At 36.0% G+C, this 131,710-nt stretch overlaps 8 protein-coding genes across 8 annotated transcripts; 5 read left to right on the top strand and 3 right to left on the bottom strand.

Moving 5' to 3' along the window:
• Nucleotides 1-19,760: 19,760 nt before the first annotated feature.
• Nucleotides 19,761-35,208, bottom strand: LOC146734431 (uncharacterized). Its single transcript, XM_085507455.1, has 8 exons — nucleotides 35,162-35,208; nucleotides 34,238-34,318; nucleotides 31,039-31,148; nucleotides 29,010-29,223; nucleotides 24,853-24,959; nucleotides 21,587-21,791; nucleotides 21,338-21,462; nucleotides 19,761-19,766 (listed from the first exon to the last, which is right to left on the bottom strand). Exons 1-8 carry the CDS (start codon nucleotides 35,166-35,168, stop codon nucleotides 19,761-19,763), a joined length of 855 nt encoding a protein of 284 aa, XP_085363581.1. The 5' UTR covers nucleotides 35,169-35,208.
• A 657-nt stretch (nucleotides 35,209-35,865) lies between these two features.
• On the top strand, nucleotides 35,866-65,867 carry LOC100370292 (WD repeat-containing protein 48). Its single transcript, XM_002730500.3, has 17 exons — nucleotides 35,866-35,928; nucleotides 38,911-39,051; nucleotides 39,642-39,717; nucleotides 47,997-48,079; nucleotides 48,986-49,115; nucleotides 49,444-49,532; nucleotides 50,918-51,019; nucleotides 52,228-52,518; nucleotides 56,867-56,957; nucleotides 57,710-57,807; nucleotides 58,489-58,596; nucleotides 58,961-59,057; nucleotides 60,412-60,501; nucleotides 61,139-61,356; nucleotides 62,115-62,191; nucleotides 62,741-62,927; nucleotides 65,276-65,867. Exons 1-17 carry the CDS (start codon nucleotides 35,881-35,883, stop codon nucleotides 65,369-65,371), a joined length of 2,022 nt encoding a protein of 673 aa, XP_002730546.1. The 5' UTR covers nucleotides 35,866-35,880; the 3' UTR covers nucleotides 65,372-65,867.
• An 11,258-nt stretch (nucleotides 65,868-77,125) lies between these two features.
• On the bottom strand, nucleotides 77,126-89,375 carry LOC100371599 (ras-related protein Rab-20-like). Its single transcript, XM_002730509.4, has 4 exons — nucleotides 89,216-89,375; nucleotides 85,358-85,451; nucleotides 78,141-78,197; nucleotides 77,126-77,788 (listed from the first exon to the last, which is right to left on the bottom strand). The coding sequence occupies exons 1-4, from the start codon at nucleotides 89,242-89,244 to the stop codon at nucleotides 77,255-77,257; spliced, it is 714 nt and encodes a 237-aa protein (XP_002730555.1). The 5' UTR covers nucleotides 89,245-89,375; the 3' UTR covers nucleotides 77,126-77,254.
• Nucleotides 89,376-89,839: 464 nt separating this feature from the next.
• LOC100329103 (vesicular amine transporter-like protein) lies at nucleotides 89,840-102,818 on the bottom strand. Its single transcript, NM_001171246.1, is given in 12 exon segments — nucleotides 89,840-90,597; nucleotides 91,549-91,623; nucleotides 93,194-93,286; nucleotides 94,535-94,626; nucleotides 94,960-95,061; nucleotides 96,407-96,540; nucleotides 96,865-96,958; nucleotides 97,430-97,498; nucleotides 97,861-98,008; nucleotides 98,308-98,381; nucleotides 99,176-99,271; nucleotides 102,623-102,818. Coding segments are annotated over 12 exon segments (1,410 nt in total). The 5' UTR covers nucleotides 102,731-102,818; the 3' UTR covers nucleotides 89,840-90,272.
• A 960-nt stretch (nucleotides 102,819-103,778) lies between these two features.
• LOC100371444 (solute carrier family 68 member 1-like) lies at nucleotides 103,779-109,617 on the top strand. Its single transcript, XM_006811239.3, has 5 exons — nucleotides 103,779-103,872; nucleotides 106,583-107,481; nucleotides 108,384-108,538; nucleotides 108,634-108,717; nucleotides 109,127-109,617. Exons 2-5 carry the CDS (start codon nucleotides 106,615-106,617, stop codon nucleotides 109,407-109,409), a joined length of 1,389 nt encoding a protein of 462 aa, XP_006811302.3. The 5' UTR covers nucleotides 103,779-103,872; nucleotides 106,583-106,614; the 3' UTR covers nucleotides 109,410-109,617.
• Nucleotides 109,618-113,397: 3,780 nt separating this feature from the next.
• LOC146734430 (solute carrier family 68 member 1-like) lies at nucleotides 113,398-118,113 on the top strand. The gene is made up of 3 exons (XM_085507454.1): nucleotides 113,398-114,270; nucleotides 115,138-115,292; nucleotides 117,786-118,113. Exons 1-3 carry the CDS (start codon nucleotides 113,398-113,400, stop codon nucleotides 118,006-118,008), a joined length of 1,251 nt encoding a protein of 416 aa, XP_085363580.1. The 3' UTR covers nucleotides 118,009-118,113.
• A 1,765-nt stretch (nucleotides 118,114-119,878) lies between these two features.
• On the top strand, nucleotides 119,879-124,777 carry LOC146734429 (solute carrier family 68 member 1-like). Its single transcript, XM_085507631.1, has 4 exons — nucleotides 119,879-120,919; nucleotides 121,787-121,941; nucleotides 122,049-122,132; nucleotides 123,108-124,777. The coding sequence occupies exons 1-4, from the start codon at nucleotides 120,047-120,049 to the stop codon at nucleotides 123,370-123,372; spliced, it is 1,377 nt and encodes a 458-aa protein (XP_085363757.1). The 5' UTR covers nucleotides 119,879-120,046; the 3' UTR covers nucleotides 123,373-124,777.
• Nucleotides 124,778-126,055: 1,278 nt separating this feature from the next.
• LOC146734428 (solute carrier family 68 member 1-like) lies at nucleotides 126,056-131,059 on the top strand. Its single transcript, XM_085507453.1, has 4 exons — nucleotides 126,056-126,517; nucleotides 129,231-129,385; nucleotides 129,496-129,579; nucleotides 130,777-131,059. The coding sequence occupies exons 1-4, from the start codon at nucleotides 126,056-126,058 to the stop codon at nucleotides 131,057-131,059; spliced, it is 984 nt and encodes a 327-aa protein (XP_085363579.1).
• Nucleotides 131,060-131,710: the final 651 nt, after the last annotated feature.

The following is a 131,710-nucleotide window of genomic DNA, read 5'->3' as shown; positions in this document are numbered from 1 at the left end:
TTTCTCAAGTACTAATCATCACATTTCAATGAAACTTTGTACATGGATGCTGTAGGACAATAGACAATTGTGGGTTAAAATCTGTACATATTAATTACTAATTTACATAATTAACCACTTTTAAGCTATCACACTGATATCTAAAGTACTAATTATTCCATTTCAATGAAACTCAGTGCAAAGATGCTCTAGGACAATGTACAAACCTGATTAGTTTGGGGTTAAAATCTGTTTATATTAATTCCCTAATTAGCATAATAATTTATAATTTTTTTTTGTTCCAATCACATTTCAATAAAACTTGGTACATAGATGGTCTGTTACATTGCGCAGACCTCATTAGTTTTCCATTAAAATCTGTTCATATTAATTTTCTGATTTGCATTATTAGTTTTCGGCTTTTCCATCAATATCACCCTCTCTGACAAGTAATTTTGAATTATATTTAATGTGTCTCCAATACTCTCAGCACATGGGAGTTCTTTCTAAGCTTTCTTTGATTTTAAATTGACTTTACAGATTTTTTTTACAATTGGCTAACCATTTTAATTTAAGTCAAATTAATGATGGAATGCCCTCGCCCCTCAGTTGGCCAATAATACACTAGTTATGGTGGTGGTTCAGTTTAAAATGTTCGCAGATTGTGTTTAATAATTTTTAATATACTCATTTTTACATTGGCGATATGTAAATGTACTGTTTATTTCAAGACACGCCACTGTACGTACATTTCCCTGTAACTTAAGATATGTACTAATCGTAATACAAATTTACGCGTTCTAGCTACTAATACAAATTTACTTATGTCATTTTATCAACACATAATAACAAAACTTATATTCAAAATAGTATATACATTTTTATATGTATGTAATTGTATATATTTAACATATTATACTAGTAAGTGATATCAACAACTCTATCAACAAATTGGTAAAAACAATTTACAAATTTGATACTTACCTCGGGTATGATTCTTTTATTCGGCAAGCCTGGAATGGTAAGGAATGGATTTGCCTTGAATATAAGTGAGTTTGTGGAGTTCCATTCACACGTGAATGTTATCTTTTCTCTCAATTGTGAAACCACTGTAACATTATCATGCTCTAAAGAAACAAACAAACAAAAAACAATATAGTACACCGTGTAAACAGTAGTTTACATTACTTAAATAATAATGAACGACCCGCCATCTCATAATGGGCGACAGCTCACTTTGTGCGACATATATGGAGTGAGTCCATTATGGGTTGTCGGGGAGTTCATTAGGGACCCAAGCCCAAAGGGCGAGGCCCCTATTCTTATCGTCCGGTTTTTTCTTTCTTCTTTCTTCCGTAACTTTTTTCGTCAAGCCGTTTGTGAAAACCGCTGAAGCGAATAGTGATGTGAACTGATGCAACATGCTTTCAGAATTTTGATTGGTCAATTAGTTTGGCAGCCATATTGGATTGAAATAAAACCGAAAGTAGCTATTTCACCACTTTCTGAGGGTCTAGGCGTCTAGATTTTGTTATGGTATATAGTACAACTCATGTGTAATAGATATCAGCAATAAAAACTTTAGCGGTCACGTGACTTTTCCCGCCATTTTGTTTTTCCTAAAAACGGCAAAAAACACTTAAAAATCTTCTTTCTCCCCAAAACGGGAGAAAACGCTTGAAAATCTTCTTCTTCAGAACCACCAAACAAAATGCTTCTATATATGAAATTTAGCTTCAATATATATACAAAGTACATTCAAGTTTGAAAAAATTGGTATGATTGGTCACATGGTTTGGTCGCCATTTTGGATTTATTCTAGACAGGAAGTAGTTTTTTTAATAAAGCCACAATTATATGGTCATCATCTAATCAGCTAAATTGCAGCTCTATAGCGAACTCTTTCAGATGCCGAAAAAAAATCAGATTAGTCACATGGTTTGTCCGCCATCTTGGATTTTAGGCAAAATTGACCGAAAGTTTGGGCATTTGTTTCTCAGAGGTGATTCAACCGATTACCTGCTGATTTTGATTATAACATGCCTGAACATTGTCACATATGTGAAAAATAATATATTTTCAATGGGTCACGTGGTTTTACCGCCATCTTGGATTTTAATGACCAAAGGTTTAGGCATTTGTTTGTCAAAGGTGCATCCATAGATCAACTAAATAAATATGTGTGTGACATGTCTGGTCATAGCTGCATGTGAGAAAAATAATATATTTTCGATCAGTCACGTGGTTTTGCCGCCATCTTGGATTTTGTGAAAACTGAACTTGTGCTATTACATGTGTTGTATTGTTCTGATTTGGCTAAAATTGTGTATGTCAATTCGCTTCCAGAGTCGCAATCTTTCCCATGAATGTCACATGGCTAGGTCGTGTGGCTACGCGCCCATGGGGTGGGGGGCTTCTAACCTAATTAATATGCATAACTGCTATATCTTAAGCACTGTTGTAGTTAGGAAGATGAAACCTACTGAATATGATGACGTTAAACAAGAGATTTGAATAAAATAACAGATGACCGTATATGGTCAGGTGAACTCATTAGTATGCATAACTGCTATAGCTTAAGCACTGTTGTAGTTAGGAAGATGAAACCTGCTGAATTATGACGACATTAAGCAAGAGATTTGAATAAAATAACAGATGACCATATATGGCCAGGTGACCTCATTAATATGCATAACTGTTATATCTGAAACACTGTTGCAACCAGTGCCATAATGAAGGCATCAAACAAAAGCTGTAACTGACATAAGAGAATGCCATTTATGATTATGTAATCTCATTAATATGCATAAGCACGTGGCTCCTTGTATATTCTAAAAAAAACATATCTCGATAACCAAACCAGCTAAACAGAATGAACCATTGGCACGTCAACCTCATTGTACAAATCATTCAAAGTACCTTAATGGCAATTCAGTGACTGCTTTAATGACGGAACTCGTATGATAGCTTGGGTCCCTGTGACGCTGCTTGCAGCTTTATTTATTGTTATTATTTTGTAGCGTTGTCATTGCCAGTGGATTTGCTGCCTCTAAAAAGCGGAAAAATTTGGAGAAAAATCTACAGTGGACGCGATAGTTTCACAGTCACTGGCCCGTGAATCTGAATAATTTAAAATATCAACGTATCATCTATCTGAGCATACCTGTCTTAAACTCATTCACTCTATTATAACCGCTAAACTGGATTACGACAATGCCTTACTCTATGGCTTACCAAAATCACAGATACACCTGCTTTAGAGGGCTCAAAACTGTGCTGCCCGTCTAATTACACGTACCAAAAAATTTGATCATATCACTCCTGTTCTTCGTAAATTACATTGGCTGCCAGTTCACTATAGGATACACTTCAAAATTTTACTACTCACGTACAAGTCACTACATGGATTGACACCATCCTACATATCGGACCTTATTCACAAAAATCAAAACCAGAGAACCCTTCGCTCAAGTAAGAAACATACACTTGCCATACCTAGAACTCATCTCAAGAATTATGGTGACCGGTCATTCGCCCATTCCTCGCAATCTTTATGGAATCAATTACCAAATGACATCTGTTCTGCACCAAATGTTAACATCTTCAAAACCAAACTCAAATCTTACCTTTTTCAGCAAGCCTATCTGTGAAACTAAGCGTCATTGAGCATCACTGCGATGGATACTAGGCGCTATATAAACTTGTATTTATTATTATTATTATAACGCTGACAAATATGGCTATCAATTTACCGAATTTCCCTGAATTTGATCTCCGACCTCGAGAAACAACGCCCACCTACTTTGAAAAATATATCAAGCGATTAAACAACAAGTTTGCTGCAATGAATGTAACCGCTGCTGCTCAAAAGAAAGCAATGTTACTGCACTATGTTGGTGAGGAAACATGTGATGTGTTTGACACGCTGGCCGTACCAGAGCCAATTCAACTAAGGACCGTGACGCATAACAAACCGCAGTAAAGTCTTTGTCTGATTACTTTGAGTCACAGAATGTGTTGACCACCATGTATACGTATTTAGAAAAGAAGTACAGAAACCTGATGAAAACGTCTCTGAGTTTTCTACACGTCTACAGCTACTAGCACGAAAATGCGAATTTGATGACGTCAATTTGGAAATAAAACGACAAATAATTCAAGGCACCACATCAGTACGACTGAGACGTAAGGCCATCGAGCAAAGCCTTAATTTAACGGATTTATTGAAAACTGCGAGAGCAATGGAAACAGCTGATGAACAAACTAGTGCAATTGAGAGACAACAGTCAAATGTAGTCAGTTACAAGTCTACAAAATCACATGACGACAGACAGATTATGAAGCCTAAGTTCAGAGCAAAGTGGACAGTGTGGTTTATGTGGTGGTAAATTCCCACACAGAGGTGACTGTCCAGCGAAAGGAAAACGCTGCCATAATTGTTATAAGCTCAACCATTTCTCCAAAGTTTGTCACAGTAAACAAAAGAACCGCTCCCGAGATAAAAGTAAGCACTATACTAGGGCAGTCAATGACCAAAATTTACCGGACAATCCTCATCTAACCCATGACAGTGAAGTTAACGGCAATAGTGACCACACTGAGTATACATTCGGAGGTGATGTGAGAGAGTCTCAGTTTGATAAACCTACATTCAATGTCACACTTGGCACACTGATACAAATAATGGCTGATTCAGGTGCTACAGTTAGTATTTTAAATCACAGAGACTATATGAGCATTAAACCTAGACCACGACTTTCAGTCAGTACAACAAAAGTATATTCATATATGACAGATAAACCACTAGATCTGTGTGGCAAGTTCCAGGCAACTGTCAACAGTGATCATAGTTCATTGATTGAAACAATCCACGTAGCTAAGGGTTCATCTACTTCTATACTAAGCTGGAAAACATCACAGAAATTGAAATTCATCAAAACAGTCCACGCAGTCGAAAACTCGCAAGTCGACTCATCGCCTGATATCCTTGATAGTTTTCCAAATCTAACCACAGGTATGGGTGAATGCAAATGTGAACCAGTACACATACATGTTGATGAAAACATAAAACCAGTGGCACAACCCCACTGTCGTATTCCTTTCCATGTAAGAAAACAAGTTGAAGAGAAACTAAATCAGCTTGAGAGAGATGACATCATCGAGCGTGCACAAGGTCCAACGCCCTGGGTGTCCCCAATTGTTGTAGTACCGAAACCCAACAGGCCGAACGAGATTAGAATATGCATTGATATGCACTCAGTAAATAAGGCCATCATCCGTGATCGCCATATAATCCCGACCATTGATGATGTGATATCATATTTAAATGGCTGCACTGTTTTCAGTAAAATTGACCTCAATCAGGGCTATCACCAAGTTCCACTACATCCCGACTCGAAACACCTGACCACATTCTCAACACACATAGGACTCTATCGATATAAACGCCTCAACATTGGGCTATCGTGTGCTGCGGAAATATTTCAAAAGATAGTCGGCGACGCAATTCGTGGTATACCTCGCGCTAGAAATATAAGTGATGAGATCTACATCGGTGGAATCGATCAAGCAGACCATGACAAGCATTTAGAGCAAGTATTTAGACAACTACACAACAATCACTTCACAATCAACCTACCGAAATGTATATTTCGAGCTTCTAGTATGTTATTCTTTGGACATGTGTTCTCCGCAAAGGGTATCTCACCTGACCCAAAGAAAGTCGAAGCACTACAAAAAGTCGCTCCTCCGACCAATGTAACCGAAGTATGTAGTTTACTTAACTCCGCTGCATTCTGTTCTCGATTCATCAAGACTTTGCAATAATCACCAGACCACTCCGATTGCTCACCTGTGACAACACTAAATGGCAGTGGGCTGAGAAAGAACAGTCTTCATTTGAATCTCTTAAATCTGCTCTGTCAACTGAGACAACTCTCGGATATTTTGATCCTATGAAATCTACCACAGTATTTGTTGACGGCAGAACTGGGTGCCGTTCTAACCCAGAGAGATGAAACCACAGGAGAAGTCACACCGCTATCCACTAACTCCTACTGAAAGCAGATATCCGCAAATTGATCGAGAAGCCTTATCGATATATTGGTCCATTAAACGATTCCATTTAGACCTCTATGGGAAAGAGTTTAAAATCGTCACGGATCATAAACCGTTAGTATTACTATTAACAACCCAACTTCCAAACCCACTGCACGAATAGAACGATGGCTAATGGACTTGCAACAGTACAACTTTATAGTTGAATATCAACCAGGCACGTCAAACCCAGCGGACTATGCTTCCAGACGTCCTGTTGATTCTGATTCTACCGATACATCAGAAGAGTATATCTCGTATGTGACAGAAAATGCTGTGCCGAAGGCAATCACACTGCAGGAAGTTGAGATCGCGACTTCCAATGACCCGACACTACAAGCTGTTATGTCTGCAATTAGATCCGGTAAATGGCACAAAGCTCCACCAACAGTATCACTATCTGAATTATCTCGCTATGAACAAGTGAAGGAAGAACTTACCTGAACCGATACCATAGTACTGAAATCAAATCGCATAATAATACCCGCTGCACTGTAAGAGCGAGCAGTAGGCATAGGTCACGAAGCTCATCTCGGCATGGTGAAAACAAAAGGTCTCATGCGTGAGAAAGTATGGTTCCCGTATATGGACAAAATGGTAGAAACCAAGATCAAGTCATGCTTACCCTGCCAGATAGTAACCCCAGTTTACACCAGAGAACCATTACAAATGTCTATCCTACCAGACAATCCATTTGACGAAATTAGCATTGATTTTGCATACGCAGAAGGTGAAACGCTACTTCTACTCATTGACGACTATTCACGATATCCATTTGTAGAGCCAATATCGTCAACTGCTGCACGTTGTGTCATAGCTCAACTACTTATTCGCGATGTTTTGCACTCCTGGAATTCTCAAATCTGATAATGGCCCACCATTCAATGGTGAGGAATTTGAGAAATTTGCTTCGATACTAGGACTGAGACATCGCAAGGTAACCCCACTTTGGCCTAGAGCCAATGGAGAAGTAGAACGATTTGTTAAAACGTTTGAGAAGTCGATCAAAGCATCAAAAACAGAAGAAAAGAATTGGAGAAAAGAAATGCAAATATTTCTACAAAACTACCGCACAACCCCTCATGCTACAACCAGTGTATCACCCGCAACCTTGTTTCTGAAACGCATCATACGCAACAAGCTTCCTCAAATAAATGATATTGATCCAGTATCAGAAATCGTACGTAAATATGATTAACTGCAGAAGCACAAAATCAAGATTCATGCTGACAACAAATCAAATGTGAAACCATGTTATATAGAGACAGGTGATAAGGTATTGGTAAAACGACCATACAACAAAACCAAAGGTTTCACAGTGTATGAGCCTACTCCAATGACAGTAGTGCGGGAAAAAAGGCTCTATGATTACTGCTGAAAAATGATGAACACACGGTCACAAGAAACTCATCATTCTATAAGAAGTTAAATAGATCATTACTTCAAAACAACTCTAACTTTGATGATCATGACCCCTCGCTTACTGATTATGACACCAAGCCCGATCCGGTATATCCTCAACAATCTACAAAGTCTAGCTCCATAAATTCACCTCCATTGCAAATAAATATGCCAAAGACGAGTAATCTTAACAACGGTGAAAACGTAAAAGTGAACAGTCCAAGACAAGAACACAAATTGACTAACAGCGATGATTCTACAAAACCTGCTGCTACACTTCACAGATCGTCAAGAAGGACAGTTCCACGCAAAATACTTGATTTGTAATCTTGTATTTGTAATCGCTTAGTCGATTCATAACATTTAAAGTATATCTCAGGCTTTTGAACTCTTGACATTCATCGTGATTCTTGTTGTTTGTTATTATTCGTAACTCGATAAGATCTATACAATGTTCGATTTATTCGTTTACAAAATGATAGTTCGTATACAACAAATGTTATCAGATCAAAAATTTGTATTGTGAGACTTTTAGTATCCACAAGGAAGGGAATGTAATGTCCTATATCATTATTTATGCATGACCTTTGACATCACACGATATGTTACTATAGTGATGACTCTGTAGCATTATAGGATACCTGAACGGCATGGCCGCCATCAGTTGTCAATAAATATACGTCTATCCAAAACAGAGCTTCTCGAGTTGATTTATCATTACAGACGTTACACTCGTTTCGCAAATTTTCACTACAAAACAGAACATATTCATCTCTCTGTACTCGTAGACATACATTGTACCCCAATTTCGTTTATAACATTTGCTTGGATAAATCACCCTCGGATAACCCACAGGGAGTTGGACAAACTTATGTATTTTAATAAATTATTAAATAATAAAATGTTATATAACTTTGCTTTTACCCCCCCCCCTCCTGGTATCGATTTCAAGTAATCACTGATCTGTGTTTATTCCACTCTTTCCTTCATCACAACTTTGTTACGCGCTAATGTTATATGCAAATTTTAACGCGCGATGTAGACACACCCTATTATAGTAAAATATCCCAAGGGTTGAAACGCGCCAGGACTGTGGCATAAAATCACGCATTCGAACCTGTCAAAGTTCGTTTTCTTTACATATATGGCATCTGTAATGACATGGATGGCATTAGAAAGTGACACAATTGCATTTGCACTTGAATATTCATCAAATTAAAACTCATTGCGATCGAGCGACATGGCAGGAGCACAACCGTAAAACCGGAAACCGGATGTTGCGAACTTTGACCTATATCGCAAAGAATGACTCGTATTGTTGTGTCACGTGATCAGAGGTAAACAATTTTCCCATGAATTGTGCTGCTGCTATTTTGATTATTTTCATTAGAAACATATCGAAGAGCAACGCGAATAAACCATTTTACAGAAGAGTCACTGATTCATTGAAGTTGCATCGCGTCAGAGATTACACTTTTAAATTTCGCGCGCAGCATTTCTTGTTTATTAATGCATCACATGAATTAAATGCCTACGGGCTTTACGGTTGTGCTCATGCCACGGTCCTGGCGCGTTTCAACCCTTGGGATATTTTACTATTTGATTACTTGAAATCGATACCAGGAAGGGGGGAGGGTAAAAGAAAAGTTATATAACATTTTATTATTTAGTAATTTATTAAAATACATAAGTTTGTCCAACTCCCTGTGGTTAACCTCACGATAGGACGAACTAATCTGGAGGCCACCAGGACAGCGGCATCAGTCGCTTCGACCGGACGCGCGCTTGCGTACACAGCAGACTACGATGCCCTCACAATATTGCCTGATTTCAATATTGAAATAAGCTGTTATTGGTTATGGACCATTTTATTTGATGCCGATTTTGGTATTAAATACTTGTTATCTAACAATTTCTCTTTTTTTTCAATAGTTTCTTCTTTATTCGTTTTCGAAAAAAACATTGATTGTATTTATATCCATAAGACAGGGCCTTGATGCTCAATAATGTAGTACATTATCGCGAATAATCTGCTGCAATGACGTCATAAATTCCACTGGTATTGATAATGCTATAATATAATATGAATTATTTCAAAATGACGGTTAGTGGGACTAGGTATTTTATGCATTTACATTCTTTAAATAGCATGCACGTTACTCTAACATCTCTATTTAAAATAAGACTCACTCCCTTCTAATCATTTCCGAATATTTTTTTTTCCCAATTATAGAAACAAATAAATCTTTGGTGAATTGTGGAGAAATCTTGACTGTTAATTAGATTAAGGGTGAATAATGTCTTTGAAAATAGGGGGCAATGCCTGTATAGGCAGTGTATTACTACACCAGAGTTGTTTTATGGTGTCCATATTTAGTGTAACATAAATATATGTTACATATCTGCTTTGAAAAAAATATATGTTTTATTATTATAATAAAATAAAATAAAATGTTTATGCCTCTGCCTAAAACACGTGTTTAATTAGCAAAACAATCCGAAAGTAACTAATATCATCAATGACGTAATATATCATAATGTATCTGTAGCTTGTATTGACTTACAGTTTACAGTGTTATGTTCGAGGTCTGTCACTTGAGGTAATATTGATATGTAAAAATGTTAGATATTAATCATGATTGATAATCATCGAAAAACACTCATGAACTAATATGTAAATAATATATATGGATTTGAACCAAAATCATCTATTAATTATCATACATACGAAATTGACAGAAAATTTACACTGCGAAACTTTAAAGGTGAATAATGAGGTCCTTCATTGGCCGACGAATCCAATCTGGGCCACCTTAAGTTCAGCTGTGTAAAGGGGGAAGGGATCGTCGTATTTATTATTGCAGTCACTCGGTCATCTTATCATGTTAGACTACCAAAGATTATTTTTCCCAAATATTAAACATTACTGATGACAGTAGTTATTTAAGCAATAACCCCCCCCCCCCACAATTCACGACATATAGGCACGAGCCACAGGCTATTCAATGCAGTAATCTTAAAAGATTTACAAATACTTGAAAGTTGAGTAGACGAAAGGTAGATCAAATAAAAAGAGGAGTTCCATTTTGAATCGAAAAATGGTCAAAATGCCGAGTATCATACTTCACATTTTAGTTTGAGTACTCCAAGGTATAACTTACATTTATTATAATTGCTGTGTCACAAATGTTTTTTTACTGTATTGATTGCTTATTAGTTCGTGTAATGCATCTACACGGTGTCATAGATTAGTTCTATATATGTACGATTAACATAATACTTTTGTATTAAAAACTGTAGTTAGGTCACTGAAAATATAAGAAATGTACTGGAGTTATTTTATATACAAATGTACTGAAGTTATTTTTCTTAATTTCTACATATTTATTTGGAGGCTCACATGAGGTTATAATAACATTTGGTAAGCATTAGTAAAAAGTTTTTTATTCAATAATATGTGTGAGGAAGGTCGCGAGAAATTTGCCAGACACGGTCATAAAAACTAAGCCATTTCTAATCAGAATGATGCTAAAAAAACATAGTTGGACATGTTTGAATAGCATACCTTGTTTGGGCAACACTTGCATTACTATATTATCCGTTTCCAATGTACATCCATAACCAGCACCAAACCTTTCTGTATAACCATCTGTTATATAGTCCCTTCCACTGGTTGCCGTGAAATTGAGATATGTATCAACATAAAACATTCCATTGTGATAATATTTCCTAGTGCCTTGTATAGTCATTGGTCCGCTAGAATTCTATATATAAAATAAATGAATATACATTATGTTGAATCTCATGCTATTGTGCATTGAGTGTATAATGTGCTCCTCGTCACACCACGTTACAACATGTCCTGAAATGTCCTCAATCAAAAGTTACCTGCATCCATTGCCAACATAAATCTGTTGACATTTTCTTTGTATTAGAACTACGAGCTAAACAAGAAACTATTTTGCTAAGCAAGACAATTGAACTGGCAGTTCAAATATAAAACTATGTACTCCAATGAACCCGCATGCATGCTTACTGAAAAAGTCGGTCTAAATTATATCATATCACATCATCTGTCAACCCGATTTAGTTGGAGCCAATATTGTTTTGTTTTTTCTAAAAATCCCACAATAAACAACTAAATATCATTAAACAACAAATTTGATATACAGCATACTGTAAACTTTTTTTTCAAAACAAACCAAATATGTAATATGTCAATCCCGCATTGTTAGTGCCCATCAGAATGTTCTGAAAGTTCACTGAACAAAAAAATATATATACCGTTTAAAAAACAAATGTAAATCGTGTTACTGTTTATCGACTAATCGGAATGTTATTATATGAACTAAACGTCCTGTTTTCTGTTTAAACTGTTTGTTAACTTGTATAAGGATGATAACAATTTAAAACTCGGGTTGGCGTACATATTGTAGAACTGTTTAGAACAATATCCTTTAATTTGATCTGGAAATCTGGGAAATAAACATAGAGATTAGAAGATGTTTGAATAACAAATACCGATATTTGTTCAGTTGTGCCATTCCCAGTAACTACAAAAATTCTTGGTTCGTGTTCAAATATAGCAAATCCAGTAGAATTCCAGCTGCAAGTGAAATTAACTGATTCCCACAATGCAACATAACTCTCATCTGTAATAAATGATATTAAAAAAAAATATTTTTAATCCCACATAAAAAAAAAACATTTTTACAAATGAACAGATTAATACCAGATAAAACCCGACCACACATAACTATAATGTTGCAGATCAAGGCATTTTGCCACAGGAATGTTCAGTGAATTCGTTCAAAGATTTAAAGATTATTTTAAAAGTATTATAAATAGTGCACCAGGCTCAAATATTGCCTTACTCAGATTGTCTAAATGATGGACGACCGTTGTGAGGTGTGTAAATGCATATACAGTGTGATCATATTTTTTTTATATTACACATAAAACAAATAAGCAAAATGTGCAATTTCTGCTATTTTACAAAAAAAAAAACGACGATGCTGATATATGAACAGACTTCTACACAGGCTTACCAATTCTGACAGTAGATCTCGATATTATTCGTAATTTATAATCTGCAAATTTTGACCTGTCATTTGAATTCAAGTGAAGGGTATACATTCCCTGGTCTTCTTGCAGGCTAGGAATCTTCAGGTAAACGATTATTGTACTCGTGTTTTCTGTTTCCTTAATAGAAAAATGTATGCTTCCATGTTGGTCTCTGTCAAGCTGAGTTAATTTATGTAATACAAAAACATACCCATTGTTATTATTGAATAAATATCTGCATTATTTAACTAATGCAAAATAATTCGGCATATATAATTGAACTAACACAATTATTACTATGCAACATTTTGTATAGATATTATTTTCAGTCAGTATATATAAACAGAAAAAATGTGTAATAAGTAAAGCTGTAAACAACGTTATAGGGGTCAAAATATAAGCATATTACATTCGGATTCAAATCTCGCACATCGGAATTGTTTTCCAATCCAATATGGAACTGTGTTCGAGCATTATTATTATATTATTATAAAGTCTCACCAAATGCCCGTCTTTTCTAACAACTGGGTCGAGAAACTCTGTGACAGCATTCGGTAATGTGTATTCAATTTGTGTTGGTAGTGTGGTACTACTGTTGGACAACATTTCTCGTAACCCTCCTAAAATATAAAACGTGACACACATTATGGTAATTGAACGATGGTCAATTGGTGTAATGAACTGATGTAATTGAGTGAATGGTTGTGTCGAAAAAAAGCATAAACACACAAGGACATTGTTTTCATTGACATCGGAGATTCACAACAGACGCGGGTGCTGAAATGCTTTCACGTACCTCCCTCTAGTAACGATCCGTTGGCTGCCCTCGCCAAATCTACATTAAATATACGATATATGTATTTATTAGCACATTCTTATATTTTGGGTATGTACGAATTATGCTCATTCACAGCAGAATACAGTTCGCGTGAACAATATACATTGTTCTAAACAAGGTAAGCTTTTTATACGTCAATGAAGATGTATATATTTTGACTATACGCCAAATATGCTTTTTGAACATAGACTTTCCTAGGACGATAAGTAATAAAACAGTTAAATTTATTTAAATCAGGTATGAAATATGCATTGAGTCTATTAGTGGCGCGTGCGCTATCATAAATTACTATGGTGTTTCTGTTGTCTGAATAAGTAGTCAAGTGGCCAAATGATCTTAATGTTCGCTCTGTGGCATCTCAGAAAAGTTACACCGCATTTAATAGTTGGATTTAACATTTGAAGTTCCAATAATGCATTCTGTAGAGCTGGGTTGATGGCAAATCTCGATATATCAGCATTTAAATTCCATAAAATTGATGTAATATGATGTATCAATTGAAATTGTTTTTATTGTAGAATTCAATTCTGAAATAAGATCACTGATCCTAAGAGATATCGTTGCTTTGTTATGAAATTTTATGATTTTTTTATGAATTACTATAGACGATTGGTTCTCGGAATATGTGTATTAATATTAGCACTGGTCATAGTTCATATTATGTGCCGACACATATATTTGGGTAAACTTTTATATTGTACGTAATAGTTATACGAGAATCTGTGTCTCCATACAGCGGTGAACAGAGTGAGATTTTTGCAAAGATTAACAGGCCAAGTGAACGTTCATTGTGAATGGGTCTTGTCATATGTAATTACTTTGCCAGGCTTGAGCTATTGACAGATATGTACTGAATTGGTAGCATTGTATGAGACGGGAAAGTATGTAGAACATGTATATCGGATGTGAAATTAAAGGATTACTATATTTGATGAAAGTATGTGTCATATGAATGAATAAACAAAACAATTACACTAGCAACATTTTTTTCGAGTACAAGTTTTGATATTATGTTTTTCACAACAATAGGCACGGGAACAAAACAGTATTTTCACATTCATGTTCTTTTTAAAAGTGATTTATTAATATTATTTGTCTTAATATTGAAACGGTAAACAAGAACTTCTTGATTACCTGTGTAATTAAACTGTTCCACATACACATTGCAGTCAAAATAGTATTCTTTACAGACTACAAATACATTTAGCAATATTGGTGGTGGAGCCATCTTGGCAATAATAGTGTGAGCACAGTCCGTTGCAGTTGTCCCGATGTTTTGAACCAAATGGTAAATAGCATCCTCCAAATCCACAATATGTAATGTCAGAATAAGACGCAATAATCCATGACTTGCACCAATAACTTCATATTTCATATTCATTGGATGGAACCGCGTTTCCAACTGTTTAAAAATATATAAATTGAACGGCTCAGTGAATTTAACAAATACATCAGTTGTATCTTCGCCGTGAACGCACCGGAATCATGATTGATCGAGTGCAAAATTAAAATGCCACATTCACTGCGAGGGCTAGGGCCAAAGACCGATATATATACTTTCACACATTTGAATATATGCGGGTATGTACTAAAAAAGTGTATGTAGAATCACTGGGTGGAGCGGTCGTTGGGTCCAGAATGTTTATTACAAACATCAGATTCAATACAAAACTAGCAAAAGGTAGATTACTTGGTGTATTAAGGATGGTCTGGAAATGTACAAAGTACAACTTTCCAAGGCACGCTAACAGCCCATAAATATGTAAGCAGTTTGAAAGTGTACAATATCCAAAATCAACAGAAAAATAATTTACAAAATAAATACACAAAACATACAACATATATTTCTTTCGTTTGCCTTGAAACGCTGCCAGTCAAAAATGAAATGTGAAAAATAACGCCATGCTGTGAACCATTGAAAAAGGTAATCACAAAAATAATAACCACTGTGGCAATTTGTATTTAGCATTGTCCTTTAAATTCAGTATGTATATTTGATTTTAAGACTCAACTAGAAATGGGTGAATTTCTACACACACCAATTGGCGACTAATTTTAGGTTTAAACTGGTGAAACAAGTTATAAGTTATCTGATGAATGTGTATGTCCAATTGTCATACCTAATGCAAGAGAGATACGGCATCACTGTGTTATACTTACCTCATATATACTGTTAGTGAATTCAGGTATCTAAAACAAATCAAATATATTTGTATTAGTTACTGTTCAAGAAGATAAAGGACATAAAGTTTACCAAGATTCGATGTTTATTATAACATTGAGATTATTAACGCATACTGCAGAGGAATACAAACTGAGACGTTTAGAAATGTTATTGATTGTAAATAAATTGGTAGTCTATGCTCACATGGTCAAATGTTGGCATCGATGTACTTTTCAGAATCTGGAGTAACTAAAATCAAATCAAATATATATTATTACATGATTAATCATATAAACGTCATTTCTCATGATAACGTGTTGTTGAATGTTAATCTTACAAAACATTCCTTGAGCATAAAACAAATATATTATACAAATATTTATTCAATCAAGGTTGATCCGTGATAACTATGGTTTCCCTTTCCCCCTGCGAGCTTAGTTTATGGGACGTCCCTTATTTCCGGAGCTTTCCGAAGACGTTCTGGCTGGTCTGACTCGGGTCGATATGTTTATGTGTGGCGCCATATTTGTCTGGTGAGTTGCGTTGTATTTCCGTGTTGTTCATGGTATGACGGACTTATTAAATGGTAGCAGAGCATAAGCATGGCAAATAATTACAAAAATCCACCCCTGTTTGCTTCCGATGCGGTTTACGAAACATAGAAAAATTAAGTTAAATTATGGAGACTAATGACCGACATCGAGAAAAACAGGCGTTAGCGGTAACTTGGGGCCGATATATGTTGCAGTGACATCATGAGCTTTGAGGTATAACACCTACGCTCGATGATCGCAAGTAAAACATAATAACATAAGGATTTACTATTTCCAGTGCAACTAAAAACATCCCATCAGACTCGGCACTAAGTATAGCTTGAATAGCTTTGGTCTGAATATCAGTGAGTTGCATGATGTATGGATATCGTCGCAGTATCGCCGCGACATCCAAGCCAACACAGCTCCCACTGTGCGCAGCAACATTTATTCTGGGGTCAGGAATTTTCACCGCCTGGCAACTATCATGGTAAAAAAAAGGCCAATAAATTCTCAGAAAACGGTATTTTGGGATGGTTGTTGACACCGCCCTGAACAGTGTAACAAGATTACCTCTACATATGCAACATATTTACATTCGGTTGTTTAGGATTACTTCAAAGTTAAGTTTGTACTTTTTCTCGATTTTAGGTATTTTCACCAGCTTTTCGATCGATGTTCCACAGCAGCTTGTGCAGAGCCCATAGACATACATGAGAGTGGTGCGCGTCTTAAATAGCAACGTGAAGCGTATTTGTGACTTAGCTCCGCCTTGAAGATTTTGAAAGCTTGGCCAAGCGCGTTGAAGAAAGAAGCAATATGATTGGCTGTTGGTAAACTGATTCTAAACTTTCAAATATTCGGATAACTCAGAAACCCCTAGAGGTACAAATCCATTGGATAGATATGGGAGAAGAACCAGATGCATGGTCTGCCAGTCAGTATTCCACTGGGCTAAGAATTGCCCAGACAAAGATGGCCAAAGGCATGCATGGTTCAAGAGAATGATCCGATTAATGAGACATGTAATATAACTTTACTTGCTAAAGAACAGCCTGATATTGAGATTTTAATGACTAAGTCATTTGTGTGTGCTATAATTAATACTGCATGTACACGCACTGTGTGTGGAAGGAAATGGCTAGAAAATTATGTGGATGATCTTGACACCATACAGAAAAAGGCTGTTATCAGATTGATACAGAAGTTGTAGATGTAGATATACCTCTGTTGCTGAGTAAAACATCATTAAAGAGAGCTGAGACAAAATTAGATATTTGCAACGACAAAGCAGAAATGTTCAAAGAGCCTGTCAAACTAAAATTCACGTCTAGTGGACATTATTGTGTTGACATCGGGAAATTAAGAGAGAACAAGAAAACTGATCAACAAGCTATGGCCTTGATGGCTGATGATACAGAGCCTGAGGTGACTGAAAATGAAATGATACTGATTGGTGAGAATATAAACAGAGTGGATCAAAAGAAAATCCTGGTTAAACTGCTACGCCAATTTAGGCGTGCCTCGGCAGAACGATTAAGATAATTACTGGAGAATGCTGGCACAAATGATAAAAATGTCTTTCAGAGTCTGTTGAAAGTGACAACTGTGAAGTGTGCTTCAAATATAAAAAAACAATCTCCTAAACCTGCAGTTGGTTTTCCATTGGCATCTGATTTTAACGAGACTGTAGCTGTCAATTTGCATGAGTTGGGAAGTAAACTATGGTACTTACACATCATAGATGAGTTTTCTAGATTTAGTGCTGGATCCATAATTACCAGTAAGAAACCATCTGTTTTTGTACAGAACTTTATCCGGCATTTGATTAGCATTCATGGGGCACCTAAGAAATTGTTCAGCGACAATGTGGTGATGAGTTTAACAATAAGGAGGTAGTAGACATGTGTGAGAATTTTAATATTGAGTTCAAAACTACTGCAGCTTACAGTCCATGGAGCAAAGGGCTTCTGGAAAGACTCAACCAATCGTTAACATAGATTCTGAGAAAAGTTAAATCAGAAGAAAGTTTGGACTGGGAGACGGCACTTAGCTGGGCTTTGTAGGCAAAGAATAGTTAGTGTAATGTACACAGATATAACCCAAATCTACCCTCTACACTAGTTGATGAACCTCCTGCTCTAGAAGGGATGACAACAAGTGAAGTTCTGGCTAAACACATTTCTGGTCTGTACAATGTTGGACGTATATTTACAGAATCTGAATGTTCAGAAAGGATTAGACGAGCACTAAGGAAGCAAGTAAGACCTACTACAGAAACAGTTAAGATGGGAAGCAAAGTATATTACAAAAGGCCAGGTGCTGAATGGAAAGAACCTGCAGTAGTAATAGGATGTTATGGTGTTGTGATATTTGTACGTCATGCTGGAATGATGGTTAGGGTTCATCACTGAGAGAAATGCATGTATTCCTGCTGTAGCAAAGACACAAAATATGGAACCTGATGATGATATGGAAACTAGGAATGAAGAACCTGATGAAAATCATAGTCCTACAATTGCTGACACGATCAATACCTATCTGGCAATTAATCATGGCAAAACCATAGCATATAAACACAAAGATACAGGTGAGCAACTTACTGCCAAGGTACTGAATCGTGGTGGCAAAGTCACTGGCAAATATTGTAACTGGTATAATCTAGAATACTTAAAACCTACACAGCTAAAAGGTGTCGAACAATCTGTAGATCTAACACAAGCTACCTTCAAGTGATAAATCCAACAAGTAATGATGAGAGCAAAAATGAGGAAGATGTGTTGGTTTGTGAGAACTTGTCATTTGAGGAGGCCAAATCAAAAGAATTGAACAACTGGAAATTAAATGCTGTCTATGAAAAAATTCTAGATGATGGTCAAAAGTGCATATCGACCAGATGGGTGTGCACTTTGAAAACTACCGAGCAAGGTGTGCAAACTACCAAGGCTAGACTTGTAGCACGCGGATTTGAAGAAATAGAGAGTAATCAGATACTTAAAGATTCGCACACCTGCAGAAAGGAGTCGTTAAGACTGATTCTGACCCTGTTAGCACAGAATAAATGGAAGCCATATTCAATGAATATAAAAACAGCATTCCAGCAAGGACAAGAAATCGGAAGAGAAGTATATATCCGGCCACCTAAAGAGGCAAATTGTACAAAGGTAATATGGCATCTTAAGAAATGTGTGTATGGGTTGGGCGATGGAAGTAAGGTCGGTGATGAGGAGATTAGGTGCAACAGTGTCAAAGGTAGACCCTGCAGTTTTCTACTGGATGGATAAGGATGGATGTCTCGTTGGCATATTAGCAAGCCACGTTGATGATTTTATATGGGGCGATACTAAACAATTTGAAAGTTGATATAGTGGCTCTGTAAGCCAATTACAAGATAAAAAGAACAGTATATTTACGAATTGCGTATTGACAAATTGAAAATAAAGATAATAAACCTTCAGAGTCAAGATTAAAAAGGTACTGTATCAAATTTAACGAATTTATTTATTAATGGCAAAATATAAAAAATGGTAAAACACAGAAAGCTTTCGAAACATGTGTATATTACGTACGTTTGCTCAAGTAAAACCATAGATTGGCATATTTTAAAACTAATAAAAAGAAACAGACGTACAAGCCTGCCAATAATGATTATTCACATTTATTTTTTGGATTTAATTTTGATTAACTACACCTGGAGAGGGACAGAATCAGTAAGTGATTACAGCATTACACTTGTATGGACCTTGTGAAAATTAGATTTAATGGACTCACAACACTCCACAGTCATTAAAGTTGGCCCTGGTGTGCATCTTTCCAATTTATTACTGTAAAATTCAGAAAAAAAACTCCAAGAATTCGTTCAATAATTGCAATATTCCTGCGTTAATATCCGACAGATCAGTGTTCTCCACGAGGGGTTTTAGCAGGGTGCAGCGCCCTGCATAGGAAGTCGTGCGCCCTGCATAGGTAGTCGTGCGCCCTGCATGGTCAACAAGCGCCCTGCATTCACATTTCCCGCCCCGATCAAATACATTGTATTGTTAGTTGAGTATTCAGTGTTCTCCACGAGGGGTTTAAGGGGGCGAAGCACCCCTCTTTAATTTATTTGCGCCCCTCTTCAATTTGTAGCGCCCTTCTTTTTATCTTCAGCACCCTCCTTTGTTTTCGGTGACAGTGGTTTCACATTCCCGGAAGAAGTCCCGACGACGTTATTGAGAGACCTCTTATTAATTGACAGGCGATAAAACAAAGAACTAAGAGACAGATAGTGGCATAGGTGACAACTAGGACAATGGATTTGATGTCTGGGGAAAAACTGGTTGAATAAATAAACTAAAAACAATGAATGGATGCGTGAAGTGATTGTCACAAGCATTGCGTTAATCATGCAATGGGATAGTCAAAACAAGTTTTCTCATGCCTTTTATTGGCGAAAAGTAAAAAGAATCATCAAATAAATCACCAAAACAAAACGTACGGTAAACACTGAAACAACATGGATGTCACGGTATCTGATTTGACCTTTGTCCTCAGTACCCACAATGCAATCAACATAATGATTAATTTATTTACAGTCATCGGATTCGATTTTTTCTTTTTCTTTTAAATGGTAATTTTGTTATGTGAAAATATTTTTCTTATTATTACTTGGGGTTTTCAACTATTACAATATCTCAGTGCATTTATAAAACCTATAAAAATGGAAATATTTGAAAGAAATTTAAAATAAATAAATGAAAGGCTAGAATTTCACAACTTGTTCCATTACAGTTTTACAAAGAATAAAATTGATATTCTTCAGTTGTCAAAGTTGATATCTTTTACACATCAAGTGGTTTAACTTATTCATCAAAATAATTCAAGAACATTAATATAGTACTTGTACACAGTATTTAATTGATGTAAATATAAAAGTGCTAAGAATTTCCTTTGAAATGTTTGATTAGTATGCTAATTATATGCAAATTAAATATGCTAACTATATGACAATTAGCGCCCCTCTTTAAATTTTATTTGTGGAGAACACTGCAGATGATACCCTAACTAACTGCGAAGATTACGTAACTTGTGAAATGTTTAGTTAACATGCATTTCTTGGTTTTATATAGTTTAAAACGTAATCAAAATGCAATAATTCAAACAGGCATAAAAAACAATCACAGAACCGATTAGAAAAAAAAGAAAAAAAAATCAAAATACAACAATAAAAACGTATTAAATTAATTAAAATAATTGACATGGTTAGATGGGATTATTTTTTACCTTTTCGTTGTATTTAAAAAGTTTTGGGTAAATACCAAATGTGTATGGTGTCCAGTATGGCATCTCCACTGTGCAAGAATACTTTAACACGTCATAAAAACGAACAATCTCTGCCTGCACTTTTGCTAAAAAATATATATACAGAAAATAACAACAAGAGAAAAACAGAATCTCGTTATTAAATATAACATTATCACTTGAATTGCTCATTATAATATTATTATATTATTATTATATGATATAATTTACCTTTTCGTTGCTGTAAAATGAAATCGTGTTTGGTTGATTCTGGCTTGTTATAGAAACTTGGGTATTTGTTAATCGTGCAGCTATAATCACCAAGATCATGTTCTTGAACATCAAAAATGAACAGTCGGGATATAGCAGATTTGAATCCATGCTGTTCTGTAATGGCGCCTGTCATGTGATATTTGCCTGCATGTGCATCCCAAATCTGTAATCATGACAGACACAAGTAAAATACGTTATTTGGAACCCGTTATTCTTCCAATTAAATGGGAAATTCACACTATAGTTTAGCCCATAAACATTGCCACGTTCAATGTAATATATTATGTGTGGATATAGGTATCCTGGCGATACGCAAGTGCTCACTATTGATATAGTGCATTATTATACATCTGTCACCATATCGCCATAGTTACAGCGTGCCGTAATTTTGCGGTATTTTACGGGGTATTTCTCATCCTACCATATTAGGAAATGCGAATTCCAAATATGGAATGATTACACGCGTAAACGTCCTATAATAATAAAAACAAACAAGGCTGCCACCAGAGTTTGACCGGACTCCATACAAAGAAGTTCGCTGATTCTGTTCTAAACTTTTTAGATTTTGGTATTCCCATGATGTATCCTTGGTAGGAAAAGATGTATAATAATAAGGTTATTACGAAGATACCTCAAAGTAAGCATTCAGACAGTACGCTGTCGCATCGAACTCTGCTGCGCGTCGGTCAATACTGCCGCTGTACTGTCTTCGTGCATACTTTGAGGTATCTTCGTAATAACCTTATATTTTATTATACTTACCTTATACTTACTGTTACGCATTGTGATTGGTTAGACTCAGTCACATGACAATTAATAAAAATGTATGTTACATGGTACATTGCCCGATAAGTGGTTATTAAATATTATATTATAGCATTGTCAATACTAGCGAATTTTATGACGTCATTGCCATAGATTATTCGCGATAATGTATTGCATTATTGAGCATCCCCGTACCATGCATGGGCATTTGATAATAAGGGAAATTATTGGGTGAAAACTGTAGGGGAAGGGAAGGTTCGGATCTTCTCAGTCACGGTAGTGAAAACTGAAACGGACACGTCATGTAAACTAAAACTCAATCTCGTTTATTCTTCAACAACGTACATACACAACGTTATCTCGTAAACAACTAGAAAGCAACTGCTCAAAAAAGCGCAAAAACATACAATGTAGCCATAGATCGCGCAGAGTAACAATTTATGCGGGTGACGTTCTCATTGCCCGATTACGAATATGGGTGTTTACTCTGACGTTCGAAACAAATATTGGCCAAATTAAAACTCGGTGTGCTAGTTTCTCATAGCATTACATGCAAAAATGAAATATGAAGAAAACATGGTTATGAATAAAGATCAATAAATCAAATGAATCCCCCCACAAAATGATTAAAATCAAAACTGAAAATGAATAACTCTGAGCTATATGAAAAATAATTATTTGTTCTTAGTTTACATGAAAAACGCCATAACGACAAACACAAATCGTCGTCTGGCCAATCCCAACTTCGCGAGAAATACCCGGTACGTCCAACGCGTGAATTCGTAGCTCACCAAAGGCAAACACGGTAGTACGTGTTTTCTTCATAGAATTTTGAAGACCTTCCTGTCGTTGAGCTCGCCGACTTGCTGCAGAAATGTTACGCTTCAGCTCGCAAGCAAGATGGGGTGCAGTACAGCAAACCGTCGTTGTCTGGTTTACGAGCTTCAATCCATCTACACATCACTGGTTCTCCCGATCATCGCAAAATTAACATCATGTAGGATAGGGAGTTCCAAGTTTGTCTATTTTGTGTACACGTGTTATGTTGAAATGACCGCTGCGCATTGTGCTTGTGTGTGTGAATGGGAATCGTTGCGTGAACGCGTTGACGTTATATACAGTATACAGATTACATGGCCCATATAAAGTAGACGCGATTCTGTTGAATGTTTTTGGTCGTTTCTTTCAAATTATCTTAGTTTCAACGTGTGAAAATTCACTGACATTGCCAATGCAACAAATAATCACCATAATGTACACTCCGGTGGCTCATAATGAACTCAAGCACACTTTGCACTCCATAATGTCGTGCAAGGTGTGTTTTGAAATTCATTCATTATGAGCCACCGGGGAGTACATACATCATATAAATAAATTAATATTTATGGCCATGATCACCATCCTTTGGACAGGGAATGGTAATGCTGTTCAAGCGGATAATGATTGAGTTCGACTATAAACAAATGAAATTGGAGTATGTCCGAAACGGTCAAACCACCTTTTTGACCATACAGAAAAAGGATACTATTCTAACTAAATACTGTATGTTAATCAAACTGAATCGATCGAGACCCAAGTCATGCCACCCGAAATCATCCACAAACGGATTCTTAACGTAGAACACTACTCAAAAGTAAAAAAATAATTCAATTTTGTTTTCGTATGTGAATAAATAAAAATACTTGATAAATAAATAAATAAATAAATAAATACATATAATTGATATACAAAGGCACAGACTGGATATAGTGTGTGATTTAAAGCATGTTACCATTTTTCTTACGGCAAGAATATATTTCAATTTCTCATTTATTTGTTATTAACATTTATTTTTAGTGGGATTTAATGATGGATTGTATTTTCAGTGTTGTCTAAATGTCATTTTGCGCAAAGTACTTATAATTTTTGTTCTCAAGTAACATATTAACATACTACGAGGTTATTACGAGAATACCTCAAAGTATGCACAAAGACATTACAGCTGGAGTATCAACCGACGCGCAGCCTGAGTGCATACTTTGAGGTATTCTTGTGATAACCTTGTTATTATACATTTTTACTTCTAAGGATACATCATGGCAATGTCGAAATCCAAAAAGTTTAGAACAGAATCAGCGAACTTCTGTGTGTGGAGTCCGGTCAAACCCTGGTGGCAGCCATGTTTGTTTTTTATTATTAGAGGACGCTTACGCGTATTTGGAATTCGCATTTCCTTATATGGTAGGACGAAAATACCCCGTGAAATACCGCAAAATTACGGCACGCTGTAACTTATGGCGTTACGGTGACAGATGTATAATAGTGTGTATTAATACTAAAATAATAAGTTATAGGCTTATGTTGACATAATGTATTGTCACTGCTATAAGCGCTAAAATGTGCGTACATATGTCAAAAAAGAATAATCGAGCTTATTACACACATATACCGTCCAGGTTGATTCAATTAATAATATATACCTGTTCTGTCCCATCTCCTCTTGACCACCGGATATCATATGCTATTGAATCAATGGGTGTGGAGCAAACCAGTAAAGAAGTATATCCGATGTCAACGTCAACAACCTCTGTAACATGACATAATTCCAGTATCAATTTCGTCTACGTTTTTACCACTTTCAATAGACTATTTTCCCTTCACTGCGAGATCCCGCGATATGTGTGAAATCGAACGTAATGTCAGGAAAAAAGGTATATGTAGTGGCATCAAAACATATCTCGAAACTATTTTTTAATGATATCTCAACACTATATTCCGCTATGAAAGAAAGGGATTTCAAAATTGAACTATAAAATAGAACTCAAGTTCAAAATTAAACCATTTTTCTTTTTTTTGCTCATTACGCGAGATCTCGCAGTGAATAGAAAATCTCATATTCGCTGTTTTACCAACTACAAGACGACGATGAGGGTAGTAGACTTAGACCTGTCGCATATGCTAGTCGCAGTTTGTCTCCCAGTGAGCGCAACTACCCTGCCCATAAACTGTTTTTGAGTTTTTGGCGCTTAAGTGGGCGATGACTGAACAATTTCATGATTACTGTTATGGGAATACGACCATTGTGTTAACTGACAACAACCCATTGACTTATGTAGCAACTATCGGCGCTAAACTCGATGCTACTGGTCACCGGTGGTGGGCAGCACTGTCAAACTACAACATGTCCATTTGTTACCGGCCGAGACCAGCTGCACTAAATGAACAGGATAACCACTTTGACGCTACGGTAGTACTCGGTTCCGCCGAGATCTGTACGATTGGCCAGGGTCATCTTATGTCCGACGAGATACCTTGGGTGGAGGCCATTGCACACACGATTACAGCTATACCTAACGAGTTTCTATCACCGCCAGAGTACCCTGGTGAGTCATCTCTTATCTCAGTGTCTCCTCGAGATTTGGCAGAGAATTGCAGAAACACGATCCTCCTATCGCGACTAATCCATTGGAGGCGAATCGGAACACGTCCTGATCGCCGCCAGAATGGGAAAGAGACGCCGCTGGTATTATCAGCTTTACGCGAGATGGATAAACTATGTTTTAGGGACAACGTTTTATACCGAACTAGATATGATAATTTGTATAAGTAATGTTTTCAATTGGTATTGCCCTCCAGTCATCGCATGATCGCTATGGCTGGAGCGCATGACCAGATGGGGCACTTTGATCGTACTCTCGAAACGTTGCGATCTCGGTTCCACTGGCCGCATATGGAAAGCGATGTGCATAATGTGCGAACTTGTAAACGTTGCACTCGGAGAAAAAGTCCCAGCAGGCTTTAAGGCCCGGGCTGATATGATACCTATTACGACTACACAACCATTAGAACTGAAAGGTGGCATTGCTAACATATTAGTGCTCACCGATCACTTCACTAAATTTGCCATGGCGATTCCGACTCGAAATCAGACCGCTAAAACTACCGCCAAACATTTGTATGAGCAGTGTGTGAAACTCAACTAAAATCTCCACTGGCCAAGTGGGCCAGTAAGTTTAAAATGTCACTGGCCCAAAAAGAAATCTACTGGCCCAGGGGAGTATGTCACCCTGCAACGGTGTATCAATGATAATCATATGTATATCACTGGTACTACTTTTTTGTCATTTTTTTTTGACAATTTCAGCTTACTCTACACTCACTGTGACTCACACTGTCTAAGGCCTGTGAGTATTTACCCACATTAATAATCTTAGTTTTTGCCAAGTGAGGCAAGCAGTTCGTTCACTATTTGTCTGATAAAAAATAGAAGAAAAACTGTCACTGTAAAATAAAACTTATTTTATTTCTGAAGACTGTAAACTTTACATTTCCTTTTTGTCCACACAATGTCATTTAGAAAATAACATCAGTCTATTTCAAAGTCAAGATCTGCATAAGCTTCACCAAGGGGCATGACATCCAGCTCCCCCTCCTCTTCCATATCAGAACCAGAACAATTGTCAATCAAGTCAGAGTCTGAACAAACAGAGAACTTGTCCGCAACAACATCAGCTTCCATTTCATCTCTCTCACCCTCACACACCACATCTTAGGATTGGTCAGTCTGGTGGTTTGCAGTTTCTTGCAGAAGATCTGTCCTCCATGAAATTGTACCTCCTTGGTTTAGGACCACTATTCCAATAGTGGATGACTGGGGTTTGATCATACTCCTTTTCATTTTGAGAATGAAGCTTAACCATCATGAGGTTACTCGCAGTTTTAGTGTGAAGTCTGTTTCTGTAATCTGTTTGGTTTGTTTCATTAAGCTGAAACCACGCTCACATACAGCTGAGCTGGCTGGCACTGACAAAACTAAGTCTATTAAAGCTAATATATTCCTACACTCTGTCCCCAGAATCTTGTTTACAGCTGGCCAAGTAAGATGAGGCACTGTGTGACTGAAAGGAAATAAAAACTACTGTGTCAGTGTGGAGTATTTAACCATGGACCAGTAGATCTATTACTGATAGCTGTTATGTTATCTATATGGGCAAGGCAATGCACGAGTACAAGAGCGATGACCCCTGATGAAGTACCTGTATTCACACTGGCACCATCACAACCAAATCCATGATTTTTCGCTGAACCTCTTGCAATGGTCAATTTTCAAATCCAAGAGAGTCCATTAAAGCTTTGATATTTCTGGGGGCATTTCCTCTTTTCACTGCTTGCATTCCAAGAAAAACTGTATTCACCTCTCCTAGGTTAGCAAACCTGCTATACACTACTTCATTTTCAATAGTTGACACATCCACTGAACCATCTGAAATCAGGCTCATACATTTGGCATTTTTGATATTAGCTTCCTGGGTTTTTAGTTCCACAACAGCAATTGTATCAATAAATTGTTTACATTGTTTATCATTCCGGTAAGTATTCCCCAGTGTGCATATGTGTTATATATTGTCTAGTGTGAATCAATTAGGTGTGCACGTCTTCTGAAACATTTCTAAAGAAAACATTTCTAAGGATATTATATGTAAAGGTTCTATTGATGATCGAATGACGCCCACGTTTTCGATAATGCTGTGTTTTTCGTTTTTGTTGACCTTGTTTCCGCATTACCCTGCTTCGTTTGGGTCTGCCTGGGTATGCCCCAGTGCTTCTGTGCATTGTGGCATCCTTGGACAGACCGGGGGAGTGTGAAATCAGGGTAATTTTACTGTTTATTTAAGTCTATGTAGTTTTCTTTATATACCTTGTTATTACGGGGCCCGTGCGTTTTTTTTTATTAAGGTAATCCGTATTTGTGACGTCATGTAAAAGTTTTGGCCTCATGATTGACGCCCGTTGAGACGCGCTGCAGTGATAAGTGCGTCCCTCGAGGTCACGCCACTCCGGGCGCAAGAAAAAGATGCTGAACACAGGCAAACATGGCAGGAGCTGAAAGCGGTATTGCGTTGGAACTGTGAACACGAACGCGTTTTGGAGAGCATCAAGTCGGTGTACATGCACGTAGCACACCCGTTAGAGGCACCCATTCGATTTCCTGTGGATCAGAAAAAAAACCCCAGAAGAACGCTTTGCGGATCGTGTTGCAGCCAAACCTGCGAGGCAGAGGCGACGAGGTACTGAACAAGTTTGCGACGTTCGGCAATTTGGTGTGACGATTGCCGGTGAATAAAACTTGGACAGATTTGAGTGGACTTGTTGTGGCATTGACATTGCCGCATGTTTTTTGTGAAGCACATATTTTGTAATGTTCGGAAACTGCCGTTGTACTTAGACATGTTGTTGCTATGGCATCCATATATTGAATGAATTGTTTGTTTAATATTTACATTTGTATTTTTTATCTATCTCTATTTGACAAATTTGTCGTTCGTTCCCCAAGGCGGTATAAATGCTTGTACGCTCCTCACCACGCCAAATTGGTTAGCCCGAGATTCTGATACGATTATTTTTATGAAATTTGGAGCTTCGCACCGGAGCCCAAATCCGGTTATCCACGTCCTCCATTGCGCTTAAAACGAAATATCTCGCGGTGGACTTGGTGCGAAAAATACCCAAGTTTCAGATACACTAGTCTAACATAATCAGGCAAACGTGTCATAGCTGTCATTTACCATTCTTGGCGAATAGTTAATCATATACCTCTTACCGAATAATCAGCGTTCCTCGATAAACTTCTACTTACGCGCCAGTTGTAAAAAGAAAGTTGATCCTTCGAAAGATACACCACATCTGCAATCATCTTTATTGGGAAACTCAACAACACACTCGTAGGTACCAACGTCATGCCAGCTTACATTTTTCACATAGAGGGCGCTGCCTAATAAAGGTGTAACATCATTGTTGTTCTTATAAGTATTTTCCTTTATCATGTATTTCTTTTCATCAGCAGGTATAATCTTTAGAAAAATAATTTTGATTTTAAAGGATTAACATATGTATGTTGGGTATTTAACTAATCCATTACTGCATAGTAGAATGGTTTGTTATAGTGTGACATCACCAATTCATCCCCCAATTAATCCATTTAACGACACAGCATGGTTGGAAAGAGAAAAGGGTTAAAGATGCAGGATTACCATTTTCTGACATTATGCATGTTATTCTGTTTGTGCTTAGTGAATCCGCCAGAATCAAATTCAGAATCTGCAACCTGCAGTTACCGTGTAAAACGTTTGAGAAAACCTAAAAAATCACATCTAGCACCACATTACCCATTTGTAATTTCCAAGAAACAACCATTAAAGGGGACGTCAAGCCAAACAACACAATGACCCCCAAAGAAAAAGCTCCACAAATGCAGGAGAATGCAATTTACAGTTTTTTTATATCACTTTTCATTCTCTAGATATTCAACATTTCATCAGTATTATGTAGTCAGCCATCTTGATTCTCAAGAAAAGGATCATGGGTAAAGTATGACATCACAGAGTCTGTTGTCAGAAATTGAGAAAATGATTTCATCTATAACATGGGGAATACTGATGCGAATTAGTTCAAATGTTCGTTATGCATATAACTCTTGTATATGATTATAGTAATGTAAATTAGAATGTTACAAATACACATAAAGTGAAGATATTGCCAAAAACGTTAAAAAAATAAAAATCGTTATTTTCGTTGTGAAATATAGAATGACACTTTTTTGTTCACTTTTTATGGCCAACAAGTAATATATCACCTATATAACCTACTCACAACGGTAAATTGTATACAATATAAGGAAATTTGAGCATTTGGTAGAAAAACATAAAAATAAATATTTTCAGTTCTGTTTCCATGACAACTATTTTATAAGCATGTTTGGCACCAGTACATGTATGGTACCCTGTTCTAAACTTTTAGCCAATTTAAAGTTCAACTTTTGAAGTTATAGATGAAATCATTTTCTCAATTTCTGACAACAGACTCTATGATGTCATACTTTACCCATAATCCTTTGCTGAAGAATCAAGATGGCGGTCTACATAAATTGATGAAAAATTGAATATCTAGAGAATGAGAAGTGATATAAAAAAACTGTAAATTGCATGTCTTTACATTTGCCGAGCTCTTCCATCGAGGAGTATTATGTTATTAGCCTTGACTTTCACTTTAAATGCGAATAGGTGTTCCATGATTTATTTCTGTGAAACAGTGTGAGCAATTGTCCATCCAATCAAATATGTCAGTTAACTCAATTAATAATATTCATGAAGAGCGAAATCATTTAAAGCGCGGTAGTCGTCGCGCTGCGCATGTTCGACATTTGTGTTGATAAACATTAATTTACCTACAATCCAATGCGCTCTTCAAATGGAAAATCACAAGTATGAGGTTTGACCTGGGCGCGACTTGCACTGATTACCGCCGGTGACTCCTTCGATACCTTCCAATCACATGAAAATTACCTAATTAAAGCTTGGAAACGTGTCAGTTCGTACTCGTTGATCTGCGCAACAGTCAAAGTCGCCATCTTTGTTTATATGAGACCCATATATCTCGCACATGCGCAGCGCGACGACTACCGCGCTTTAAACACCTTTGGATGAAAATAAATTCAAGAGATTCTGTTCTGATTGAAAGACAGCAATGGTGTTTATAGAGATGGCCAATAATGTTGTAATTATCTCTTGATTTGTAACCTCAAATTGGAGATCGTCGCAAATCACACTAGTTGGTAGTACATGTCCATGTCTTATTTTTGATATCAACTACACAACTCTGGTACTTACTTGTATTCCATCCTTCTTCCACCATATGTATCTGTGCATAGCAGGATCATCTTCAACCCCACAGGCAAAATATGTCGCATCCCCTTTCTTTACATTGCCCTTTGAGAAGGCTAAAATTTAAACAAAGCATTCAACCAATATTTAATGCATACGGTATCTTAGACAATTATTAAAAACCTGCGCGTGGATATACAAATAATATCTCGACTTTGGAATTTTGTGCATTGGGTAATCATGGCAAATATTTGCACAAAACAATCAATCAACTGTGCTTTATCTTGTTACTATAGTTTTGTTTGGATAAAATATACATCTGATTAACGGTAGAGACTAGTATATGTGCTTCGTTTATTGACTAAATAAAACTTTGCTTATAATCGAGTTAATGGTTTGGAATTAACATATATATAAATAGGTACGATCCGAACTTGGTACCATATCTAATGGTGTATTATGTGATGCTGAAAGCAAAATATTTTCTGGAAAAATAATAGTTTGAATTAACCTCAATAAACGAGTTCCCCTTGTTTTGGACTTTCCATCAAGCTTAGCGTGGGCTAATACACATTGTAATCCTAACATTATTGGTGACTGCTGACTTTTCGGATTTCCTAGATGATGATAGCAATGTGTTTTTCTTTAAAGCGGGAGGGTCATCACCTGCGCACGCTCTTGAATTGAGTCCCAAACGACGATAACAACGCATGCTAATCATGCAAAGGCTCATGGGTAGACGACTGTTTGTAGACAATGACACGCTATGGACACGCATGCGCAGGTGACAACCCCCACGCTTTAATAGTTGCTGTGATGAGTACAAAATTGGAACAAAATGTCTAACTAAAGTACTATATGCGCGATCCCGAATCATACAAAACACCATACAAAAACATTACTCAAAGTGTTGTAGCAGATAAGAAGGGTCGCAAAGGTGCAAAGCTATTGGATGGAGTAATGCAAATGATTTTGATTTCTACCTATATAGATTACCATTCACAATGATTGTGGATGACGATCGACTGAAAAAAGTTTTGCTGAATAGAATGTCAACAAGGAATACATGGTTGAAACTGGCCGCTGCGCAAAAGAGTAAATACAGTGAAATTCACATGTTTTAAGTACAGATAACATGAAAACAAGACAATTCACGATGTATTGGCACACTTACTAAATACTCTGCATTACCGTAATCTGACTTCAATGTTTCGTAAGTATTTGCCTCCATTAGCATATATATATATATCAATATCACACGACTAAAAACCTTATTCATCTGAATAGTCCAATTACTTACCCACATTAAATTATCCCACAAAAATATCCGTTTCACTCATATATTTTGCCATGTTTACTCAGTGACTGTCCTTCGAACATACCCAGCCCGTGTCTTTATTGCCGACGAAGATGACTTAGCAGAACAATAGTCCATTATTACTGCACCACAAATTTCAGAAACTGTGGTATAACTATTGGAACCCGTATTTGTTATGTTCCTAAAATTCGAAATAATCTTTCCAAGTGCATGAAAAGCCGAATTTGTTTCGAATCTTTCTGACACCATTATCGAATTAAAGAAATCCAACATTATTTGCATATGATCCTAGTTTTCTGATACTATCGCTATATCATCGGCATATAACAAGATAGACACACTGTCTACACTGATCAGTATGTCCCTGTTGAATTCTTTCTGACCCACTGCCAAATCGCTAATAAAAAAATTGTTGGTGACAGATTATCCCCCTGTCTCACATCAAATTTGCTATTAAACCAATCTGTGTTATAATCGTTAACATTTACACTCCCTGAAGTTTCTGTATATATTGCTTTGATTTTCGTCGATATTATTAATTACTCCTGTATTGTAGTTTATTTATTTTTATTTATTCATCCTTCCCCCCTCCTCTTTCCTCCGTGTTTTATATTTTCTCTTATTGGTGAAATGTGAATAAAAAAAAAAAAACAGTGAGCTTATTGGTTTTAGGTGAATTGAGAATGACTCATTTTTTACTTCAACATTTGAGGTCACACAGAAAGTGTACTATAACATTTTCACTATTTTAAAGTACCACGAGTATTTTCATTTTAGGTTTATTTTATGTTTGGTTGTCTTATAGAACGTGTCTAAGATTCAATTTTTGTCTTTCATGTCTCTCGTTTTGTCATAGTATATACTAATATATTTTGTAACCACTAAAAGTAATGCCATGGTTTTACCCAGGTTGGTTTGTTGATATATACCTCCCTCCTATCTGCGTTAGTTTCAAATAGAGATAATACGAAAACAGTAACACTGGTTGCGGAAAAATTCATAAATTAAAATAATAGCGACGGTTCTTTTGTTAAGTGCCCCTATGACAGAAAGTGACTATCAAATGTGTCGAGCAGCGGATTTATAATTACGTTGAAAGTCAGTGTCCGTGTTTGTGGTGTTCAATTGAATGAAATGCGTTATAATGGAATTATTCCTAATAATACATATATGATCGTACTAATACAGGTATTCAATTTGAATTGTGAGGTCAATCAATGTTACATATAAATAGTGTGGGATTGTCTGTTACAATGACAATATATATGTCAATTATGTTGGGTATTATCACTTCCGAAGAAACTTTGCGTTTTAAACATGTACACCCATGCATGATAGTATTAGTCTTAATTGGGGGGGGGGTGTCTACATAGAACGCCTACCCTGGACTCAAACTCAATGAATATAAATGTAAGAATAAATGACACAAAGAAATATAGAAATACGATAACAAATAAAGTACATTCCACAATCACCATCCCTCACTTTAGTAACTAGAGTTAATGTTCAACCAAATTGAATTTATCAGCACTATGACCTGTATATATTACTAGAACACATCTTGATTTTTTTCTCAAACAATATAAAATTCATAATAAATTACCGCACCACAAATTTCATAAACTGCGGTATGAGTATTGGAACCCGTATTTTTTATGTCCCTAAATTTCGAAATAATCTTTCCAAGTGCTCAAAAAGAATTTATAAAAGAATTTCAAAATGGAGGCCTAGTTCAAATGATTTGATGGGCTGACTTGTTTTCGACCTACAACACTACGATTGTTTCCTGATTACAGCATTCTACATATTTTTAGATGACTCATTCGACCTCTGCACACTATGTAATGTGTTCATGTAACAGAGTTACGTGGTTAAAATCTAACTCACCTTGACCAGTAACTGCTGCATTGTAAAGGCTGATAGAAACGAGTAACAGGAAGTATACTTTGGGTGCCATAGCCATAATGTCTGCAAAATAAAAATCACAGGAAGTGAAATTGTTATTTTACCTTTTCGGGTGTAGCTACGATATCGAGAAACACTTTTTATCAATATATTACTAGTACCGGGGTATTACACAATTTGTCTGTGTCGGTCCCATGGTCGGTATTCTGTGCCATGGAGAGACAGAATCCACCAGCCGATATGTAATACCTCGTGGATGCGACTGATTTACACGGAGCTATATATTGAAATATCAGATCTAAAAAAATGTTAATTTGAAAAAAAGGAGGCGGAACGCAATTTATTGATTCAAAATGCTAAATCTCGAAATCTAGATAGCATGAAAAATGGCGTATTTATTTTTGATCGACGTCTTATTAGCTGTTGCATTATACAGCGTTGTAATCTCGTATTTAATAGGGGTCCTTTTCCAGATGTGTAGGCGCTTGCAATCTGAGTAAAATCTGGTGTAGGCAATACTATGATTGCTTTTAATCTGCGAGCACATATGGCTCCTAACGCATATACACCCGAACTTGAAGACCGTACTTGAACCAGCGACCCGTACATTGAAAGCCACCTTGTTCCCCACAACAGCAGATTTGGGTGAAATGACTTATTCTGAAACGAGTAGTCTATTTCAACCAGTTAAGTGTCGGTATTTAACACGAAGATGACTCAATGACCTTTGGTATAGGCGCGACATGTTGTAAAAATACAATACGACAAACACTGATCGCTCCTATCGTGTTTAAATGTGTATTTGTGGTACCGGCAATGACCTCGTATAGACCGTACATGTTACGTCAAGCCTCGACAATCACAAAGAACTAAATAAAGTAAAACAATGACAAAATGGAACAATACCTAACATTCTGAAGTTGTCCCGACACAAAACTGTTATCTTCTCCCAGAATTCTGAGAATTCTATTTTTAAACTGACACAATCTGACCTATAGTAAAACACAGGTGTTCGTAGTCGTGTTTCTTGGTACAAAATTTTGAATGTTGAATATAGTAATAGAATAATTATTAGCAAAAAATATCATCATCAACAATAAAACACGTTTATTACGATAATAATCGATAACCTACGTCATACATGTAGCTATACCACACACCTGCTTTGCTAGACAGGTTTCGTCAGAGCAGAATAAAAGCCGGAACTGTAAACTTGAAGTTGGCTACTATTAAAAAATCGCAAGATGTTCACACAGTCTATATAAAAAGTACTTTTCGCAAAAGAATTAAAAAAATGGTAAATGGTTCCTAATGTAGTTATAAGATTGGTTCGAATTATAGATTCTGAAAAAGTATTTTTTCAGACAGTATTACATCTAAAAAGACATTTCTTTTGGATAAAAGAAAACCTAAAAGTCGATGTTTTGTGTTTAAATCAGCAATTTGTGACGTTACTTTTGAATCAAAACAAACGTGATACTAACTTAAACCAGTTCGTCTATCAATGAGAAATCCTCTTCAGTTTCCGAAAGAACTCGCGCAGGTAGCACTATATATACACTAGTGGTGACGTATGCCATACTGTATACCTTTCTCGTGACGTCATCACATTTCGAGGTTTCAATATGGCGGTTCATCACCGACAGCCGAGCGTCGCTCGGAAGAAAGTTCAGGTAAACATCGACACATTACTAATTGTGGACCTTTAGTGCTGAGTTTTTTTAAAACTGTATCAACCCCTTATCATGCACACGACCCTGGGGATATGATCGTAACGTCTTTTTCATAAGAACGAGTTATTTTTGTGTCCGGCGTACCAGGCATGATCAAAACACACCCAGAATTGAGCGTACATTCAGCACGGTGTATTCAATGAAGCAAATCGCTCCGAGTCCGATTTTCAACAACATTGTACAAATATAGTGTCTGACTGTATACCTTTCATAATATCGATGAATTCGTCGTAGGTATACAGTCGTGGTCATATAGCAGGCGCTGTGGCAATGCTAGATACGTTGTTATTTTCGACCACGGAGGACTTTTTTTATTTACACGGGGGTGACAAGTGACATTTCTAGAGATATTTTGCCACCTAAAATGCTAACATCGAGCACTGACCATCAACTCATCACTTACCGTGGTGCATTTCCAATTTGCAACCACAATTGTCGGGTTTGTGTTGAAATTATTTAACGACCACAAAATACGATATGTATTGAAAGTGTTGAGTTTTCGGACCCATGCTAGAGAGGCTTCTACCTACTACTACAAGATACAAACATCTTGTACCCAGTCAAAGAGACAGAAGCCCAGATATGTAAAAAATGTTAGAGAAGTAAAAACAGAGCAGTATAAATTACAATAGGATGAAAGGTGAATAATAATTCAGAGAGGAATTATGAGGAGGATAGGAGATAAGTAGTGATGGCACTGTTATAAAATGCTTCGGAATAATATGAAGATGGGCATTAAGAAAAATAATGTTGCAGGGATGAGGTGAATGAGTTTTGACTTGAACATTAGACTTCTGCTATTCCAATGTCTGATGTGCAGTAAAAATAGTTCTTGATTTAGCGGCATCTACAAACTGTATTTTATAGATGATATTTAGTCACTAAAAAAATATAACATTAAATTAACGGTACTGACGAAGTATAGCTTATAGCACAGTTGTGCATACAAGGAAATGATCTAGTGAATGCCTGCCCTCTGTGACCGCTGTTTGAATAACTGTGAAAATTATTGTAGCCACAGTAAAAACATATTGGTTGTAATTATACATTTTGTGAAATTTACCTTAATTACTGCAGTGTAGTATATTTTCAGGAAGCTTGATTGTAGGAGAATATACTTAAATCTTGTTTTACAAGGAAATTGAGCTACAAAATGTTGTGCCTTTTGTATTTTTATCAATATCTGTGTTTGAATTATACAATATATTGAGTTCACACACTTTTATGGGCTTCAATTTATGATAGAGTGTGTTACTGAAACTTCATGACATCATCAGCTAACTTTGTACCCTCTAAAAGAATTGTGGAAATTTCAATAATGTACATGTTGGATGAATCAATGACTTACAGCTTATCCTTGCAAGCCTGAGTGAGCCGGTCAAAATAACGGAAAATAAAGAACCCACCTGGCTCCTCACATACCCACCTCCTGTCCCGTCAGCAGCTCTGGGTGTATACAAAAATGACAGCAATCATATATATTTGCAAATCACACAATCAGGAATTTATGTAGAACAAGTTTTAAGTGTAATTCTCATCTAAAAGTAGATGAGAAGGCATGATTCAAACACATTTGCAAATCTACAATGTTTTTCTGTACTAAGCATTTTCCTTAAGCGTGCACCTATTATTCCAGGGATGGTTATAATTGGTGGGTGAATCATTACAAAAAGAAATGCACAAATTTGAGTATATGCCCATATACATGTATACAAAAAAAAAAAAATGACTGCCTATAGTCAAATGACAGTTTGCCATAGTTATTAATTTTAAGTACCTTTTCTCAAATTTCTTAAATATACATGTATAGTTATTATGTTTCAGAGGTTATAACAAATATTATTTGAGTATCTTCATTCTAAGTTTATCAGGAATAATATTTCCAATAATGCACATGTATACTAAACAAAAAGGAAATTTATACTATATGTTTACCACCCTATCTGGTTCTGGTCATGAAATATATAAGAACTACACGTATTCATACAGGGACTGATAACACAGATTTATCACAAGAATGTATAATATTATTATATTTTGGATATAGCAATTATAATCTTGTTTCACATTTAGCTGGCCTAAGGCCAACCGAAATTTTGTTGTTGTTTTTCTGTATTTATGTAGCAAATCCCAACGAATGATTTGCATCATCAGATTGGTGTCTTAAACCGTCTTGGAGTTCTTCCAACTAATTTGATTTGTGTTTGGCGAGGAGATTGGGCACAAATAACTGTTCAATTTGATTTGGGATATGGTTGGTGAAACTTTCTCTTTTGGCCACTTTGATTGTCAGCTATCTCTTTAAAATAGGGGCTTGTTCATACTGTAGTTAAGCTGGCCTAACTTGGGAATTAAAATTAGGGTCGTCCCTTGCACCCCCTTCCAAGGTGTGACTTATTCAGGTTGGCCTAAATATTTGTTTTCACACACAAAATATACTAAAACTTAAAATTTGGGTAAGCCCTAAAACGACCTTATTTTCTGATGTGAAACCATCTATAAACAGGCTTACCATGGTAACATTATTGTATTGCATGTATTTTTCATTGCTCATCTTTTCTTTACTCGTACACAAATAATTGACATATTTTGTTATGATGTTTACATCTGGGGGTAAAAAAGAAAAACATTTCTTGGACGGATTTGGTTTTGGCATGTGTAGGTTATATGTGTAGGTCAACAAAGCTAGCACAAACTCTAACCATTGATGGCAGTGTTCACTTACACTTAAAGCGGGTGTGTTGTCACCTGCGCATGCATTTTGTTGCCATAGCATGTAATTGTTAACAAACTAGCGTCCACCCATGAGCCTTTGCATTTTTAGCGTGTGTTGTTATCATCGCTTGGGACTAAATTTCCGTGCGTGCGCAGGTGACGACCCTCCCGCTTTAACTGTGTGTGCCAATCTTGTCTGGTTTACAGGTGTCCTTTGTAATCCGAGATGAAATAGAAAGATGTCATAGGTCAGGAATCAATGGTCTTCAATATGATCCAATCACACAACGATTATACACGGCAGGAAGAGATTCTATTATCAGGATATGGAATCCTAATATTATTAAGGTAATTAATGTGTTATTTATCGTTTATTATTAAAATGAAATGTCTCATCTCAATGATCAGCTTGTTCAGCTCTGTGTATGTTGGCGCACCCATATGCAACCACATGTTGAAATTGAAAACAAAATTTATGCAATGGAAGTTGTATATTGAACTCCTGATAAATTAAATTTTCAATTACCAAACTGTTTGCGATTTTATAATTTGAGGGACAAAATTTCACAAATGTCGCTGTGTCTCAATGTCTAACTACCCCAGTAAAATCTCATTGTTATAAACCTAAAGTATGTAATTTGTCATAGCTCACTAAATTTGTCACTGTCACTACACCTACGTACTAGCACCAGTCTCAAATACATGAGTTTTTAGTGCATTGACAGGGCTTTAACTTGGCAGTTTAGATGTCGCTCATTTTCAAAATCAAAATGGTTTTAGCATTTACAATGTAGAAATGATATAGAAAATATTGAAAGGAACTAAAACAAACCAATTGTGCATCAAGCAATGGTCTTTGTTGCCTTCTTGAATTTCAGGCGTTGCAATAATTAATTTATTTTATCTGTATATATTATTTGCTACTACGCTGGATTCAGGATCCATATGTGCAATCCATGGAACACCATACAGACTGGGTGAATGATGTCATCGTATGCTGTGGGGGTCGAACATGTAAGTATTGTTTACCATTATACAAAGTTACTGCACACGATCAGACCCTGTGGATTTTTTTGATATAATATATATTTTGATACAAACAAATGTTATGTAAACAGACATTAAGGATGAGACCTAGGTTCATGGCATATTTTTGGACATTTTTTTTTTTTTTGCATATTTTCAAATGTTGCAAGGTTGTCTTCACACTAGTAAAACAAAATAGTTAATTTTGAACTTAGAAAAGTGCTAAATATTATAATAAAAATGCGACGATAAACAGCTACGAGTATCATTGTTTTTCTACGGGCTTAACGACAAGGCTAATTAAAATAGATTGACAGACGAATCACTGCCTCCTTTTCGTTGAAAGTTCTGCGCATGCTCTATTCAGTCATAACATCAACAACATGGCTGCCGCCACTGCTAACACGTTTGTATCATGAAACGTTTCTCGTAAAAAGAGAAAACCTGGTCCGCCAAAAAATACCAAAAAAAACGCATGAATGCAGAGGTACAGTTCGACCTAAAATTATCTGATGCTGGTTTATATTACGACCAAAATGCTTTCTTGAGTTCTGACTCAGATTCGGGCTGATCAGTGACACGATGACGCTTTGGACCACAGTTCCTCTTTGTTGAAGGACTGTGTTTTGACGAAGCAGCAATGCCGTCCAAGAAAATTATCATTAGGCCTAAAAAAAAAAAAAGGTGTGTTTCAGGTAACGAGCTAGATAAAAATAGGTAGGGTAGGTCGGATTACTTTTTTTTTTATTAATCTTTTTTTTTGCATTCAAACAATTTCGACAAGTTGAAATACAATTTGCTGAAAAAATATAATTAGCATGAATATATTTGGGTCTTTATTCAATACCCAAATATTATTTGAATTTATATTTTGAGATGATAAATCTTTATATTGGTCAAAATTGCTCACATTGGCAACTGATATTAGTTAGTTTCAAATTACTGACACCACCAAGATATCAAGTATCATACTCAATGGATCTTGTTGATCTCAGAATTCAAAAACAGCCATTGAGGACAATTGTTGATACTTAGTTCAACTGAGGCCAACTAAGTAGAATGTGAAAAAAGACAAGTTTCAAAGATGTTCAAGTTTTATTCAAGTTTCCATGTTCAATGTTCATTTATTTTTCATAGGGTCTCGTGCAGCATGGGAGATACCCTTCACTGGTGCATGTAGCTTATCTTTCCTTGATACAAATTGTATACCTGCTGCATTCTTTACCTCCGAACTGTAAACAAATATTAAATTTACCTACAACTTGCAAGTGTGTTGTTTTTAGGATATAAAAACTATATAATTATGCTATTCTAATTTTTTACAGTTGTATAAAATCAATTAAAAAAGACTATTTATAACATTTATTGCTATAAAACACACCGTTTTTACATTAAAATAAAGTTTGCAAATATATATAGGTACACATAAATACGTCAAATTCCCGGAATAGCGAAGCCTACTTAATCTTATAATTGGACAAAATAATTTGTAGGCACTTTATATTAAAATTTAATGGATTGTCAAATTCAGTTACAAATTAAAAGTAACTCATTTATATTTCCTGAATACAGGTAAAAAATAAATACCGAACGTTATTTATAAGAGCGCCATAGTTTATACACGTACTTTGAGGTTTTGATCAATGGTAGAGACTTTTTCTTAGTCGAAGCAGACATCAGTACTTCGAATTGATTTTACGTCTATTGCGATGTGGGTTCTGTGCATTTATCAAGTTTCGAACACATCGTGCTGTCCGGCTCAGGGACACAAGTGAACTTTATGAATTTAGTTCCAAAGGAATTGACAATGCTCGACACGGGCGATTTGAACATCGAGTCCGTGTTTCCGATTTTTGTTCACGGCCCATGTTCGTTCTCTGCTAACGCAAACTCACAGAACGATTGTCCCGTACATGCGTAGAAATCTTCGAAATCCTCAAAAGTTTCAGTTGTTAGAGAAATAAACGACTTTGATGTCCGAACATTGTGCTTTGAACATACATTTTTTATCGCACAAACGACGACCGCACTTGCACTGGAGGCGGCCATTTTGGAATCTAAAAATAGGTAAAATGGTGGCACGTGATGTGATATGCGATCACTGATTGGCTAAATAAAAGACGCATCATCGACCACACGTTTCCAAACACCATCGGAAGTCGGGACGAGAGACAAAAATTAGGATCAGGACGTATTTTTAGGTAGGGTCGGGTTACCGGAAACACACCCTTTTTTTTTTCCGGCCTTGTACAAATCGTCTTTTTTGAGTACACATCATTTTGTGTAATATATTCGTAGTTTAGACAGCTCCCATTGGTGGTGCTGCAACAACAATTGTTTTTACTTTCAACAGACGCGACCAACGGGACGCAATAGGACTTAAAGGGGAGCAGAGGTGTGGCTTTTGACACTCTGTACATGAAATCTGAGATCTATGAATGGATCCTGTCGATAAAATTAACTTGTATGTGCTGCAAAATGCCCTAAATATCGGGTATAAAACAAGCTGTGAAGCAGACGACAAACTTCCGCTTTTCCTGGTGTCATTTCGCCTCTAGAGGGCCAGTCAAATGACGTCATCAGTGAACACTGATAATTGAAGCCATTCATGCTAGTACGCCAATCCCATAGAAATGCTACTATGAAAGACCTTGTTAACTGACTACTTAAAAGTTGAAACATGGCGAAATGTTGTGCGCATGAATGCCATAACGATTCATGTTAAGTTTCTCGAAATCCCAAATAAAAAATCACGTTGTTGGTTGCGAGAAATCGGCGGAAAAACTAACCTGAAAGTGAAGACAGTACAGCGTTCTGGCTATAGTAAACAGTGAGTGAATAAATATTGTACGAGTTAAAACTAAATGAGAAATATGCTAATATCACTCGAACCACAGTACTCATTTTGCCCAACTTCCCAGATTTTAAACGATCGCTTAATTTCCGACCGCACTGTATTTTCCGACCAGAAAACGACCACATTTTTACCGTTTTTTCTCTCTCGTTCGTATATTGAAAACACCGACCGCTCGCCCAAACACTGGTCACCGGCACAGGAGTAATCAAAATGTTTGGGGTTATACAACAAGTGTTAACTATTATAAGTTCTGAACGACTCTTCAAATCTATACCACTCTGTATCGTTTGCGAACAACTTCATCTGTGTCAAATACTAGAGTCGGTACAATATTGTAAACAAATGCCATGATATCTCAGTCATATCGCTATTGTATACAATACCTTTTTTATTTTTGTTTGCACAAACGTTGAATAGCCGTCAAACATTCAAATATATTTAGTTTTTAACTATCTATAATTATATGCACGCACTTTGACCCTTTGACCTAGATTTGATTGGGATGGAATATTTTATTTTAAACAATATTCTGACGTTACTTACTGCCCCCAAAATGTTTCAACACAATTGCGGTATGACTGTCCGATTTACAAGTGTATTGGGTATTATATTAATAACCATTCTCACCAATTGCTAGCTTAGGAGCGAGTAGGAAACAAACAGCCGCAGGTCGCCCAGAAAGGACTGAGAAATTAAAAAGATTATATTTCCACAAAGTTAAATAAATCTGGCTGCATCAAAAGCTTGGAAACTAGTTATAATATTTTGCAAAAGACTGAATGATCAACGACATCATTTTAGAATTTTAAGTACTTTCATTGCGTAACTTACTGCGCGGCGATGCTGACATCAAGTGTGTGTTGACCGAAGTTTGACCCCCAAGTCACGCACTGAACAGGCGCGTTGTCTTAGCAATCATTTTCTTTCATGCTCCGCGCGTCAATCTTGTAAAATTGTTATTAGTTCTGACGGTGCTGTACGGAAACTTGTATATCTTGAGGTCGTTTACTTAGTGCTCTGCTTTTCTAATTACGCAAATTTGTTTACAATGTTGTACCGGCTCTAAAAATTTCAACATTGTAATATATCGGTTTCATAATAATTACGCAAAGTTAGTTATTTAATATTGGACACAGGTGAAGTTTCCTCCGCGAATGATACAATGTGGTATAGATTTGAAAAGTAGTTCGGAATTTAATAATAGTTAGTACCCGTTGTATCCCCAAACTGTATCACTCAAAACCACTATTTCGATCACTACTCTGCCAATGACCAGTGTTTGGGCGACCGGTCGGTGTTTTCAATGGGTCGGTGAGAGAAAAATTACGATAAAAATGCGGTCGTTTTCCGGTCGGAAAATACAGTGCGGTCGGAAATTAAGTGATAAGCGGTCGATTAAAAGTGGGAAGTTGGGTGAAATGATTACCGTAATGATATTAGCGTATTTCTAATTTATTTTTTAACTCAAACAATATTTATTTACTCACTGTTTACTATAGCTAGAGCGCTGTACGTGTCTTCATTTTCAGGTTAGTTCTTCTGCCGTTTTCTCGCAACCAACAACGTGATTTTTTATTTGGGATTTCGAGATACTTAACATGAATCGTTATGGCATTCATACGCACAACATTTCGCCATGTTTCAACTTTTAAGTAGTCAGTTAACAAGTTCTTTCATAGTAGCATTTCTATGGGATTGGCGTACTAGCATGAATGGCTTCAATTATCAGTGTTCACTGATGACGTCATTTGACTGGCCCTCTAGAGGCGAAATGACACCAGGAAAAGCGGAAGTTTGTCGTCTGCTTCACAGCCCGTTTTATACCCGATATTTAGGGCATTTCGCAGCACATACAAGTTGTTTTTATCGACAGAATTCATTCATAGATCTCAAATTTCATGTACAGAGTGTCAAAAGCCACACCTCTGCTCCCCTTTAAGACTAGATGGAACTTCCGGATCGAGCTAACAAGACTAACATGGCTTATGACCTAATCCCACGTATTCATTACACTTTGTGTTTATTTTTGTGATAAGATTAAATCGTTGTCCTTCCATGTTGGCTCAGTAAACAAGTGACGCCATTTTACCAAGTGGTTTCCGAAACTTCATTGCATTTTCCCCCAAAATATTCTTCGCTGTATGATTATTTCCGCCGATCAGGACATCAAAGATATGAGTGTTATCCAAGCAAATTACCATAAAAAAATTATCGTTTCAAATAGGTTTCCAGTCGAGTAGAAAGACACGAAATTACTTTTATGCAAATCTGCCGTTTTCGAGCCTTTCATTTTGGCACTACGCGCAATACTTTAATAGACGTCTGACAGACACAGGATCAATGGAACAGTTCAATTTTTTCACAGAAGATTTTCATCTACTATACCGATAACTGTACGTATCACATTATTTGATGAACTTATTAAAACGACAGAAATCTTGAGTAGAATAAAAACAAACAGTAATTTATTCATAAATTGAAAAGTTTTCACTTTTGACTCCCATTTCAAGAAAACAAAGGCTCGAAGTGTACTGTCCGGACACGGACCGATTTCCAGTCTGCTGATCAGTTTATAACAATAGACAGGATGTCTGCAACTGCGTTTTCCGTACGTCTGTTTTGAGTGAAAAAACTTTCGAGAGAAACACGCATACATTTCACTAGTTTGAGAAAAAAAAATACTTTCACACAATTCACACACAGAGCTAACTAAAAATATATAACATGTAGGTGTTCAAATGCCATCTTCACTGTGATATATAGGTTTGAATATAAGCGCCCACGAACCTGGGTCTCACACTTATGTTATCAACGTTACCATGTTCACATCTGTTTTTTGTGTCACTTTACGCTAATGTAACTTATTATTGTCAAGGAGAAAAATGGATGTAAACACAATTTGTAAAGGAATTTGAAAATAGTGCAATTTAAACCTCCCTTGAAGGGGGTAATAGTTACGTCATTGTAAAACAGATGAGAGGACATTACACAGACATAAATGAGCTTAAATTATTGCATAGCCAACACCGTCGACCATTTGCAAAGGATGTTGCATAAAGTGTATTCGCGTCCAAAACTGAATTTTAGTGCTCAGTCAATTCTATTTAGATATATCTTATTTTAAAGTAGGCAAGCTGGCTATGTGTGTCAAATTTAAAGCAGTTTAAATTGTTATTTTGTATATGTTGTTAAACTTGAAGTATGCCGACTGATTATAATACAAGCCGGTAGGCTGGTTGGCGATCCGCTCCGCTCAAAAACAAGCAACATGTTTTTTAGCTGTTTCCATGGTGACATAAACGTGAAGCTGACGTCGGTTTATAACTAATACGAAGTTCGCAAACACCATTCAGTCTTTAGAAGTCTCTTAGTTTAGTACTAGGACCACAGTTACTCTCTCCTAGTAGAGTGACTGTGCTAGGACGTATTCTGCTGTTACATTTATTATTTCCAACCGTTTTGCGATAGCATTTTTTAGAATGAAGCGTTTCCCGGAAATGCTGGAAAGCGAAATAATGAAATAACGAAATGGTAAATATTTACCTAAATTGCAGTGTGTTGACCTTCATAACAATATACTTCATAATGCAAAACACTAGTCACAGTGAGTAATTTAAATATACGACTCCTAATCGAAAAATATGACCACAGTCCAGAATTTCAGACGGATATTAAGCAACCTAAGAGCATATCAGAAGCATTTACTCTAAAATATAAAAAAAGAACTGCAGTCAAAAGTCAAGAATGCCAGCAAATAAAGGACTCTGTCCCACAATCCTTTGTGCGCGTTATTACGGACACGCGCAAAAAACTGTACCACGCTTGTCAAATCTGGGTCAAATATACAGTACGCTACTATCTTGCCACAGATTGTTTAGTAGTGGAGTGTTCGGTGACCATTGAATTAGCCCGTGATTCATATTTTATGTGTATTAATTTATTCATCAATTTTCGTGACTGACAGTACTGCCCAAATTTTAGTCAAAAAACGCAACTGGTGAAACAGAAGAGCATCGCCAGGCGATGGACGCAGGGCTCTTTGGCAACGACCGCATAGAGGTCAAAATACGCGTTCTATTTTTACGTGTTAAATTTGGCTCTTCCATTTCGCCCCCTCCGGAATGTTCTACTTTTGCAGCCTAATAGCAGGTTTTTCGAAAAACGTCTAAAAAACACAAGAATTAGTAGAAATGTTTCTGTTTTGGGCGGATTATTGATAGAGAATAATGTCTTTATTACAAAAATGCTGAAAAACCGTGAGTTGTTGCCTTAGTTATTTTTTTATTGGCGAAAAACTGCGAACTCGGCAAATTTGGTTGCACAACTTCCCTTTATCATATACACCCAGCGACACCGATGCCAGCTGACTGTGTACAAAACTGGTAGGAGGTAATACATTTGGGGTGAAAGTATTCAAAAATCAGTTTTTGGATGTTGCAATGGCAGTGGTGGGCCAGGATTTTTTTCCAATTAGTGACGGCACGACCTACCTGTGAAGTATGAACAAAACCAGCCGAGCCGTTGCTGGTGAAAAGTTACCCCAACTTTGGGGTCAAATTTCTCGGTAATGAAAACAGATATCAAAAATTCAAATGGTAACTTTGTGCCCACACTCAAGCTGAGTAGAATGAGCTATGTTTGAAGTGTTTTATCCCAAATTTGTAGGAGGAGATACATTTGGCGCGAAGCTATCCAAAAATCAGTTTTTTGGCTGTTGCTATGGCAACGGTGGGCCAAACAAATTTTCCAGATTTTTCCTTATAACTAGGGTTAAGGTGTGACCTACCTGCCAAGTTTGAACGAAATCGGCCAAGCCAAAAAAATCACAGAAGAAATAATACGTGAACACTGGAACACTGGAAATGTACACACACAGACACACACACACACACACACACAAAACGACAAAAGTGATTATAAGGGCAATCCTAGCGGAGCGGATCGCCAATAGAGCCAAAATGAGAATAGCTCCATGTTTCAACAAGTTTATATATGTATGTATATTAATATTATGACATTTTACATGGCCCAGAAACTATTACTAGTGGCCGTCATATTTACACCTCCTGTGAGAATTGCTGGTGTGAATGCAAAATTATGAGGTCCTTATCTTTTTATTTACCACACGCAACTTGCGTTGACGTAACTTTTTCTTCACAATACCAACTACCAAAATCTTTATAATTAAAAAAGGAAAAACAATCTGAACACCTTTTCATTTGGACTACAGTTTATTAATTAGGCCCCTCCATTTATTGGACCACCTGATTTTATACATATTTTAATTTCATCACTTTTTCTTGTAATGATAGTATAATATGGCTTGGTGGTCCTTTTTACTATATATACGTCTTAAGTAGACAACTTCAGGTTATATCATTACATAATCTCTCTTGTATTTCATCCACAGTAATTTCAGCATCTTCAGACACAACAGTAAAAGTATGGAATGCACACAAAGGATTCTGCATGTCAACGCTACGAACACACAAGGTAGTATGAGTTTTTATCATATACATGTATACATGTAGTAGAGATTGTTTGCCTTGACCAGCACTCAAAACCAGACAATTGTCATATTATCGTTAAGCATCCTCTCAGTCTTGGATTAGAATTTGTAAACTCTGAACCTCTGATTTCAACATTTGTTTTACCTCTTTCAAAAACATGTAGTTTTCAACTGAAATCCATTTCAGCAGCACATTGTGTCATTTCTGCAATGCAATCTTATCACTACCATTCAGAAAATTTTGGGTTTTGTTGACATTATACCTTGGGGCATTCTGATTGGTTAATGATGACATTCTTGACTTATCAGGTCAAAGGACATATGTCGGTCACAAACATTATGACGAATCTGTGTTTTTTGCCAAAGCGATTAAGTGATTGTTTGCAAGTGATATTTGTTCATTAAATGAAAAAATTTTGGAACCTAGTAACTGTAATACAAACAATAAACAATTTGCCTAATAATTATGTGGTTGATTTTTTGTAGGAGATACTGAAAAGAACCAGAACCAATGAAACCACTAGTTTTTATTTTCAGTGATATTATTTAACATAGTTGATATTTTCTAGGATTTTGATTCTTGAGTATGTTTCTACCATACCATTACAAAAGTCACATGTAGATGATATTTACATGTAATTCTGTTAATAGGTCTTTAGCTTTAAGTTAAGAGGGCACCTAGTTTCCACACTAATTTGATAAAATTGTCATAGTACGTGGGTATATATTCAGCAAGATCTGTATTTTCCTACACCAAGACAATCGTCGTAATCTATTTTGATGCCAATTTACCCGTAAAATTCAAACCTTGTTTTAATAAATGAATTTACTGGTATGTTCTGTAAAAATTTACCTATATAGAGTTCAATCTAATTTTGTTGCATTTTTAGGATTATGTGAAAGCATTGGCATATGCAAAGGACCGCGAGCATGTGGCATCAGCGGGGTTAGATAAACAGATATTTCTATGGGATGTGAATACATTGACTGCCCTTACAGCATCTAATAATACAGTTACAAGTAAGTGAATTACAGTTCATGCTGTGTACTAATTTTATATTCATTCCTATGATTCCTACATATGGTTCTGTCCTTTTTTTCTGTCAGTTTTTATTGTTTTTATACCCACATGTCCTAAGTATGTATTATTTATTAGTTATTTGAATATGAAATGATAATACCATCTTGACAAACAATGCCAAAATTAGACCTATTCCTGTCTAAATAAAATGACTGTATTGATGTAGTCTGTGTAACCTTAATTTATCTGCCTGAAGCACATCAGTGAAAGAATTGATATACATTTTTCCTGATTATTTTGTTGTTGATTATTTTTTTTTTTTTATAGCTTCATCACTTAGTGGACAAAAAGATAGTATATACAGTCTAGCAATGAATTCAGTCGGTAATGTTATTGTGTCGGGTTCTACAGAAAAGGTAAACAATATAATTGCAATAAGTAACCTTAATATCAAGTTATTATGACTAGTGCAACTATGTAATTAAAAAGTATTTGTGGATGTATAAATATTTTCACGACCTTTGTGTTTCTAAATTTTCATTTCAGCTTCATTACTTTGATAACAGGATATGTATATTTAATAATCAGAAGTAGCTGACTGTATCTGTTTAAAAAATTATGTACCTTGCATTGAACAAAGTATCCATATCCAAATTTGAAATTTATAATAATGCATTTTATGTTCTTATGTGAATTGGGTCTACTGTAAATGATTGCTTTCTCATTTAAACTTCTAAAAGTACCCAGCCAGCTATCCCAGCTGCCTCCGTCAGTTTTCTCCACTTCGCTACCAAACAATAGACTCAAAAACATTTGCTATATGCATCGTTTGTGCTTTGAAACTTGACTTAGCTTATTGATTGGTCACATTTTTAATGAGTAAATTATTTATTCATGTCATTCATATGCCCTAAAGTAAACAAAATCTCAATCATCAGCAATTGAGTCTCACAAATCTTTTCCACATAAAGTCAAATCTTGTTGGGGTTTATCATATGCACACAAGTCACATAAATATATACGACAGTAGTCATTGGGAGATATTCTGACAATCTTTCTTGGAGTTCCTTCCAACAAGCGAATACATTTGTTAGGAGTCTCCATTTCTGATTGTGCATTTCTATGCAATATTTTATCTGTTTCAACTTTGATGCACACACTAAATTTATTCAAACTATTGATGAGAAAACATCCCATTGCTGATAAAGGTGCCAGTGAATGACATTTTAAAAAATGAAAAGTGTTTTGTCTATTTAACGTATAATCTCAACGCAGCTACATTAATTGTACATTGATTTACTGTGACTTTGAAGATGCAACATCAAGAACGAACAAAAATACAAAACAGCAAATGCCTACATGATTTCAGTATTTGAATAACCTGCCAGTTGACAAATATGGGCATGTAATTTATTAATTATTCAAGCGGTGACCTTCGATATTCATGTCTTACATGATTAGCTAAGGGCTAAAAGCTAAAGGTCGAGATATGCAAATTTATAGTGGATGGAACAGAAATTATATTAGCAAATGTTCTGGGGTCTATTTTTCAGTAGCGAAGCGGAGAAAACAGAAGGTGGCAGCAGGGATACCAACAAGCTAAATAATATATTCCTGCATCAACTGTATTGTAAGCTAGCTGCAGTAGATTAAATAGTAGTGTGCAGCTGACATCACTTGGATTGGAATGATTTATATTATATGGTATCTGAAAAACAATAAAACAACATGGTTGATTTCAACTCAGCATAATGACATCATTCACCTAAGCCTATAACAGTGTTTCTTTTTTTCTGACTAGATACTTCGTGTGTGGGATCCACGTACTTGTGCAAAATTAATGAAACTAAAAGGCCATACTGATAATGTTAAAGCTTTATTATTGAATAGAGAAGGTACACAAGTAAGTATCAAAGACCAGAAATGAAGGGCATATTTCTTCAACTAATTGACTGCCATCTGAGGGCATATTTCTTCTACTATTGCCTGCCATTTGTGGGCATATTTTCTGTACTGATTGTCTGCCATTTGAGGGCATTATTTTTAGTACTATGGACTACCATTTGATGACATATTTATGGTACTATTTACTGCCATTTGAGGGCATAATTAGTGCGTTCGAACGGTGGCCATTTTTGTGCTAACAAATCAAGCAATTATTGATGGATTTTGTTTAAACTTTGCATTTGTTGGACATTATGGGCATTATTTTTAGTACTATTGACTGCCATTTGAGGGCATATTTATGGTACTATTGACTGCCATTTGAGGGCATATTTATGGTACTATTTACTGCCATTTGAGGGCATATTTATGGTACTATTGACTGCCATTTGAGGGCATATTTATGGTACTATTGACTGCCATTCGAAGGCATATTTCTTCTACTATTGACTGCTATTTGAGGGCATATTTCTTATCTTATTGACTGCTATTTGAGGGCATATTTCTTATCTTATTGACTGCTATTTGAGGGCTTATTTCTTATCTTATTGACTGCTATTTGAGGGCTTATTTCTTATACTGATTGTCAATTAGTACACTTAGTTACATTGATTACCATAATTCTTTCATTAATTTGGACCATGCAGTGCCTGAATTGTGAAAAGAAAAACTAAATTTAACTTGTTGAATTATGATAGTGGAGTTTAGTCAGAGGTAAAAACAATTCAAACTTGGAAAGTGTGAACAAAACACAAAAAGACTGAAAAATGTAATAAGAGGATATGTCAAAAGATGGGAGTATGAAAAAGTATTGTTTTAACCAAATTTATGTGGTCCAAGTAATACAGAGGGGTCCAACTGCACGTAATAAAGGGATTATGAAAACATCAAATGTCCCTTGTTATATTAGCACTCCGTGGATAGAACATAGCGAGATGCATATGTTGTGTTCGGGTAAAAGTCATTCACTGATGCTGTTTCCATTGTAATACTGTAAACTGATAAATTAAAGCTACGTGAACTTGCAAATTCACAATGAAAGTCATTGTTTCTATGCCAAATTTATGAACTTTAAAATGCAGTAAATGCTCAAATCACAAAATAGTGAAGATGAATGTCAGTGAAAATAAATGGTTTTACAGTATATTGTATATTATTTGTTGACAGTGTCTATCTGGTAGTTCAGATGGAACAATTCGATTATGGTCAATAGGTCAGCAGCGATGTATGTCAACGTATCGTATCCATGACGAAGGTGTATGGGCTCTACAAGCTAACGACACATTTACAACATTCTGGTCAGGTGGTCGTGACCGAAAAATTTTTCAGACAGATATGAGAATAGCCGATAGCAGTGTTTTAGTATGCGAGGAGAGTGCGCCAATTTTACGCATGTGTTTATGTGATGACCCTTTATCACTGTGGGTCGCTACAACTAAATCGAATATTAATAAATGGGTAAGTAACGCTCAAAATGTATCTAATGTTCATTAAACTGAACTGACAGAAACAGTTATTTAGTCACAAGTAAATAGACCATTTTCCGTACACTGCGAGAATCATGCGTTATGCGTGAAATCGAACGTAAAAACAGGACAAACAAAGGTCATAGCGTCGTAGTCGCGTCAAACATCGCGTGGGATTCGACAAACGCAAAAGTATTTTGGGGACATTTCCATGCTTAATAATGTGCTGTCCACATTTGATGATAGGCAATTTCGATTAAGTGAGGGTATTCGGAAGCAATATTCCTCTGTCGAAGATCGGCTGGTCGGTGTGAGCTACGAAATAAGGAAATTCGAGTTCAAAATCAAATCGTTCGATTTTTGCGGCAGACGTTCAGCGCGCGTCTTTCATGCATCTCGCGAGATCTCGCAATTGTACGGAAAATCACCTATTGTAGTAGTGGACTAAAAGTGTGTTGTACTGACTGCTGTCAAAAAATGGAAATAGTTTGGTCAGTCACAAAAATGCCCAAGAAATGAGACTATGTTGGCCTAGCTATACAAATTATAACCCAATAACTTCTACTTTTACTGTGAAATTAAAGACAAAGCACATCTTCTTCGGCTATTAACAGGTCATAATTTAGATTCTTTTTAGCTATTTCCATGGTTGCTACAATGGTGTTTCAACCCATTCTAAATTGAATAATTTTTTCACTAAACGTGCCAAAACCCTTTTTTTTGTATCTGTCTCTTTATGTATGTATGGGGGTCTAAAAACTAACTCTGCGACGCGATTGTGCGACTCGCCGAATGTCGATTATTGCACTCTACGACAGCATCGCAGTGTCACTCTGCGAAGAGCACGATTCCCATTGGTTGGTTGGTCGAACAGCGCGAATCCCAATGGTCGATTTTCATCGCATGCCTTATAAAAAGTTAAGTTAAATGGTAAAAATGGTACGGTAAAAAAAGTGTGTAAACACTATGTACCGGCCACATGCCGCACTGTTCGATGATCGGCAAGCACATGGAAGACAAATTGTGGGACCAAACAAATGACACATGGTTTACGGTGATTAGACACATCACATCGCTGGCTAGAAAAGTTTAATAGTGTAACGTGCACGTTGGTTTTGACTGCCTATTTACGGTGTAACGTTATCGCCATCTTGGAGTTGTAAGGCTTCGTCCCGACGACTATGCTCATTAGCATAGGCGGCAGCTTCAAAGCGAGTGGAACGCGAAGTACTTTTCACGCGTTCTGCAACGAATGTTGTATGTCTGCTTTGACTTTGTTGAGTGCATCAAGAAAAATAATGTGCATGCAGTGAAAAAAAATCATTCACGATGTGCAACGTTTTGCCATGACAGCAATTGTTTGCAATCGTCTGCCTTCGTTTAGATCATAAACGGACTCCAAACTTGTGGTCTACTATCGATCAGCTTGTATTTTAACCACCAGAGATGAAATACTTTGTAACAGTTGTGAAAAGTAAACAAAAACGTTGGTTTGTGGTATGAATGTAATTATTTTTGTATCATCATTTTCGAAGTCAGTATTACTGAAAATTATGGTTTATTTTTTTAAATGAAAGCCAAATTTCGGTGGTCCATATTGATCTTAAGGTAGCGGGAAGGGAAATTTTCTTTTTTTTTCTTGACTTTTCAATAATTGATAAAACGGTCACTTTGTACCTTGATTCATCATTCAAGCTTTTTGAAATTTCGAAAGGACCAGTGCTCAAACGCTAACACTACTACCGTTTCGTTAATATTTTCATAATGTTTATAACATGTATGTGTATACTACCGGTAATACTCTGTTATTGACGATTCTGATAGAACGGGTGACAAGCTTCCTGTCGCAAACAATGCATATTAATCTAACGTCCATTGTCAGCATTATTATCAGTCAAGACTTCGTCTGAGAAATCGTATTATTTTCTAAGTCTATATTCTGTTTTAATATCACCATCTTACTAACGCAATGGCGATGAAAAGAAAGAAAGCAATGACGCCACTGACAGACGAGGCAAAGAAATATCTGCAACTCAGGGTCATGTTTACTAATTTAGACTTGCCCGCAGCCTGCTGTGACTCTGATGAAAAATTACAGGACTTTAGCATTCACCCCTCGTTTACGCAATTTATATTGATTTTTCATAAATTTTTCATCCGAATCGCAACAGATTGCAAGCACGTCTAGGTCATATTATGACCAACCTCGCGAGTGGTTCGAAAGGGACGATCAGGCTGAAATATTTGCATCAACGCGAAAGAGTTTCAACTTCTTAACCGATGACGCTGCCGATACGTGAGACCTTTGAGGGCCGGTAATCAGACGAGGAAGTGAGTGCAGGAAATCTGTTGCTCGTCGACATCGGCCAAATAAACAAAGCAATCGTTTCCATTTATGCAGAGAGCGTGCACCCATCTAATTTTCCGTTGACACTGCCTTTTTAGATTTCTATCTTCAGCAGTAGTTTTAATCAGTGTTCTCCACAAATAAAATTTAAAGAGGGGCGCTAATTGTCATATAATTAGCATATTTAATTTGCATATAATTAGCATACTAATCAAACATTTCAAAGGAAATTCTTAGCACTTTTATATTTACATCAATTAAATACTGTGTACAAGTACTATATTAATGTTCTTGAATTATTTTGATGAATAAGTTAAACCACTTGATGTGTAAAAGATATCAACTTTGACAACTGAAGAATATCAATTTTATTCTTTGTAAAACTGTAATGGAACAAGTTGTGAAATTCTAGCCTTTCATTTATTTATTTTAAATTTCTTTCAAATATTTCCATTTTTATAGGTTTTATAAATGCACTGAGATATTGTAATAGTTGAAAACCCCAAGTAATAAGAAGAAAAATATTTTCACATAACAAAATTACCATTTAAAAGAAAAAGAATCCGATGACTGTAAATAAATTAATCATTATGTTGATTGCATTGTGGGTACTGAGGACAAAGGTCAAATCAGATACCGTGACATCCATGTTGTTTCAGTGTTTACCGTACGTTTTGTTTTGGTGATTTATTTGATGATTCTTTTTACTTTTCGCCAATAAAAGGCATGAGAAAACTTGTTTTGACTATCCCATTGCATGATTAACACAATGCTTGTGACAATCACTTCACGCATCCATTCATTGTTTTTAGTTTATTTATTCAGCCAGTTTTTCCCCAGACATCAAATCCATTGTCCTAGTTGTCACCTATGCCACTATCTGTCTCTTAGTTCTTTGTTTTATCGCCTGTCAATTAATAAGAGGTCTCTCAATAACGTCGTCGTGACTTCTTCCGGGAATGTGAAACCACTGTCACCGAAAACAAAGGAGGGTGCTGAAGATAAAAAGAAGGGCGCTACAAATTGAAGAGGGGCGCAAATAAATTAAAGAGGGGTGCTTCGCCCCCTTAAACCCCTCGTGGATACTCAACTAACAATACAATGTATTTGATCGGGGCGGGAAATGTGAATGCAGGGCGCTTGTTGACCATGCAGGGCGCACGACTACCTATGCAGGGCGCACGACTTCCTATGCAGGGCGCTGCGCCCTGCTAAAACCCCTCGTGGAGAACACTGAGTTTTAATCCATTCACACAGCTTTACGTTTTTTTCTCTCTTAATATTCTTAATAAAACGATATTGATTGCCTAGAAACAGTTTGACCTGCTACACGCTTTATTTGGGAGTTCAAAGTGATGAATATAGTCACAACAAATTATACTTGCTAATGACAAAAAAGAATGTACTTCGCGCTCTACTCGCTTTAAAGCTGCCGCCTATGCTAATGAGCATTATTGCGGACGAAGCCTTACAACTTCAAGATGGCGTTAATGTTACCAGCTCCCTGATGTTACACTGTAATAAGGCAGCCAACACCAACGTGCATGTGTTTTGTAACCCCTTTCACCCCTCCGGGGGATGTTATATATGTTAATAAATCAATGTTAAATACTTGCTGATTACCGAACTGTGCGGCATGTCGGCCGTAAATACTTGTTTACCGTAGTTCGCGAGCAGTCTGCGAAATAACCATTTAAAACTGAACAGTTCTATAAGGCATGCGGTGTACCCTTATATCGATCATGGAGGTAAATCGATCGACCATTGAGATTCACGCTTTTCGACCAACCAACCAATGGGAATCGTGCTCTTCGCAGAGTAACACTGCGATCCTGTCGCAGAGTGCAATAATCGACATTCGGCGAGTCGCACAATCGCGACCCCCATACATACCTCGTCTCTTTGATATTTATCTAAATAGAAATACTGTATGTATAATTAAGTTTCTGTAATGTTGGGTGAATTTTATCTACTCTATATTTTCTTATTTTAGTATTTAAAAAATAGAAGTTCAAGGTCTTCAGGAGATTATGATAATAACAGAACTGAACCTATGAACACACAACCAGATCTTACAATAAAAGGTAAGTCATGCATCTACAAGGTGAGAAATGTATTCATTCTATCCAAATAAATTGTACTCTGTGTGTAGTGGCTGGGTGGAAGTGAAAACAACAGTGAGCAATTTGAATCATGACACTTTTTGAATGCAAGTCCTGATTCTTGGGAAAGGCAAGTCTGGACTGCTGGGGAAGGCAATTCCTGACTAGGGCAGGGGACTTGACAGTCTTGACAATTATTGATCTATTGGCACAACTGAGGAAGGCAGGTTTTGGATAATTGGATGATTATAAGTTGGAATAAAGTCCTAGAACTGCCATGTTTATGAATTAAGAATCATAAAGTATAACCATATGTGTTGATAAACATTGATTTTCCCATAATCCAGTGTGCTTTTCTAATGGAAATCACAAGCATGTGTTTTGACCTTGGCACGACATGCACTAATTACTGCCAGTGATTCCTTTGATATCTTCTATTTGCCTTAAAAATTACCTAATTAAAGCTTGGTTATGTCTGCGCAACAGTCCAAGTTACATCTTTGTTTATATGAGACTCATATCTCGTGGATGCGCAGTTCAGCGCAACGACCGACACCCTTTAAATTTGGTTTTTTTTGGGGGGGATATGAATTTTTTTTGCAAATAGAGGTCCTGTGATATTGTAATAAATTTACCTGAAACACTTGGAAATCTACATAATTTATGAATATTTGAATAATTCACCAATGTTCACAAAGACCCAGATATTACAAATCTGATTGTTCACTCTGTAGGAGGGGCCAGTATTGTACAGTACCATGTTTTAAATGATAAAAGACATATATTAACTAAAGATACTGATGATGTTGTTGCATTATGGGATGTATTGAAGGTAAGTCATTGTACACGCAAAGGAAATACGTCATCATACATTGTGCTGCTTAAAAAAAGAATGATTTTCAATCAGCGCACAGTCTGAATGAAACCAGGACTCTGTTAGCAAGAAAGATTATAGCACTGGCTGAGGGGCATATCAACATCAGTTGTGACATTTACTGTGAAATATGACTGCATACATATGTGAAGCCATCAACCAATTCTATCAACAAATGATATTGGATAATATATGTAAGGTAATCTTATTGTTTCTGACTGGATTTTGGAAGATATTTTTAGATTATAATTATGTGCAAGGCATTCAGGTAGGGGAAATCCAAGAGAGTATGGCCTTAATGGTCCTGCCTTTGAAAATAGCTGTTGAGCAAGAAATGGCTTGTTCTGAACATAGTAAAACAAGTGATTAGTTGAAATATGATATTCATAATTAGCTATTGTGGAACTTGTGATACACAAGGCCAGGGTTTTATTATCATAACAATGGGTATAATAGAAGTGATTAGCATGTTCTATTGTCTTGCAAATTATCCACAGCCATGTTTTTTTGTGATCATGGCCTCTGGGCCTCTGAATTACAAGCCCTTCATGGTATAATGGGGTTGAACCCCTTTCTTTGTCATTAGTGGTGTATCTATCTTGTATACTAACTATTTGTGTGTATGTTTATCTTATCTAGGCTTGCAGAATTAAAGAATTAGGCAAAGTAGATCTAGAACTAGAAATTAAAAATAGATTCAAGAGAGTATATGTTCCAAATTGGTTCAGTGTTGACCTCAAAATAGGGGTAAGTATAGAAATACTGTATTACCTACCTATTCTTTTAGTATAAATCCCTTCCCAAATTGTGTTCAGAGGTTACATACTTTGGTGTAAGCAATTTATGTTTCATGAGAATTATTAAGAAATAGTCAATCTATTTTGGTGTATTCATATTTATATGATTATTTTTAGACAGACATTATCTTCATTTTATCATTTTGATTTACCACATGAAACTACTAAACATAGTCTCTGTAATGTAATAGTGGAGTTTCAGTTTGTTAAATATGGTCATATTCCTGTATGTTTGTTTGTTTGGAATATGTGCCCTTCAATTTAACCACCAGCACATTTGAGCTTTTTTAAAACTTTTTTTTTGTTTTTATTAGATGCTATGTATTCATCTGGAAGAAAGTGACTGTTTTGCTGCATGGGTCTCTGCTAAAGATGTAGGACTTGAACCAAATGATGGTGCTGATGCAAAAGGTAATATATAAGTTCATAACAACGCATTAGACACTACTAAGAGTCTATCTTCAGTAGGGTTATTTGATATGTAACTATTGAGCACTAAACGACAAATGAATCAAGTCAAAATTAGATATTATGAAAACCAATCAGGATATTTTACTACAAGTGTTATCAAGTCCCAGTATTGAAACAGTGAATGTAATTTACCAAATCAATCTCTGTATCTTTCAACTTTACTGCTGTTTTTCTGAATTGTATTAATTATATTTTTGAATAATTAATAACAAGATGCAATGTTTAGTGACATATTGGTAACTAAGCAATAGTATTTCTCTGAGTAGTGAGTTTAATTTAGTTAGAAATACAAGGTTGAATAGCATCAACGGTAAATCTGAATTAAAAACTCATCTCATAATTTGGCCATAGACACTTGTCATTTACATAAGCACATGTTCTACTAACAGAGCAACTACAGTAACTGAAATAGGTTCATTGTTTTTTGCCTCCTGAGACAGTCGGCTCAACTTCAGCATAAATAATAGACATACGTTGTACGTATTGGTCCAATAACATCATATCTGTGTACAAATTGTATGTATTGGTCCAATAACAACATATCTGTGTACAAATTGTATGTATTGTTCCAATAACATCATATCTGTGTGCAAATTGTATGTATTGTTCCAATAACATCATATCTGTGTACAAATTGTATGTATTGTTCCAATAACATCATATCTGTGTACAAATTGTACATGTATGTATTGTTCCAATAACATCATATCTGTGTACAAATTGTATGTATTGTTCCAATAACATCATATCTGTGTACAAATTTTGTGTATTGTTCCAATAACATCATATCTGTGTACAAATTGTATGTATTGTTCCAATAACATCATATCTGTGTACAAATTGTATGTATTGTTCCAATAACATCATATCTGTGTACAAATTGTATGTATTGTTCCAATAACATCATATCTGTGTACAAATTGTATGTATTGTTCCAATAACATCATATCTGTGTACAAATTGTATGTATTGTTCCAATAACATCATATCTGTGTACAAATTGTATGTATTGTTCCAATAACATCATATCTGTGTACAAATTGTATGTATTGTTCCAATAACATCATATCTGTGTACAAATTGCTTTGTCTTGATGTTGACAACCATTTGTGCTGTACATATTTAGCAGTGGGAATCTACATCGATGAAAAATGACTCCGATAGTGAGTGAAAATAAAACTACAACCCCTACCCTAATAGAAGAAATTCAAGTTTTACAATTTGTAGGTTTTATATATATGAATTCAGCAGTAAAATACATTATGTAATAAAATGCAACTTTTGTATATTTCAGTTAATTTTGGTGGTCTGTTACTTCAAGCACTGTTAGAGCATTGGCCAAGAACACATGCAATGACACATCTTGATGACATCACTAATCATGGTAGGTAATAAATGCAAATGTGTACCAATCTGAACATGTATTAGTTTTACTTTGAATAAATGAAATGGTAGATTGAGAGTGTTTTTAAAATGCTACAGTCTTCGTTCTGCGTCGTGGTTAATATGGAACCCTTATCAATGTACATTTGTACACAATATCTGTAAAATATGTTGCCCAACAAATGTAGCACTTCAAGGTTGACTCAATAAATAGAGGCCAAAATTTATTAACATTAACATAAGTTGTTACATCATTATTGAGTTACAGAAAAGTGATCAACTATCAGATTTCATCCACTTCAAAATATTATTTTGATAAAAAACTATTTTCTGAAAAAAGTTTCTGAACAATTTCCATGGAAATCCATGTTAAAAGATTATTTCATAAAACAAATAGTATTTATCAGAAATTCATAATAATTAAAGACAGCCATCTTATAATTTTGAGGTATGATGAAACCTTCTCACCGTAAAAATTAATGGTCAAAACCCACTGTTTTTCTTTTCACTGAAAATCTGGGTTTTATGAAGAAAAGCATATTAAATAAAATCATATTGTAAAAGTCAAGGAAATCTGATCATCTGAATTAATGGTAGTTGACCATCTTAAACTCATATTTGTCAATTTTCATTTTCAGTGAATAGTGATGCAATGAGCCCAAATGACATCAACGTTAACCTAGAACCCAGGAATGGAAACGGTTACTTCACAGTTCCAATCCATACGCCTGTGATCTTCTCCGAAGTGGGTGGAAGGACGTTATTCAGGTTATTGTGTCGGGATGCTGGCGGTGAAACAGAAGAAATGTTATTAAATGAGACGGTCCCTCTGTGGGTTGTAGATATCACTGTAGATGTAAGTATACATTGAGTTTGGTGTGGTCTCTCAAAACTTGAAAGTAGAGTGTTGTAAATATAGTCATTGTGGTGGGTCTCACCTGAAAAGAAGTATAAAAAGCAACAACAGATTAGATTGCCAATAAAATGATGGTATGCAATGACAGTTAAGGTATTTGCTTTATTAGTAATTCCTATACTGATAAAAATGACATATATGGTCATAATATGTAATAAATGCAATTATTCATCTACATGTGCTTATATAAAGATGTGCTTCTAATACATGTAGATATGTAAATATGATAGACTGAATAAAACATTGGACACAAATCCGGAATACAATATATTAGGGAGAGGGGGGGGGGGGTCATTCATGTGTTGAATGCTTCCTAAGACAGCATACTATGATATGATTGTGGATCATTGTCATTACCTGTTGCTATATTCATTTTGAACTGTGTGTTGAGGTGAGAACAAACTGGAGCTTAAAATAACATGTATATATAATTTGCACTGCTGTGATGACACTGTCTTTTCTTTGATTACTCTGTAATATCAATCATTTTATGGCCTCTGACAAGCAATCAAGGTGTTCTGTGATGCTGTTAGTTCGGTCAAGTTTATACTAGGGCAAAGTACATACGTGTATATGTGATTGTAATGGGATCTTTATTGTATATTACCATGGTTGATTTTTTTATCTTGTCCTCTAAACTTGTAATAAGCTATGGACGTGTTCACTCATGTTTTTCTGTTTGTTCTTTGTGATTTCAGAGAAATACACCGAAGTTCAATAAAATTTCATTTTACTTACAACCACATTCCTCATCTGGAATTAAGTCACTGAAAAAGTAAGTTAAAGCCAAATATATTTTCATGAGGATGTTGAATAATAGAACCTCTGTTGTCACTATATTTTACTATTATTGGCTCTCACTTAATTGTAAACACAGTGCTTGGTGTTTAGGAATAGAAATGGGGAAATTTCTAAAACCAAATTGTGATTACCGGTACCTCCGGTACGCAAAATTGAGAGCAAAAACCTTTCAACTGGCACATGACTGTTAAAGGGGTACCTTTTTGATCGAAACAAATCCGAAATCTTCAGATGTTGAGTTTGGGGAGCTTATTTCGCCATTTTTTTGCTGATCGGTAGCCCATAAATCCAGCCACTGAAGAATTGCAACTATATAGTGAGCACAGAATTCTTTCATCACTAATTGGCTGTCTCCAATAAAACACACTACTGTTTAGCACAATAGATCATTTCTGCACTACCATTGATAAAGCTGTTTTATTTGTGGGTAAATATGACATAATGCTTGCATGTGTAGATCACACCTCTACAATGATGAGTCACCTATGTGTTGTTGACCCAATTGTCATTCATTGCTTAATAGGGACAGGCTCTCTGCTAGTGATATGTTACAAGTCAGAAAAGTCCTGGAACATGTCTATGAAAAAGTAATGGGTGCCGATAATGTTTCCCAGACAACAGCATCATCCACAGAACGAGGAGAACCAGAAAAAGATGAAGATACAGCATCAATGGCAGAAGATAAAGTGGAGCTGTTATGTCAGGATCAGGTATGGGAATTATGTCTTGATGTATACAGTATGTACACATTTATGTCATTGCTGTTGATTACAATCATGAACTAATTATTGATTGTTTTCAACAATTGATGTATTATAGAGTGTGATTATATCACTGTCTATTAAGGCTTAGGTTCATGGTTGCTCTAAATAACATATGCCAAAGATATCCTACCCAAGACCCTTACACCCCTTTCACCCCTTAATTACACGAAGAACTGCAGTCAGATGTTGATAAGTCGTTACAATTGGTCAGGCAGTTTGTTTTGAAATTTTCTTCATCTGTTCAAAATGTTGGCAACAACCCGGTAATTATCAAAGGCGTGATTGACAGGTCAACAACAACAAAATTAAAATGTAGCAAGGCTTGTTCATTTCGATAGACACCATGGCGACGCTACTAAAATTTTAAAGTTCCATCAGTTGAGTTTCATGTCAGTATCCAGGCAACTATTATAGGTCGTTGCAATGGATACACAAGGTGTGGAAAAACCCGCTGTAATAAGAGAGAGGGTAGTTCAGCTTTATTTGGGAGCAATGTCTTATTCAATATTTAAAAAACTGTTTTAATACAAGACAGCAGCACCTACATAAACTAAGCCAGTAACACATTCCTTGTATACAAATTTTTATCTTTTTTTAATGCTTTTTTGTTCCCTTACTTTTTGTGTAGTTATTTTTCTTTTACTAATATCTGATTTGTAACCCTTTTCATTCCCTCCGGGGGATGTTGTGTGTTAATAAATAAATAAAATTCCAAGATCGGTCGACAGAGCGGTGTTTCGAAAAAAACAGATCACACTATTGTGAAGCGATACATCGCAACTGGTAGCATTCTTCCTGGGAAACATGGTGCTTGTCTAGTCGTCCACAATACATGTAGCCTGGACAAGCTTCATATACACACACTGCTTTTTTTGATTTCCTGCTTCCTTGTGTCCTCTATGGTGGCAATGTGCACACATTGCTTCGACAACGTTTAATCCCGGTAAAGCTAACGGGGGTAGCGGCGGGGGGGGGGGGGACATAGGTCAGTCAATTCGCGTTCAACCGAGATCTTTACTTATGAAAGTGTGTCCAACTTGTCAGTTAATTCATTCTCCCGATCCTGTAACGATGGGGCTTTGTACGTCGGAATTTTTGCGGGTGTTACCCTGTTGGAATTATCAGTGACAAAGTCAAGTCTATGCTTTTGCGACATCGAAGTGTCGTTGTCGTTGTCGGTGTCTACGTATTCTTTGGTCTCAGAGGGCTTTATCGCTGGGGATTTCCCGTCCACCGCGTGCATTTGTAATTTCAGTGTCCCACTTTTTGAGCGCACTATGTTGTCAGTGAGTAGAAGTTTAAATCGGTCATTCTGTGGTAAATCCAGCTTTTGGGTTTCATCATCGAGTACTTAAATGCGTGTTGCTACCATCCGACCGACGTATTTGATTTCTCTGGTGATTAGCCCAACAAAATCTTCGAAAGACATCTGCAGTAACCGAGTTTCAGTGATGTAAATTGGGGTGATTCGTACACTTCCATAGTACATATAATGTACTTTGATTAACATCTCCGGCTTGTGAATTTCCATCATCTTTAATTTGTCTGACACAACGAGCAACCTACCTTCCGCATGTGTGGGAACGAACTGGGAATATTTGTTCTGTTATGCAAATTAGCAATAATGCTAAAGATAGTGGCCAATCAGTTTATTTGTACTGAGCCGCCATGGTGTCTATCAAAATGAACAAGCCTTGCTACATTTTAATTTTGTTGTTGTTGACCTGTCAATCACGCCTTTGATAATTCCTGGGTTGTTGCCAACATTTTGAACAGATGAAGTAAATTTCAAAACAAACTGCCTGACCAATTGTAACGACTTATCAACATCTGACTGCAGTTCTTCGTGTAATCAAGGGGTGAAAGGGTGTAACAGTGCCTAACATCCCACCAAGACACCCTAAATATTCAGTACATCACACAAGATACCCTCAATATTTTTTCAGCACAACATCATCGTCATAATATTCTGCTTGCACACCCTCAATATCGACCAGAAGATCCCAAACATCACCCCCTAACATAATACCCCTCACATCCTATCGGAATACCCCTATTGTCCCATCAGAAAACCCTATTGTCCCATCCGAATGCCCCTACCATCCCATAGAATACCCCTATTGTCCCATCAGAATGCCCCTACCATCCCATAGAATAGAAGAGTATGCCTATTGTCCGATCAGAATACCCCTAACATCCCACAAGGCACCCTCCAGAACTACATTATAATCACACCATATATGCATATGAGTGCAGGACAGAGAGATAAATCTCAATTCTTATCTTTCTTTCAGGTATTAGACCCAAACATGGATTTGAGAACAGTCAAACACTTTATCTGGAAGAGTGGTGGTGATCTATCATTGCATTACAAGCAGAAACCAACATAACTTATTTTGTACAGTCTTTAAATTTAGCTTGCCGGAATGCATCCTGACCAACCCACCTAAGAAAATGCTATAAACCAAGTACAATGTGCTAATGTCACATCATTAGCTATACCATTGTTTTATAGGGGGGGCCTGGCCTGAACATGAGGGGCAGTTTCCCAGAGATTGTGTACATTTACCTATACTAGATTTTTGTGTAAATAATTGAAAACAAGTTTGTAACATTTGCTTTCTTATGTAGAACAACAAATCCTAGAAATGTACATGTATACTCTCTATATTTTTTTTATTTTTATTAATTTTAATTTGAAACCTAGTTGTTGGAAAGAAATGAGTGAGATACAGGTTTGATCTACTATTTGAATATCTGTTTTATAATGTTTATTTAAATAATATGTAAATTGAATTGAAAATCTCAACACATATTTTACAATATTATGAAATAATATCATACTGTTGAAGAAAAGAAATAAAACTAATATAATATTACATTGAACTTTCGTGATTAATTTTTCCTTTAATCGAAATGTTTTGCTAAAAAGTTGTATTGTTACAACCGTTTAAGGAAGCGAGACTATTATTTGCATACTTATTTTCATCTTCTAATTGTGACTAAATGACTACAAATAGACCCGGGAAAGTATATATTTTTAGAATCGTCAGACTTCAAGCTTTTCACAAGTGTATTTTGCATGCCCGTATCTGCATTCTACGACGCGTTACTCAATCAAAGGTGAAAAATTACTTTTTCTGTAAAAAAAATAATTACGCATTTACGCTGGCGATAAGAAGTATTTTTTTCACTTTTCTTAGTTGTTCAATAGTCTGGTAAATTGAATGTGTCTGGTCAGTTTTATTCAAGCAACGCGTTTTAAAAAATAGTGTGCTGAATTTCAATTACTGTTTTAGTCACATTGCCCCCAACTCAAACCACAACTCGTTGGTAAATAATCGATGAAATAGTTTGTCTGGACACATTCAAGTTCCTCTCATTGTCACCTTAAAGCTGTGAAAATTTGGTGTTAATCCGACGACAATAAGTATACGTTATTTTTTGTTAAAGACCTTGTATTTTGAAAAACATAAACTCCTAGAAAACGTCCATGAAGTAACAGCAAAGATTTTCAAGCTTGTTTATCGGCACAATCAATTTGTTTTCCCATCAAGGTCTGTTTTACCATGTGTAGGGGCATCCAAATGTGTAAGGCTATTAGAAACCAAAAAAATAAAGGAATGGGATAGCTATAATTGGATAAATTCGGCATATGAAAACACCAAAATCAATGATTTTTTTCAGTGGCTGTGTGACCTTGTGTCTGACACATTCATATGCAAATGACTAATCTGTGAAACAAACAGGGGCGGAGACAAACCACTCAAATGTTTGGAAACACTCATTGTGTGTCAGATAGCTACTGATAACACATCCTAATATTGCTTTGTCTCGAGTTTATCTTTGAAACTTATAGGCACACAGATTAAACCTGTATTGTTGATTTTGGAAAACACTACTGAGGCTGCCTTGCTTCCCTTCAGAAAATAACCATTTTAACCAACTTACATGACATTCTATGTTATGTTGACTTTATCATATGAAAGTTTATAGTGCATTTCATCAATTAATAAATAAATGTGAAAATCGTAATTTTCAACACAAATAAGTCTCGCTACCTTAAAAATGTGGTGGTTGTGTGAAATATGAACATGATGGCTGCTGAGCTATTATGCCCATTAAGAAATAAATCTGTCACGGTTTATTTTCTATCGCCTGACATTGTACAGAAACTAGATGTATATGAACATGCTTTGGACACTCTTCATGAAATAGATTGTGTTTCTGTTCAATATTGCTTTTTAGCTTTGCTGTTGACTTTGTCGAGCGGAGCTTATCATATGAGTGATTGTCCGGTGTCGTCGTCCGTTTCAAAGTTTTACTTTTTCGCCTTCTTCTTGAAAACTACAAACCTGAATGCTTTGATACTTGGTGTATATGTACCTTGGGTAGACCTCTCTTAGATTTGTTCATTTCGTGATGATACCTTGAATTCTCTAATTTTGGTGAATATTTTTGTCATTTTTGGTAAAAAGTGGTATTTTCGACTTCTTGTTAAAAACCACAAGTCCAATTGCTTTGATATTACATATGTAGGTACTACATGTGGACCTCTCTCAGAGTTGTTCATTTTGTGATGATATCTTTAATTTTCATGAATATTTTTGGTAAAAAGTGATATTTTCGACTTCTTGTTAAAAACCGCAAGTCCAACTGCTTTGATATTACATATCTAGGTACTACATGTGGACCTCTCTCGTTTGTTCATTTCGTGATGATATCTTCAATTTGATGATTTTGTTCTTCAATTATCTAATTTTGATGAATATTTTTGATAAAAAGTTGTATTTTGCTTTAATACTATACATATTGTTCATTTTCTGATGATATCTTCAGTTCTTTAATTGAAATGTGCATTGATAACAGCGGATCTATATCAGCCGATAGGCCGATAGTTTTTTTAATGCACAATCCTGGCATCAACCACGCTAGGTCGAACACAAGCACCTGCGGACCTGGACCAAGGTTCCCCCAAAGTCACATTGGTTAGTGAATGAATCTCGGCCAGTGGAATTGACCTTCCCATTGAGTCTGTGGCACACTCACCCAGGGTGGGGGTTGACCCTTTTGATGATCAGCCTAAGGTACGATTTGAATTTGGGTCTACCAATCATGAGTCTGATGCAGCAACCACTATGCTACCAGTGACCAGTTATATTGCTCGGTAACTCAAAATTTGAACTTGAATCTTTTTTTCCATTAACAAGATCAGTTTGTCTTCAAAATAGATTTTGTACTGTAACACTTTATTTTCTTAAAGACAGTGTTATTAATTTTATTCATATTGACATATGATATTAATAGAAAAGATGTTCAGGTAACAAAATTTACTGGGTTGCTTAGTGTTTTCACTGAGTTTGTTTGACAAATATAAAGATTGAACACTGATACTGGTATATGTACTGATACCCATGTTATATATCACATGTATGTCTTGCGATTGTTCATATCAGCACAGTTTATTATCAGTGTTTGAAATTTCTCAGAGCTGTGTACCAGACACCAAGGCAGGTAATGCTGGCATTTCACCAGCTTTGCCAGGGAGTTACCAGTCTGAAGATTAAGATGATTTTAAAAATACTTCTGGGAGCACACCTAATGGCGTGGTAGAAAAACAAGACAGCAACCACAACAGTCTTCATCATGTTAGTATTTATTTGGTTATCACAAACTGAGTATGACAAATACCAAGCTGAGTTTTGTTTCCTATGACGGCACAAGTTTTCATTTTGTTTTTGTTGAGTTTACTAATTTTCTATGTGTGTTTTCTCTGTTTATTTTTCACAATTGAACATAGAAAAAACAACTCAATTTTCTATTTTCCCATTTCAAATTTATGCCTTTATTGTTTCACCCTTTGGAGGTGAAAGGTAATTAACTTAAACCTCATCCAATAATATTATTTAGTAAAATTGTATTATAAAACTTTTAATTGAAGTAGATTACCATATTGAAAAAAATGGTACAAGAATACCAAGTATGTAAGTTTCTAATTTTTACTAGCTCAGTCTCTGCCATATGAATGGGCAGTAATTTCAAAAAAAAATTTATTTTAAAAGTTTATGATGCTTACAAATTGTTTTCAGTTTAGATGTTCATACTCATCACTTGGCAGTAGAGGAGTATATACTTCTATGGTTGCTACAGAGTGTGCAGTATAGGTACAATATAGTAAAAGAATTATGTCCAGTCATGTGAGGTAATTTGTTACATGATTTTATATGAGCTATATTTTGCACATTGTATTATCTTATTAATTTTGGACTAAATAGATTTAATTTCCTATTGGTCCAGGTTTGGAAATTCAATTATGTGAGTTTTGTTTGTCATTGTTAAAGAAACATATTTTCCAAGATAGCTTTGAATTGTGTATGTTATCCAGTTCTAATGTGACTGCGCCCTCTAGTCACCTACATCAGTACTTTTGTTTATAGGTTGATATGCCAATAATATTGTTTTACAATTTATGGATATAAGTATATCGGAACCTAATTCATAAGTATCAGGGATACCATGACAGTTAACTTGAGCTACACTGAAGCTATAATATATACCAGATAATCTATTTGCTGCTCTCTACAGGTGATGTTTTCTACTCAGTACACATGCATTACAAATTATATCATTCCAGCTCATAATAGCAACCATGTTTAAATTCTATAGTTGACTGTGATAGCAGTTTTGGCATCTATCGTCTATTGGTTCATTTTCAAAGTTAAAAAAACCCTTTTTTACTGATTATGGAAGTTTGATACAGTTTCGCCTTTTGCAATGAGTGCACAGATTCAGTCAGTTTTAATCTTGGTTTGTACAAGTGTATATCAATTTGTAAAAATTGCATTTTATATCTCAGATATATTTTATTATTTGAGAATTTGTTTTCTTCTAATTGAGTATAACACCATGTCTGTTGTTATTTGGTTATAGCTAGAAAACAAACGCAAATAAACACAAAATGAGGGGCAGTCTATAAGCTCACATCATTATGAACGTCCTGTGCAATAAACAGGACATTTGCAGGACCAACTACCACTTTCTATATATAGTGTGCTATATGAGAAATAATTTTAAACATCTGTTCTGTCACCTAAATAGGTGCCATGCATGTACAATGTGTCTTTACACGAAAAGTAATTGTTCACATTGTGATGAAGACAACCTTTTGACGCAGATGCAGGAAGACGCTGGATATTGGATTTAGTGATTCAGTGATATTATATACCAGTGCATGTCCTTTTGTTGCATAGGGTGACATCACTTAATGGTTGAGTGCATTGCCTAGTGTTTGTATTTAGTGACATCACTATAGTGAAAGTGAGAATGCCTGTCGTATGCTTCATAATGTTGCAATAAATAGTTACTGGTAAGGATTAAAATATTGTCACAAATTCCAGATTATTATGGAGAATTGGTAAGCATTGGAACAATAGTGTGTCACCTTTTTGAAATGATCATGAAGAAGAAAAAAGTAGAAAAAATCCATGTAAATAATGAATTTGTGTTTTCATAATTGCTACAAAATAAATCCATGATGAAATGAATCAGGGATGAAGTGAATCAGGGATGAAATGAATTGGGGATGAAATGAATCTGGGATGAAGTGAATCAGGGATGAAATGAATTGGGGATGAAATGAATCAGGGATGAAGTGAATTGGGGATGAAATGAATCAGGGATGAAATGAATCGGGGATGAAATGAATTGGGGATGAAGTGAATCAGGGATGAAATGAATTGGGGATGAAATGAATTGGGGATGAAATGAATTGGGGATGAAATGAATTGGGGATGAAATGAATTGGGGATGAAATGAATTGGGGATAAAATGAATTGGGGATGAAATGAATTGGGGATGAAATGAATTGGGGATGAAATGAATTGGGGATGAAATGAATTGGGGATAAAATGAATTGGGGATGAAATGAATTGGGGATGAAATGAATCAGGGATAAAATGAATTGGGGGTGAAATGAATCGGGGATAAAATGAATTGGGGATAAAATGAATCAGGGATGAAATGAATTGGGGATAAAATGAATTGGGGATGAAATGAATTGGGGATAAAATGAATTGGGGATGAAATGAATCGGGGATGAAATGAATCAGGGATGAAATGAATTGGGGATAAAATGAATTGGGGATGAAATGAATTGGGGATGAAATGAATCGGGGATGAAATGAATCGGGGATGAAATGAATCAGGGATGAAAGTAGTATCATGACTGGTTGTATTCACTCATGTAGGTCTCAATAATGCTGTCATTTTTCAGACTTTTGATGGATTGAACTTGTGTATTCTGTACAGTTAGTGATTAAACAATGATTACTCAGCAACAATAAAGTTATTTTTGTAACTGGTATATCATACTGCATTTCTTGTCTGGATTTCATTCATTAATAGGAGTGAAAATATGATCACATTCTCAATTTCAAAAATGTTGATTCAGACAATTCATAAACTTTCAAGCTTTTTTACCCAGTATGTAGCAAATCATGTTAACCTTTTCACCATTAGACTTTCTTGCCCAAATTTGTGTGCATTTTTTTTTATATTCCTCAATATTTTTTTGGAAATAAAATCCCTAATTTTTTGAGCCAACTGACAAAATTTGAATCAATTTTCAGTTTTAACTCAAAAAACTTGGCTATTTGATGTTTTTTTTTGTGTAAAAAAGAGTTTGTTGACCATACCTTTTCATCTGGTTCTTATGTATAATAATGATATATGATAAAAGTGCAGAAAATCTGTGGTTAGATTAAAAGATGTTGTCACGTCATGTTTCCCACAATCCAATGCACTTTTCTGGTACGAGTTTTGATTTGGGCGCGACATACACTTATTATCACTGATGACTCTTTCAATACATGTACCTTCCAATCACCAAAGAAATTACGTAGTTAAAGCTTGGTAACGTCTCAGTTTGTACTTGTGGTTGGTGCAACAGTCAAAGTCATCATCATTAATGATACAAGACCCATAGCTTGTATATTTGTGGCACAATAACCATTAACTGTTAATATAGCCAACCACCTTAAAGCGGAAGGGTCGTCACCTGCGCACGAGTCCCAAGCAACGATAACAACGCATGCTAAAAATACAAAGGCTCATGGGTAGACACTTGTGTGTTAACGACACGCTATGGCTGTTTACCGCATGCGCAGGTGACGCTTCCCCCGCTTTAACATCAAGTACATTAAATGTGCTACATAATAGTGTATTATATAACCCTACTATTACCCATAGTAACAGAAATGTATTTAACTTACCATGACAGCAATGTGCCATTTTAATGGTTTTAATACAGACACAAACACGCCAAGAAAAACAGTATACCATTTGTTTATTCACATCTATTACAGAAAAATATACACAATTCATATAAATGTACATACAAATTTAAAAGTAATGTATTTATGAACAATTTAAATGACAATTACCATTTCACATTAATTCTACATTGATTTCATTTTTTTAACACTAACATTGATCACGTATAACTGATTTGTATTAGTGCGGATTAATTTATTTTTTGATGAAAATTTCTTTTCAAATGATTTACTTTTCCAGTTAAATTCATCCACAATAATTAATCTAAATTAAACTAATTACTGGAAAGTTTGTGTATAGAGGTAAAATAAAAGCTGCTTTTAATTCTACTTGAGCTTTCCTATTAAATACACATCCATGTGATGCATGCTGACAATTACTAACCATGGTCAGTATTATTGATTTTTACTTCATTTAGTAATTTAAGCAGTCTAATTCGCACACACAATTTTTAGTTCTTAAACTGTTACACACATGATTGGCAGCAAAACTTACAATAATATTTGCGGAGTTAAGCAATTTACCAATATTGGTTATTACTAGTACAGATTCAACAGACAAAAAAGAACTCAATTGCTTGTTGATATAAGTATTGGTTCTTAAAATATGAGGCTTATGAATTAGGCTAGTCGATATACAAACAGCATTGCTTTTGACTCGCAGTTTTAGTAATTTATTCGTGATTGTTTGCAAATTGCAAAACATATTTTCATCAAAAAACAGAAACAAAACTCAAATTTTAAAAGATTTACAAACTGAAAGTAGATAGATAATTGCAATGTACATGTATGGCAACATAATGTGAAAGTCTTAAGTAACCATTTTTGTGCTCTGCAGTGTAATTATCAGAAATTAAGCCCTGAAATAAAATAAATTCAAATCAGCCTCCATGTACAAAACAAACATTTCAAATAGTACACATCAACAGAAATAAATTTTTTCTTAATTTTTACTTATCACATTTTCTTAAATACTGTGGAATACTTTATTTTTGCTGGAATTAATTTTCGCTGACAAGGCTTTTTGGGCGTTTTGTATGAAATTTAGTTTCACTGATTTTTAATGAGTTTAATGTGAAATATAGGAAAAAAAAGTATATCCGCTGGATTTTATTTTCACGGAATCATCTCATCAGTGAAAATAAATTCCAAGCGAAAATAAAGTATTCTACAGTACGATTCTATGGTCAAAATAAGCATACCGAATGGTATTTTTGCTTTAAGTGAGCTTCTATTGGAGATATTACTTCTAACAAAACTAATAGTGTTGGTCATTTGCATCCTTCCATTAGCACTAATTAAAGACTAATATATTCGATATGGTGCATATTATTACTATTTCATTGTTTATGGTGATTCCATTAATTGGTGGGAATTAGTGTCTATATATATTATTGTTTTTATAGTGTAATAATTGTCAAAGAACAAAGAACTCGATTCCTTGCAGCTCTATACATCTATGCCCCAAAGTTGGAAGATTTTAGCATGGATGAATTATTTCTTATTATTGTTTCAAGTAATGATTCTTTCATTCTTAGCATTTTTGCAAAATTTATTTTTTATATTCTTGGTATGTTTTTAGTAGTGTAAGTTTTGTTGTCCTGAATGTTTTATTTGTTTTGTTGTTGTTATTATTGGACATTACTCAAGATTTCATTGGTACGTTCCAAATAAAATTCTACCACTACTATAAATCAAGTAAGAATGCAACATTAATCACTCATTAACAAAAATGATAGCATTGCATACTGCAAATTTTTTATCATTGAATAAATCTATAAACATACACTGTCTGTAAAAATTCTTTCAAAATTGCAATTCCTCTTACTTGCAACAATCAAATGTAAATATTATGTACATTTGTAGATCATTAAAACAAATTTGCTTTATAAATTGTACTAAAATAGCTTCACAAAAAATTGTAATCATTAAAAATATAATTCACAATACATTGCATCGAGGACTCTATTTCTTTTATCAGTTTATTTTTGCATTTTTTAATCCATGTAAATGTACCAGTAATCTGAGCAAAACTGTGGGATTGAAATGCCTATCTAGTACCTAGAAAGCTGGCACATTAATTTCTCTACGAGTTTCTGTAATAATAAACATGCAGTGTACAAGTATTGTACATTTTTGACAAACGCATTCAGTATATGCTCCACCTCGTTACCAAGGATGTATAATACAAGGGTGGGCAACTAGTGTGAATGTCCCATAGATGATCTCATTTGAAGTCACATGAAATGCTCCATTACAAGTGCACATAAATCAATAATTGCTTGTATGCTAAATTATTGAATTATTTCTCACTTTGACCATGAATACACTTCTGTCATTTACGTATTAAAGCGGGGGAGTCGTCACCTATGCGTACGTCAGATAGCCATAGCGTGTCATTGTTTACAAACAAGCGTCTACCCATGAGCCTTTATGTTTTTAGCGCGTGTTGTTATTGTCGCTTGGGACTCAATTCCCACACGTGCGCAGGTGACGACCCTCCCGCTTTAAATACTACTAATAGATCAACTATCAGTATGGTAATGCAATGAGAGTCTCTGAAAGTTATCGTTCACTGTTTTCCAGTACTGCAAAATTTTCGCTTGAAATTAATTTTCGATGAGAAACGATTCAGTGAAAATAAAATCCAGTGAATATACCTTTTTTCCTATATTTTACATTCAACTCGTCAAAAATCAGTGAAAATAAAATAAGGCAAATACACCCAAAAAATCTTTCCAGCGAAGATTAATTCTAGCTAAAATAAGTATTTTACAGTATTTTATATTAATTCACAGAATTAGCATATGTTTTGAATACACCAATAACCTTGCTCATTGCAGTTTAAAGCGAGGGGAGTCGTCACCTACGCATGCGTCAGGTGACCATAGCGTGTCATTGTTTACAAACATCTACCCATGAGCCTTTGTGTTCTTAGCATGTGTTATTATCGTCGATTAGGACTCAATTCTCGCGCGTGCGCAGGTGACGACCCTCTTGCTTTAAACAACTAAATCCTGAATCCTAAAAACTAGTCAAAAATAATTTAATTTGATATGTGCATGGAATGGAATCTTCATCACATATCTCTGCATGTGGATATCAAAGTTATATGCCCTTAGATTATACATCCTTGGTGGTACTTATGTCATATATGTAATATGATGCTGGTAGAATTAGACATGACCTTGTCAATTGAATTAATGACTTGTATAGATATTATTATTGAACAAATAAGTGAAGGTCAATAATTAGTTATTTAGTATATTTTGAACATAGACACATCTCATATTTACGTAAGCACATGTGCTACAAATGTTGCAATACAGTATTAGCACATAACATGTTTTAACATTTGTTAATTATTTCATCAGCGTAATAATACAATATTCTCACAATGTACTCTGATGCCACTATAATCTGAGATCATTACAGTTCCTGTACAATATTCTTATATTGTACTCTGATGCCAATATAATCTGAGGTCATTACAATTCCTGTACAATATTCTTATATTGTACTCTGATGTCACTATAATCTGAGATCATTACAGTTCCTGTACAATATTCTTATATTGTACTCTGATGTCACTATAATCTGAGATCATTACAGTTCCTGTACAATATTCTTATATTGTACTCTGATGTCACTATAATCTGAGATCATTACAGTTCCTGTACAATATTCTTATATTGTACTCTGATGCCACTATAATCTAAGGTCATTACAATTCCTGTACAATATTCTTATATTGTACTCTGATGTCACTATAATCTGAGATCATTACAGTTCCTGCACAATATTCTTATATTGTACTCTGATGCCAATATAATCTGAGGTCATTACAATTCCTGTACAATATTCTAATATTGTACTCTGATGTCACTATAATCTGAGATCATTACAGTTCCTGCACAATATTCTTATATTGTACTCTGATGCCAATATAATCTGAGGTCATTACAATTCCTGTACAATATTCTAATATTGTACTCTGATGCCACTATAATCTGAGGTCATTACAATTCCTGTACAATATTCTTATATTGTACTCTGATGTCACTATAATCTAAGGTCATTACAATTCCTGTACAATATTCTTATATTGTACTCTGATGTCACTATAATCTAAGGTCATTACAATTCCTGTACAATATTCTTATATTGTACTCTGATGTCACTACAATCAGAAGTTATTCCAATTCCTTCTTATATTGAAACAGGACAAACAAAGGTCAAAGCATCGCAGTTGCATCAAAATATATTATGGGATTCGACAAATGTGAAAGTAATTTTGGCCATTTCCCCGCTTAATAATATGTGATCCACATGTGATGATGGTCGATTTTGATGAAATAAGGTTATCCCAATGCCGTATTCCTTTCTGAAAGATCAGCATTTTGACAGTGAGCTATAAAAAAAAAGATATTCAAGTTCAAAATTAAATCATTTGACTTTTGTGACAGACATTCGATCTGTGCCAAGCAATTCATGAGATCCCATGATGAACGTCAAATCACCTATTGGTGGTGGCCTACTGCAATTACTAACTACCTACAGCAGATTGATCACTTCAGAAACAACTAAGTTTTCAGAATGTGTATGGTATTACTTTACAAACGATTAAGTGGAATAACTGCATTCTATTCATAGCACATGTGCTTAGGTAAAAGAGATATTTTAATTATTCAGTATATAATACATGCAACTGTTGGTCTACATGCATTTCTATTGTTAGAGCAAATACAGTAAAAGGAAATGTATTGTCACAATAAAACGACACCTATGAATTCTAAAAGTGTGCCATCAGTGACATGCTCTAAGTTTGGAGAACTTTACAGGGGGTTGATTTTTCTGACCATTCATGCGATTCATACACAAAATTTGAATGTATTCATTCAAATGCATGTAGTGAAGATGACAACCCTTTAAAACTAAATGCACTTAACAACAACGATGTTGCCTTGTACCCATTGGTGGCGGTGGTGATCCTGAGGGAGAGCTCTGTTGCTGCTGTGGCTGAGGATGACTGGTATCCAGATCCACCACCCCGGATGGTCGTTTCCTGCCTGCATTGGGATCAATTGCGTTTCCTTCACGATCTAGCGGCAAGAGTGTGCTGAATATATAGAGGAATACATTGTCTATATTTTCCCCAGTTAGAGAACTTGTTTCAAAGAAAGGTATACGTTGTTTGCTATCACAGCCCTCTTTGAACTTGTCAGGATTCGACAAAACAGCAAACTGTTCTCCTGCATCATTTGAAACCTGACGGGATGTTGGAGAAACTAGATCAAGTTTGGTTCCCACAGCAACAGCAAGACAGTTTTTCTCAGCAGCTTCCAGGAGAGGAAGATGGCGTGTCTGTAAACTGTCAAATGTTTCTCTGTCACAAATATCGTAAGCCAAGATGGCCGCTGATGCGTTCCTACAATAGAAGGAACTCAATGTGGAGAATTTTTCTTCTCCCGCAGTATCCTTCAAAAAGAAAAAAATCGTTTTATTATATGAAGACTGCTTTAAATTGTATCATCTCCATTTCAGTTGGTAAAGGAGTTTCAAACGTAATTTAGCTCCTAGTATTTTTTGGTGCATTTGATTTGAAATTTTTGGTGCTTTAATTTTTTTCCCCAGATATTGATTCCAGAAGTATTAAATACTTGAGTAGGTTTAATTATTTGGCAAGCATCGTGTTCGACACATTGTTAAAAAGGAAATAAAACACAGATTCAATTATGTTTCTGAACAACTCACAAAACTAAAATAGTGGAAAAAGATTTACAGGAATTAAACCCAAATTTTAGGAATGATTTAAGTTTAAAAAACTTACCCAAATTGCCACGTTATATGGCCCCCATTGTTTAAGAAAGAAAGAAGCTCCAATTGTCTGTTAATGAGAATAAAATAAAAGTTATTAAAAAATATCATACCATGTTTCTCTTCACAAAATGGTCATATGATACATTACAGTACATATAAGGCAGGACCTTTTAATATCTTTAAAGGTCTGTGAGGTACCCACAAATACCTACATAACACCTGTTGTTTTTGCTCTATTGGAAGCACCCTTCCAATAGATATGCATATAAACCATAACTTGTATTTGTTGTATGCTCAATCATTTAACAAGCAGTCTGTTGGCTGATATAAATCTGATGGACAGTTAGACAGTTGGAAATAGTTTTTTTTACCAAAAATATTCACTAAAATTATAACTTATGATTACGAAATGAGAAAATCTGTAAGAGGTTCACCCAAGGTTTGTACTTATAAAATCTGAAGTAATTGGGCTAGTTATTTTTAAGAAGAAGTCAAAAATAACATTTGGAAATGTTAATGTGTTTATAAATACATTTGTAGAGCGATTCAAACAGTATCTTTCTTTGGTATGACGGGCTGACTTGTGTACTTTAGACAAGTTACACACTGTAGATACTTGCTGCCAATTTAAAACTAACATAGAACCAGAAAGATATTTGTTTTCTGTTCACATTCGAACCCATATGCAATCACTATCTCGGCTACGATGTTCATCACATTGTTTACGAATTGAAAAAGACAGAGGTCATCTTGAAAGAGATCAACATATGTGCGAGCTTTGCAATATGAATTCTATTGAAAAACGAGTTCCATTTTTTTAGTAGTTTGTAATTTTTATAACCACATTAGATGTCTCTATATCCCACACTACTACTGCACCCCACCAACTGTAAATAAATTTATCGAATTACTGAAAACTCAAAATGATGTACTTCTACAGCGTTTAGCTGAGTTTGTATTTAATGCTATGAAACTTAGGAGGGAAGCCGATGAAATATTGTAAATAATTTAAATATTTTGTATTTACTGTTTTGGGCCGATGGCTATGTATCAGTTAATTTAAGATCCTACAACAAAAATAACATTTGTTAATAAAAATGACAAAAATATTCTTCACAAAATGTAAAAACCTGGGAGAACCAGCCTAGGTACATTTGTAGTGAGTATAAAACCCATACATGTACTGTAAAATCTGTATTAGAAGCCACATCCCTAATAGAAGTCACACCTATTCGTTTTGAACAATTGAGAACCAAAAATTCATTATTTCTCATACGTGTAGATGCTCCAATAGAAGTTGCATCCCCTCTGTTGCATTGTACCATTTTAATAGTAGTTGCGGCTTCTAATACAGATTTTACAGTACTGAAGGTTTTAAGAAGTCAAAATGTAACAACAAACAATTATGACTTATTTTCTCAATAGAAAGACACCTGTAATGCACATAAGCACAGACCCTTCTAATAGAAGAAATACAACGGTCCTACTATTTAACGCCCGGACACGCGAGGGAGTGTCCGGGCACGCGCGGAGGCGAACAGGGGGGAATACCTAACGCGCGGGGCAGCGGCAGCAATCCTTGTACTGTATAATATTTGTTTATGCTCAAAATTTGAACCGGAGTGGCGAATTCGAGCAGCTATCCACACTTTTTATGATCGACGCCCGGGCATTCCGGCGAGTCGAGTCCGCCATGTTGTTTACTACTAATTTTGGTTTGCGTTTAACAATAGGACAATACCATTCGATACATGGGGGTGACAGTCCTACGAATGTGCCGACATTGTCGAAGGACAAGGACAGGACAAGTTTGTGCAAGTGTGGCGAGACTCCCGTAGTATTGTTTAGTAAGATTCTAACTGTGGTTCAACCCAAGCAAGGCACGTTTTTTTTCTTCAAATAAACATGACATACCAAATATGATGAACTTGTGTAATTCAGAAAAAAAAGGTTGTCATTTGTTCCGGCTTGGAGCCTGATGGTAAGGGAAAACATTTACATAACCAGGGCGAGTTGCGTCGAGAGACAAAGCATTTGTTGTTTCTGTTTGGAACTATAACAGGTAACAAAAGGTCTTGAATAAATTAATGGCGTGATAAACGCCACCTTGTATTTCTATTTTATGGAATCTCTTGTAGTTTGTTTGTGCAGTGTATAGTTACAGTAGATTATTTACAAGCTGATCCCAGACCAATTTGTAACGGCCGGGCTCGTAACACAGACCACATGATCCCCGAGCAGGGTGTGAGTCCGGTATGTGAGCTACTATAAAATCGCGATGCGACGGCTATGACCTCTATTCGCACACATGCTTCTGGTGCGCTAGTGTAACCTGCCGTTAACAATGAAACTGAATGACGTTCCCACTTTTATTAAATATAGCATGGATATAGGTAGTAGTAATAAAGAGAGTATCACAACGCCTTGGAAGCGACACATCGAAAGGTCAAGTTTAGTTCATCGCCCGCTGTACGAATTCACGTTTGCGAATGAATGACTACTTGACGCGATCGAGAGATCCCAAGCCCAGTTGGCGAGCTACGTACCAGTAGTTTTCTGTATACACGCCCCGTGATCGATCTTTTCCAAACCTGTCTGTCTATTTACTATAAACTCATAGTTGCTGTCGACATAGGAAGTAAAGTAAGCAAATAACACCGAATAAACGGCAAGGTAAAGACTAAGCATCCTTTAAGCATCCTTTAAGCATCCTTTTTTGGGGATGCCCGGTGGCCGAGGGGAAGACGTGTAGTGGCGTGAAGCTAGGCGATTAGGTGCCGTACGCGAGCGCCGGTTCGAGTCACGCACGCAGTACGTATTTACTATAATTAGACATAGTCTTTACCTTGCCGTTTATTCGGTGTTATTTGTCTATTTACTATACATGTTTTAATTTTCGTTTTAGTTGACTTGTACTTTGAATAATTTTGAATAAAAATATTTTCCACAAGGGCGGGGTGTCTGTCTATTTACTATACATGTTTTAATTTTCGTTTTAGTTGACTTGTACTTATTTTAAATAAAAATATTTTCTAAAAGGGCGGTTTGTTTACTATACATGTTTTACAGTGGGCGCAAACAAAGCGAGACTTTCTTAGCGGCACTGTTTTGAAAACGATTTGCTACATTTTGCGACAATCTCACTTTTTCTTGCAACACTCGATTATCGACAAATTATGTTTGGTCTCGATACATATGCTCGAAAATGCTTTTTTTTCACATGAGGTAAATAATTTCCACGTAACTACGGGAGTCTCGCCACACTAGCACAAACTTTTCCTGTCCTTGTCCTTCGACAATGTCGGCACATTCGTAGGACTGTCACCCCCATGGATCGAATGGTATTGTCCTATTGTTAAACGCTAACCAAAATTAGTAAACAACGTGGCGGACTCGACTCGCCGGAATGCCCGGGCGTCGATCATAAAAAGTGTGGATAGCTGCTCGAATTCGCCACCCCAGTTCAAATTATGAGCATAAACGAATATTATACAGTACAAGGATTGCTGCCGCTGCCCCGCGCGTTAGGTATTCCCCCCTGTTCGCCTCCGCGCGTCCCCGGACACTCCCTCGCGTGTCCGGGCGTTAAATAGTAGGACCCGAAATACAATGTTTCACAACGCTGTATTTGTATGCCAATGAAAATAGGTATATTTGGTACCTTACAGCCTCATGGAGAAATGTACACTAATGCCTGAATAAGTCATGCATTTTGTGTTTTATAACACATTACGTTTTCCACTAGCAGTGTCATGATTTCTTTGCAAAGCGTTCTAAAATATTTGTTGCAGACTTTGTGTGAGTTGAAGTATTTTATGTTTTTTTTTCTAAAGTGAAATAGAAACATCCTGTTTTCTATAGATGACAACCCATATTTCTGTCCAAACAAGCAGTAGATGACATATTAAAATAACACTGTCACTTGAATGTCAGTTTCAAATCTAGTAAGAAAATGACTGCCACCTGAGTTGTGTATAGTCAAGTGACCTAAATCCTGGGGAAACCAACATCAACCCAATCGTTTCAGTTTGGTGGGTTACTGGGTATTTATTAAACATATTATTGGTTACTGAGTTTCAATGATGAGATAACAACTTTAACGTCAGATTTCTAGTCTATAGTATAATTAAAAATACTATGAGACTAAAGACACAATTAGCTATGGGTCCACAGCTAGTGCTATGGTAGCTATGGGTCCACAGCTAGTGCTATGGTAGCTATGGGTCCACAGCTAGTGCTATGGTAGCTATGGGTCCACAGCTAGTGCTATGGTAGCTATGGGTCCACAGCTAGTGCTATGGTAGCTATGGGTCCACAGCTAGTGCTATGGTAGCTATGGGTCCACAGCTAGTGCTATGGTAGCTATGGGTCCACAGCTAGTGCTATGGTAGCTATGGGTCCACAGCTAGTGCTATGGTAGCTATGGGTCCACAGCTAGTGCTATGGTAGCTATGGGTCCACAGCTAGTGCTATGGTAGCTATGGGTCCACAGCTAGTGCTATGGTAGCTATGGGTCCACAGCTAGTGCTATGGTAGCTATGGGTCCACAGCTAGTGCTATGGTAGCTATGGGTCCACAGCTAGTGCTATGGTAGCTATGGGTCCACAGCTAGTGCTATGGTAGCTATGGGTCCACAGCTAGTGCTATGGTAGCTATGGGTCCACAGCTAGTGCTATGGTAGCTATGGGTCCACAGCTAGTGCTATGGTAGCTATGGGTCCACAGCTAGTGCTATGGTAGCTATGGGTCCACAGCTAGTGCTATGGTAGCCAGGGCTCGAAATTAGCAGTAGTCTTGTGCCCACAGACTACCAGTTTTTATGATGGGGCTACCACATTTCAAAGTTGGTAGCCCACATTGGCTACTAGAAATTGCAATAATCTGCTACCTACATGTAGTTTTACTGATGTCTATCATCTGTTTTATTTCTGTGTAAAATTAGAAGTTCAGAAACAATGGTAAATTTAAAAATGTTGTGTCCAAAAACAAAATTATACGACATGGCATGTACAGGTCAGATAGGTAGTCAAGATCTTTTAAAGAATATTTTTATAATCTTAAATTACAAAATCAAAAACTGGGCTACCAGACTTTATTTTGGGACTACCAGCTTCACAAATTGGTAGCCCACTTGGGCTACCAAACATACAAGTTAATTTCGAGCCCTGGTAGCTATGGGTCCACAGCTAGTGCTATGGTAGCTATGGGTCCACAGCTAGTGCTATGGTAGCTATGGCTCCACAGCTAGTGCTATGGTAGCTATGGGTCCACAGCTAGTGCTATGGTAGCTATGGATCCACAGCTAGTGCTATGGTAGCTATGGGTCCACAGCTAGTGCTATGGTAGCTATGGGTCCACAGCTAGTGCTATGGTAGCTATGGGTCCACAGCTAGTGCTATGGTAGCTATGGGTCCACAGCTAGTGCTATGGTAGCTATGGGTCCACAGCTAGTGCTATGGTAGCTATGGGTCCACAGCTAGTGCTATGGTAGCTATGGGTCCACAGCTAGTGCTATGGTAGCTATGGGTCCACAGCTAGTGCTATGGTAGCTATGGGTCCACAGCTAGTGCTATGGTAGCTATGGGTCCACAGCTAGTGCTATGGTAGCTATGGGTCCACAGCTAGTGCTATGGTAGCTATGGGTCCACAGCTAGTGCTATGGTAGCTATGGGTCCACAGCTAGTGCTATGGTAGCTATGGGTCCACAGCTAGTGCTATGGTAGCTATGGGTCCACAGCTAGTGCTATGGTAGCTATGGGTCCACAGCTAGTGCTATGGTAGCTATGGGTCCACAGCTAGTGCTATGGTAGCTATGGGTCCACAGCTAGTGCTATGGTAGCTATGGGTCCACAGCTAGTGCTATGGTAGCTATGGGTCCACAGCTAGTGCTATGGTAGCTATGGGTCCACAGCTAGTGCTATGGTAGCTATGGGTCCACAGCTAGTGCTATGGTAGCTATGGGTCCACAGCTAGTGCTATGGTAGCTATGGGTCCGCAGCTAGTGCTATGGTAGCTATGGGTCCGCAGCTAGTGCTATGGTAGCTATGGGTCCACAGCTAGTGCTATGGTAGCTATGGGTCCACAGCTAGTGCTATGGTAGCTATGGGTCCACAGCTAGTGCTATGGTAGCTATGGGTCCACAGCTAGTGCTATGGTAGCTATGGGTCCACAGCTAGTGCTATGGTAGCTATGGGTCCACAGCTAGTGCTATGGTAGCTATTGAACCACAGCTAGTGCTATGGTAGCTATGGGTCCACAGCTAGTGCTATGGTAGCTATGGGTCCACAGCTTTTCTTGTGTCGGTCTTTAGCCTTTTTGATGGTAGTTTAGTAATTTATGGTGTATTTTGTGTCATTAAATTAAATTTTGTTATTTTCAGATATTAGGATTTTTTTATCAACCCAGAAGAGCTATGGTTCTTCCCATAGACTTGCGTAACACAAACGTTAAATATATTTGAACTTCACCATTAAAACACCATTCAGATCACAAAAACATTCAGTGTACAATGACGCTGCAAGTGATGCTGTAGTGACACTTGAAAATGACAAGCCAAGCCAGTCTTTTGTTTATGTGAATCCAAAGTAAAGCTAAAATCAAATAAGCCAAAGCCTATGCGACAGCTGTACTGTACGTTGTACTTGGCACTTTTTTTATTTATATTTCACAATGAAAACAACATATCAGTTTGCTACACTTTCTATTTGATCAGCATATAAATTTTATACACTTATTTCTAAGTCTAACATATTTCAGCCAGACTTTTCTAGTAACACCAAAATTGGACTTGGTTGACACATTAAAGTGATTGATAAAATTTCAAAATTCGAAGGTCATCAGATAAAAAAAATTTTAATTTTTTTAACCACAAAGAGACAATTTTAAATAAAATGTCACCAATGTATTGTGAAATATACAGAACACATACCAAAAGAGAACTTGGCTTGGATTCCCAAACTGGTTAATATAATATCCAAGCTTGGAAGTAAAAACAACAACAACAACAACAACAACAACAAGGACAGACATTTTCCCCACATATATATTTTTTCTTTTATCAATAGGCAAGGTAAATTAAAATACATTTTACACATTTGTAAATATTAAAATTCAAAATACCCATATTTTGTTATATACATGTACATGTAGGTTGCAAGGGACTCGTAATGAACAAAACATAGCGCAAGGCTTGGGGCACTTCTATCATAGTTTATTATATAAGACTTACAGTGGATACATCTGTGAATTTTCCATCAAGATATCGATGAATCAATGTTGTTTTACCGATACTGGAATCTCCCATAATAACCACTTTTAGGTCCCTAAATATATAGAGAAACAAAAATATGTAATTTATTTTTAATACCGCATTTAATACCAGATTTGTCATCGCTACATGACACAAAAATTACAAATTACAAAACACAGACATGGTGGAATAAACGCACCCCCAAATCACTGATCCATTTTACTTCATTCAAAATCTATAAATTCAGAAGGTCAAATTCAGTGCAAAATGAGCAAAAATGAGGGGTCCCTGCATTGGAAACTATTGGCAATACGGCCAAATACGTCTGGTGATAGAGACCCAATTATTATCCAATCATCAGTCAATCACTGATGCTGCTTAATAGATGCATATACGCAGAAAATACTCATTATTACTTTTTCGCCATTGATTAAGTGGAGTATGTGTTGATTTCATGAGGACATTATTTCACAGATACACAGGGTGGTATTTTTTTTGTGAGATGTACCATTAAAAAGTCAGAAAAAATGACAATAAATAGCACTGCAAACATCTATATTTCTACTGTACATAAATTGTGTGGCATTTTGGGGTGTTTTTATAATTTCTAAGCAATAATTCAACAAAATGCACCAATCAGTTTTGCTCTCCCAATGGCCAAGATTTTGTAATGACAAGGCAGGTTGTAATACTGCTTTTACTGGTATGTATGCATAAATATAGCAGGGATAGTACCATGTGTAGAAGTCCTCTGCATACTATACAGGGGAATTACGCATGGCTTATTATTGTGATGTAGAAGGTAATTTTATCTAATTGTGTATTTTCTTGGAAGCATTTTAGCCTTTCCACTGCTAATTAGTTTTCTACCAAAATTTTACTTCAAATATTATCATATTTGTTTTTTTCAAAGCGTTTGGTCTTAATTTTGAATCACAGTGACCTAACTGGTAGTAGACATGCATTAATGCATTAATAATTAGGCCTACAGTAAAATTATTATATGTAACATTCAGTTTCCTATTTATAATACCCATCCATGCTCGACTATGCAACCACCCTACACTTTTGGGGCATTTCAATTTTTGAGAATTGTTCTGATTGGTTAATAACAGACTTGACCCATTAGGTCAAAAGACGTTGTTGCAGGTCAAATCATGTAAGAAAACATCATAGCAGAAATTGTTTGTTTATGCTTGAACACATGTGACAACAAAGATACATGTATAGTTGACTGTGTTTCCACACGCCCTTATAATTTTAACATAGTAAGTTCTGATGGTGCCTAAATGATAGTAATAAAATATGTGTATTGATTGTGATCATTTCATTTTTTTTCAATGTAAAAGTGGAAATCAATTTTAATGCAATTTTATTTTCTCTGAAGAGACGTAATGTTCCCCTCAATCTGGCACATAGCGAACAATAATTGTCATTTGCATAATTTTTCGAGGGGATGCTCGGCTACGTGGGTGGTCGTTTCATTCCAAATCTCACAAGTTTATTTGTCAAGTCATTTGATTTAAGGTTGACCTGCATCAATACCAACTTGGACTCAACGTTGGGGAAGGGGGGTATTTTTATTTTGAAAGTAAATAATGTTACAGCAAGTGTCAGAAGTATTGGGGCAGCCAATTTGCAAACTCGCTAGTGAATTGGCTAAATGTTTGGGTTTTGACTTAACAGTTGGCTTTTGTATGTTGCTCGCGCCAACTTGTGGTCACCCCACTCTGGGTGAATCTGTATTATAGTAGGAGACATACAATGATTTTATGTAGCAGAATATAAATAAACGATTTTGTAAACTATACAGAGGATGGAGGGTTCAACATGGTTATAGTACATTGAAGGACAAATAAATTATAACGACTTGCTGAAATTTATATGATCAAAGGTTTCTTTGCGGAGTGAAATCACCTTTTTTCAGGGCCATTATGAAAACGACAAAAAGACAGTTGTCACCCTAACAGGAGCTAATCAGTGAGGGTCTTACAGTCAGATGGCGATTTCGGTCTTATAAAATTGCCCAGGGAAAATGTTCAATTTTCTTTGTTTCATGAGGTGTTCGTGTGCAAGGGATTTTCCACGCCACAACAGCGAACGCAGCCAAATTTTATTAGTGGATGGCTTAATGTTACCCCAATGGTTCATTTGGCTATGAAAGTTTGTTATTTTCCCCTGATTTGAAGGAAACAGAAAAACTTGTTTTTCAATTTGTCTCGTTATTTAGTTTCAAGCAGTATTCAAGATTGCTGCCTTCATATAGTAAATATCAGTGAAATAATTGCATTTACTTTATTATTACTTGTACGCCAGTTGACTATGGCTCTGACCAGGGAAATTTGAAGGCATGGAAACGGCGAGATGACAGAGCGCCCCATTATTCGATAGAATTGCGATGGCTACCAATATGGTAAAGGTAAACTACTTTTGAATTAAAATTGAAATGGGAAATCCCAGAAATGTGCAAGGCTACGAAGCCGAGGCTACATAAAAGTTTTCTAAGTCCCCTACTGCAATATAGACTCGCCCAGAGTAGATGTGGCAACAAGTTGCTGTTAGTGAGATTTGAAAGCCAACGGTTCAGTCAAAACCCAAGCAGTTAGCCAATTTGCTGGTGAGTTTGCAAATTGACTGCCCCAATACTTCTGAGACTTGCTGTAATAAGGATGTGTTGTGCTTTTCAATAGCAATTTTGAATTTTACGTGCACCAAACATGGCGCCATTTTAACCAATATAATATCAACAAACCAATTACAGCAGATTTCTTAATACTAATTAATGCAATAAAAGCATGGAAAAATTATATCAATTTGTACTAATATACGTGATATAGTTCAAGATCCTCACAACCTTTAGACAAAACAAACTTTCGATGTAATATTGTGCACTGAACTTACGTTCTACAACATTTATTAGTAATTTGATACTTAAAGCGGGAGGTTCGTCACCTGCGACGATAACAACACACGCTAAAATGCAAAGGCTCATGGGTAGACGCTTGTTTGTAAACAATGACATGCTATGGCCAACTGACGCATGCACAGGTGATGACTCCCCTGCTTTAAATAACAATATATTCAACTTTCGATGAAATGTTTTTTTCAACGAAAGTGTTCGCAGAACTTGGGAAGATTTGAACTCGTCATGGAAGTTAATTAATCATCAACATATCAGTGAAGCGGCAGCGTCACTGGGCGTGTTGTGCAGCAGATATATCATTAAAGAAGGTGATAACAATTGACCATTGACTACTTCGCACTTCGGCGATTACATCTGGCTGAGTTCGCCTATTTTTATCTGGCCGAGTTAGAATCTGGCTGAGTTTGACTGTATTCTTGAAGAAATTTCATGTATTGACCAAAGGTATGGGACAAATGTGAATTGGACCGAATGTGAATTGGGCTGAAAATTAATTGGGCGAATGTGAATTAGGACGAGTTCACTGTAAATCATAATATCAATTCGCTCGTACCACAGTCAAACAGTATTTGGGCTGAAACATTCTTGGGACTAAACAGCATTGAAACGAATAAGCGTTGGTACGGAACAACACTGGGTAGAAACATTATTGGTCCGAAGTTGTGTTGGGACGACAAAACAACTTGACAACGAAACAGCTGGGATTATAAATCGACACTCCTCCGTTGTGGGACCCCTAAAAACTGCACGGGAGTAACTGTAATTACCAACCACTGTATTCAAAACAATGAGATTGCGTTCTAAATAGGATCACGATCAATTATATTATCCAAAAACAACCATCAGCAATCTGACTTGCAATGGCAATGTACTTGACCCCACCCTCCTTACGGAACAAGTTTGATCGTACTTACGCTTTTCGTTTCGGTACTGCAGTAGCCATGACGACTGAATGTAATTACTTCATCTCAATAGCAACATGATGGAAATACCTTGATTGTTTTTGGTAATAATAAATCGAAGAATTGGTCGCGGTACGATGATTCACTCCCACATCGCTATATCCGTGACCTCATCTTGCCCTCGTTGTGAAACATCTCTTCTCTTCCGGGTTTCTCAATGAGATGCCGTGAGGGCGCAATTTACTTCCCAAACTATACTACTACATTTGTGCAGTACTATACGACCAGAATGATAAAATAGATACTAGTAATTATTAAAAGTTTATTTTTTTGAGCTATTTTGCATGACTCGCTGATGTAATTTACTTACACATTTGGGATGCTGTCCTATTGTATCTGGATGACTATTATTATATTTCTCCGTGAAAGCCATCGCGAGGACTTAATATAAATCGATGGTTGTATGACAGCCACGTCACCTTGTGTGTGCCAGAATTTGGCAGTTTAAACAAATTGACAATCATGCTTCATCAAACTACCTTGTGAACAAACAAAAAAAACGCCCACAATTAGACACCTAGTAGCAATTCGTAGCATGTTCTGAGGGCGGGATGGGGAGCAATGATTAGTCAGTCAAAGCTTTAATATTTTATTTATTTACAATATTTAATTACACCACAGAATTGACAAATTAAAATGATCGGACTGGCAGTGTTTACTGTTGAAATTAATATATTTATAGAGAATCATTTAGTTATGTGTGTGATTGTATTTTTGTTTTACAAGAATAATTGTTTTACATGTGTTACCATATTCGCTTACAGAACAACCTATTTACTGTCTTATGTCGTATATCATGGCCACTCCCTACTATGATTCTCGTTCGCGAAAACTAACTTCGTGATGAATTGCACTCATCCAAGAAGAATACAAAGCCAATGTTGTTATGTGCGCCACCCTCGTCCAGAGCACGTACACAAAATAACATGACGTGGCATATTCTTATCCAAAAAACACCTTTAGGTTACAAGTACGATACTATGGCAACTATGGCCATCGTCTTGAAACTTTAGCGTGAGTCTCCATTCATCATAGACGAATAGTTTAATGGTGCTGTATAAAAAGGATTTTTCTCCTCGTCATAGTCGCTGTGATCGTCTCTTACATAGTCCCACGTAACGTCCCCGTTAGCTTCCGTCGGCATTCCATTCATCTCCAACTCTTTTTCTTGAAGTGTCCTTTCGGCATGCCGCCACTCCTTACATCTATTATAACCGACATAGATGGCGTATATCAGAAACGTCGCGGCCACCATAATGGACACATAGGTACAACTCCAAGCGAATCCGAAATTAGCAGCTAAACCAGACCCCATTATCGGACCAATACACATTCTGAATAAAGAAACACGAACATTGTTTACATTATTTACACCACTCTAGGTCATGTGACAGGTTGTTTGTGTGCTATTGGTTTATTCCTATAAATATTTGTCTTTCTGTTTATATATACACGTAATCATCATATTGTTTGTGGTGTATAATGTTACACGTAATTGTCACTGTGACGGTGGTTTATATAGTTACACATGATCGCCCTAGTGACAGTGTTATATACAGTTATACGTGATCGTTACAGTGATGTAAACATTACATATAATCTTAAAATTGGAAGTAGTACTAGTATATAAATTACACGTTATCATTACAGTAACAGTGATGTACAAATTACATGTAATCCTAAAATTGAAGGTAGTATATAGATTACACGTGATCGTTACAGTGACGATGATGCACAGATTGCATGTAATCCTAAAATTGGAGGTAGTATATTTACACGTAATCGGTCGAATATAAAGTTACACGTAATTGTGATTTTGACGGTGGTATATATAGTTACATGTGATAGCCATAGTGGCAGTGTTATATACAGTTATACGTGATCGTTACAGTGATGTAAACATTACATATAATCTTAAAATTGGAAGTAGTTAATAAATTACACATGATTGTTACAGTAACAGTGGTGCACAGGTAGTATATAAAGTTACACGTAATCGTCATAGTGACGGTGGTATATAAAGTTACACGTAATCGTCATAGTGACGGCGAAATATTAAGTTAAACGTAATCGTCATAGTGACGGCGAAATATTAAGTTAAACGTAATCGTCATAGTGACGGCGAAATATTAAGTTAAACGTAATCGTCATAGTGACGGCGAAATATCAAGTTGAACGTAATCGTCATAGTGACGGCGAAATATTAAGTTGAACGTAAATGAAGTTGATCAAGTTGGGACAGTAAACTTTCGTAATAGTTTTTACACGTAGTCCACACAACTTACCCCAAGTTATAAGCAAAATAATAAAGTCCAGATACCAGTGAAAACAACGTAATGTCGTTTTTTATTCCATTTTGACTGCAATGAAATTTAGGAAGAAATCTATTTACGGTTTCCAAATATTCCATTATCACATGATCAGAAAGGTCTTAGTACAGTACGATTACTTGTCATTCATGTACGTGATGGACAGAAGAAAGGTCTTAGTACAGTACGATTACTTGTCATTCATGTACGTGATGGACAGAAGAAAGGTCTTAGTACAGTACGATTACATGTCATTCATGTACGTGATGGACAGAAGAAAGATCTTAGTACAGTACGATTACTTGTCATTCATGTACGTGGTGGACAGAAGAAAGGTCTTAGTACAGTACGATTACTTGTCATTCATGTACGTGATGGACAGAAGAAAGGTCTTAGCACAGTACGATTACATGTCATTCATGTACGTGATGGACAGAAGAAAGGTCTTAGTACAGTACGATTACTTGTCATTCATGTTCGTGATGGACAGAAGAAAGGTCTTAGTACAGTACGATTACTTGTCATTCATGTACGTGATGGACAGAAGAAAGGTCTTAGTACAGTACGATTACTTGTCATTCATGTACGTGATGGACAGAAGAATGGTCTTAGTACAGTACGATTACTTGTCATTCATGTACGTGATGGACAGAAGAAAGGTCTTAGTACAGTACGATTACATGTCATTCATGTACGTGATGGACAGAAGAAAGGTCTTAGTACAGTACGATTACTTGTCATTCATGTACGTGATGGACAGAAGAAAGGTCTTAGTACAGTACGATTACTTGTCATTCATGTACGTGATGGACAGAAGAAAGGTCTTAGTACAGTACGATTACTTGTTATTCATGTACGTGATGGACAGAAGAAAGGTCTTAGTACAGTACGATTACTTGTCATTCATGTACGTGATGGACAGAAGAAAGGTCTTAGTACAGTACGATTACTTGTCATTCATGTACGTGATGGACAGAAGAAAGGTCTTAGTACAGTACGATTACTTGTTATTCATGTACGTGATGGACAGAAGAAAGGTCTTAGTACAGTACGATTACTTGTTATTCATGTACGTGATGGACAGAAGAAAGGTCTTAGTACAGTACGATTGCTTGTCATTCATGTACGTGATAGACAGATTGAAGTGCATATTACTGTAAGCCAACTTATTTTAAATTCCAACAAAATATGTATTTCTCGTAATTGTGATTGTCGGGAAACTCGCACGGCATTTCACTATTTTCTGGCGTTATATAACTCAACGCCCTCTACGACGATAAATCCGCTAATTTTAGTTAGTGATGAAAACTAAATTTGTTTTCAATTCAATGTGGTCAATGCTAGATTGTATCATGCCACAGCAAAAAGCAATTAATAATTCACTATATTTTTGTTGGGCGTACCATATGACGACTTCAGACATGGTACAGAGAATATCCAAACATCATAACAGATAGTTTGTTTTGGTAATTCTGTGTTAGACCGTGTAATTACAGCAGCAATTACATCCAATGAAAAACATGTTGAAGATAATTTAATTGTGAATATTTACAATTTTAGCACATCGCATTTATATGTCGCTTCATTTTTTTGTTTGAATAAATAAAGAAAATGTTTGAACCTTGCGATTGTCACCATGTCGGACACCAATGTAATGACAGCTCCGACACCAATTCCCATAAGTGTCAGACCAGTAGCCATAATAGCAACGCTCCTGGAAAAGAAATGTATTTTTTTTTTGGTTATTATATGTGACGGACAGTTTTCAATGAAGATTCCGGGTGTCACGGGTATTGCAAATGTATCATGTTCATATGGAAATCGTCACCGTGACAGAACTATACTATTGCACTTTCTTCAACCATTTTGAGGGCTTAAATTTTTTCACGCTTAAATTTTGGGCAAATTGTTCACATTTCTATATTTTTCAGTGAATTCAATCTCAATTTTAAAGCAAACAAACAAAGTGTGACATTACTTCTAGATTTGGATGAAAAATTATATTTTAATATTCCATGTAGAAAAGAACCTAGCTATATCTGAAACTATAACTGTGGTGTGTAGGTTTTAAATTTTATCTTGTGTTGAGATGAGAACCAGTGAGATTGTACTATTTGCAAGGTTCCATGGCCTAAAGGGGTGCCGTCAATCCCAGGGATTGCACCAGTGATTCACGGAACACCATTTGTTGTACTGCTTTCATTACGTTTTTTTAATTGTATTTTTAATCTAGTAAATAAATTTGCTGTGAGAATACATGCTGAACTGGGAGTGTTTCCTTAACGTTTCCTTGTTTATATTTTACTTTATTTGTCCTTGTTCGATTGCAAGTTAAAAATCACTTCTACTATATGATAGGGATGTGCCACCAGTAGTTACCGTCACGTGGCAGATCCTTACTCCTCGCGAAGCATTCACAAAACGAAAATGGATACCTCATTCGCAACATAATATCAAAAGAAAAAGATACTAGTTGAAGCTCGTAGTAAGTTTGTTGTTAATTACCGACCCCCCCCCCCCAAATCGATCTGTCAAGCTTGTAGAATGCTTTATATTAATCTTCAAGCAACATTTTAGTCTTCAAGGAACATTTGCCGCTGAAAGCAGACGTCTTCCCAGACTCCAGGCGTAGCTCAAGGTTGGCACATTATTATTATTATGCCATCTCACCCACGGGACACTCGTACACAACTATGCTATTTATTTCTACCAATATACTCTCGGCACAACAAACCCGTTTCTTCATCTTTATAAATGTCAATAGTAGTTGAATCCAACCAGTCAATCAACAAGCGTAGTGCGCAATGACGTTAGTTGAAAAAAAGTTCCAATATTATCATTCAATCGGTCAATGTTAATAACACTTTTCGGTGTGAATTTTGAAATTTATAAATATTTATATAGATGAAGGAAGCAGGTTTGTTGTGCTAAGAGTACACCAGTACATGTACATAATACGTACGCGTCCACTTGAAGTATGGGACTGGGTCCAATTAGTAAATATCCCACAGATCCGAACACTAAACCAAGTAAATTTAATTCTTTGATGATATCCTGAAACATAGAACAATAGTGATTGGTCACTTTAATACACATTAGCATATCACGCGAGATTGATCAGCTTATGGACGCGTTGGCAAGTATTGTTAGGAACAAACACTTGATGTAAGATGAAATATTATAATAAAGATTTATTACATAACTCTAATCTGTTTACCTTAATAAAACAAACATGAATAATTATGAATGAATTGTAATAAAGATATAAAGGTTCCCATGAAACGTATACAGCAACTATTTGAAGGCTTTGACTACATAAAAATTGAACGCACACTAAACGACGACCACCGCCATTTAATCTGTGCAAGGTGAGGGAACGTAACTTACCCACTTATCCCCAGCCAAGCCCCAGAGTGGCGCCGACAGTCCATATCCCAGGCCTGTTAGCAGGAATAATATTCCTAACAAACCAGTAGAGGTAACATTCAACTGTAAACAAGAAAAAAAGCAAACTGACCAGCTTTGAAATAAAAAGCAACACAGCAGTGCTGTATTCATAATGCACGACATCATGAATAAACTCATCCATGATTACAACTTTAAAGGGCGGCAGTCGTCGTGTCGCGTCCTGTTCGATATGGGACTCATAGCGACGTATACAACGCGTGTAAAATACATTGTTTATTTACATGAAATTCGAACACGCGCTGCGCGACGACCACCGCGCTTTAAACCAGATCTCAGTAGTACTTGGACTATTTATAAATCTTTTATGTTTGGTGTAGAAATGAGAAGACACTGAGGGTGAATGATCCTCGGTGTTTTGTTGTCAAATGAAAGATCATTTACAATTATATTATACCAGTGTATCAGTGCATTATTCGATGTTTTAATTTTATGCAAGTCATGGTTAGAAAAGAATGTACTAGAACCCATGGGTTATGGTAAGTTATGGTAAGTTATGCCCAGATCATGAATAGCAAACATTGATACTAAATTAGTATCTTTCGAAAACTGACTTTAATTGTGTTTTATGAGGGGGGGGGGGTTATGGACACTGTGATATATTGACAGTTTGATAAAAGGGTTACCTTACCGAAAGATAATAGGTAAAATCAGTATAAATGACTGTCGCCTGCACTGGCTCGCTCGAGCGAGTATCACCGCTGTCAACAAGTTCGTCGTGACTGTGCGATATCCTGGGTGCGATATACTGTACAGTGTAATTCGGCAACTGATATATTTTTCAAAAAAATATGTTTATTATGATGATATCAAAACTATCAAAGTCTCTGCAATGAAATGCATACTGGAACAAACATAGTTTCGACTACGGCGTGTTTGAAGAGCTCTTTGTATTGTTTACCCCGGGCCCGCCCAGAACGCGTTACAGTTTAAAGCGCGAGGGTCGTCACCTGCGCACGCGCGGGAATTGAGTCCCAAGCGACGATAACACACGCTACCATGGATAGACGCTTGTTTGTAAACCATGACACGCTATGGCCATTTTACGCATGCGCAGGTGACGACTTCCCCGCTTTAATTTTGTTCCCGATTTAAGGTGTTTTTTTGTGTTTTTTCACTCGCTGTATACATGATATATATTTAAGATCACATTTATGCACACGTCTTTCAATAAAAATTGTTTTGTCCAGTAGTCTAATGAACACATTGAAAGGTCTATATCCTAACACGCCAAATCTTACTAGAAAAACAACCTGAGACAGACTCTATGTTACCTCACGATCATCTCGCTATTCACGTGACTTCAAACGGAATCTTCGTCACCTTGTACAACCTGCATAGCCTTATATGGTAATACCCAAATACTTACATTTATAAGTGCGAGCGCCAGTGTTGAATCTAAGAAGGTAATCTCAATAGCAGACACTACACGTATTAACATTGCTAAAATAATACCCGGCATCACTAATAATGGACACCAATTTCCTTTACTTATATTGTCTTCTGTAATGAACAATATAAACACGTGACTTGTAATTATTGCAAGTATAGATCAAATAGCCAGCGAAGTCATTTTGGCAAATGTATTTTATTTTGTTTGCCATAAAATAAAATATTATGTCACAGTGAATGTGTAAAGCCGGGTTGCCGAGAAACAAAATTCACCACTACTACCATGTACACTGTGTTAGGCCAGACTTGTTTTATTCCTTGTTTCTCGAGTTTTTATAAGGCAATCTTTTTGAGGAGGGCGGAAAAAATAAAATTAATTTATTTTCCATTAGATTTGTGTGATTCTCAAAGAATTGTAAGTGAGATCTAACTTGCCTATTTCTGAGGGCGGAAGGATACACATACATATCGGAGCGATCACAAGTAGAACGACGCCGAGTACCAAAAACGGCAAAAAGTAACCACCAGCCTGAAATATAAATACACACGTGATATTAGTACATGTCACGTGATGATTAGGATACCACATGAGATTTCACTATATGACACGTGATGTTAGTATATGTCACGTGATGATAGTATGCCACACGTAGACGTCGGATGCATATGTTCTATTTAATTATTTCTAATAAACAGATAATCACTGAGATTTAGAATCGAATAATCACTGTCATTAAATATTTGATTACCTCATTCACTCAAATGTCGAGCCATTGCTGCACTTAGTGAAGTGGGTTTTCACTAAGAATCCATTATTTAGCCCATGTAATATTGCTAAACTTACTAGTATTAACAATTCGAAAGAGATTCAATGTATCTTTAAACTTAAATCCAATTTCCCTCATCGTTTGTTTTTTTCTCAAATAAAACATTTGATTTTAGTTTGAATATTAATGCACATGTTGTTGTTGCGTTATTGTAATTACGAGGAGTTTGTTACCGTATAAAGAGCTGCTCCAATAGTTGGTCCGGTAATCAGCCCTAGACCAGAAAACACTTGCGTTATGCCCTGCAAAAAAGTGAATAATGACATGATAACGAGCTGCCAATCAATCAGGCCAATTAATCGATCGATTGTTTTGAACACCTAAATCCTGGATAAATCCTCAGACAACTAAAGTAACCGTTTTATTAATTTTTGAAAAATCAAGAAAAAAGTGAAAATTTCTCTTCTCGCTACCTTAATTGTCTGAGCTAAATCTAAACATCGTATCAGTTCTACGCTATACAGATATTCACTGCATCTGTGCAGAAGGCGGCAAAACTGCTCGGCGTATGTAAATTGGAACATAACTTTCGTTTAGCCGTTGCCATTACCAACCATGAAGAAATACCTAGTATATGAAATATTTACTTTCCGACTATACTTACATAAGCAAAGGCTACATTGTCAGGATATAGTTTGAACACAATCACGACAACGGACGTGTTCCCTGCCTGTACGCCGAATGCTTGGATAATTCTGACAATAAAACTCATTATTGTGAAGTATATCGTGTTATCAATGATATACAACAGCCTGGGTGAACAAAAACAAAAAAACAAAGTCAACATAAAATATAATTAACGTTGCAAGAATTGCAGCAATTTTTATTAATACAAAAGCAAGACCACAAAAACAACGCATTCGTCACGGTACTGTTTCGGTTTGTTTTACTCATATTCGACATAAGTGGAGCGGCTTAAGTGCGAAGTACCTACCTTACAGTCGTGAAGCGCGCATTCGAACTGTTTTATTGAATATAGACTGATATTGAATACAATGTCACGCGGTTCGTTGAAATCATATATATTTGGGTGTATCTGAATCAATCTTACCCGAAAATCAGGGCTGCCAGACCGGAAACTCCGACTCCCAGGATAAATATGAATTTGTAACCAAAAATAGGAATCTACATGGAAGACAAATAACACATCGAGATAAAAAGTTGACATTTCGTGATGTAAAGTAGACACACCGTTATATAAAGTAGGAACATCATGATGTAAAGTGGAAATCTTGTCAAATTGAAAATCATCAATAATTATGTACAGAGTTTTTTTTAAAGAGCCCCCAAATTTCTGAGTTTAATCGCATTCCCGCAACACATGATCTAAATTATCAATGGCATCAATATTGTTACACTTGTCATGCTCACTTGTTTTGTTTTGTTTTGTTTTGTTTTGTTTTGTTTTGTTTTGTTTTGTTTTGTTTTGTTATAGAAATATATATATATACAGATATAGAAATGTTTCAGTACATAACACGACGCATATGTTAGCGGGGGCGGCAGTACCGACCGTACATGACCTACATTCTTTGAGATACAGAGGCGCTCGGAGAAGACTATAAACAATATCGATTTTTGCTGGTTGTTTAACAGGTAAATTATTGATGAAGGGATGAAGGTTATTAATACGCGGACCATTCCATTCTGTAATTAGATGGCGAAGGTCATTGTTCATTGTATAATCGATTCTGCAGGAGGGGGTAGATACAAAACACATTTTGGATTTTTTAATATAATTATTCTCACTCACTGTGATAAAAGGTTTACATGATTACACATTATGAGTGATGAGGTAAATAAAAAAACGGAACATTATATTCTGTAAATAGGCGGCAAAGGCGTAAAAGAAGCTGGGTGTAAAAAAGACAAACCATATAAATTTTATAATTGAAAATACTCTCCCTGTCTATACTCACCGATTTAGCGAGGGGAGGCGCTATAAGGAAGGAAACGAAAGCAAAGCTGGCCATTATAAATCCCACTGTCAGCGGGTCAACGCCCTTGTCAAGTGCCTGTAAAAAAATCAAAAAAATCTTAGAATGATACAAATACTAGTATATCATTGTTTTAACGTTTTCTCCCCCCCCACTCCCTATATTTAGGGGGGGGGGGCTATGCTTGTTCCCTCATTTTTTTGACCCCCCCCCTATCTAGGGAAAAGAAGAAAATTTACCCCCCCCCCCCATTTCACGGGCTTTTCCGATGAATTTCACCCCCTATCTAGAGAACTTTTCAGTCTAGAACTCCTTTTAAACCCCCCTTTTTTGTATATCTCGGGAAGTGTTTTGAAATACACCCCCTATTTTGAGAATCTCGGGAAAACAAGCAAAAAATACCACCTTTTCTACGATTTTCTCGGGAAAATGTTCCCGAGACAGATCGTCAAAAAGTACCCCCTTTCCCGAGAAAATGGGAACGCGCATGCGGCCCCCTATGGATCCTGAGTGGGGGGGGGGCGTTTTCTGTAAAGCTGAGCATCATCAGTATCCAAAAAGAGCACTTTGATATCTCGTTCTGAGAGGGAGTGGGTCGGGAGCAATGACACGAGAGAATATAGCACTATCTGAAGTACATAAACACTCCCTCGCTCTCAACGAGATCTCGATAGCCTTTTGCATCTAAAATCTACAGTGAACTACAAATGGTTTTCAGTCTCTGCCCCCCGCGTATCCTCGGGGGCGGAGCTACGTCACAGACGTTCCACGTTGCTAAGACGCGCACCACTGTACCATGCATTTCTATGGGCTCTGTGCGCGCTGCTGTGGAACGCCGGTCGAGCCGGTGAAAATTCGAGAAAACGAAACAAACTCAACTTTGAAGTAATCCCGAACAACCAAATTTATATATGTTACACACGTAGGGCTAATCTTGTTACACTGCTCAGGGGAGTCTCAACAATCATCCCAAAGTATTGTTTTCTGCGAGTTTTGGGCCTTAGATACACTTGGCAACGTGACGGTTGGTTGTATTAGCCCGTATCAATCACACCCGTTTTAGTTGTCTCTCATCAAAAAATTGACAAGTCATTGTTATATAAAGATTTTCATGACAATACACGCTAAACGGAAGCTAATGACCACTACATAACGTTTAGTGGTTCGTCTTTTCTGAGCTCACTCGCGTGTCTGGCAGATGCATGATAAAATTTTCGACCACCAACATTACCGCCCTGGAAGTTTCGGCCACACGCATGTGTTATATCTTATCGATTGTGTTCTCGCCGTTATAATATATATTTATATATGTTACCTGTTAATCATTTACTCGTGCGTTGCGAGCTTGGCGTATTTTACATACTGTATGATAATACTTAATTTTCGGTTGGAATTGATTTTCGCTATTTTCGCTGAAAGAAGGATTCAGTTAAAATAAAATCCAGCGAATATACCTTTTTCCCTATATTTTACATTCAACTCATCAATACCCAGTGAAAATTTCAAACAAATTCCAAATTCCAAACAAAACGACCAAAAAGTATATTCAGCAAAGATTAATTCCAGCTAAAATAAAGTATTTGGCAGTATTTTATATTTATTTTTTTCTCACCCGGGAATTACTGAGAGACATAGCACTATGATCAAGTAACGCTGAGCTCGCTATTATTTTGTGATACCACGTGACAAAACACAATCTATCGTGTTAATTGTAGCATACGAGTAGATGATAACAATTTTGGGTGGACAAGCAATTCATTTTCCATCTTTCAGGCATTTGTAATGAACATCCCAACACTTAAATAGTTTTTTGACACATGATAAACAAAATGAACTTTTCATATTTTATAGAATCTGTAAATATGTCTAAATATTCTATGAAATTTTCATAGCTGTATCATAAATCGAACATGCTTAAAACAACGCGCTTAAAACACGGAGTTCTTTTCACCTCGAGGCTTAAAACAACCCGCATTGTTGTCATGACTAAATTTGTACATTCCCATATATTTTAAATAATAAATAAGTCACACAGTCATGTATAAATAGTTTTATAACTTATAACTTCTTTAGATGCTTACCTGTTATCTACGATTTACTGGGTGTCAAAACATTAGTTAAAGAAGATTTTTTGACCATTTAAAAAAAAGAAATGTAGCAACTCCAATTGTCATCTATTGATATGCAAATTAGTGTATATCTTTGTTTTAATTCTGTCAGCAAAACGATCAACCGAATTAGTCACTGTGACTCATCAGATCTTGAATATATAATATATATTACACTATTTGAATATAAAAACGAACAGCATTTTATGGTGAAAATGTAAAAGTATAAATTTAAAAAAAGGGAATCAAAATCACTTGACTTTTATTCTATATTTTTTAATTAAAAAATGTAGTATAACTTTCAATTTTTCGAACATAACTCATTTGAATCTTCATTAAAGGTTTTATTCGCTTAGCAGTCACATGACCACATTAAGGTTGTATCTAAAGAAACATTGATTTTAAATTAGTTTCAGTTATGAGTTTTCATGAAATATATATTTTAAATAATTCTTCTATAAAAAGATTTAGTGTTGAATTTGAAAACCACTGGGGGTGACACGTGTTTTCATTATTTTTGGCTCTACACAGACTACAAAATGTGGAAAAAAATGGTAAAATACGCAGCGTATTTAAAGATGATATATTGACGTCGAAAAAGTGTATATTTTAATATTGCCGCTCCCAGAAATAGCCTTTCACTAACTGAATAGGTAATCGTGTCTTCTTTTCGGTGTTATGATTTTATCCCAATTATTAACAGGTATAGAAGTATTTGCAGTTCACAGAGAAACTTTATCATTTAGCGATATATTAACAAGGGTTACTAGAAAACATAGCTTAAGACAGTCCGTCACGGTGTTGAAAAAGACAAAATTATAAACTCGTACTCATTATACAACGAATATTATTGACAACTTGCTGTCCTCTATGAATTACCAATACAAGTACAACCGTCATTGTATGTGTTTATATCGATATACGGGTGGACGAAACGGATATTCACGACTGTTCTAATAGTACAATGCGTCCTGCATGATTATGTATGACTAAGCTGAGTGAGCCTGAGGTTCACTTCATCGCTGGCTCAAATTTTCATCGAATGTGTACAGAAAAACATGATGACAATTACTGTAACATCGTCACGGTGACGGTGAGTTATTCAAAATAATAATAATATTAAAGTCACAGACTGTCATGCCATATGCTGTCCCCAACTGACAGTCGACGTAGTGAGAAAAGAATACTCAAAATAATCATCGTAGTATCCGCATAGAATATATTAATATGTTCATTACAAATACGATTTTCTTATTACAATATTTTGTTATGACCATCAGATTATTTTTCACGGCATAAACGTAAATTAAATTGAACTTACCACTACTGGGTAAAATGGTACAATAATGGAATAACTCGCTTTCAGAAAGTATTTCGCAATACACACGCATACCATTATGGCGCCCCGTCGACATCGTGACAATCCCATGATGTGCTGGGATCATGGCTCGCTCATCGACGGAGTGATACGACGCACAGTAATCGTGATTTCATAAACTATCGCGTAATAATCAGTAAACAGCTTAGCCTCCCCCTCTGTGCGTCACATAAGAAGCTCCCTCTATACTATTGTTAACAAATTATGCATAATGATCTATTTTTTGAAACCATACATCAATTGTGAGGAAGACCAAAATAGACACACACTACCTGCATAATGTGCGTGTCAAAACCAGCAAATAAAATATCAGATACACGCATGACTACTATTTAGAGGACGTTCAGCTCCTAAGAATGTGGGACATTATAAAACATTGTTATACCATGACAAAGCAGTGTCCCACTCGATAATTCTATAATACGGAAATTTACCAGTAATATGTCGGTATTCCCAATATTGAATTAATAAAATACGCCATGGTAATTAAACCATTCATGTTACTAAATTATTGGTTGCAATCGACGTATTTATAACTGACTGAAATAATTTAAAATTTCCCACGCTATACTAGAATGGTTGAATAGTATGGGGCAAATGTCGGACACCTGAACGATACATTACTTCTCCAGTGCACAGCGACCAGCAAGCGTGTGTTACTGCGCCCTCACCGACAGATACGGGTAAACACTACGTCAGTCTTGAACCTTGAAAATACATCCATGGTTTATTTAACTTAGTAGTCACTCTACCGCAATATTGTTAAATTTAATTAACGTGTACATTTTTACCTCAATCTAGTACGTAAAATATCTTTTTAAATCTCATTTAACAAAGCGTTCTTAAGATTAAATTTGAAAATCATTTTTCAAGGTTTGGTACCCACTATTAAAATTCTTATCCAATTTTGTTGAAAGTGCGTGAAAAATGCAGACATTTTTTTAATTATTTTTTTTTCACAGAACTTTACATAATTTATTTCGATGTTGCGGTATTATTTATACATGACATTATATGGGTGTTCTGAAAACACGGCTTGTTTGACCTCAGGGTCATTCATCCGGGTACTTTAATAAGCTGTGTAAACCAGGAAGTAAAGATTCGTTATTTCCTCTTCGTCGTCCTGGTGAATCAACCACGCTATGATTTGCGAGATTGCACGTTGTGTTTCTTGGGGTTTTAGATGTATAAAGGTCAGTATATTATCATACTCTCCCACAGTGTCAATATATTCTACACGTTTTTTTTGTTAAAATGAAGGAGAGTCGACACAACACTTAAAGATCCTGCAAAATGGCGCAAATGCTCCCATGTAGCCTACATGTATACCGTGATGAAATTAAAGTACCCCTCCACCTTCCGAATAATCGAATTTAAAGTCGTATTGTCTCTAAATCTTAGTTGAAAGCAATTTTTTTCACGAGTAACTTGACCGCCGGAAACTTAAATCTGAAAGTTACGGCGTTTGCAAGGTAACCGATCGAAACATGACATATCGTGTCGTTTAATATCGACTGTGATATTATATGGCTTCACTACAATACATCTCGTCACGCATTGCTGTTTAATTCTGTTCGGGTGCGCACAACTCAGAGCCATGTTCTCACTTTGTAAAATGAGACGATATCCCACCGGCGATTGTCAGACAGTTGCGTTGAAGAACGTCTGTGAAAAAAACACAACAACAACCGCATGTGTAGCGCCGTCGTTAAATTGATGTACCGGATCCTAAACATCGTTGTAGTAAACACCGTTCGGAGATAAAACGCTGGCGCTAATCGACATCTGTAACCGACTTCCTCCTTCGTTGTTTTACGGATATAATCTTATTATTAATGCTAATAATATTACATTTGCCCTTGCCATATCATTATTGGCCTTACTCGTGACAGTGATTGATTGATAGTCCCAGGTTGATGCATGTTCAAAAGGTTACCCATGTGAAATTTTCTGCAAATTAGTTATTCGCAACAATTATTTATGAAATAGTATTACTATCTTATTCATTGCACATGGCAATTATATGAAATTAAAAATAAAATATGCCCAGATTGACATCTTATTCAAATAATGTAAATAACATGGATAACTAAGAGCAATTATCTCTTTATTTATTAGTTGAGAATTAGAGAAATACCCAATGAACTGGCAAATCTAACACAACGTGATTTGTTTCTAATAGTTTCCATACTTGTAAAAAAATAGTCAATGGGAAAATTTTAAATAACTTTATATATTATTATATATTAAATATTATTCAATAAGAATGCGTCAATACAACAAAAAAGTGGCTGACCAGCAGTCTAGTTTTCAAGAAAATGAAAAGAATTGACGTAACTACAAACGAAATGACATAAACAGGGCCCGTTCTATCTTTAAATGAGTAGTTTTCGTGTTTGTTTTGAAATATTCAAACTCTTCTTTAACGAAACGCTGTCATTGTTATGACCATGAGGCTTAACTCTGGTTGGTTCCATTTTGTGACCTGTAGCGTATCCCTTTTGGGTTGAAAACGGTTACTGCCTCGTGTGAGATTGAAAGCAGCAGAACGTACAGACGGAAAGCCGCCCAGATACGAGCCAGAAACATTTTTATTTGAACTATGAATAAAAATTTATGCTTCAAGAAATGCCCCGTCCAAGTTTGGGGCCATTATCTCAATCACAAAGTGCTGATGACTGGAATTGTTATTATTTTGGTTGCTATAGTTGCCAAATTGAATTTTTTTATAAAATATATAAAATTGTTTTCTCGTTGTCACGATTACGAATGATTATACCATTATGAACTGTATAATAAAACATTAGTCTCAAATATTTATATACCAGGGGGAAAACAACTGTTAATTTGTGCTATTGAGTTTTTATAATTAGGACATTTAGGTGGTTTTGATAAAAGTTTCTTGATATATGTGGAGTATTAACCAATTCACGGGGCGTTCCTGACGATGCGCTGAGGTTAATATTATGGGGTTAACTCATAGAGCCCTTGCGCAATGACATTACCACAAAATATGCACTAGATATGCAATAAACTGTGCTATTCTGATTTATTCAGACGGTTCTGAAATCAGTTATTACTTAAAAGAACTATATACGTGTGAACATCCAAGAAGAAATGCACAAAGGTGAACGTTGTCTAGTTACTACAAAATATTGACTGGCAATGGAGACGATGTCACACGTGTATTTCCCTCTGTTAGAATGTGAATCAATTTATGAATCTAAACACTTGAACACTTTTTTTTCACACATTATATTGCAATGATTAATGACAATAAAAGAGCCATACGCTAATTGTGTGGTTATGAGTCAAACACAACGAGCACCATGTTTTGCTATTAAAGCGAGAGGGTCGTCACCTGCGCACGCCCGGGAATCGAGTCCCAAGCGACGATAACAACACATGCTAAAAACGCAAAGGCTCATGTGTGGACGCTTGTTTGTAAACAATGACACGCTATGGCCATCTGACGCATGCGCTGGTCACGACTCCCCCACATTAAATTGGGGGTGTTCTTAACTTGTACTTTTTGTCAGGGGATAGCATACAGATGAGAAGTAGGCGAGAAGCGCCGATTCTCGATGAAAAGCTTTTTTTAGATCTATAATTACATACTATATAGGTTACTGGCTGGTCGAAAAAAGTCTGACCTACCCTTGTCCCTGTGTGGCCAGGAATGTGTCACATGATTGGTAGATATATAGTATCATTTTTCAAGACGACTGTATTCACCTAACCGAGGGTGTGTGTGCGTTCCAATTTTGTGTAAATAGACAATGGTTACGTTTACATTGCAGGGAACCCATATCGAAGGCGTTGGGCGAAGATCACCTTCCCATAATACTTATTCCATTGCAACTGCATATAGAACACACGCTCATTCAATATTATATTTTTCAGACTGACTGAATACAACGGTTGTGGATTGGACAATGGTGATGTTTGACAAGAATGCCCTGGCATACGCTGCCACGGGCCTTGGGTACACCATGATGCACTCCATATTATCGTTCTACTATGTCAAGTTTTTTCTCGACAATTATAAATTATCACAAACATGGTTCAATATATCCCAGAGTATATACTTAGTATGGAACACCGTGAATGACCCATTATTTGCGTATTTTCAAGACCACTCGAATTGGAAACTATTCCAAAGGCGGAGATACTCCATTCTTTATGGCGCTCCCGTGTTTGCCTTCAGTTTTCTGTTGCCATGGTTTCCATGGAGAGATTACGAACCAAATGATTGGTTGACAGGGGTGCATTTGTTAGTGTCTCTCTGTTTATATGACACGTTGTTCACATTTGTATTACTCGCATACAGTTCTCTGTACACGGAAATGTCCAATCACCATGGCGACCGCCTACGTTTAACTCGATATAAGGTGGTAGCTACTCTCATTGGATCGTCATCAGTATTTTGGTGCGAAGTATTCTCGGATAGTCGGAACAATTTAAAGAATTTTCAATATTTCTGCGTGTGTGTTGGTTTTCTGAGTTGGTTGGCAATGCGATATACAGGGTTACATGCCACGAGCGAATATGAGCTAGAAGATGGTGATTCAAACGCTACTCAAAGCTTCGACTTCAACAAAACGTCAATGTTTACTGGATACAGGCAGATTATTTGTCAGATAAACGTATTACTTCTTGTCACTGTGAACTGTTGCACCACCTTCCATGTTGTATACATCAGGAATTTTCTAATAATCGTAGCCGACAATTTGCTGCCCAATCACATCTTTCCAGATTTAGCCAGGACAATGTTGTACGGATCAGTTTTTGTTGTACCTCAGGTTAGTCTGGTTTTCAATATTCTCCCGAATTCATTCATTCAAACTTTTTAATTTATACATCTTTTATAAAACTGTGGTTAATCCATAAATGTATTAGTCATTGCATTGAGAGAAGTGTGTATAGCATTATCAGTTGGCCATTTTGCTCAAGTCTTATCGAATTCAATTTAAAAATATACATTACTAATAAAACATTTAAGTATGTGATGTTATCAGTTGAAGCTTGGGAGCAGGCGACTTAACCCTAATATTGCTCTACTTTCTAAATCAAAATTTTCATGGGTGTTTAAAGGTGACAATGGGAGTAAATATGGAGCGATATATTTGTATATATTACAATATTGAAAAAAATATACATTGAAGCAAAATGTTAACAAACAATATTTTAAAATTTCACACGCGATTGAAAACAGCATTTAAAATGAAAATCAACAGTATGATTTGCAAACTGAAGCAATTATAAGCAGTTGTTATTGAGATGCTAACATTATGCCACAATTGACGTATAGCATAGGGCATTATTGGCTTTATGGGGCATTAGTACCCCTAGAGAATACTATGACGTATTGCTTTGAGGATTAACGCATATAGGACATTTGAACAAATAGCCTGACATGTCGGCGTGAGTAGGCCCTCACCGGCCGAACGGCATCAGACCTCATGGGTTTGGAGCACCGCGGAGGGCGCAACTCATGCGACCTCGTCAGGCTAGTGAACAGATGACTATCAGATATAATATAATGCTTGATATTCAGTAAAATCTCAAATCATACAGCAAAGAAATTGTCATTTGTGTACAAATCCAACGTAATTTAAGGAGTCTGTGCTTAAAATAACACTTCGATAATTTGTCGTTACATATCCATATTCATAATATTTTACAGTGTATATTTCTATTACAGATATGTGTTCTTGTTATGAGTCATGTCGTTAAACAGTTTGGAGCATTCAAAGTGTGCCAGATAACTTTTTACATAAAAATTGTTTCCTCGGCAACAATGTACGCGATTGGTCCACATCACTCATGGATACTTGCTTCATTTATTTTGACCGATTCGTAAGTTGTCTTTATTTTGTATTCCTTTTGGTGTAGCTCTAAGTCTGATTTATTGAGGCATTTTAACAGGAATTATTGAATATTGTTGATTACAGAAGTATCACCATAGCTACCGGGCAGTATTTTGATTTACTGATGTCTGACTGCATTGACGAAGACATGAAAACATATAACAAAAGGTGAGAAATTGTCAACGAGTGCTGACGAATTCATCGGTTTTCATCAATGAGGTGTCCTGATCGGAGGTAGTGAGACAGAATCACGGACAGAGTCAGAGTCTTTGATTATTTGCAATTTCACGGTATCAATCGATGTGTCATGCCTATTAAGTAATTTATGATTTCTTGAAATTTAGGTTTATTGGCGATTTTAATTAACTAAGTCCAGAAGATACATAATATTAATTTAAAATTGGTGTCATTCATGAATTCACTAAGTGTACATTTGAAGAAACCTTTTCTAAAATATTTACCATGCCATGATCTAACTTGGTGCTGCAATCCAGATAACTTAATATTATATATGAATAATAAATATATGACTATAGGCATGGAATATTTAGTAATTTCATTCTGTGTTTAATTTCAGGTCACCTCGATCGTCGATGTTTTATGGAATGAATGCTTTATTTGTCAAACCTACACAGTCACTTGCGCCAATGTTGGTGCTCGCCATTTTGAGTAGAAGTGGTTACGAATCCGGGAAAGATGAAATGGCGTCTGACCCAGATGATATTTTGAACCTTCACGAAGTCATGTTTCAAATTGTATGTTTTGTGCCATTGATTCTTGGGTTGATACAGACGTTGATCTGGACTAAATATTCTCTTCGAGACAGTCATTTGGACACAAAAAGATTACATGTGGTATAATACGTCCACAATGCGCTGTACAGTAATAAAATTGTGTTTTTAACCAGTTTACCTATATATTACCCGTTCGTTTCCTTATTGTTTGTTTAAAATTCAACATAATTCAGATTTCAGGGTTAGACAAATCTTTCGCTGTCGTGAATTCTCCTACCTTGTCACCAGATGTTCCTATTTACATATATTAAATAAAAGATTACTATAATTATTACATTTTTTGTCATTCGCTCAACGTTTGTTGTTTTGTAAAACTCATGAATTGGTAAAAATTGTATGTTATCACGTGTTGGGGTGTCATCATTGCCATCTGTTAGAATCCGTTAGAATCATCTCCAAAACGCAGACATTAGCATATCATATATTTACAAATCAATTCACTTATTTTACCTAAAATGTATAGGTGTGGGCTTTTTAACAACAAAACATGACGTCAGTTGCGGTATCTTCAAATGATGGTAGATTTAGTAGGATTCTGGAATCATGGCATTTTTACGTGGGTCATTCATCCGGGTACTTCCGGATAAATATCAATCTATAGGAACCAAGTAATGTTACTTGTGCTGCTGTGCTGAAGATATGCATGTGGTTCTGTAGTATTTCGTAGTATATCTATATGGCAAAATCAACAGGTATAATTATAAACGATTTTACCACATATCAAGGAGACACGTGGTGAAATCAATTTATTACGGACAGCGATGATGGGATACCATTGATGTATGTTCATAATTAAATAAATATTCATGAATATCGATTTTATTTATATTTGGATTTACTTTCATTTATGCAGGATATCATTCATCAACTACAAACCACTCAATAAATAGACCTTGTTGCAAATATTTCCATGGAGACGCAAAAATATTAAGAATAATTTACGAAAGCAATTGCCAAATGAATATAAATAAGATATACAAACAATCACGCTTACATAAATTACACTAGTGAAATAACAATATCAGCTTCTCCCTGGAGAAAACTGCAAAGATTTAACAGAAGACACATTTCCAATATAAACATTAAGGCCATTTTAAAGCTATACATAAGTTGTGTTTATTTTGCACATTTAAAAAAAAAGTGCTTCAGTCGGTTGACTACTGTTGTTGATTACAGATGTGTTACTATAGCTACTATGTTGATTTACTGATGTCTGACTGCATTGATGAAGACATAAAAACATACCACACAAGTTTAGAAGTTGTAAATGAATGCTGATGAATGCATCGGTTTCTATCGTATAGTGAGGTGTCTTGATCGGAGAAATAATTGTATGCTCGGGAATGTCTATGAAGCAATTTGTAATTATACTTTATTTTAAATTGTGAGAGTCAATGCTGATTTTTAATTAATTACACCCGGAGACATATTATTAAATAACAATCATAGGTAACAATAGAAATTGTTTCATCCAATAAAACACAGATGCCAACTAATGTGATCAATTGAACTAGCTTCATGTGAGAAAAATTCAACGGAGTATGTTGGTAATAGCTGTTCAATGCATATCCAAGTAAAATGATTGTTACCGGGTTTTAGCCAGGTAGCCAGGTACAAACACTCGTTTGAGTGACTGAATACCCAAACTTATCCGTTTGACTGAACTATCTAAGATTTTACGCTGTTCAAACAGGTAATCCAGCTTGACGCCGCATAACTGAAAATGTTTTATTCGATTGGGCATTATTTCGAACTACTATATAGAAATAATACAGAGAGTACAACACCTCTTCTCTGTCTGAGTAATCACAGTGCCAGTGTGAGACATGGCACCGAGTGTTAATGTATGCATTCTCTGTCACATAGCTGGGCAAAATGTTCAGTCAAGTAATATCTCTGTGTGTAATTGGCAATGTGCATTGTGTAGCAATCCTATAAACGTGGTTAAAGAATTTCTGTTCAGTATTTACGTATTAAAGTGGACATACATCTACAAAACGACAGATCTTAGAGAATATGTATTCAGTTCCACTACAACCAAATTGCTTATGAATTCCAATCGTGCCGTGATCTAACTTGGTGCTGCAACCTAGATAACGTAATATTCTATATAAAAAATAAATATATGGATAAAGCCATGGCATATGTACTAATTACATCCTTTGTTAATTTCAGTTCACTGCGATCGTCAATGTTTTACGGCTTAAATGCCACATAAATTGGTAACTAGTGTATGCTACCACGTGTTGGTGTCATCATTGCCATCCACCTCGGCGTTAAACTCGTAAACAATATCGGAAATTGACATTGAATAAATTTGCAAAAAAATAAATCACCTATTTTACTTGGAATTTATAGGTGTAGGTTTTTTACCAACAAAAGTAACGTAAGTTGCGGTATATTCAAATGACGGTAGATTTAGTTGTATTCCGGAATCACGGCATTTTTACGTGGGTCATTCATCCGGGTACTTTAAAATCCCTTTATAGGAACCATGAAATGTTAATTGTCGTGCTGTGCTGAAGACATGGTTGTAGTTGCGTTGTGTTTCTTGGGTTTATAGATGTCAGTTCAGTGAATGTAGTTGCATTATATTACACTACATGGCTGTAATCTTGGGATAAAAGTGTCGTTTATGTTTAAAAGAGTATATCACAGTCAGCTGGTGTATTCACGAGTGCGCATTGCATACTGGGAATTCATAAGGAGGCGAGTATTTCAAAACTGGTTATTACCTAACATCCTAACAAACTTTACATGTATAATTATAGGCGTTTTCACCACATTGCGAGGTGACACGCGACGGAACCTTTTTTTGCGGACAGCGATGATGGAATACGATTGATGTTTCCCCATGTATGTTCATAATCGCATAAATATTCATGCGTATCAATTTTATTTATATTCGGATTTACGTTTATTTATGCAGGGTGCCATTGATCAGCTACTATCTACTCAACAAACAGGCCCTGTTGCAAATATTCCCATAGAGACGCAAAAGTATAAAGAATAATTTACGAAATTAATTGCCAAATCAATATAAATAGCATATACAAACAATCTAACTAACATAAATTACAGTAGTGAAATAACCATATCAGCTCAGTCTCTCCGAGGAAGACTGTATAATTTATTTTTTGCAAATATTTAACAAAGGACACATTTCCAATGTCAACTTTAAGGTCATTAAGTCCATTTTAAAGCTTCAATAACGAAACATTCTGCAACCACTTGTTGGAAAATGTTGTGGCAAATAGGCATGTTAACCGGAGGGGTCGTCACTTGCGCACGCCCGGGAATCGAGTCCCAAGCGACGATAACAACTTACGCTAAAAACGCAAAGGCTCATGGGTAAACGCTTGTTTGTAAACAACGACCGTTTGCCACATGCGCACATGATGACTCGCCCGCTTTAAACTACATGTAGTATGCAAGACTAAATATAAACAAATCTAACAACCGATCGAGAAGAATAAATGAGTGGCCACTTTGAAATTTTCAAATTCTCACAAATCTCACTACAAACAGTGTTTCTATTGTACCACATTGAAATGTATGTACAGCTGAATCAATGTGTAATTCATTCAAATTAGGAAATTCATTACGATTCCATTTAGACAATATGTCTCACCTGTGAAAAGTGCTAAAATAACGCCACCGTCGTAATATTGTCACAGCATTACAACTGTAGTTTTGTAAGTTACTTTATTTATTATGTAATAACTTATTAACTTTGGGAAATAAGCCTTTAGTAGACTGAAAGACCTGTTCCCTTTTAACGGCACTCCCACCAGCTGTTCCATTTCTGTTTGGCCAGGAATGTGTCACACGATTGGTAGATTTTAAGATGTATGATACCATTTTTCAAGACAAATGGTTCACCTACCCGAGGGTGTTTGTGCGTCCCAATTTTGTGTAAATAGTCAATGGTTACGTACGTTGCAAACGATCATGGTACTATGTAAATTATTCGATGAAACTGCATTCAGAACATACGCTCAATTCAATATTATATTTTTCAGACTAACTGATTACAACGGTTGTGGATTGAACAATGGTGATGTTTGACAAGAATGCCCTGGCATACGCTGCCACGGGGCTTGGGTACACCATGATGCACTCCATATTATCGTTCTACTATGTCAAGTTTTTTCTCGACAATTATAAATTATCACAAACGTGGTTCAATGTATCCCAGAGTATATACTTAGTATGGAACACCGTAAATGACCCATTATTCGCGTATTTTCAAGACCACTCGAATTGGAAACTATTCCAAAGGTGGAGATACTCCATTCTTTATGGCGCTCCCGTGTTTGCCTTCAGTTTTCTATTGCCATGGTTTCCATGGAGAGATTACGAACCAAATGATTGGTTGACAGGGGTGCATTTGTTAGTGTCTCTCTGTTTATATGACACGTTGTTCACATTTGTATTACTCGCATACTGTTCTCTGTACACGGAAATGTCCAATCACCATGGCGACCGCTTACGCCTAACTCGATATCACGTAATAGCTACTCTCATTGGATCGTCGTCAGTATTTTGGTGTGAAATAGTCTCAGATAGTCGGAAAAATTTCAAGAATTTTCAATATTTCTGCGTGTGTGTTGCTTTTCTGAGTTGGTTGGCAATGCGATATACAGGGTTACATGCTACGAGCGATTATGAGCTAGAAGATGGTGATTCAAACGATACTAAAAGCTCCGAGTTGAACGAGACTCAAACGTCAATGTTTACTGGATACAGGCAGATTATTTGTCAGAAAAATGTATTACATCTTGTCACTGTGAACTGTTGCACCGACTTTCATTGTGTATACATCAGAAATTTTCTAATAATCCTGGCTGATAATTTGCTGCCCAATCACATCTTTCCAGATTTAGCTAGGAAGATGTTATACGGATCAGTTTTTGTTGTACCTCAGGTTAGTCTGGTTTTCAATATTCTCCCGAATTCATTTATTCAATCTTTTCATTTTATACATCTTTTATAAAACTGTGGTTAATTCATAAATTTGCATAATTTGCATTGAGAGAAGTATTTATATCATATTGTGCGAGATATTCATTTTTATATGGCATAAGTTGGTCATTTTGCAAGTCTTTTCGAAGTCAATTTAAAGATCGACATTACTGATAACACATTTTTAATATGTGATGTTATCATTTGAAGCTTGGTAGCAGGCGACTTCAATCCTCATATTAGCTTACTTTCTAAATCAAAATTTTCATGGGTGTTTGAAGGTGAAATTGGGAGTAAATATGGAGCGATATGTATGTATGTATTTACTACAATATTGCATAATCAATTTGCCCTTTGCGCAAGTTTAATATAATATACATTGAAGCAGCGCGCGATCGTAGTTCAAGTCGACAAATATTTTAAAATTTCACACGCGATTTAAAACAGTATTATACGCATTAATAACAGTACAGCAGGCATTACTTCCTAACTGTAACAAATATAAGCTGTTGTTATTATGGATGTCAACATTTGACATTTGCCAACAATTGACGTATAGCATTAGACATTATTGCTGTCATGGGGCATCAACACCCAAGAGATACTATGACGTATTCAGGACATGTGACCAAACGACTAACAGACATACTATAATGCTTGGTATTCAGTGAAATGAAGAGATTTGCATTTTAAATCATACAGCAAAGAAATAGTAATGTGTGTATAAATCTAACGTAATTTAAGGAGTCTGTGCTTAAAATAACACTTCGACAATTTGTCGTTACTTATCCATATTCACACTATTTTACAGTGTATATTTCTATTACAGATGTGTGTTCTTGTTATGAGTCATGTCGTTGAACAGTTGGGAGCATTCAAAGTGAGCCAGATTACATTTTACATAAAAATCGTTTCCTCGGCAACAATGTACGCGATTGGTCCACATCACTCATGGATACTTGCTTCATTTATTTTGACCGATTCGTAAGTTGTGTTTATTTTGTATTCCTGTTGGTGTAATTGTACCGTATTCTCAATTCTGATTTTTTGCCATATTTTAACAGGAGTTATTGAATATTGTTGATTACAAATGTATTACCATGGCTACCGGTCAGTATTTTAATTTACTCATGTCTGACTGCATTGATGAAGACATGAAAACATATAACAAAAGGTGAGAACATGTAAACGAGTGCTGATGATTATATCGATTATAGTGAGGTGTCCTGATCGGAGACCGAGTCATAGACAGAGTCAGAGTCCTGGATTATTTGCAATTTCACGGTATAAATCGATGTGTCATTTAATTAACTAAGTCCAGAAGATACATAATATTAATTATTACATATGTACTGCAGTTTATTTTGATTCGTCTCTGAAATCAAAATCGGTATTTCCACACCTCATATGCAAATGAGGTCTGAGAGCAAACAAAGTAGTCCCTTCAGGAGTACCGCTTTTCGAAACATAGCAGAAATAAACAATAATTAGAACTGAAGTACGATATTTGTCTTTGGGGTACATGAATATACTTGCTGAGTGAAATGAAATTTGAACAACAGTAATGGTACTTTTAGGCAGTCACTTATTTTGACTAAAACTAATTTGCATATCACCATGCAATAATGTTTTCGGTATTTTCACGGTCGATATGCAAATGAACATGGTATTTCCATTGGCTACCGAACTATTTTTATTTTGTAAACACATTTTCGTCTGCTATTTTTGTCCGATTCAAACACTTTTTGCATGTTAGGTGTAAATCCCATGGAATACTACGATTGGGAGAACTTAATGTATGTTGACCACCTGGTAACTGAGTTTTATAAATCTTGAAGGGCTCTTGGAAGATCCACCCGCAGGCGGGACCCGCAGTAAAATCAGCAATTACTATGGAGCGGCAACCATCAGCATCGAGATACCAGGAGGTTTCTGCTGGCGATGTTGCGGCGTTACTCAGTTCCAAATAAATATTACCAACGCCAAATGAGCAACATTTTAAACGGTAACCAAGACTCAGTCAATCGACGACCAGCAAGCAACATCACGACGAAAGTCATCCCGTCAGTGGAATACCGCACGACAATTCTGTGGAGGAACTTTTAACTTCAACATAAACTGTGTGTCATAGTAGTATCACGGGGGAAATTCTTCTCCACCACGTATCACGGAGAAATTCTTCTCTGGTCTTGGGGTTCTCTAATACGTGTCAGGGGGAAATTGGTCGGGTTTCTATATCTCGTCTGCTCGAGGTACCGAATCGGGAAAGTCACTTAAGCTTTACAGTCAAATAGACGCACACGTAATACGTATCAACTCTCGTCTTTATTCGGTCAGTCGAGTACTCTATAAGACACAGCGCCCTGGGGAAAAGTCCCCAAGACTATCGCAAGGCTGACCCAAGACTCCGTCTCTCGTGGTGTTCTCGCCAAGACCAACTAAAACTCCTTTATTCACTTTCAAAACCTTAACCAATTACAAAGAAGTTTAATTACTGTAAGGCGTAACCTTCACACATTCAACTTGCACATAGCCAATCAAACTAAGTACTGGACACGTCATATCTTTTGATTAATCGTTCACTATATTACTAACTGCGAATACCAACTGTCAGAAATAGCGGTCCGGATGGCAGCGGTTATATCGTAATTAGTTCCAAATCACTGAGTCAAGTTCCGTCCAGGACCTCGTATGAGCCTAAATGATGACAGACATGACACAGCCATTCACTAGTCGGTCAACAGATACGCGAAAACTAATTCATGACAGTAGTCCAATGTTTGTCTCCAGGTTGCTTGCCCCAGAGTATAGCTAATCCAGCCTGACGTGACATGACTGAAAATGCACTGTACGATTGGACATTTATTTCTAAATGTTCTCACTATCACTATCACACCAATAAACTCTACAAGAAATACGATAGAAAAAAATACCATCACTCTGTCTGAATAGTCACATTGCTAGTGATGTTGCGCCGGGTGGTAATACTTGCAAATTCCTCTGTGACATGGTTTTGAGCTATGACGATTCAAAACAATGGGTCGTAATATTGACATGCAAAACATTCGGTCAAGTAAAATTTGTGTATGTGATTGGCAATGTGTTTTGTGTCTTATAAATGTGGTTCAAGATTTCAGTATTTGCGTAGTGGAAATACATCTACAAAACGACAAAGAATATGCATCTTTTGCAACAATAACCAAATCGATGATGAATTCCATTTTCGTATAGTTTACCTTTTTTACACCTTTAGATACTTTTAACTCATTAAACATGTTTCTAACAACTGTCGAATTGGTGTCATTCTTTAATTCACTAAGTGTGTACATTTGCAGAAACCTTTGCTAAAATGTTTACCATGCATGCCATGATCTAACTTGGTGCTGCAACCCAGATAACTTAATATTATATATGAATAATAAATATATGACTATAACCATGGAATATCTAGTAATTTCATCCTGTGTTTAATTTCAGGTCACCTCGATCGTCGATGTTCTATGGAATGAATGCTTTATTTGTCAAACCTACACACTCACTTGCGCCAATGTTGGTGCTCGCCATTTTGAGTAGAAGTGGTTACGAATCCGGGAAAGATGAAATGGCGTCTGACCCAGATGTTATTTTGAACCTACATGTTTCAAATTGTATGTTTTGTGCCATTGATTCTTGGGTTGATACAGACCTTGATCTGGACTAAATATTCTCTTCGAGACAGTCATCTGGACACAAAAAGATTACACGTGGTATAATACGTCCACTGTAGAGTAATAAAATTGGGTTTTAACCCGTTACTTGTATATTACCCATTCGCTTTCTTATTTATTTCTAATTCAATATAATTCAGATTTTAGATTTAGACAAAACTTTCTCCGTCGTGAATTCTCCTGAATTGTCACCAGATGTCCCTATTTACATATATTAGATAGCAGATTACTATAATTATTAAATTCTTTGTCATTTGTTCATCGTTTTTTGCCTTGTCAAACTCATGAATTGGTAAATATTGTATGTTATCACGTGTTGGGGTGTCATCATTGCCATCTACCTCGGCGTTAAACTCATAAAAAAAATCGGAAATTGACATTGAATAAATTTACAAACAAAATCACTTATTTTACTGGGAATTTATAGGTGTGTAGCCCGTTTAACAAAAAAAAGTAACGTAAGGTGCGGTATCTTCAAATGATGGTTGATTTAGTTGTACTCCGGAATCACGGCATTTTTACGCGGGTCATTCATCCGGGTACTTTAAAATCCCTTTATAGGCACCATGAAATGTTAATGTAGTGCTGTGCTGAAGACATGGTTGTGGTTGCGCTGTGTTTCTTGGGTTTATAGATGTAAGGTCAGTGAATGTAGTTAATTATACTACACTACATGGCTGTAATCATGGGATAAATGTGTCATTTATCTTTAAAAGAGTATATCACAGTCAGCTGGTGTATTCACGAGTGCGCATTGCATACCGGGAATTCATAAGGAGGCGAGTATTTTAAAACTGGTTATTACTTAACATCTATGTAACAAACTTCACATGTATAATTATAGGCGTTTTCACCACATTGTGTGGTGACACGCGACGGAACCTTTTTTTGCGGACAGCGATGATGGGATACAATTGATGTTTCCCCTTGTATGTTCATAATCTTATAATATTCATGCGTATCAATTTTATTTATATTCGGATTTACGTTTATTTATGCAGGGTACCATTGATCAGATACTATCTGCTCAACAAACAGGCCCTGTTGCAAATATTCCCATAGAGACGCAAAAGTATAAAGAATAATTTACGAAATTAATTGCCAAATCAATATAAATAGCATATACAAACAATCTAACTAACATAAATTACAGTAGTGAAATAACCATATCAACTCAGTCTCTCCGAGGAAGACTGTATAATTTATTTTTTGCAAATATTTAACAAAGGACACATTTCCAATGTCAACTTTAAGGCCATTAAGTTCATTTTAAAGCTTCCATAACGAAACATTCTGCAACCACTTGTTGGAGGAAGTTGTGGCAAATAGGCATGTTAACCGGAGGGGTCGTCACTTGCGCACGATAACAACTTATGCTAAAAACGCAAAGGCTCATGGGTAAACGCTTGTTTGTAAACAACGACCGTTTGCCACATGCGCACATGATGACTCGCCCGCTTTAAACTACATTTAGTATGCAAGACTAAATATAAACAAATCTAACAACCGATCGAGAAGAATAAATGAGTGGCCACTTTGACATTTCCAAATTCTCACAAATCTCACTACAAACAGTGTTTCTATTGTACCACATTGAAATGTATGTACAGCTGAATCAATGTGTAATTCATTCAAATTAGGAAATTCATTACGATTCCATTTAGACAATATGTCTCACCTGTGAAAAGTGCTAAAATAACGCCACCGTCGTAATATTGTCACAGCATTACAACTGTAGTTTTGTAAGTTACTTTATTTATTATGTAATAACTTGATAACTTTCTGTTTGGCCAGGAATGTGTCACACGATTGGTAGATTTTAAGATGTATGATACCATTTTTCAAGACAAATGGTTCACCTACCCGAGGGTGTGTGTGCGTCCCAATTTTGTGTAAATAGACAATGGTTACGTACGTTGCAAACGATCATGGTACTATGTAAATTATTCGATGAAACTGCATTCAGAACATACGCTCAATTCAATATTATATTTTTCAGACTAACTGATTACAACGGTTGTGAATTGAACAATGGTGATGTTTGACAAGAATGCCCTGGCATACGCTGCCACGGGGCTTGGGTACACCATGATGCACTCCATATTATCGTTCTACTATGTCAAGTTTTTTCTCGACAATTATAAATTATCACAAACGTGGTTCAATGTATCCCAGAGTATATACTTAGTATGGAACACCGTAAATGACCCATTATTCGCGTATTTTCAAGACCACTCGAATTGGAAACTATTCCAAAGGCGGAGATACTCCATTCTTTATGGCGCTCCCGTGTTTGCCTTCAGTTTTCTGTTGCCATGGTTTCCATGGAGAGATTACGAACCAAATGATTGGTTGACAGGGGTGCATTTGTTAGTGTCTCTCTGTTTATATGACACGTTGTTCACATTTGTATTACTCGCATACTGTTCTCTGTACACGGAAATGTCCAATCACCATGGCGACCGCTTACGCCTAACTCGATATCACGTAATAGCTACTCTCATTGGATCGTCGTCAGTATTTTGGTGCGAAATATTCTCAGATAGTCGGAAAAATTTCAAGAATTTTCAATATTTCTGCGTGTGTGTTGCTTTTCTGAGTTGGTTGGCAATGCGATATACAGGGTTACATGCTACGAGCGATTATGAGCTAGAAGATGGTGATTCAAACGATACTAAAAGCTCCGAGTTGAACGAGACTCAAACGTCAATGTTTACTGGATACAGGCAGATTATTTGTCAAAAAAATGTATTACTTCTTGTCACTGTGAACTGTTGCACCGACTTTCATTGTGTATACATCAGAAATTTTCTAATAATCCTGGCTGATAATTTGCTGCCCAATCACATCTTTCCAGATTTAGCTAGGAAGATGTTATACGGATCAGTTTTTGTTGTACCTCAGGTTAGTCTGGTTTTCAATATTCTCCCGAATTCATTTATTCAATCTTTTCATTTTATACATCTTTTATAAAACTGTGGTTAATTTATAAATTTGCATAATTTGCATTGAGAGAAGTATTTATATCATATTGTGCGAGATATTCATTTTTATATGGCATAAGTTGGTCATTTTGCAAGTCTTTTCGAAGTCAATTTAAAGATAGACATTACTGATAAAACATTTTTAATATGTGATGTTATCATTTGAAGCTTGGTAGCAGGCGACTTCAATCCTCATATTAGCTTACTTTCTAAATCAAAATTTCCATGGGTGTTTGAAGGTGAAATTGGGAGTAAACATGGAGCGATATGTATGTATGTATTTACTACAATATTGCATAATCAATTTGCCCTTTGCGCAAGTTTAATAAAATATACATTGAAGCAGCGCGCGATCGTAGTTCAAGTCGACAAATATTTTAAAATTTCACACGCGATTTAAAACAGTATTATACTCATTAATAACAGTACAGCAGGCATTACTTCCTAACTGTAACAAATATAAGCAGTTGTTATTATGGATGTCAACATTTGACATTTGCCAACAATTGACGTATAGTATTAGACATTATTGCTGTCATGGGGCACCAACAGCCAAGAGATACTATGACGTATATAGGACATGTGACCAAACGACTAACAGACATACTATAATGCTTGGTATTCAGTGAAATGAAGAGATTTGCATTTTAAATCATACAGCAAAGAAATAGTAATGTGTGTATAAATCTAACGTAATTTAAGGAGTCTGTGCTTAAAATAACACTTCGACAATTTGTCGTTACTTATCCATATTCACACTATTTTACAGTGTATATTTTTATTACAGATATGTGTTCTTGTTATGAGTAATGTCGTTGAACAGTTTGGAGCATTCAAAGTGTGCCAGATAACATTTTACATAAAAATCGTTTCCTCGGCAACAATGTACGCGATTGGTCCACATCACTCATGGATACTTGCTTCATTTATTTTGACCGATTCGTAAGTTGTGTTTATTTTGTATTCCTCTTGGTGTAATTGTACCGTATTCCCTAATTCTGATTTTTTGCGACATTTTAACAGGAGGTAGTGAATATTGTTGATTACAGATGTATTACCATGACTACCGGGCAGTATTTTAATTTACTGATGTCTGACTGCATTGATGAAGACATGAAAACATATAACAAAAGGTGAGAAATTGTCAACGAGTGCTGACGAATACATCGGTTTTTATCGTATACATATCACCGGGTGTCATGTGTGATGAAGTAATTTACAATTATAATTTCTTTAAATCGAAAGGGTCATTGCCGATTTTAAATAAATAAGTCTAGAAGATACATAATATTAAATAATTATCAAAGGTAACAATAGGAATAGTTCAATTCAATAAAACACAGTATGATGGTGTTAAAATATGCATATAGAATTAAAATACTTGTCTCCAGGTTTTAGCAAAGACTCGTCTGAGTGACTGAGTAACCCAAACTCGTCCGATTGACTGAACTACTTCTAAGTGTACGCTGTTCAAATAGCTAATTCAGCTTGATGTCACATAATTGAAAATGCATTATACGATTGGACAATATTTTGAAATGTTCTCACTATATCACACCGTTAAACTCTAAAAGAAATTCGATAGAGAAGAGAACACCTCCACTCCTTCTGAATAGTCACATTGCTAGTGATGTTACGTTGGATGTTAATGCTTGCAAATTTCTCTGTCAAATGGTTTTGAGCTATGACGATTCAAACAAATGGATCGTAATAGTGACACACAAAAAATTCAGTCAATTAAAATGTTTGTATGTACTTTGTGTCTTATAAATTTACGTATTGAGGTGGAAATACATCGCAAAACGACAGAGAATATGCAACAATTACCAAATCGATGATGAATTAAATTTTTGTACATTTTCCCCTTTTTACGCACCCAGATACTTGTATATTTTAAACTCATTAAACATGTTTCCTACAACTGTCGAATTGGTATCATTAATGAATTCACTAAGTGTGTACATTTGAAGAACCTTTTGCTAAAATATTTACCATGCCATGATCTAACTTGGTGCTGCAACCCAGATAACTTAATATTATATATGAATAATAAATATATGACTATAGACATGGAATATCTAGTAATTTCATCCTGTGTTTAATTTCAGGTCACCTCGATCGTCGATGTTTTATGGAATGAATGCTTTATTTGTCAAACCTACACAGTCACTTGCGCCAATGTTAGTGCTCGCCATTTTGAGTAGAAGTGGTTACGAATCTGGGAAAGATGAAATGGCGTCTGACCCGGATGATATTTTGAACCTACACGGAGTCATGTTTCAAATTGTATGTTTTGTGCCATTGATTCTTGGATTGATACAGACCTTGATCTGGACTAAATATTCTCTTCGAGACAGTCATCTTGTACGCTAAAAGATTACACGTGGTTTAATATAGCAGTCCCGGTCACATAGTGCTTGTTCTAAATGTAACATAATTTAGAGTTAGTTTGTACATACATTACATAACAGATTATAAGTAAGACAATTTATTAAAAACAAGTCAGCAATACAAAAATCAAGTACATATATTGAAATAAGTACTATTAGAAAAAATACACAATCAAAATTGGGCAAAGGGTCACCCTTCAAAACTGGTGATCAATGGACAAAGGTGTCCATAAATTGCCATGCTATACAAAAGGAATACCAACAAGTCGGAACATCAGTGGGACTGAGTGACCCCCATGGAAAGGTTGAAAGTAATGTTCAGCAAGCAGTCTCTCGGCTCTACAGCCTGTTTGCCATGCACATTTCAATTAAAGAACTGAAGATATCATTTGAAAATGAACAAATCTGAGGTACCTATATGTATAGTATCAAATCAATCGGACATGCGGTTTTTAACAAGAAGTCGAAAATATAACTTTATACCAAAACTAACAAAAATATTCATCAAACTTGTTGATTTAATTTAGAGTTAGACATAACACTCTCCTTGATAAATTCCCTTGTTTATTTACTTTATTTATTTATTTATTTATTTGTTTAGGTAGAAATAACTGGGTGACGGCAATTAAACATATTTTGTATTCATATGGCTTTGGGTATGTCTGGCTAGCTCAAGAAGTAGGTAGCAAGGACGTTTTTCTTTCTGAATTTGTACTGCGAGTCTCCGACACGCAGAGACAGCTTTGGAAAGCAAATGCGTCCTTGAAACCTAAATTACGTAATTACATTGAGTTCAAGAGTACCTTACAACCGGAGAAATATTTATCTTTAAATTGCAATCTGAAACTCGTCCGCATTTTTGCCTGTTTTCGTTGTGGGGTTTTACCACTTGGAATTGAAGAAGGTAGGCGCGAAAGTTTGCCTTCAACGGAAAGATTCTGTAAAGTATGTCGTGCTAATTTCGTTGAGAATGAATATCATTTTCTGTTGAGTTGCCCAGCCTATAACACATTAAGATGAGAGTTAATCCCCCAACATTTTTCATTCCAACCAAACATGGATAAATTTCAAAGGCTCGTTCAAGCAACAAATGGTGTTATTCTACGAAATGTTTGTGTGTTTGTGTACAGAGCATTTGAAGTTAGGAAACAATTGTTAACAAACTAATTATTATTTAATTCCATGTGATCAATAACCGAGAATATTATCATATTCTACTTGTACCCGTTACATTTTAAACATTGGTTTGATATGTTTGTATATGGGCCGGTGGCCTAGGAAAGCAATAAAATACTTGTGTTGTTTATTTACATACATTAGATAAGAGATTACCATTATAGTTTTGTCATGTTGTCGTGCTTTTTCTAACTTATAAATCGGTATACATTGCATAATATCACTTGTTGTGGTGTCATCATTGTCATCTAAAAAAAACGGAAATTGATATTGAATGAATTTACAAAAAAAATCCCTTATTTTATTTTATGTTATTTTTACGTGTGGGCTTTTTAACATAACAAAAATGACGTCAGGTGCGCTATCTTCAATTGTTGGTAGTTTTAGTAGTCGTATTCTGAAATCACGGCATTTTTACGTGGGTCATTTATCCGGGTACTTTAAATATCCATCTATAGGAACCATGATATTTTGATGTATATTTTGATGCTGTGCAGAAGATATGGTTATGGTTGCGTTGTGTTTCTTGGGTTTATAGATGTAAGGTCAGTGAATGTAGTTGCATTATACTACATCACATGGCTGTAATCTTAGGATAAAAAGTGCCATTCATGTTTAAAAGACTTAATCACAGATAGCTGGTGTATCCACGAATGCGCATTGCATACTGGGAATTCATAAGGAGGCGAGTATTTCAAAACTGGTTATTACCTAACATCTATGTGGCAAAATTCACATGTATAATAATAGGAATTTTCACCACATTGCGAGGTGACACGCGGTGGAACCGATTTATTACGGACAACAATAATTAGATACCACTGATATTTCCCCCATGTATGTTCATAAACTCATTAATATTCATGTGGTTCGATTTTATTTATATTCGGATCTATATTTATTTATGCAGGGTACTCTTGATCAGATACTACCCACTCAATTGTATTTTACGTCCGTTACTGTACATCGCCCGTTTGGTCACTCTGGGCAACTGCCTGTATGACACAAGCTCAAATCAGTAATATTTATTATCTTTTCCAGTTTCAATTTTGAAGAGTGTGACGTTTGTGGACTGGATCATGACGATGTTTGACAAGAATTCCCTGGCATACGCTAGCACCGGGCTGGGGTATTCCATGATGCACTCTATTTTTATCTTTTACCATGTTAAATTATTTCTCGACACTTACAGTATATCACAAACATGGTTCAATGTTGCTCAGATTTTACACTTTGTGTGGAACGCAATTTGTGACCCATGTTTTGCGTATTTTCAAGATAACTCAAAATTGAAAATATTTCGTCAGCGGAGATACTCCATTCTGTATGGCGCTCCCGTGTTTGCCTTCAGTTTTCTGCTTCCATGGTTCCCATGGGCAAATTACAAACCAAATGATTGGTTGACAGGCGTGCATTTTGTAGTGTCCCTCTGTTCGTATGACATGTTGATCACATTTGTAATACTGGCACACAGTTCTCTTTACACGGAAATGTCCAAATACCATGGCGACCGCTTACGTCTAACTCGATATAACGTAATAGCTACTCTTATCGGATCGTCATCCGTTTTTTGGTGCGAACTATTCTCGGATAGTCGAAAAAATTTCAGAAATTTTCAATATTTCTGCGTGTGTGTTGCTTTTCTGAGTTGGTTGGCAATGCGATATACAGGGTTACATGCTAAGAGTGAATACGAGCTGAACCATGGTACTCCAAACAATAGTCAAAACTCTGACTTCAACAAGACTAAAACGTCAATGTTTACTGGATACTGGCAGATTATTTGTCAGAAAAACGTACTACTTCTTATCGCAGTAAACTTTTGCACTAGCTTCCATGTTGTGTATGTCAGCTCTTTTCTGAATATCCTCGGCGATAATTTGCTGCCCAATGATAGCTTTCCAGATTTAGCTAGGAAGATGTTGTACGGATCAGTTTTTGTTGTACCTCAGGTTAGTTTGGTTTTCAATATCTTCTCGAATCCATTTATATTCAAACTATTCATTTTATACATTTTTTATAAAACCGATTAATCCATAAATTGTTTATTCATTGCAAAGTGTAATTAGTGAAACATACATATTATATTGTGCGTGCTATATTCATAACTGTGTTGCATAATCAGTTGGCCATTTTAGAGAATATAGTTTAAAGATATACATTACTGATAAAACATTGTTTGAATATGTGATATATATATATAAATATGTTTTTGGTCTTTTAGGAGTCGGGTTCAGTGTGCCGATATGAGTGACAACAGATATCTTAGAATTTTCCCCCAGAAAGCAGTTTATACATTTTGCCGCATTGACAATCCTATCCTGACTGTGATTTTTCATTTTAGGCAGACAACAGAAGGTAGAAAAGCGCTTTAAAAATTGTTTCGTCATTTTTTGTTACAAGCAGGCATATATGCTAGATCAAGTCCTTATATAGTAAGGTTTCACGTCAGGGGCGATGCCAAAATTAACAATAATTTGTTGGCCATTTTTGGCTCAAGATTAAAATTACAGACTGGAAAAGCAAGATGTATTTACAAAGAACCGAGTCAGGGAAATCAATTCTTTCAAACAATAATACAAATATATATTCCAACTACGCAAAACCCTGCAGACTTTCCTACTACTCGGGGTTTATCTCCTAAAGAATTGGACGAATCACAACTATGGTGGCACGGACCAAAATGAATAACCAACGGCGATACTTGGCCAAAATGAGAACTATTTGATATGAAACTTCGGAGTTCACTGTAAACCATATGCGAACGCAAGTAACATCTTTACCTCTCAAACCGATGTACGGATCGCATGACCAATCATCAACTCAAATAAAAAAGCGAACGCTAGTTTTCACCCGAATAAGACTTCAGAATCTCTACCTTACATCACTAACATTATCGATATAAACTTGCATTGTGACCTCCTACACTTACTACGTGTTGCTTCCCTTGTACTGAGATTCGTCAAAAACATTAAACACTTCAGAACCGCAACAAACTACCACCATCTCTGAATACAATTTATGTAGTTTCCATATATAATTAATGTGCTTGATGTAAAATAAGTCCAATTATGATCAATTTTGATGTAATAACCATTTTTAAGTTGGATAAAGTTGATCAATAGACCCATCTTATCTGACATGATTGTATTTCCATAAATAATACTGGCATAATGGACTATGAAAGTTGTTTTATTGGCTTTTTCATGCGCAAGAAAACATATAATTAGACACCAAAATTGTCAAAATCGGACCATTATGAAAGATTTTATGAATTTGACCCTTCAAATTGTTGACCTTTCCACATTTTCGGTCATTGTGACGTAACGCAAGGTAAAACATAGACCAGACTATAAATGTTTGTACACTACTCGTCAAGATGAGTAAATTGATAGGCATTTCAAAAGAATTTTTGAATTTTGATTTTTGGTCCAAAAATGGCCAAAAAAAATGATTTTTAATTTTGGCATCGCCCCTGACGTAAAATCTTACTATAAAAGCATAGCATAGATGCCTGCTTGTAACAAAATGCCTAAAAAAATGTTTAAGCACTTTTCTACCTTCTGCAGGTTGTCTGACATTTTTAATAATAATGTCAATCTTTGAAAGCAGCGCATGTTCGTATTTTACGTTAACTTACAAGATATTTCATGCACGTTGTACACGTCGCATTGAAGACATTTTGAACACGACGAATGCAGCACTTCAAAATAATATTATTCATTCAAAATCAAAATTGACGGCATGATAATATGCTCGATGTGTACGGGACGCTAAGACTATGGACAATCAACTTTGTAAGCTGTATGCCAATGAACAAGAAATACTTTTGCAACGTAATGAAAACAAAATTAGTGTATTTGTCATTCGCAATAAGTTGCATCGTATCTCGGCAGTTCAGATGGGCATTCAAAATGTCGAGTTAGTTGTTCAGTGTAACTACATAGGTCATGACATTACTATAGTAATCTTAAGAATGGCGTAAACATTGACCACCAGAGACATCCGTTTTGTATACAAGCGAATTTATTACTTCGTAAGTTTGGTAACTTTAGTAGCAAGTTTCAATGTGTTCTCTTTAAAACATTTTGTCGCAGCATCTACAGCTTTTAGCTTCGGTGAAACGCTCATAAAGGCTGCTACAATAAAACGTAGGTTTTTCTGACATGCATACGACTGTAGTGCGAATGCAATGTTTGTTAGTAGTCATGCGAGTACTTTTAACAGTTAGAGGGCAGCCTCGTCTTAGATCTTGTCATTTATAGTGTCTGAATGACAACTTGAATGAAAAATGTTTGAAAAACGAAAAAAATAGTTACGCAGGGTATATTTTGGAACGATGATGCAGGCAATATCGATTAACAGTTAACTTATTGTGAAACTCGAACTTTCATTAACAGTAAATATAATTTAAATTCCATTTATGGAAAACAATATTTTTTCTTTGTGTTAACTTCGAATTCCATATTTAGTAACTCGCAATTTCATCAACAATTAACCCAAAGTTTAGTTACGGCCAACCTTGATTTTGTTGTTGTTGTTGTTGTTGTTGTTGTTGCCCATAGAAAAAGGTCAAGAAAATAAACAAACTCACCACAAGATAAGAGATGAACCAGGTGTGAAAGGTTGAACAACAATAATATATTTAGTATATTTCTATTACAGATATGTGTTCTTGCTATGAGTCATGTTGTTAAACAGTTGGGAGCATTCAAAGTGTGCCAGATAACATTTTACATAAAAATCGTTTCCTCGGCAACAATGTACGCGATTGGTCCACATCACTCATGGATACTTGCTTCATTTATTTTGACAGATTCGTAAGTTGTGTTTATTTTGCTTTTACATTTTTATGTAGTTTTACAGTATTGTCTGATTTTATTTGTATATTTTAACAAGCATTTGAGTTAAATATTGTTGTTGATTGCAGATGTATTACCATGGCAACCAGGCAGTATTTTAATTTACTGATGTCTGACTGCATTGACGAAGACAAGAAAACATCCAACAATAAGTAAGAATCAGTAAATAAGTGCTGATGATTATATCGATATCTTTAATATATGTAATGATCGGAGATAGTAAAACAATATCGTGGATCCTTTCTATTGATTGCAGTTGGCTTCTCATATTTACATATTTCATAAATCGATGCGTGATGCCCATACTCATTAGTTGTAATTATAATTTTGTTTTAAATCATGAGATTCCCGTTGTTTACTCGACTAGTAATCTTTGGTGGCAATAACAGACAGTCATGTGTGAAATAGCATAGTTATACATGTATGCTCATTGTTGTATCAGTTCATTTCATTTACATGCTTGGTTTACGTACTATATATGAGAAGTTGTGCAACTCGTCGATTTCATCCAATTATCAGTTACTCACTGTATAAATAACTTGACGTGACCTGACCTGACTGTGCGAATGAACACTATTTCGAAATGTTCTTGTCACTATAACACACCAATAAATTTCCATTTTGATTAGTCACTCTACCAGTGATGTGGCACTGGATGTAAGTGTGTGTTAATGGCTCAGTGAATCCTACTGCTCAAACCCTACTGCAAATTATAAACCATTGGTTAGTAAAACTATCTGTAATTGGCAATGCTACTTATCAACTATATCAATCCTGTCTTTGTCTCGGGAATTGTTTTTTTTTAAAGTGCACAACAAGATGATGCATAAAATTTCGCTCTTCAACACTATAATGTAGAAGGATAACTTGAAAGAGTGTATCTAAAAGTGTTTATCAATTGTAAAATAATTAAATACTGATTAGTTGTTATTGAATAAATAAAAAAAAATAATAAAAGAGTGGTTTTACGAATGCTGAATAAACATTGACTTTCAAGTAACAAACACTGACTTAAACATGTGAACAACAAGGTTTGGGTAATGTACACTTGTTTCTGTCAATATTTAAAAACAAGATTTGTGACACACAAATCTGAGCAGCTGTCAAATTAGAATTGTATGTAACATTTAAAACCAATATTTAGGCTAACCTTATGCCAGTTTGAAGTCGCTGTGTTAAATATAGAGTTTGGACGAAAGTCGAATATTCTCAGAAAAAATAGAATATACATAATTATGTCGGTTTCATCCAGCTCCTCATTTTCCGTTATACGCAAGTTATTTGTATTTATTCTCTGTATGTAGTCATGGCATATGTACTAATAAATTACACTCTGTGCTTAATTTCAGATCACCGCGATCTTCGATGTTTTACGGCTTGAATGCCTTAATCGTCAAACCCACGTCCTCTCTTGCGCCAATGTTAGTACTCACCATTTTGAGTAGAAGTGGTTACAAATCCGAAAAAGATAAAACGGCTTCTGACCCAAATGATATTTTGTACCTACACGGAGTCATGTTTCAAATTGTATGTTTTGTGCCATTGATTCTTGGGTTCATACAGACGTTGATCTGGACTAAATATACTTTGCGAGACAGTCATCTGGACGCAAAAAGATTACATGTGGTTTAATATAGTGGTCTCATTCATATGACGTTGTGTATAAATATGTCTTTCCTTGGTCTATATAATCACAATACAAAGTAATTGGTAGGAGGTTTATTTAATTTTTACGATTTAAATCATAATACAAATTCATAACCAGTTTTAAAACAAAAAATAAAAATTATATTAAATGGCATGTAGAATTTGACAAATTTGACATTTCCTGATGAAATATAATGATATATCATTATATATTAAATGTTTTATGTAGGTTAATGGTTACTATGTTGACAAAAACATAGTGAAATTATTAAAGTCTTGCCATTTGGCAAAGTATATGTATAAACATGTCAATACATTTGGGAACGATATAAATTTAAAGAACGAGCATAAACATATGCATATTATTGTGTAACAGACATGCATGCAATAACCGACCCTTAAAGCGGGGGAGTCGTCACCCACGCATGCGCCAGGTGGCCATAGCGTGTCAGTGTTTACAAACAAGCGTCTACCCATGAGCATTTGCGTTCTTAGCGTGTGTTGTTCGCCTGGGACTAAATTCTCGCGTGCGCAGGTGACGACCCTCCCGTGTTAATGCATTATATTGTTTTAGTTTTAGTCAGATAACGATAATTTAGTACTCACAAATTTACATGTCTGGTGTCATTGTTAATT

This window comes from Saccoglossus kowalevskii, chromosome 14, assembly GCF_978046115.1.
Source record: "Saccoglossus kowalevskii chromosome 14, keSacKowa6.1, whole genome shotgun sequence".
Taxonomy (NCBI): domain Eukaryota; kingdom Metazoa; phylum Hemichordata; class Enteropneusta; family Harrimaniidae; genus Saccoglossus; species Saccoglossus kowalevskii.
The sequence above is the reverse complement of the archived record's forward strand: the minus strand, read 5'-3'. Positions and strand labels throughout refer to the sequence as shown.

Bases quoted from the DNA above. Each gene is read 5' to 3' on its own strand.
- LOC146734431 (XM_085507455.1), bottom strand. The intron at 31,149-34,237 runs GTGAGTTAGATT...TTTAAATTTTAG, and splicing joins TGCAGCAGTTACTGGTCAAG to CCTTCTCAAAGGGCAATGTA. The intron at 21,792-24,852 runs GTATATATTATT...TCATGATTACAG, and splicing joins GAGGAGATGGGACAGAACAG to ATTTGGGATGCACATGCAGG.
- LOC100370292 (XM_002730500.3), top strand. From the start codon at position 35,881: ATGGCGGTTCATCACCGACAGCCGAGCGTCGCTCGGAAGAAAGTTCAG. The intron at 49,533-50,917 runs GTAAACAATATA...TTTTCTGACTAG, and splicing joins TGTCGGGTTCTACAGAAAAG to ATACTTCGTGTGTGGGATCC. The intron at 62,192-62,740 runs GTAAGTTAAAGC...ATTGCTTAATAG, and splicing joins GGAATTAAGTCACTGAAAAA to GGACAGGCTCTCTGCTAGTG.
- LOC100371599 (XM_002730509.4), bottom strand. From the start codon at position 89,244: ATGGCTACTGCAGTACCGAAACGAAAAGC. The intron at 85,452-89,215 runs GTAAGTACGATC...CTATATATTTAG, and splicing joins GCAGTACCGAAACGAAAAGC to GGACCTAAAAGTGGTTATTA. The intron at 77,789-78,140 runs GTAAGTTTTTTA...TTCTTTTTGAAG, and splicing joins CATATAACGTGGCAATTTGG to GATACTGCGGGAGAAGAAAA.
- LOC100371444 (XM_006811239.3), top strand. From the start codon at position 106,615: ATGGTGATGTTTGACAAGAATGCCCTGGCATACGCTGCCACGGGCCTT. The intron at 107,482-108,383 runs GTTAGTCTGGTT...TTTCTATTACAG, and splicing joins CAGTTTTTGTTGTACCTCAG to ATATGTGTTCTTGTTATGAG. The intron at 108,718-109,126 runs GTGAGAAATTGT...GTTTAATTTCAG, and splicing joins ATGAAAACATATAACAAAAG to GTCACCTCGATCGTCGATGT.
- LOC146734430 (XM_085507454.1), top strand. From the start codon at position 113,398: ATGGTGATGTTTGACAAGAATGCCCTGGCATACGCTGCCACGGGGCTT. The intron at 114,271-115,137 runs GTTAGTCTGGTT...TTTCTATTACAG, and splicing joins CAGTTTTTGTTGTACCTCAG to ATGTGTGTTCTTGTTATGAG. The intron at 115,293-117,785 runs GTAAGTTGTGTT...GTTTAATTTCAG, and splicing joins TCATTTATTTTGACCGATTC to GTCACCTCGATCGTCGATGT.
- LOC146734429 (XM_085507631.1), top strand. From the start codon at position 120,047: ATGGTGATGTTTGACAAGAATGCCCTGGCATACGCTGCCACGGGGCTT. The intron at 120,920-121,786 runs GTTAGTCTGGTT...TTTTTATTACAG, and splicing joins CAGTTTTTGTTGTACCTCAG to ATATGTGTTCTTGTTATGAG. The intron at 121,942-122,048 runs GTAAGTTGTGTT...TGTTGATTACAG, and splicing joins TCATTTATTTTGACCGATTC to ATGTATTACCATGACTACCG.
- LOC146734428 (XM_085507453.1), top strand. From the start codon at position 126,056: ATGTCCAAATACCATGGCGACCGCTTACGTCTAACTCGATATAACGTA. The intron at 126,518-129,230 runs GTTAGTTTGGTT...TTTCTATTACAG, and splicing joins CAGTTTTTGTTGTACCTCAG to ATATGTGTTCTTGCTATGAG. The intron at 129,386-129,495 runs GTAAGTTGTGTT...TGTTGATTGCAG, and splicing joins TCATTTATTTTGACAGATTC to ATGTATTACCATGGCAACCA.